This window comes from Mytilus californianus, unplaced genomic scaffold (genome assembly GCF_021869535.1).
Source record: "Mytilus californianus isolate M0D057914Y unplaced genomic scaffold, xbMytCali1.0.p SCAF_2, whole genome shotgun sequence".
NCBI classification, from domain to species: Eukaryota; Metazoa; Mollusca; class Bivalvia; order Mytilida; family Mytilidae; genus Mytilus; species Mytilus californianus.
The window spans coordinates 93438343-93582521 of record NW_026262668.1 but is presented as its reverse complement, the minus strand read 5'-3'; the positions used below and the strand labels follow the sequence as shown (position 1 = coordinate 93582521).

Here is a 144179-nt window from a genome sequence, read left to right as displayed (position 1 = left end):
TTTGTAATTAGAGACTTCGTGCATTCTGCATTATACCAAAGGCCAAATAAATTATTTTCCTTAGCCCTAACGGAACTGAGATGTCTTTTAAACGCTAGGATGAGACACGTATTTTTAAGTGCAAAATTGATAGGCATGGGAGATAAGTACAAATTACGCTAAGAAAAGCAACGCGAACCTATATTTTTTGGACCAAAAAATACTGTCCTAATAACTTTTCTTTAATTCTAGCAAGGTTTCGTTAAAAAAATCAGCTTTCTAAAGTCTGTATCTCGAAAAAGGCTATCATTGTCGCCTATGGGGAAATTAATTGTTTGTTATAATCTATACAGCGTCGACATTTCTTTATCATAGTGCTCAAAAAGTGTCAAAAACAGTAATTTTACTTGATATTTGATGTGAAACCGTATTTTTTGGTGACAAATGAATTATTGATTAACTAGTTTTTAAGCTATAGTCTGTTTCATATTTGTATAGCGTTTTACCTTAGAAACAAGGGTGTGTTCGACTTTTGACTTACTGTGGAGAGAATATGTCATTTTCTGAACTTCTGCTGATTTGTTTGTAAAAAGCACATACACGTCTAGAGTTTGGATATACAAATCGATTTTTAAACATGACAATCTCGATCCAAGTGCTGTTATCGAAATTACCAAATTCAGTGAAAATGTACAGAAACGATCCCCTTCGAACATTGAAATGTTCACTCGAATGGCAGACTATAAAAATTAGAATAGGCATGACATTTCGTTGTTAACGAATAGTTTTCGATGTTTCAACACAAATATTTACACATTTTTCATATTTTGTAATGCTATAGTCTGTTTCAAAAATGTACTTTTATACGAAAATGGTTTCATTTAAAACTGTTGTTCAAAATTCACTGTAGTAGTTACATATTGGATCGGTTTTGGTATCAATATAATCAGTACTTGATGACATATAAAGAATCATTGGAGAAAGTGGACATTATCTTCAGGCCCTTTTTAGCAGTACCGCATTTACTAAAAAAATCAGAATTTTTTTTTTCACATTTTTTGACTGGGGTTACCTCTGATAAAAAATTGTGAAAATTCAGAGAGTAATGCCAGAACGTTTTGAAGATGATTTTTGTGTGGCATATATATTTATGCATCTAACGAACTATGAATTGCATGATTCTAGAAAGTATTAAATAGCGTATAGGTTACAATACACCATTAGATTTTATGGGCGCAGCCATTTTATGAGCATAACATGGTATTCAGAATTAAGAGTATAGCTAATCCTGATTGGTTGATATGTGCGCCCGTTAGTTTTTGTAATTAGAGACTTCGTGCATTCTGCATTATACCAAAGGCCAAATAAATTATTTTCCTTAGCCCTAACGGAACTGAGATGTCTTTTAAACGCTAGGATGAGACACGTATTTTTAAGTGCAAAATTGATAGGCATGGGAGATAAGTACAAATTACGCTAAGAAAAGCAACGCGAACCTATATTTTTTGGACCAAAAAATACTGTCCTAATAACTTTTCTTTAATTCTAGCAAGGTTTCGTTAAAAAAAATCAGCTTTCTAAAGTCTGTATCTCGAAAAAGGCTATCATTGTCGCCTATGGGGAAATTAATTGTTTGTTATAATCTATACAGCGTCGACATTTCTTTATCATAGTGCTCAAAAAGTGTCAAAAACAGTAATTTTACTTGATATTTGATGTGAAACCGTATTTTTTGGTGACAAATGAATTATTGATTAACTAGTTTTTAAGCTATAGTCTGTTTCATATTTGTATAGCGTTTTACCTTAGAAACAAGGGTGTGTTCGACTTTTGACTTACTGTGGAGAGAATATGTCATTTTCTGAACTTCTGCTGATTTGTTTGTAAAAAGCACATACACGTCTAGAGTTTGGATATACAAATCGATTTTTAAACATGACAATCTCGATCCAAGTGCTGTTATCGAAATTACCAAATTCAGTGAAAATGTACAGAAACGATCCCCTTCGAACATTGAAATGTTCACTCGAATGGCAGACTATAAAAATTAGAATAGGCATGACATTTCGTTGTTAACGAATAGTTTTCGATGTTTCAACACAAATATTTACACATTTTTCATATTTTGTAATGCTATAGTCTGTTTCAAAAATGTACTTTTATACGAAAATGGTTTCATTTAAAACTGTTGTTCAAAATTCACTGTAGTAGTTACATATTGGATCGGTTTTGGTATCAATATAATCAGTACTTGATGACATATAAAGAATCATTGGAGAAAGTGGACATTATCTTCAGGCCCTTTTTAGCAGTACCGCATTTACTAAAAAAATCAGAATTTTTTTTTTCACATTTTTTGACTGGGGTTACCTCTGATAAAAAATTGTGAAAATTCAGAGAGTAATGCCAGAACGTTTTGAAGATGATTTTTGTGTGGCATATATATTTATGCATCTAACGAACTATGAATTGCATGATTCTAGAAAGTATTAAATAGCGTATAGGTTACAATACACCATTAGATTTTATGGGCGCAGCCATTTTATGAGCATAACATGGTATTCAGAATTAAGAGTATAGCTAATCCTGATTGGTTGATATGTGCGCCCGTTAGTTTTTGTAATTAGAGACTTCGTGCATTCTGCATTATACCAAAGGCCAAATAAATTATTTTCCTTAGCCCTAACGGAACTGAGATGTCTTTTAAACGCTAGGATGAGACACGTATTTTTAAGTGCAAAATTGATAGGCATGGGAGATAAGTACAAATTACGCTAAGAAAAGCAACGCGAACCTATATTTTTTGGACCAAAAAATACTGTCCTAATAACTTTTCTTTAATTCTAGCAAGGTTTCGTTAAAAAAAATCAGCTTTCTAAAGTCTGTATCTCGAAAAAGGCTATCATTGTCGCCTATGGGGAAATTAATTGTTTGTTATAATCTATACAGCGTCGACATTTCTTTATCATAGTGCTCAAAAAGTGTCAAAAACAGTAATTTTACTTGATATTTGATGTGAAACCGTATTTTTTGGTGACAAATGAATTATTGATTAACTAGTTTTTAAGCTATAGTCTGTTTCATATTTGTATAGCGTTTTACCTTAGAAACAAGGGTGTGTTCGACTTTTGACTTACTGTGGAGAGAATATGTCATTTTCTGAACTTCTGCTGATTTGTTTGTAAAAAGCACATACACGTCTAGAGTTTGGATATACAAATCGATTTTTAAACATGACAATCTCGATCCAAGTGCTGTTATCGAAATTACCAAATTCAGTGAAAATGTACAGAAACGATCCCCTTCGAACATTGAAATGTTCACTCGAATGGCAGACTATAAAAATTAGAATAGGCATGACATTTCGTTGTTAACGAATAGTTTTCGATGTTTCAACACAAATATTTACACATTTTTCATATTTTGTAATGCTATAGTCTGTTTCAAAAATGTACTTTTATACGAAAATGGTTTCATTTAAAACTGTTGTTCAAAATTCACTGTAGTAGTTACATATTGGATCGGTTTTGGTATCAATATAATCAGTACTTGATGACATATAAAGAATCATTGGAGAAAGTGGACATTATCTTCAGGCCCTTTTTAGCAGTACCGCATTTACTAAAAAAATCAGAATTTTTTTTTTCACATTTTTTGACTGGGGTTACCTCTGATAAAAAATTGTGAAAATTCAGAGAGTAATGCCAGAACGTTTTGAAGATGATTTTTGTGTGGCATATATATTTATGCATCTAACGAACTATGAATTGCATGATTCTAGAAAGTATTAAATAGCGTATAGGTTACAATACACCATTAGATTTTATGGGCGCAGCCATTTTATGAGCATAACATGGTATTCAGAATTAAGAGTATAGCTAATCCTGATTGGTTGATATGTGCGCCCGTTAGTTTTTGTAATTAGAGACTTCGTGCATTCTGCATTATACCAAAGGCCAAATAAATTATTTTCCTTAGCCCTAACGGAACTGAGATGTCTTTTAAACGCTAGGATGAGACACGTATTTTTAAGTGCAAAATTGATAGGCATGGGAGATAAGTACAAATTACGCTAAGAAAAGCAACGCGAACCTATATTTTTTGGACCAAAAAATACTGTCCTAATAACTTTTCTTTAATTCTAGCAAGGTTTCGTTAAAAAAATCAGCTTTCTAAAGTCTGTATCTCGAAAAAGGCTATCATTGTCGCCTATGGGGAAATTAATTGTTTGTTATAATCTATACAGCGTCGACATTTCTTTATCATAGTGCTCAAAAAGTGTCAAAAACAGTAATTTTACTTGATATTTGATGTGAAACCGTATTTTTTGGTGACAAATGAATTATTGATTAACTAGTTTTTAAGCTATAGTCTGTTTCATATTTGTATAGCGTTTTACCTTAGAAACAAGGGTGTGTTCGACTTTTGACTTACTGTGGAGAGAATATGTCATTTTCTGAACTTCTGCTGATTTGTTTGTAAAAAGCACATACACGTCTAGAGTTTGGATATACAAATCGATTTTTAAACATGACAATCTCGATCCAAGTGCTGTTATCGAAATTACCAAATTCAGTGAAAATGTACAGAAACGATCCCCTTCGAACATTGAAATGTTCACTCGAATGGCAGACTATAAAAATTAGAATAGGCATGACATTTCGTTGTTAACGAATAGTTTTCGATGTTTCAACACAAATATTTACACATTTTTCATATTTTGTAATGCTATAGTCTGTTTCAAAAATGTACTTTTATACGAAAATGGTTTCATTTAAAACTGTTGTTCAAAATTCACTGTAGTAGTTACATATTGGATCGGTTTTGGTATCAATATAATCAGTACTTGATGACATATAAAGAATCATTGGAGAAAGTGGACATTATCTTCAGGCCCTTTTTAGCAGTACCGCATTTACTAAAAAAATCAGAATTTTTTTTTTCACATTTTTTGACTGGGGTTACCTCTGATAAAAAATTGTGAAAATTCAGAGAGTAATGCCAGAACGTTTTGAAGATGATTTTTGTGTGGCATATATATTTATGCATCTAACGAACTATGAATTGCATGATTCTAGAAAGTATTAAATAGCGTATAGGTTACAATACACCATTAGATTTTATGGGCGCAGCCATTTTATGAGCATAACATGGTATTCAGAATTAAGAGTATAGCTAATCCTGATTGGTTGATATGTGCGCCCGTTAGTTTTTGTAATTAGAGACTTCGTGCATTCTGCATTATACCAAAGGCCAAATAAATTATTTTCCTTAGCCCTAACGGAACTGAGATGTCTTTTAAACGCTAGGATGAGACACGTATTTTTAAGTGCAAAATTGATAGGCATGGGAGATAAGTACAAATTACGCTAAGAAAAGCAACGCGAACCTATATTTTTTGGACCAAAAAATACTGTCCTAATAACTTTTCTTTAATTCTAGCAAGGTTTCGTTAAAAAAATCAGCTTTCTAAAGTCTGTATCTCGAAAAAGGCTATCATTGTCGCCTATGGGGAAATTAATTGTTTGTTATAATCTATACAGCGTCGACATTTCTTTATCATAGTGCTCAAAAAGTGTCAAAAACAGTAATTTTACTTGATATTTGATGTGAAACCGTATTTTTTGGTGACAAATGAATTATTGATTAACTAGTTTTTAAGCTATAGTCTGTTTCATATTTGTATAGCGTTTTACCTTAGAAACAAGGGTGTGTTCGACTTTTGACTTACTGTGGAGAGAATATGTCATTTTCTGAACTTCTGCTGATTTGTTTGTAAAAAGCACATACACGTCTAGAGTTTGGATATACAAATCGATTTTTAAACATGACAATCTCGATCCAAGTGCTGTTATCGAAATTACCAAATTCAGTGAAAATGTACAGAAACGATCCCCTTCGAACATTGAAATGTTCACTCGAATGGCAGACTATAAAAATTAGAATAGGCATGACATTTCGTTGTTAACGAATAGTTTTCGATGTTTCAACACAAATATTTACACATTTTTCATATTTTGTAATGCTATAGTCTGTTTCAAAAATGTACTTTTATACGAAAATGGTTTCATTTAAAACTGTTGTTCAAAATTCACTGTAGTAGTTACATATTGGATCGGTTTTGGTATCAATATAATCAGTACTTGATGACATATAAAGAATCATTGGAGAAAGTGGACATTATCTTCAGGCCCTTTTTAGCAGTACCGCATTTACTAAAAAAATCAGAATTTTTTTTTTCACATTTTTTGACTGGGGTTACCTCTGATAAAAAATTGTGAAAATTCAGAGAGTAATGCCAGAACGTTTTGAAGATGATTTTTGTGTGGCATATATATTTATGCATCTAACGAACTATGAATTGCATGATTCTAGAAAGTATTAAATAGCGTATAGGTTACAATACACCATTAGATTTTATGGGCGCAGCCATTTTATGAGCATAACATGGTATTCAGAATTAAGAGTATAGCTAATCCTGATTGGTTGATATGTGCGCCCGTTAGTTTTTGTAATTAGAGACTTCGTGCATTCTGCATTATACCAAAGGCCAAATAAATTATTTTCCTTAGCCCTAACGGAACTGAGATGTCTTTTAAACGCTAGGATGAGACACGTATTTTTAAGTGCAAAATTGATAGGCATGGGAGATAAGTACAAATTACGCTAAGAAAAGCAACGCGAACCTATATTTTTTGGACCAAAAAATACTGTCCTAATAACTTTTCTTTAATTCTAGCAAGGTTTCGTTAAAAAAATCAGCTTTCTAAAGTCTGTATCTCGAAAAAGGCTATCATTGTCGCCTATGGGGAAATTAATTGTTTGTTATAATCTATACAGCGTCGACATTTCTTTATCATAGTGCTCAAAAAGTGTCAAAAACAGTAATTTTACTTGATATTTGATGTGAAACCGTATTTTTTGGTGACAAATGAATTATTGATTAACTAGTTTTTAAGCTATAGTCTGTTTCATATTTGTATAGCGTTTTACCTTAGAAACAAGGGTGTGTTCGACTTTTGACTTACTGTGGAGAGAATATGTCATTTTCTGAACTTCTGCTGATTTGTTTGTAAAAAGCACATACACGTCTAGAGTTTGGATATACAAATCGATTTTTAAACATGACAATCTCGATCCAAGTGCTGTTATCGAAATTACCAAATTCAGTGAAAATGTACAGAAACGATCCCCTTCGAACATTGAAATGTTCACTCGAATGGCAGACTATAAAAATTAGAATAGGCATGACATTTCGTTGTTAACGAATAGTTTTCGATGTTTCAACACAAATATTTACACATTTTTCATATTTTGTAATGCTATAGTCTGTTTCAAAAATGTACTTTTATACGAAAATGGTTTCATTTAAAACTGTTGTTCAAAATTCACTGTAGTAGTTACATATTGGATCGGTTTTGGTATCAATATAATCAGTACTTGATGACATATAAAGAATCATTGGAGAAAGTGGACATTATCTTCAGGCCCTTTTTAGCAGTACCGCATTTACTAAAAAAATCAGAATTTTTTTTTTCACATTTTTTGACTGGGGTTACCTCTGATAAAAAATTGTGAAAATTCAGAGAGTAATGCCAGAACGTTTTGAAGATGATTTTTGTGTGGCATATATATTTATGCATCTAACGAACTATGAATTGCATGATTCTAGAAAGTATTAAATAGCGTATAGGTTACAATACACCATTAGATTTTATGGGCGCAGCCATTTTATGAGCATAACATGGTATTCAGAATTAAGAGTATAGCTAATCCTGATTGGTTGATATGTGCGCCCGTTAGTTTTTGTAATTAGAGACTTCGTGCATTCTGCATTATACCAAAGGCCAAATAAATTATTTTCCTTAGCCCTAACGGAACTGAGATGTCTTTTAAACGCTAGGATGAGACACGTATTTTTAAGTGCAAAATTGATAGGCATGGGAGATAAGTACAAATTACGCTAAGAAAAGCAACGCGAACCTATATTTTTTGGACCAAAAAATACTGTCCTAATAACTTTTCTTTAATTCTAGCAAGGTTTCGTTAAAAAAATCAGCTTTCTAAAGTCTGTATCTCGAAAAAGGCTATCATTGTCGCCTATGGGGAAATTAATTGTTTGTTATAATCTATACAGCGTCGACATTTCTTTATCATAGTGCTCAAAAAGTGTCAAAAACAGTAATTTTACTTGATATTTGATGTGAAACCGTATTTTTTGGTGACAAATGAATTATTGATTAACTAGTTTTTAAGCTATAGTCTGTTTCATATTTGTATAGCGTTTTACCTTAGAAACAAGGGTGTGTTCGACTTTTGACTTACTGTGGAGAGAATATGTCATTTTCTGAACTTCTGCTGATTTGTTTGTAAAAAGCACATACACGTCTAGAGTTTGGATATACAAATCGATTTTTAAACATGACAATCTCGATCCAAGTGCTGTTATCGAAATTACCAAATTCAGTGAAAATGTACAGAAACGATCCCCTTCGAACATTGAAATGTTCACTCGAATGGCAGACTATAAAAATTAGAATAGGCATGACATTTCGTTGTTAACGAATAGTTTTCGATGTTTCAACACAAATATTTACACATTTTTCATATTTTGTAATGCTATAGTCTGTTTCAAAAATGTACTTTTATACGAAAATGGTTTCATTTAAAACTGTTGTTCAAAATTCACTGTAGTAGTTACATATTGGATCGGTTTTGGTATCAATATAATCAGTACTTGATGACATATAAAGAATCATTGGAGAAAGTGGACATTATCTTCAGGCCCTTTTTAGCAGTACCGCATTTACTAAAAAAATCAGAATTTTTTTTTTCACATTTTTTGACTGGGGTTACCTCTGATAAAAAATTGTGAAAATTCAGAGAGTAATGCCAGAACGTTTTGAAGATGATTTTTGTGTGGCATATATATTTATGCATCTAACGAACTATGAATTGCATGATTCTAGAAAGTATTAAATAGCGTATAGGTTACAATACACCATTAGATTTTATGGGCGCAGCCATTTTATGAGCATAACATGGTATTCAGAATTAAGAGTATAGCTAATCCTGATTGGTTGATATGTGCGCCCGTTAGTTTTTGTAATTAGAGACTTCGTGCATTCTGCATTATACCAAAGGCCAAATAAATTATTTTCCTTAGCCCTAACGGAACTGAGATGTCTTTTAAACGCTAGGATGAGACACGTATTTTTAAGTGCAAAATTGATAGGCATGGGAGATAAGTACAAATTACGCTAAGAAAAGCAACGCGAACCTATATTTTTTGGACCAAAAAATACTGTCCTAATAACTTTTCTTTAATTCTAGCAAGGTTTCGTTAAAAAAATCAGCTTTCTAAAGTCTGTATCTCGAAAAAGGCTATCATTGTCGCCTATGGGGAAATTAATTGTTTGTTATAATCTATACAGCGTCGACATTTCTTTATCATAGTGCTCAAAAAGTGTCAAAAACAGTAATTTTACCTGATATTTGATGTGAAACCGTATTTTTTGGTGACAAATGAATTATTGATTAACTAGTTTTTAAGCTATAGTCTGTTTCATATTTGTATAGCGTTTTACCTTAGAAACAAGGGTGTGTTCGACTTTTGACTTACTGTGGAGAGAATATGTCATTTTCTGAACTTCTGCTGATTTGTTTGTAAAAAGCACATACACGTCTAGAGTTTGGATATACAAATCGATTTTTAAACATGACAATCTCGATCCAAGTGCTGTTATCGAAATTACCAAATTCAGTGAAAATGTACAGAAACGATCCCCTTCGAACATTGAAATGTTCACTCGAATGGCAGACTATAAAAATTAGAATAGGCATGACATTTCGTTGTTAACGAATAGTTTTCGATGTTTCAACACAAATATTTACACATTTTTCATATTTTGTAATGCTATAGTCTGTTTCAAAAATGTACTTTTATACGAAAATGGTTTCATTTAAAACTGTTGTTCAAAATTCACTGTAGTAGTTACATATTGGATCGGTTTTGGTATCAATATAATCAGTACTTGATGACATATAAAGAATCATTGGAGAAAGTGGACATTATCTTCAGGCCCTTTTTAGCAGTACCGCATTTACTAAAAAAATCAGAATTTTTTTTTTCACATTTTTTGACTGGGGTTACCTCTGATAAAAAATTGTGAAAATTCAGAGAGTAATGCCAGAACGTTTTGAAGATGATTTTTGTGTGGCATATATATTTATGCATCTAACGAACTATGAATTGCATGATTCTAGAAAGTATTAAATAGCGTATAGGTTACAATACACCATTAGATTTTATGGGCGCAGCCATTTTATGAGCATAACATGGTATTCAGAATTAAGAGTATAGCTAATCCTGATTGGTTGATATGTGCGCCCGTTAGTTTTTGTAATTAGAGACTTCGTGCATTCTGCATTATACCAAAGGCCAAATAAATTATTTTCCTTAGCCCTAACGGAACTGAGATGTCTTTTAAACGCTAGGATGAGACACGTATTTTTAAGTGCAAAATTGATAGGCATGGGAGATAAGTACAAATTACGCTAAGAAAAGCAACGCGAACCTATATTTTTTGGACCAAAAAATACTGTCCTAATAACTTTTCTTTAATTCTAGCAAGGTTTCGTTAAAAAAATCAGCTTTCTAAAGTCTGTATCTCGAAAAAGGCTATCATTGTCGCCTATGGGGAAATTAATTGTTTGTTATAATCTATACAGCGTCGACATTTCTTTATCATAGTGCTCAAAAAGTGTCAAAAACAGTAATTTTACTTGATATTTGATGTGAAACCGTATTTTTTGGTGACAAATGAATTATTGATTAACTAGTTTTTAAGCTATAGTCTGTTTCATATTTGTATAGCGTTTTACCTTAGAAACAAGGGTGTGTTCGACTTTTGACTTACTGTGGAGAGAATATGTCATTTTCTGAACTTCTGCTGATTTGTTTGTAAAAAGCACATACACGTCTAGAGTTTGGATATACAAATCGATTTTTAAACATGACAATCTCGATCCAAGTGCTGTTATCGAAATTACCAAATTCAGTGAAAATGTACAGAAACGATCCCCTTCGAACATTGAAATGTTCACTCGAATGGCAGACTATAAAAATTAGAATAGGCATGACATTTCGTTGTTAACGAATAGTTTTCGATGTTTCAACACAAATATTTACACATTTTTCATATTTTGTAATGCTATAGTCTGTTTCAAAAATGTACTTTTATACGAAAATGGTTTCATTTAAAACTGTTGTTCAAAATTCACTGTAGTAGTTACATATTGGATCGGTTTTGGTATCAATATAATCAGTACTTGATGACATATAAAGAATCATTGGAGAAAGTGGACATTATCTTCAGGCCCTTTTTAGCAGTACCGCATTTACTAAAAAAATCAGAATTTTTTTTTTCACATTTTTTGACTGGGGTTACCTCTGATAAAAAATTGTGAAAATTCAGAGAGTAATGCCAGAACGTTTTGAAGATGATTTTTGTGTGGCATATATATTTATGCATCTAACGAACTATGAATTGCATGATTCTAGAAAGTATTAAATAGCGTATAGGTTACAATACACCATTAGATTTTATGGGCGCAGCCATTTTATGAGCATAACATGGTATTCAGAATTAAGAGTATAGCTAATCCTGATTGGTTGATATGTGCGCCCGTTAGTTTTTGTAATTAGAGACTTCGTGCATTCTGCATTATACCAAAGGCCAAATAAATTATTTTCCTTAGCCCTAACGGAACTGAGATGTCTTTTAAACGCTAGGATGAGACACGTATTTTTAAGTGCAAAATTGATAGGCATGGGAGATAAGTACAAATTACGCTAAGAAAAGCAACGCGAACCTATATTTTTTGGACCAAAAAATACTGTCCTAATAACTTTTCTTTAATTCTAGCAAGGTTTCGTTAAAAAAATCAGCTTTCTAAAGTCTGTATCTCGAAAAAGGCTATCATTGTCGCCTATGGGGAAATTAATTGTTTGTTATAATCTATACAGCGTCGACATTTCTTTATCATAGTGCTCAAAAAGTGTCAAAAACAGTAATTTTACTTGATATTTGATGTGAAACCGTATTTTTTGGTGACAAATGAATTATTGATTAACTAGTTTTTAAGCTATAGTCTGTTTCATATTTGTATAGCGTTTTACCTTAGAAACAAGGGTGTGTTCGACTTTTGACTTACTGTGGAGAGAATATGTCATTTTCTGAACTTCTGCTGATTTGTTTGTAAAAAGCACATACACGTCTAGAGTTTGGATATACAAATCGATTTTTAAACATGACAATCTCGATCCAAGTGCTGTTATCGAAATTACCAAATTCAGTGAAAATGTACAGAAACGATCCCCTTCGAACATTGAAATGTTCACTCGAATGGCAGACTATAAAAATTAGAATAGGCATGACATTTCGTTGTTAACGAATAGTTTTCGATGTTTCAACACAAATATTTACACATTTTTCATATTTTGTAATGCTATAGTCTGTTTCAAAAATGTACTTTTATACGAAAATGGTTTCATTTAAAACTGTTGTTCAAAATTCACTGTAGTAGTTACATATTGGATCGGTTTTGGTATCAATATAATCAGTACTTGATGACATATAAAGAATCATTGGAGAAAGTGGACATTATCTTCAGGCCCTTTTTAGCAGTACCGCATTTACTAAAAAAATCAGAATTTTTTTTTTCACATTTTTTGACTGGGGTTACCTCTGATAAAAAATTGTGAAAATTCAGAGAGTAATGCCAGAACGTTTTGAAGATGATTTTTGTGTGGCATATATATTTATGCATCTAACGAACTATGAATTGCATGATTCTAGAAAGTATTAAATAGCGTATAGGTTACAATACACCATTAGATTTTATGGGCGCAGCCATTTTATGAGCATAACATGGTATTCAGAATTAAGAGTATAGCTAATCCTGATTGGTTGATATGTGCGCCCGTTAGTTTTTGTAATTAGAGACTTCGTGCATTCTGCATTATACCAAAGGCCAAATAAATTATTTTCCTTAGCCCTAACGGAACTGAGATGTCTTTTAAACGCTAGGATGAGACACGTATTTTTAAGTGCAAAATTGATAGGCATGGGAGATAAGTACAAATTACGCTAAGAAAAGCAACGCGAACCTATATTTTTTGGACCAAAAAATACTGTCCTAATAACTTTTCTTTAATTCTAGCAAGGTTTCGTTAAAAAAATCAGCTTTCTAAAGTCTGTATCTCGAAAAAGGCTATCATTGTCGCCTATGGGGAAATTAATTGTTTGTTATAATCTATAAGTACGTCTGAACCAGTGACAACTCTACGACAGATCATTATATATATATAAAAATTGCGGTTTTTATCCAACGCAATCATAGGTTTGAACGTTGTTTTCCATTTAGACTTATTTATATTTTTTCGTTTGGGCTTGTATTATATTTGCCTTCGGGTTTATATGATCCGTTCATCCTATTTCGACTCATCAAAATTCAAGAGTCTATCCTAAATTGAGCTAAATTATATGGCCTTTCAAATACCGTTTCGTTTCCTAACATAACTGAAGAGACATTAATTGTCGAAATCCGGATATGGTGTACAAATTTTTGCACCTCATGTTTGCGGTATACCATCTTTTCCGCAAGTTTATTGTTTTCTGTTTGGTATTAAATTAATAATAAAAATCCATTTGGTTACATCTTGTGATCCGTTTATTTGGCAATCGCAAATGGCAGTCAGCAGGGTTTAAGAACATTTGTTGTTCGACCTGTTATGCAAATGCGTTTTGTTAAAATATACTTTTTCACTTTTTTGGTCTTTTGGAAAACGTTGTTTGTGCTGTATTTAGACCACTCTACCAAGAAATTTGTTTTGCATGCACACGTATAAAAGTTTCGGTTTCATCCAACGCAATCATAGGTTTGAACGTTGTTTTCAATTTAGACTTTCTGATATATATATATATATATATTATATAAGTCTAAAGATATGCACAACGGTACTAATATAAGATGGTAATATACGAAGATGATGTTATAAATCGTGTTGACAAATATTTCGGCTTAACAAATAGCCTTCGTCAGTGTCAATATATATATATTTATGAAAAAGTTATCTGTAAAGTTATAAGCATATGTAAACTCAAAATATATAACTATAGTTAAATACTATATATACGCAATTTTAATTTATTCGATGTAGTTAGACTAGAAAAAAGACAAAGTTCAACAAATTCTTTACGAGAAGTTTGAAATGTTTGCATAGGTATTAATTAAACACAAATAGAAATAAATATTAATAAAAGGCGTAGACGTCAAGAAGACATAAACCTAACGAACAAATAATTTAAAGACATTTGATAACAACATACTGTCTTCAAGAATAGATCGGTGTCCATTCAATATGTCAAGCTCTTAATCTAAAAACGACGAGAAAAATTCAACAGAGACTATCAAACATCTGTCATTGACGCCAAATTCTCCCAAAAAAAAAAAACCATAACGAAATGGCATAATGCAACCACTGTCCTATCCCAACGTGTTGATTTGAGTAGATATTTTAGGTAAGGCTTATGGTCATATTTAATTTTACAAAAAAATAAAATACATGCAAAGAAGCCATTGTATTGTTCGTATGTTCAATCAAATCTTTAAAATGAAATAAAGTTGTTAATGCAATGATAAAAAAAAACCTTATGGAATCCAATATCAAAATATTAAAGGCAGATTTGGATCATGATACGTATGGAGACATAATAGTTTGGAGCGATGTTTTGTACAGGAGGTAATTCAACTTTTTTTTCAACTGCTAGTTGAGAGAGTACCATCCTAAGGTTACACCAATTATAGTACCTCTCGTTTCATCAAATAATGTCATATCTCTTCATCTAAAATTTAGTAAGTGTTCAAATTTAGGCTCTTGAGAGCTTGTAGATATTTTTTGGATTTTTAGTATTTTATATAAGAAAATGTGGTATAATTGCCAATGAGACAACTATACCCCAGAATCCAAATAACGTGGGTTTTAGCTACTGAAGGTCAACGTACGGTCTTTGACACGATCAAAACCAATACCGTATACTAAGTAGTTCGCTATGAAAAGCCCTGACGTGACCAAAAATGAATCAATTAAAACGAAAAACCAAACGGCCTGACTTTTGAAAAAAAAAAAAAAGCAACAAATATGAGGGACAGTTACCAACGACAACCACTGAATTACAAATCACTGACTTCCGACAAGCACATATAGAATGTTTTGGGGTAAAACATGTTTGTAAGAGATCAACTCTCCCCCATGCTAGGACAGTGGTGTAAAAGCACAACATTAGAATAAACTATAAAAATCAGTTAGAAATGGCTTGACTTATCAGATTGATACGAAGCACAAAAACAACTACCATAAAGACAACTTAAGAGTACTTGCAGTAACTGGAATCTAGTTCAGTTAAAGAATCACTAATTCGTGCTGACCAGGAAGTACTATTACATATTAAGAAAGTAGAAATTATTTCACACAAAATAGTTTCTACGCATAGCTGTATCTTTCAAATTAATCAAAAATATTTAGGTAATTTTGGTATGAAATGAAAGCTTAAAGGCCTATGATCACTGTCAAATCTAGTTCAATGTTTATTAAGAATAATTCAAAAAGTTGTATGAGATTGAAATAGAATGGCATATTTTGCCTGTTTCTCTGATCAAAAGTTATTTGTACTTTCTGACTTCCGGAAACCAGTACGGTCTTATATGCAATTATCTTCAGCACAAACCAGACTAAGATATTGTTTTGACATAAAATGACTCTCAGTTTATCTGAACTTAAGAAAAAATAGCTGCGAATGGCCGACATTTGTGAATTTAACACAGTAATCAATGGCGCAATGAATTAGTGCGGGGCCAGCTGAAGCCCGCCTCCGGGTGCGGGATTTTTTTGCTGTGTTGAAGACCCATCGGTGGCCTTGGGCTGTTTTCTGCTCTTTGGTCGGGTTGTTGTCTCTTTGAAACATTCCCCATTTCCATTCTCAATTTTATTTTGTACTTTCATAGCCAATGATAAGTCATGTTTTCCAAGACTTAGATATTATTAGTAAAGATCCGACGTATTTAGTGTAAAGATGTCATTAACAGTCTGAGAAATGCATTATCTTTTGCAATGCCAAAAATACAAATACGTAATATCGAGAGGATGTAGTCCTATAATTTTTTTTAATTGTGTAGCTATATCTATGTGTTTATAGATATAAGAAGATGTGGCATAAATGCCAATGAGACAACTCTCCATTCAAGTCAAAATTTTAAAAAGTAAACCATTATAGGTCAAAGTACGGTCTTCAACACAGAGCCTTGGCTCACACCGAACAGCAAGCTATAAAGGGCCCCAAAAATTACTAGTGTAAAACCATTCAAACGGGAAAATGTTTTGATTTATCAAAACCACATCAATATTATTACCGATAAAACAATTATATTCAAAGATCATACTACGTGTTCAATGTGTGTTAATTAAGAATGATTTTATTCAAATAATGAATGAGTTTACATAAACGATATTTAAATTAACGGGCTTTATAAAAAAATATTACCGTACAAATTAGGATGTGATATCTCGTTTATGAAAAGGATTCTATAGGTACATCCAAATTGCCAAGCCAAATCTTTGTACGCACAAAAGATGTATGCATATTTCCATATACATGTTTATTTATAAATGTTATTCAGCGATAGGCGTTAATGCTGAAGGCATTTTAAAACAAAATTGGAAAATTATAATATTGCAGGTTTTTGTAAAACTTGAATTGATGGACATCCGTAAGATATACATAAAAGACAAATTAATGTATATTTAAGTTTCCATATAATATCGCTATTGGTAATAAAAATGCCCAAATGTTTTTGGTTAATGCTCATGAACACACTTCATGAAACAGTTAAATATATTAATTTAACAGTGAACCAAGTCACATAAAATAAAAATAACACATGACAAATTCGTACGTCCAAAGCACTTATCTAGATTTTGCTTCATCGATGTGTAAATACGTAGAAATTTTAGAAGCTATATAAAACATTTGATTTGTCGCCCGTTTACCAGAAAATAAGTCAAATTCCAATGTGGTTCGGAAAAAAAACCTCACGATTTTTAGTGTCGTATCGCAAACGGTCATAAAGTGGTAGGACTGATTTCGCAAGAATTTTTTACACACAGGGTCAATTTCTAACAAGTACTTTCATTTTTACTTAGGTCCACAGCTTTTTTTTAATTCTTTAATCACATTTAAGAGATTGTTTTTCTCTCACATTATCAATTACTAGTATTAATTCTTGATATTGTTCAAAACTGCAATTTTGATAGAGTTTGGCAGATTTGGAGCTAAAAAAAACAACCAAACAAATTAAGGGCATTCTTTAAGAAGTCGTCACTTAACTTTATGATTTATGGTGAACTTGGTATTTATCCCATGTCTTTATATATACAGCTGCGTATGGTTAATTTTTGGTCAAAAATGGTAAATGGGGATGATAACAGGATTGCTAAAATATTATACAGATAATTGTTCTTGAAGAATTCTGAAAACCAATTTAGGTCAGATTGGTTGAAATACGTTAAAGATACATTAGATAGATTTGGATATAGCAATATATGGTTGTCACAAGGAAATTTTAATTCTAAATGGTTGGGTATTAGTTTAAAACAAATGTTATTTGATCAGTTTCAACAGAAATGGAGAGCAGATATTGACTGTTCATCAACAGGTTTGGCCTACAAAAATTCGAGTATGAAGAATATCACAAGTTACCCATCGAAACTGGTAGATGGAATAAAATTGAACGTAACTATAGATATTGTAATTTATGTCAATGTAATGAGATTGGTGATGAATTTCATTACAGTTTTGCAGTGTAGTTCTTTGGCAAATTTTCGAGCACAATATTTGGATACTTTTTTTCTTGCACAGAATTAATAAACTAAAGTTTGGAAAACTATTTCAGTTAAAATACAAAAATAAGTTAAAAAAGCTGTGCAAATCTATCAGGGTTATAACTTTTCAAGTGAGTCTTCCTGATTAATCACCAATCTTCGCCACTACTGTTTATTTTATTTTATTTTTTTCATCTCATCTTGTCATGTGTGTTTATGTTATGTTATAACTTTTGATGAACTTCTTTGTACTATTGTAACTATATGGTGTTTGAGAAATAAAGAATCTTGCAATCTTGCACTTACCAAAGTGATTATCTATAGGAACTTTGTCATTGTTTTGTTCCATTTAGATCCAGATGAGAAATAAAGAATCTTGCAATCTTGCACTTACCAAAGTGATTATCTATAGGAACTTTGTCATTGTTTTGTTCCATTTAGATCCAGATTAGGGGAAGACCATTTGTAATCATTAGGGGCGGGGTGGGGCCGGGACAGGATGATTTATTTCTGACGGAATGTTCATGTTCGAGTCTCGCATTTTGGTAGGCTTTGAATTGCCGCGCGAAAATTTATTTTCACTTTTCTATACATGTTTATCTACCTGCATTTTGTTTGGCAAACTATTAATTTTATCAAGTTTTGGGCCTGGTTTATTTTCAGTTATTACCAAATTCCTCCCGCCCCCTCCTCCGGTTGAATATCGAATGGTATTCCCCCTTACGAATCTCCATCGATTCAACTTAACCAAAAACCTCTAATATTGAAATTTTGCAATATTTAACAGTTTTCAGTCAGAAACAATGCTTTCATCATATGGATATTTTTAAAAATATTAGGAAGATCTTTGTTTTTAACTCGGAAATATGCAAACATCTACGGAGCCCCGCTAGGGACATGCAAAGAAAAAAAATATATTGTGCGCACAAGATAATATATTGTGCGCACAACTTAAATATATTGTGCGCACAAAATAATATATTGTGCGCACAAAATAATATAGTGTGCGCACAACTTAAACATATTGTGCGCACAACTAAAATATATTGTGCGCTCAAATTCATTGAGCTTACAAATGGTACGGCGCTTTAATGTCTCCTTTTCAAAGTTACAGAATGGAGAAATACATAAGGGTTTATTTTGAAATGGGTTTAGATTACATGGAAATACTAGCACTTTTAGCAAACAATCATCACTGCATTGTTTCTTATCGACACCTGAAACGAATACTGAAGAAGCTACGTTTATTTCGTCGAAAACACTACACGCCACTTAAGGTTGCTCGACCCTTTAACAGTGCGCAGTTTTTAACGCACGTTTCTTACGTCAAGCGCCTTAGAAACGATCGCTTTGAGGGGTCTTCTCAAAAAGTTTTGACGACATTGGAACGCAGGCGTGTCTGAGAGCACCCTTTCCCGATGTCAACAAGCGATGCAAAACTTTCCACAAAAAAGGAAATACGGTCAGAAGTACAGAATGGTTTGTTCATTTTTCACATAAAAGTTTAAAAGGACAGAAATATACATTTGGTAAGCATAACAATAAAAAAAAAGAAAATATAAATATTGACATGTTGTTGTTGTACGACTGCCAATGACGCAATGTTTTACCGTAAACAGAGGACAGCGATGTAAACAACTGCATGTCAAAAACAAGTAAAACCGATATATAGTATGCTATAAAGGCATCGGGGCTCATCTGCACGCTATCCGTATTGCGTATTATTACATTTTGCTGAGACTACTATGTGTTATATCAGTCTCAGCATTTTGTCACTGTCATAGATCATTTTTTTTACTTGTGTGAAATATTTTCTCACTGCAAAATTTTGGTAACAGTTAAGTATTTTTTTATTTTCCAAAAACAGTTTTGAACATAACAATGTTCAAGCAAAGACTAAATACTTGACAGTCACATCTAACATTTCAATTTACAAATTTATATAATTTATTAAATCATGGCCACGAAAAAGCACTTTAAAACAACCACTGTTCTCTAACTGGAAATCATTTTTTTTTTATTTGTTAGCATAAAGAGGATATCTAACAAATTCTCTCATAATTCCATGATTTCCGGAACTCTTGTCCCTATAACATAAGACTTCTTTTACTTGTTTTGCTATTTGTTATTTTGTTATTTTGTATTTTCTGTTTTATCTATTAATGTGACAACCGAGTTCTTGTTTTGCTATTTGTTATTTTGTTATTTTGTATTTTCTGTTTTATCTATTAATATGACAACCGAGTTCGCGTTAAAAAAAGAGGAAATATCATCGTAAAAACGTTAATAATTGAATAAGAATGTGTTATCATACTAGACTACCGGAACTCGAGCAACACATTTCACTAAATTGATTATTTGTTTTACACAGAAAAAAACCGACACTTCAATATTATAAATTGCTGTTTTCCACCTTTGATCATAGATGATAATTGGTAAATAGTAACCTTGACCTATTATTCCGAACTTATAAATCGGTCTATGCTATTATCCATCAATGTCGCATGCTTTGCGGAGACACCCGCAGTCTTCCGGGCAGTTCCAAACACTACCAGCTAAAGGCTTTATATATAAACAAAATTTATACTACTTACTTGGTTCAGGAAAAGTTGGGATTGGAATTTTAAAACTCCGCCCAGTACTCAGGGACGCTATATTAGTCGGTGATATAGGCAAACTTTAACTTTTGCATGTCTTCCTTGTTGACATGCGTTTTTGAAAAGGGAAGCTAATAAGGAAAGTTCTTGATTTCAAAAATTGAAAGTGGAGCATGTCATTGCGGCAAAAAATATGAATGGCAATTTTCTTAATGATGTGTGAACACTGGTTTGACCCACCTGCTGCAAAGTAACGTAATTATCGGTCTATGATGATAATAAGGAGATGACAATTTTTAAACTGGACTCGTAGGGTTAACATGGATATAGTTATGTATGACTTCCATAATCCGACAGGTAAACCCTTGCTAAGACAGGGTGTTCATACAGCTGGATGTATAAATACGCAGCCTCGTAGGGTAAAAAAGGGGAATTTTGCCCATACCCAACATACATTGTACATTCATTTGGGTTTTAGTCATTGTTGAAAGCCGTACGGTGACCTATTGTTGTTAATTTCTATGTAATTTGGTCTCTGGTGGAGAGTTGTCTCATTGGCAATTTTACCACATTTTCTTCTTTCTAAATATACACCTAATAATCATTCCATATACCAAATATAGTTGACCTATTGCTTACACAATGTAGTATCTTAAAAGAGGACTTACCATTGACCAATGAACCATGAAAATGAGGTCAATGACAAATGACAACTGCCAGAAAGACATGTACTTCTTACAATCATTCCATACATCAAATATAGTTTATCTACTACTTTTAGTATTAGAAAAACAAACTAAAACACAAAAACTTGACATTGACAAATGACCTATTGCTAACAGGATCTGATAAACAACCCTAATTGGTTAACTTTAACCTTGATCACTGATCCATGAGGTTGAGATAAAGTGAACCATGTCATGCATGTCTGAAGGACATGTCGACTTGCAAGGGACCCTTATACCTAATGCAAGTATCCTAATTAGCAGTCACTGAACCATGAAAATGAGACCAAGTACAGCAAACATACATGTATCATGAGACGGGTTGATGTTTTGTTTATGAATACTCCATATTTCCCAGCAATCTTTAATGGATGTTTTGGATTATAAAATTGCAATTCTAGTACATTTGTAATGTTGATGTCATTCAGTTGATTGATCAAACACAATTCAAATGAGATAAAATCATGAAAATTGTGCAGACCGAATTTTTCCATTTCTATATTTAGAAGTATTTACAATTTTAATCTTATATGTTTATAAGGCAACATATGTTTTTTAAAGTATCATTTTCAGAAATCTTTGTTGCAATCTCTATTAATTTGAGTGCATATCTAATTTCACAAAACAAAATTTATCTGATTTCAGTAATCTGGATCATTGTGATAGGTAATGAGGTTGTCAGTTAGTGAGACACAAGTTTTTCCAGACAATATATAATTCGTTTGATTGTTTTGTTTGGTTGCTGTCTCACTGAACAGAACTATACTCCATTTCTCCTTTTATCCAGAAAATATAACTTTTGAAATAGCAACTGAATAGCATATGGATGGACACCAAATGCCAAATGATGTAAAATAATTCAAGTGGCCATTTGGGTCACGGGGTGTTGAGGTAAAAGATGAGGGAAAGACATGTCATTAACCACAACTGCCACTTGATATTATGATTGCCAAAATCTACAAATCTCATTCTATATTAAAGACAACTGCATATATTGCAGTTTGCATGTCATGAATCATGTTTCAGCAAATTTCACTATAGGCAGCAAAAAATAAATCAAAACAGCTCTATTAAAAAAGAATTTTGATTCATATATTTTGATTCATTTTTTAAAACATTTTTTATTCTTATTCCTCAAATGTCTAATATATATATGAGATGAAATTTATAAAACATCAATTAAAATTGTAAATTCCAATATAATTATTTACATGTACAATCATTAACTGATCAGCTCCATATTTTCACTATTTTTATATCAATATTCTTGTTCAGTGTTTTTTTAAATGACTCAATCAGACCTCATAGGGTAGAGGGGTAAAACAAAAGTCCATAAATTTTTAAAAGCCTGGTGACCCCCATTTTATTTTACCTTAAAATGCTCCAAAAGTTCATAGCTTTGACATATCCGTTTTTAAAAAGAAATCTACCAGGGAAATTTTTACGAAAAATCGATTTAACCAATATTTTTAGCCTTAAACTGAAATTAGAAAATGCTAAATTTTGACATAAATCTGAAAATAAAAGTTTTTTTAAGTCTAAAACAACAACGGGAAAGGTTTACATTTCAAATTTTAATGTTTTTTCCCATAATTATCATACTGGATTGGTTCTAAAAGTCTTTGAATTTGATGTAGCCGTTATTGTTGAAAGGGTGGAAATGTTTGGAAATAGGGTCAAAATCGCACATTTCGATTCCATTTGAGGGAAAAACGACCCTAGTGGCCCCCTTTTTTCTTTGCATTTTTTGGATTCAGCATAAAAAGATCTATAAAATATGTGAAATAAAAAATTTCTACCGGGGGTCCTTATTGGGGTGAGCCACCTTAAAGATGTCGTTGCTTTCATCAAAGACAACATTCAGGGATCTGGAAGGCTTCATGGTTATCGCTAGATGTTCATGAAATGTAGACAAGCAGGTTTAACTATATAAAAAGATTATGTGCGAATTTTGATGCAAATTATAGACCCTGAAGGAGTTGAAATTCGACGAAAAGGTCGATGACATAGGAGAGAATATTGTTCGAAAGGGCTAAACTTCATATGGCATTTGGATTCCTACGATAAACTTAAACCTTTTGAAATAAGCATAGATGGGTGCACTGCATAGATGGCTTTTTCGACTGATAATATGGTTGGAGGCAGGGCAGACTAGTAGTGACCCTCGGGTTATTTCATGGTATTTTTTCAACGCTCTTCTTCAGAAGGGAGGACCTATGGTGATAAGAGAAGATCTTGGTACCGAAATAGTAAGGTCGCTGAAATGCAGTCTTTTTTACGACGCAACGATAATGATACGTATGCTCGAAATAACAGTGCGCGTGTTTAAGGTACAAGCCAACATAATCAAAGAATTGAATCATGGTGGGGAATTTATAGAAAAGAACACTCACAGTTTTGGATGACATTTTTTAAAGATATTAAAGAGGATGGCTCATTTTTAGTAGATCTTCTTCATAAAAACTTGATAAGATTCTTTTTCCTGAGACTGATTCGGGTATTTATTTTCAATCAAAACTATCCATCTTTCCCTATTTTAACAACTCATTTTATTTTCTAATATAATCATATAGACCAAGCGAAACAAAGGAAAACAATTTAAGTCCACAGTTAATGTAATTGTGGATAAACAAAAAGAAGAGTCATGATAGTGTACCCATTAATGGGCATAGACCCAATTTTGTAAAACTAAGAAAGCCCTCTAAACTTCTGTCCGCCCACCTGTCCAATTTTCAATGCTTAAACTTTTAAGTCCGTTAATCTTTTTATATATGCAATCTTTTAAGGCTAGCCATTTGTTTTAAACTTGAATATTTGTTTGTTAGGCTTTTATAATTCACTAGAATAAAAACCTTTTTGAATAACAAATTAAATGGTATAACAAGGCAGTACTCCGACATAAAATTCATATATAGTGATGACATTAAATGTTTTCATTTAAAAAAACTGTAAAAACTGTATATAGCATATACTTATGTTTATGTACGTCAAGCAGACAGCAGCAACTCAACTGTTTTATAAATTTATCCTAAAATTCTATTCACTAAGATAATCATTGTGTAATATAAACTATAATACGAACATATAAAATGTTTATCCAAGTTTTGCATTGTCAGCCTTAGCCTTAAAATATCTGTTTTATAGTTGAGAAAATGTTCTTACAATCTCATTTCTATGCATATAAAGTGTTTATACATGAAAAGTCATCGACTAAAACATGAAACTAATTATCTATTTTTAATTCTAGAAAGAACTTTTAGAGGTTGTAAGTATTTCCCATAAAATCAGAAAAAAATAAAAAACAAAATAGACGTATTGCAGTCTACCATGCGATGAATACATTTACGATCTTGCAAACTTATACATGGAAGAAATGGAACTTGGTTTACCAACAGATGCGTTTGAAGCTGACACTTTGTATCGGTGTTTGTTGGAACGGTTTGAAACAGACTTGGCATTAGAGTGAGGTCACTATCGAACTTATGTAGACTTTGATAATATGGTTTTACCATTTCTTAAGTAAAAATTTTAAAACTACTATTTGTGCTTATGCATTATACTTTATGTCTGCAAATCTCAAGATTTTGTTTATGTTGATTGACACAAGACTGACATGCTCTGCTCAATTCACGACTTTGATTTTGTTATGCCCCGCCGACGATATAAGATGGTCATTATATTTTAAAGTCTTTGCGTCCGTCCATCCGTCCGTCTCTTTTTAGGATAAATGTTTTGGTCATAGTAGTGTATGATGAAGTTGTAGAGTCATCAACTTAAATAAATTCTGTGGTTTCTCTGAAGATATCATTGTAAAAGTGTAAAGTAAGTCAAATCGACTTAAAACTAAGTACACGTACAAGTTCTTTACTAAAGGATTGCTATGTTTGATCATGTTTAATTACTGTTTTGACCCAAAATCTACTGTTCATTATTGAAACGGACGGTGTGATCAGTCTAAGAAGTTCACCATGAAGTTGGGAACAAATAAATGTAAAACTTAGTACATATATAAATCAGAAGATGTAATATGAGTGCCAATGAGACAACTCTCCATCCAAGTCACACTTTATTAAAAGTTAACAATTATAGGTTAAAGTACGGACTTCATCACGGAGCGTTGGCTCACACCAAACAGCAAACTATAAAGTGCCCCAAAATGACTATTGTAAAACAATTTAAACGGGAAAACCAACGGTCTAATCCATAAAAAAACGAGAAACACCTATGAACTACACCAACAAACGACAATCACTGAACAACAGGCTCCTGACTTAGAACAGTATGCTTATTATGATGTAAACTTTTTAAGAGTTTTGTAAAAATGTTTCAGGACAAGTTTAAGTTTCAGTTTGATTAATAGAAGAGAGATGTTGATAGGTCACAAGTATCTATTTTTGACCGATTTCATGATAAAATGTTTACAGAATGTTTGTCCGTATACATTATGAAACTGAAATGTTACATAGCAATTTAGGAAAAGTCAATGAAAATGTATACCTCAGTGGAATATTTTGAAAACAAACGGAACAATTATGATTCATTTTTTCCCAAATATGGTCCGTTTTGGTGCATCATTTATTAAAATACTTAAAGCGATTGATCGCAATCGGTGTGATTGTCAATGAGACAACTTCATATCCACCATAGCCCATACAAAGAAACAATCAACGAAAACAAATTTGACAGACGGGTATCGATGCAAGCCTTGAATTACGGACTCCTGACTTGAAACAGGCAAACATAAAATGTCATAGTTTAAACAGGTTTATGAACGAGCAATCATCCATAAAACTGTGACAAAGCTGTAACAGCAAAAAAAAAAAAGATAACTTGTAAAAATAGTTGAAAATGGATTTATTCATCAAATGAAGAAAAGGCACAAAACTTATAATTAAAAAAAAAACAAAGTATCGCTGTTCGAGTACTGGAAGCTAGTTTAAATTCAATGGCAAAAAAGTGGAAATCATGTTCCCTGGTCTAGGATATTATCAATCAATATACATCCAATTGACTTCTCATATATAAGTCTGAATAGACATACTGAATAAAAAAACAAGAGTGGTCATACTGAAACGTCTCGCCTGTTCTTGTGTTCATAATTGAATTTACGTTGAAAGTAAAAAAAATGAAGTTTATACCCCAAGCATTACGGTTTATTCCCGATTGTCCCACTTTTTTAAATTTTAGAGTTCTGATTGTCCCACCTGAAAAGTTCTGATTGTCCCACATTATTTTACGAAGTAAAATGTTCTTAATTAAACAAAGTAACTGTTGTTTATTTTTGCTAAATAAACAAGAATTAATTATTACATGTTCAAACTATTATTTAATTTCAATTTTGTAAATGTATAAAATATTATGATTTTCTTTTAAAATCATCAGATTAATGAAATTTTGATTAAATAATATAACATTTCCGAGTTATGAAATATTTCTATAATGTTACGTTTCATTATAAAACAAATATTCATACCGTAATTTAAATAACTTTTTTTCTAAGTTTTTGAATAAATTTAGAGAAAATGCATGCAATTTTAAAAAAAAGGTTTAAACTCGTTTACACTGTACCCTCTATACGCGCACTTGTTGATTGAAAAATGATTCCACTAGTCTTTGCACTTTAACCACGGAAGGCAGATGACATTTACACAAGATTCTTTTTTACTACTGAAAACTGCATGCACCCAACGTCAGATTCACCTCAATCCAACAACTTTCTTCATTGATTACGAAGATGCTGTCCAGAATTCTACAAGATCAACCTTTCCAGGAATCACTATTAAAGGTTTTTTTTCAAATATAACCAGTGTATTTGGCGTAGTGCAGTCAACATGACTCGTCACCAACTATAAAGGAGAATCAGGCATTATACGCAGGGCAGCAGTTCTTCCTTTTGTACCACATGCAGAAATAGAAGACATCTGGTTCCATGCACTTGAAGACCTGGAAAAATTTGGACTCAACATCAAATATTACTCAGTTTACAGACTACGTCACAATATACTTGGTTGAAAGCAACAGACAGCGATAGAACTGTTACCAAACAGAAGGAACAAGGACGACAAACCACCTCGAAGGATGACAAAGAAGCATGAAGAAGATGATCCAACCAAGAACAACACCCAAACATATACACGCTATTGAACTATTTTAAAGAAAAGCAGGCAGCAAACGAAGTGACCATCGTCTAGTACCAAGCCGGGAGAGTACGACCAACAAAGAGAAGAAAATATACTAAATCGACGCCTACAAGAACTCATAGATCGTCTTCAGAATGGTTAATTTAGTGTTTTTAAGCATGCTAACATTGCCTCTTATTTGTTACTCTTGGACTAAATTGTTTGCAATCAGATGTGTTGTGTTGTGCTGTTTATGTTATGTATTATGTGTGCTTTATTGTTGTACTTATGTATTATGTGTGTTTTATTGTTGTACTTATGTATTGTGTGTGCTTTATTGTTGTACCTTCTGCAGTATGTGTGCTTTGCTTTAAAGTATCTGCTATTCAGGTCATATGTGTGCTTTAATGAATTAAGCTGTTTATTTTGTGTGCTTTAGTTAACATTTATGTAGAATTGAGTAGTGCTTGATATGTGCTATTTTATGACTTAATATTATATTCTATGTTTGATGATACTTCGACTGTACCTATTATGTGCAAAATAAAATATGTTAATATTATTATTTGTTCATGTTTATTTCATATTTCATATGTTACATTGATTAGTTACCTGTAATTACCTGCTACACACTATAAAACAAATTAATTACTATCACAACAATTCCCGATTGTCCCACATTTAAACTTCCCAATTGTCCCACAAACATATTCCCGATTCCCACAAAATTTCATTACTTTTTTACCTGTAATTTCAAAAAGTGGGACAATCGGGAAGACACCAGCATTACATTAAATTAACATTATGTTAAATTAACATTTAATGTTCAATGTACATGATGTCAAGGTGAGATAAACCCTTTCAGACAGCCATGTAGGCCATACAGTCATTGCGAACAACAAATTAAGTTAAACAAAAGCTAAAAGTATCTCAGAAACAAACCTTTTACGACATACGTGTCTCATAATTATTTTATACATACAATACAGTTCACTATACCTTTGCTATTTTATCTGAAAAACAGACCAACTCTGAGATATTTAACATTGAGGTCAAGGTCAGATGATACCGACCAGACAAATATATATACCTTACAATCATTCCATAAAACAAATATACATGTAGCTCACTTATTCCTTATAGTATCTGTATAGTATAGTATAGTACAAGAATCAAATAACATGGACCAATGAACCATGAAAATAAGATCAAGGTCAGATGATTACTGCCAGACAGACAAGTACACCTTTCAAACATTCCATACACCAAATATATTTTAACTAAATGCTTATAGTATCCGAGAAATAGACCAAAACACAAAAAGTTAACTTTGCCAGACCACTGAACCATGAAAATGAGGTCAAAGTCAGATAACACCTATCAGTTGGACATGTACACCTTAAAATCATTCCATACAACCAAATATAGAAGACCTATTGCATATACATGTAGTATCTGAGATGTCGACTTAACCACGAAAACTTAACCTTGTTCAATGATCCATGAAATGAGGTCAGGGTAAAGTGAAAACTGTTCGACAGGCTATTATGAACACCTTGCTAGGTATGCACATACCATAGTTATCCTATTTCTTATAATAAGAGAGAAATTACCATAAGTCTAACTTTTTTCAAGTAGTCTCTTAATTGAACATGATCTAGGGGCGGATCCAGCCATTCTTAAAAAGGGGGGGGGGGGTACCAACTATATGTCCCCATTCAAATGCATTGATCGTCCAATCGTCAAATGCATTGATCCGCCACTTTCTGCAACCATGGTATTCCCATCTGCCATCCAGGAAATGGCCAGAGCAAATCAAATAGGTCACAGTCGATACAAACCGTAAATTGCAATTACCATATAATTAAGAATATTTGCATCCCCGTTGAATAAATTGACCAAACCATGATTGGCCTAGTTATTTAACAACCTTCATTAAAAAGGTGGCATTTCAGTAAGAAATTATGCCATAGTGACAACAAGGCTTTCAACAATGAGCAAAGTCTATATCGTACATTAGAAGTCATTCGTGTCCTTTTTGAATTTACTTAATCATAGACAGGGTGATTGCTCAATTCCCCTCCACATTGTTTTGATAGACTAAGATATTATGCCATTATAGATTCATATTATGCCATATTTTTTTTCTTTGAAGGGATTATAAAAACTAAACCATATCAATTGGAAAACTTGATCTAAGTGACCATATAAATATTGCACATTAAATTTGTTTATTTCACATACATTTCGTTTGATCAAATATTGAGATTTCTTTCATGTTAACCTCTACATGTATCTTGAGATTTTGATTTAATGTTAGCTTCTTAAATCCAATTCTATCTTGTGGATACATTTGTAATTGTCTCAGTGGCAATCGTATCAAATGATTTTTTGTTTTTTTCTTGACATCAATCAAGTTGCTCATGTAAGGAACTTTGGTAAAGTTTTGTTGCTTACTTTGAAAGACACAAAAGTTAACAAAGCTCAAGTTGAAAGTATGTATTTGACAAGACAAGACAGACGATCAGATAGACAGACAGACAAACAGATAGATCATATTTAAATTATGCACACAATATATATTTAAATTGTGCGCACAATATATTTAAACTGTGCGCACAATATATTATTGTGTGCGCACATTATATTATTGTGTGCGCACAATATATTATGTTGTGTGCACACTATATTCATATTGTGCGCACTATATATTCATATTGTGCGCACTGAATATATAAATTATGTGCACACTATATTTACATTGTGCCCACAATATATTTAAATTGGGCACACAATATATTATTTTCTTTGCATGTCCCTAGCGGGTCTCCGTATTTGTCCCAGTTACTCCAGTTGAAAAGGGGGATTTTTGAAAGTCTTCATATGGTTAAAATGCATGTATCAGATATTAGTATTCTCTACGAAATTAAACTACGGAAACTTTAATTAAACGTTTGCAATTTAAACACTTTACGTATCGACCTTCCAATATATATATATCGATGTTCAGTAGACCAACAAACAAATTTCAGCTAAATGTATCCTCTAAACATTTTTGTCCCTTCATTTAATACACGATAAAATCCGTAAAATTTCATTTCGATATCCAGTAAGTGTTTTATGACTTATCCCACAGTCCCTGACAACTATTAAAGAACTTATATCAAATATTCTGATAAAGCATATGCATATTTTTCGGATAAATTACGTGCTTTTAATAGTCAGTTCATTTCCGTTTACATTTATGACTAACAATCTTATCAAAAAGTAAAAATTCTTTTTTAATCAACGGATCTTTGGAACAATCTGATTGCAAACATGTCTGCTGTAACCTATATAAAGCATACCCAAAATAAGCAAGAAAAACTTACTGGAACTAAAATGAGGTTGTGGGTATTCCTTTTGGCACAAAACGCGCCCTTTTATTAAAAGACTGAATCAAATTGTATGTCCAAGATCTATAACCATCCGTCTAAATTCTATTTGATATATAAATTTGACAACTCTTTCCGTTACCTTGCTGATATGTTTGCCCAAAATAATCAAGAACTATATAGTTATTCTGCAGTAATTAACACTGGGGAACTGACTTTAAAAAGATAAAGACAGTAAATTTGTCTTTTTTCTTTATTTGGATACTTCTGTTGAACAAGGAAAACTTAACTATTATAATACTTAAAGTAATGATGAACGTGTCCTTTTTGACGATGTTATTCCTCTTGCTATTCTTACGTTGTATTAATTATCTAACTGTTATATTCTCTGAATTGTTTCACATTTTGTTATCCAAGCCTTTTCATAGCTTATTTTACGGTTTTAATTTTGCTCATTGTTGAAGGTCGTACTGTTACCTGTGGTTGTTTTCATCAATGTCATTTTTTTTATTGATGCGTGTGAAGTTATCTCATTGGCAATCATACCTCATGAGGAGTCTAAGGAAAACAACCAACCAGAAAATTTAACAGGTACCGGGTGTTGTACAAGTTTACTACATGAAACAAACAATACAAGTCTAAAGATTTGTGCAACGATACTGATAAAAGATAATGACAAATGAATAAAAAGAAATAATATAATATTGCCAAATATGGATGAAAAAGTAAACAAAGATGGAAGGAAGATAGTGAGATTATGAGAAAAAATGTTAATCCACCAAATCATTTAACAACTGTTATAACAACGCAATGAGAGAATAAAACAAGATGCTCTCAAGAGCCTGCATCGCTCACCTGATGAAACATATGCCATTTAATATTTATTTTTGTTATTGCAATCACTTATTTGTAGATTGACTGCAAGCGAAGTAGCATTTTTGTAGGTCTTGAGACTTGAAACGGTTGTTGATTTAGCAAAGTGTTTCCTTTATGATATAAATATCCTGATAAAAAAGGACATTTATTATAATAATTGTTGTTCATGCTTGATTTGATGTACTGTCAGTTCCTTGTGATAAATTTCTGCAGTATAGTTAGAGACTTTTTGATTGTATTAATATAAATCAAAGAACTGAAGTAATGAACATCGGATGACCGCAGGTTCTTGTGGATGGTCAAAAGCACATGTCACAGAAACAGATCACATCTCTATACCTGAAACTGAGGTTAATTTACAGAGATATTTTTTTCTGATACAAGTTCGTGCTTGGATGATGAATAAATGACGGGTAATTCAACCTCACCGTAATAACTATTATATTGTAGTGATACAAATCAGTATACCTTGGACTATTATACTAATATAATAATAGTCCCAGAGAATACACTAGTTTGTTGTTATATATTATATTAATATTACGGTTGCATGTATATATAATTTTCATCTATTTGTATATCATTCCATTCTACTATTATTATAGTGCAGTGTAAGTGGACACTCTTCTGTAAAAAAATCAAAGCCTTAAAGGCTGTAAAAGCAATTGCTGCCATGTTAATGTTTTGGGGACTTTTATTTTTCATCCACATATATAAGAATTAAACCTGACAGGACAGGAGTGTTGTCTAGTGAAAAGCAAGAAGGTTTTAACTTTATATCAATAAAAGACTTTAACAGGAAATCATTTTTAATATGTTTTATATTTCACAAGGAGACAACAAGTTTACCAGGTTAAGTTGGGGTTAATTATACATGTGCTGAAACATATTACTCAAAAAGAAATCATTATGGATTATCCCCTGGTAGTGTTTGTAACTGGGCAATAATTTCCTTTATTGATTTAATTTTAACAATTTTCATAATTAATTTAAATTAACCATTCAGTTAAAACATTTCAACTTTCCAGACGCAAATGTTGAAAAAACGGGACAGAAATAAAATATCTTTCAAGACATATATGTAAAAAATAATATATATTTCAGCTTACTAAAAATATTTTCATAATGTTACTTTGACATCATTTTTTAAAACTAAGTCCCGAACATAATTGCTAAGTTGATATGTGTCATCCTCATGCGATACGAGATAACTATAATTCTGATGCAATTCCGAAAAGGGGGTCATCACAGACAAACATGACATTAAATCGTCATTATACGAACAAGAACGAACAGCTCTATGTTGCTTTGATATTTATTAATTTTCAGGAAACATTGCGAAAAATGATCTTGTTAAATGTGTTACCTTCGTTAAATAAAGAATTTTACTATTATTATTATTATTATTATCTTCAATATTTCGAAAACATGTGAAATAAATTTCAGGTCCATTTCATTAGTAAGGGGAGTCAGTTAAGATTGTCTATTTTTAGATTACAGGTAATTATTTGACACTACGTATAACCTGTGTGACCTGTGTAGTGATTTTGATTTTACGATAAATTTATGAATGAACGATAATTTTATGAATGAAAAAGAGCACCTGACCTCTTTCGTAAACACCAATTAAACATATAAAACCGTATTTAATAAGAGATAATTCAGTCAAATTTTCAGTACTAACTCAACAACTGAAATGATTCTATATTTTGTTGAAACATCGTACGAACGGAGAACGGAATCGCAGGTATAAAAATGCACTTTTTTCACTTGTAATGACCGCGGATCTATAATTCTTATAGATCGGTTGAAAACCCAAAACTAATTTGCATAATGGAAATTTAGGCGATAGCAATACATCGAAATGACCTTACGGTCATCGCGATGTAAAAATCAGAGTAACGCCAGGTGTCATTATAATTTTCTATTATATTATGAAATTTAGATGGGTCTTTACGGAGTTTTGGACATTAACTGAAATTCATAACAAAACAGGATCAAGTCTGCTATAAAAGGGCACATTTGATGCCCAGAATAATACCTACGACATACCGGTTAACTTAATTGATTTTATAACTATCAAGTACATTGTTGCTGACAAGGAGAAAATTAACAGCTTTAATCATCACATCACAGCTCAAGGAAGTATATCTTTCACATATATTTTTTAGTTGAAAAGAAGGCTTAAAATATATTTGCAATAAGATTATTCGAATAATAATTTGATTAAACAAGAAAATTTCTGTCTGATAAAATTTTGTCAGAATGTAGTGTAGAGAGTTGAAAAGTCGTAAACGGTTAAAACATTGAAAAAAATTTAAAAATTGAAATATACCTTTTTAAATAATTTAGTAATGCATTCTTCAATAGTTGCTAGAGAACTCTTTAGACTAGTCAAATTGTCAGAACTAAAATCTGAAGATCGCCGGTTTATTGAAAGTCGATATGAAAGGAACACTAATGACTGTTATTTCCTATTTTCATAACTATAAAACATATAATAAATAAACACTTTAATTTAGTTTTATCAGAGACTAATAATGCAATTATGTCTCTGGTATTATCGTGTATATATTACTGTCCAAAAACTACGTTTTCCAGTGCATCTTCACCAGTAGAAATCTCTATTTGAAACCATTTGTAGACAAACATATTTATTATGCAGTTACTTCAATTTTCACTACAGTATACTTTTCATTTACATTATTCGCTGTTTTATATAAAAGTTTTAACAGCAAGACGGCATTAATTTTGAAACAATCTAAACGATTAAATCGCGACCTGCAGACAGAAATTACTCCCTGTATTGTCACGTAGTTTTGTTCCACAGGCAGGACATTTTTCAATGACAAAGCTGTAACAAGAAGCGGTAAAAATGCAAATTTTCAGCTGTTAAGAGGGAAATTTTATAGAAAATTACTTGATCGTAATAGGTTCATCAGATTGTTGTATATTCGTACATGTTGTACAAGTATCACCAACGATTATTTCAGTACATTCAATGTTATGAAGTTGTAAATTATTTAGTTTTAAATATCATTCCTTTGAATTTTGTTGTTAAATTTTCTTCATAACTTGTATAGGTTTGTATAGATTTACAGTACTGTTGGGAACGCGTTTAAATTTAAATCTCATTTTCCTTCTGCTGATTGGTTTCATGTGAAACTGCTTTAAAGTTCCTAGCACCAATGGAGATAACGCAGATGATTGTCTGCTATTTGTGATGGTCAACTCAAGAGGTATTTAACATTGATATAGGAGAGGGTCAAGGTAAAACTAAAACCTTGGTTTTCTGACCGATTGTATCCAATCAATTTGTGTTTTCCCCACAATAAAACAAAGTAATGAACAAATCTAATACAGCATGCCAGGGACATGACTAACAATAATCGACGAAATAATTCATGCAATAACTCCAAACAACAATTCATATATGGAAATAGCTCCTCTTGTACCCCTGTTATCATTAATTTGATTTATCAGTTCAAGGAATAATCAATTGGGAAGAAGCTTTTGGTGTGACAGTTGCAAGGGCTCAAGGAAAGGCAATCGTTTGGTTATTTGTCATGATTTATTTCATAGTCATGTACAGTGAATTTCCTTTTCTTTTAATTCACAAATCTCTTCATTAAAGTTATAGTATATATCAATGACATTAAATTTAAAAAAAAGATAAGAAAAAAAATAAAGAGGTACATATTTCGGGACATTATAACCTTTTTATAAAAAGATTCACAATAATTACTTTGTTGATGACTGTATAATTAACTTTCGTATCTAGTGCCTAATTTACCACATGGTTTCGTTTTAGCATGTGATTCCGTTATGTTCTATTTTGCGAACAAATTTGTTGGAAGCAAAATAGTATGGTGGCCAGATAGAAAACCTTATTCTGTTACTCTATTTATTTGATCCACTCCTGTTGCGTCATTTCATTAAAAAAAATTAATCATGTTATAATTATTAAATCTGAAAGTATCACAAAAAAAAACTATATTGGAAAATTATTACTAAAAAATATTCGCATTTTGTTTGTAAATTATGTATTGGACGTTACTTTCAATGCACATATATATTAATATAGGCTCTGTGTTTTAATTAATTCCATCAATAACGATCATGATTTCATAGCAAAAATATATCAGTTATTGAATTGGCGCAAATACAATGCTACTTCATTGTATAATTAAGGTGTTCATTGTAAATCAAATTTATTTTTGACACAAAAGAAAATATCATCAGAATATTTGGATAATTACTAATGAGTATGTGTGAGAATACTGAAGACTATCAATTACATGAGCCAATATATACAATCATCAATATTGTGTCAATAAATGAAACCAATTGCAATTTTTACGCCACGTATTCCCAAAACACTCTTGGGTCAAAAGTTTAGAAAGTCAAATACATTTTGTAAACATTAAAAAAAAAACCCAAAAAACATGACACCGAACAGAGCTTAAACAAAACATAACCCGAATAATTCAATCCCTCAACGTTATCTGTGTCCCTTACCAGAGAAGTGCAGCGTAATATAACGACTGAATTCTTCGGATTTAACATAAAAACAGCTAATACTCTATGAGCCCAATTTTATCCCATTTGTTTTTTTTTGTTGTCGTTAAATTGTCATTTTTTAACCAATATGTGTTTTAGTTATGATCAACATCTACTTCATATCTGATTTTTGATTGTGACACCGAATCAACTATGTGATTGGGATATCAGGTTTTACTACACTACAAAACAAAATCTGAAACCAACTTAAAAGTGTATGGAGAAAACTAACGTACTGAACGAACTATTAACTATGGACAATACAAACTAAATTATTTTTATCATAGTCAAATGATTGAGCGTTTGGGGTCTGTTGATACCAGACAACATCACGACTAAAGGGAAAACAGGTTATACCTCTCCCCTATAAAAAATTGGGAAACAAAGCAAAAACAACAAACAAACAAACAAACAACATTGTGTGTACTGATTGATATTTTAGTCTTAGATGCATGATTTTTTTTATTAGCTGTTATTGGCTTTGAAGTAGCTGTCACTAACTGTGGGTACTCTCATATCTGTACATAGAATCTTTTTTGGTGTGGTGATGTATAAGTACCCTGCAACGCCCGGTCTGTGTTTTTGTTAGATGTATTTCTGCTTTGTATCGATCTGATGAGTTAAGCACTTTTCAACTGATTTTTATAGTTTGTTCTTATGTTGTACTGTTACACCACTGTCCCAGGTAAGAAGGAGGGTTGGCGCCTTCAAACTAGTTTAACCCCGCCACATTCTGTATGTGAAGTCCCAAGTCAGGAGTCTGTAATTCAGTGGTTGTCGTTTGTTGCTGTATATTATATTTGTTTTTCGTTCATTATTTTGTATATAAATCAGGCCGCTAGTTTTCTCGTTTGAATCATTTTACACATGTCATTTCGGGGACTTTTATAGCTGACTATGCGGTATGGGTTTTTCTCTATGTCATTTGGTCTCAGGTGGAGAGTTGTCTCATTGGTAATTATACCACATCTTATTATTTTTATAACAACAGTCCAAAAAGATTTTTTTACAGAAAACTAAAGATTGAGCAATGAGAACCCTGCAAAATAATCTTATATTCCACTGTTACATGTAGGTATTGATGGCATAAAAAAGGAAAGGATGGAAATATGCCGCTCACTACATTCCGCTGTTACATGTAGGTCAATAAACGAGGAAAGGATGACGGAAATATGTTCATTGTATTGTAGTTGTTATTGTTGTTTTCACTCTTTTACATCTTTTTAACTAACATAAAGATATTTGAGGCTGTGCATCGAGTATACTATAGTTTCGACCTTCTTGTGATATTTTACATTTTATATTCGCATTTTTACTTATCTATTTGATATCAAACCTTAAGAGTAAACTAAAGATCATGGTGATATCTTACTTTGGATGTTCATGTAAAAATATATAATGTGTTGATATTGATTGTTGGTATGGTAATGTTTAAGATTAAATGTAAACGTACATTCCTGTCTCAAAATTTGCTTATTTCATTTAAATTCTAGACGGATTGGTTTCTGCTGTTTTACGATCCAAGACTGGGGAAAACCTCGTACTGTTACCAGAGACATATATATATATATTATATAATTAGAACTGTACTAATAATTTTTTGCAGAAATGTAACTCACGGAAATGAATTTAAATATAATCTGATATAATATGTTGTACCCTCAAGATAGTTATCTCGTTCCCTCAAGATACTATGTGTTCCCTCAAGATATTATGTCGTTCCCACAAAATAGTTATCTCGTTTTGTGGGAACTACATAATATCTTGAGGGAACGACATAATATCTTGAATGAACGACATAGCATCTTGAGGGAACGAGATTACTATCTTGAGGGAACACCATAACATCTTGAGGGAACGACATAGTATCTTGAGGGAACGAGATAACTATCTTGTGAAAACGACATAGCATCTTGAGGGAACGACATAGCATCTTGAGGGAACGAGATAACTATCTTGTGGTGACGACATATCATCTTGAGGGAACGAGATAACTATCTTGTGGGAAACGACATAGCATCTTGAGGGAACGAGATAACTTTCTTGTGGGAACGACATAGCATCTTGAGGGAACGACATAGTATCTTGAGGGAACAACATATTTTTTTTTTCTTTTATGGCCGTATTCTGCCACCGTAGTTTTCATTAAAAAGGGGTAGTGAAAAATTCATTATACCAGAAATGAGTATTTTAGATGTAAAAATGTATTTAAAAAAAACTTGACAAGTCTAACGCAATTGGTTTAGATGATGTTGGACCAAAAATTATGAGTATGTGCAGTGATGTCATTGCACCAGCTTTATCATATTTATTTAATCTAAGCAACAAATGTGGTAAAGGAGAACTTTTAACAAACTCTTCCGTGCAAGATGAGATAGATGCCGACTTTGATAACTTTATTTTAATTACATAGCACATTCGCGGCCGTGTACGATTGATGGGTTTCCGTAGTTATGTAATATAATAAAGGTATCAAAGTCGGCATGGAAGAGTTTGTTAAATAAGTCGGGCTACATCATTTAATGTTTATTGTCGTGCTTCTGTAATTACTGAGAAGTATAAAACCAATTATATGAAATGTTAGAATCAAATATGAGGGATTGAAGTGATTGTCGTCATAAGAGGAGGAAAAAAAACACATGTTAAGAGATAGAAATTGATTGGTTTATGCCATATGATCCTGTGGCAAATGTAGCATACATATCAGGCCTGGAAAACATCTTAATGTGACATAAAAAAAGGATATGTAAAAATCCTATAAGTGTTGTATTATTAATATGCAACACATACAAAGACATTTATATCCAAAAAATAGTAGTAATAAAAAAAGACAAAAGATTATCTGGGTAACAAACTTTGTACCTGCAATTTTATAGATAGGTAAGCAACCAGGCAAAAGTAGGCCACCTTGACCATTTTCAATGCTTCACTTACTTTTGTCATATCTCAGATATCGTCTTATACATGAATGCTATCGCATAGGGATAAAACTTTAAATGCAATCCTACATTTTCTCCACTCTTTAGATCAAAATAATAAAAAGGAAATATTTGTTATTTGTTTTTATGAAGATCTTCAATGGAGAGATGTGAAACAAATCGTAAAAATACAATTTTCATCAGATGAAGATATCAAATATTATGAATGTCTTAAAGACATGTACAACATAGTGCAGACAATTCATATTTCATTAGGTCATGGTGGTAGGGACAAATTGGCAAAGGAGACAAATAGAAAGTAAGCAAATGTTTCATTAAAAGCTTTAGAACTTTACAAGGGATTTTGCGAGGAATGCCAACTCAAAAAACGTAGAGCTGCTAGAACAGGCATTGTCATTAAGCCTATACTATTCAAAGGGTTTCATGTTGAATTATTTTAAAAACACATTTCTATTATGAAGTTTAAAATTGTAATTAGATATTTTACAAATTCCCTAGCAATAATTTCAGTGATTCTACAAATCCCTTACAATTTAAGGGATTTTACATATTTCTTTCCTTAAATATGAAATTTAATTTTGATATTTAATGTATAATCCGGACAAACAACTGTTTTGTTCTTTCGTTTTAATAAATAGTTGTTTCATTGGCGAGTAAAACTTATCTGCGTATTTTTCTATACAAATGTAAAGAAGAAATATATATATACGTGTTTTATTTCTTGCTTTTACAGTTTGTTCTCAAGTTTTAACCGCTGTCCCAGGTGATAGGAGGGTTGAGCGCTTACAAAAATGCTATACACAACTACATTCTTTATGTTCAAAATCAGGAATCAGTAATTTAGTGGTTGTTGATGGTTGCTTTCTACTATGTTTGTTTTTGATTATGTTTAAAACATAAATTAGGCCATTGGTTTTTCTCTTTGATTTGCATCACTATATACATGCCGTAACCTTTTACAGCTTACTATATGGTATGAGTTTTTCTAATTGTCGAGGGTGATCTATAGTTATCTATATCCTCGTCCTTTGGTAACTTGTGAATAGTATTCTAATTGGCAATTATACCACATTTTCTTTTTCTTTATAGAAAATAAAACGCATCAAATCATACTCACCTGTAGCTAGTTGAAACCAGCATATGTTATTTCTTACTCTTATTAAAACAATTACACTAATGAAAAGAGTTGGAAAACCGGATGTTTTCCTATATGCCTTACACAGTTAAAAATCAAGAACAGCTGCATTGAAAAATTGAATGACCATCTACAAAATTAATCACATACATTTCAAAATGCTGTAAACGATGTTCTTTAATTTTATGGATAAGAAAAAATCGAACACTGAATTATCATGATTATAGCTGTACCAGAGTTATACAATAAATTTTAAATGCCATTGCTATGATTGTTAAAGTTAGAATATAATCGTACAGACTTGGACAAAATTGATATCAGTTTTAACAATTGCTGTTTCATCAAGAAAGATTTACACTGAGGATGAGAACTGTCCAACTTAGAATTGTCATTTATATTTTTAGATAGACTTGGCTACTCGTTACTTCATTGGGATAAGTATGATTGATCACTTACGATTCCCAAGTGCTCTGCGCAAATTGGTATTATACTAATAGTATATAGATTACGCTGTTCAGAGTACTTGATGTGATCTGTATCTAAATAATAACAGTCAAATGACTTTTACTTGGGACATTGTTTAATAATTGTTTTATTGAAAAAAGACAAAGCTGTGAATGCAATGCTACGACAGTGTTCCTGCCAAATAAATAAATTACTGAGAAATGGAACATCAGTGGATACTTTCCATGACGCCTCCTTGTGGTTTTAATGTTAACTTTTAGACAGTGAACTATAGTTTTCTAGAGATATCATTGGAGTTAAAACATATAATTTTGTTCGGAATGGCAGCAGATAGAAATATCCTATCAAGTGAAAATCTATCATTTGATCAAATAATGCAGAAAGAAATTTTCATCAATTTTATCAAATGCAATGAAACAGTTTTGCAGAAACCATATCCTATCGACGGTACGTATTACAAGTGTACAAGTTTTGTATCTTTAATGGTTTTAATGTTAAGTAAGAAAGCACACAAGTTTTTGTGTTACTTTTATTTCAGTTGTTTATTCTTGTTTTACTTACTTTTCAGTGTCATGTTAAAAATATACTAAACTCGAAGTTAACAGCTTTACTGGGTACATTTGAACCATAACCACGTCATACCTAATACGAAAGCAGCTCTTTAGTTATTTCAATATTCAAGAACCAAAATCGCTTTTTCACATAATATAACTTTTTAGAAAAATATAAATGTTAAGGATATGTGGCATAATTATAACCAGGAAGATTTGGACAATTGGGAAGTAGAAATAAAGCAAATTCAGACAATATATTTTCAGTGCTATAGTGACAATTTGTTAATCCGTTTATCTCACCTTTTACCTTTCTTTGTGTTTAATTAATTCTATTGTTAAATATATGTTTGTCGTAATCGGCGTTTTGCATTTGCGCCGATTTTTTGTTTCATTTGCGCCGATTTTTTTCTTCATTTGCGCCGATTTTTTTACAGGTAAATTACAGGTGAATGTTATTTGTCATTTATCATTATAGACCTCTTCCGTTCGCCAGTTGTACAAATGTTATGAATTGTCAATCATAACATGTATATAACTGTTGTCCTCTGCTCACCACGGGGAGGTGGAAGTAGGATTTTAAGCAGGATAAGTCAATTTAAAAGCACTATGTTCACATACTTTAAAATCAAGAAGAAAAAACCTAAGATAAAAGCACTCTGTTTTTACTTTGTTCATACTAAAATGACGAATTAAAAATCTATTTACAACATTAAAATCCATAAAAACGGAATACATTAAAATCATAATTAGTTAAAAGCGTCTCACCGACATTCCCTCAAAGAAATCGCTGTCCTCAAATGTGAAAATTCGAAATTGTATACCGTAATGAAAGATAATGTGATGTTAAGGAACAGTTTGGACGAATTAAATTTGGAACGTTTGCAACATGTTCGGCTAATCCAAAAGATCGAACATGAGTTAGCCGAACATACCAGTAGAACTGAAAATTTTGAAAAAGAAATAGTGCGTTTGAAAGAGGAAAACCTTAATTTAACTAACACTAGATACCGTTTAACCATGGATTTGAAAAATGCAGGGATGCAAAACTGTCATTTTATCAAAACACTTAAAGACGAAATTCAGAAACTCAAAGTACAAAATATTGACGATATACGTGAACATCAAAATTTGCTTCATGAACTATCAATCGCCGAGAATCAAATTGAAAGTTTGCGTACAAACTATTCCCACAATTCCCATCAACGCCAACGACAATACCCAAGAAGATAACCGAAGTGAAATTGTCTCAATACCAGCAAACTCGGAGATCGAGTTTGGGTGGAGTAGTGGCGAATATAACCAGGACGATTTGGACAATTGGGAAGTAGAAATAAAGCAAATTCAGACAATATATTGTCAGTGCTATAGTGACAATTTGTTAATCCGTTTATCTCACTTTTTACCTTTCTTTGTGTTTAATTAATTCTATTGTTAAATATATGTTTGTCGTAATGGAAATCACTTTGACGATGACAAGTTAATCCGTTGGACACTAATCCTTTTCTATAGATACTGTTTTTTATATACGCTTTTGTATGTTATTTTGAAGTCAGTTTTGGTCTTAGGTCTGGTACTGTCCGACCTTGCTAATAAAGTTTAAAGTATTGGTATTCCGTCTTTGAATTACTATAGCCGGAAAACCCCCGGTTATATAATTGCCAATAAAATAGCTGTCCACCAAAGACAAACTACAAGTACATGTTTGTTCAGCGACATTATTTTCATTATAAAGAAAGATGATCAATAACGTTAGGTTTCAGTTATTCTTCAATTCTAATTAACATCTTGAAATATTGAAAAAGGCGGAAAAATAAATATTGATCCAATTGTTTATTTTCTAAAGACAAAACAGATTCAAATATTTCATATCTCTGTTGTAAAGCGTAAATATCCTTGCCAAATGAGTTATACTTTAGTTATATTCAATCGAACGTTATACTAATTATTACTATTAATACAAGAATTAATAAGGACCTGCTAAGTTAAAGAAACAATGCAAAACGATTGTTAAGTTGTTGAAATTAAAGACTCTAGAAATCGATTACTCGTCTGGTAAAAACGAAAGAAATGCATACAAAATATTATGATATAGTATGCAGTATTCATCTGAAATAGAAAGGTACAACTATTTTATTAAATATATATAAGGAGTCGGTTCTTCAGTCTGGCATTATCGTTTTTTATTTAAGGTAGATAGGGTGTCTTCCTCCAACTTGGATTTTGAAATATCAGAAAACAATCGGTCTAGATCTTTAATAATTGGTGCAAATTTTGAGAGGAGTAGGTAATTCATGTGTAAGAATTTTCATTTCAATATAGAAAATGACATATTTTATCATATTTATGGTTGTATTTTACAAAAAAACAGAATACTTTTGTTTGATTCTATTTTTTCCAACTTTGCCACATAAGGGGAGGCAACTCAAATGTAAGGGCAGATAATTCAGATAAAGTTACTTTTACACTAGAATGTGTTAGGAATTTACCTATTTTATTATGTAGCAAGAAAACGGGTCCCGTGACCCCATTTTTTCTTTTCCTTATCTGAAAGCATACTATTAGAGCTATCTTCTCATATTTTATCTCAAAATTCTATGGTGTAGTTTTCGTTTTATGGCAGAAAATTGGGTTTTCCATGCACAATCTATACAAAATCTGTCAATTTTGCATAACCTGTAGTGTGAAAATAAGCCCGTGACCCATTCTTTTTATCATTTTTCTTTAAAAAGCATGATATAAACTACATTTTGGCAAATTATTAAAAAATTCTATGGATTATAATTTAGACACCACATCTACCTTAATGTGTTTTATGTCTTATAAAGTTTAATGTAAAAACTATATATGACAAGCACTGATAGGCATTGCTAAACGTCTTTTTTGTCAATATTGCAATGTACAGTGTATACGCACTCTAATAAATTGTCTTTAAAACAAATCATTCAATATCAAAATTGATCATTTTGTTTTTAGAAACTCTATTTTTCTGCAACAGCATGCACACGTCGGTTTTGAATGTAAAATAGTTGTTCTCTGTGGTTCGTACCGATCTATTGAGTTAAGCTATTTGCAACTGCTTTTTTATAGTGTTTTCTCATGTTTTGCTGGTACACCATTGTCACAGGGTTGACCGCTCACAAACGTGTTTAACTCCGCCACATTCTTTATCTGTATATCTCATGGCTGGAGCCTGTTATTCAGTTGTTGTCGTTGGTTCCTGTCTGTCATATTTGTTTTTCGTAGATTGTATTGTTATAAATTTCGCCATTAGTTTTCCGCTTTGAATTGTTTCACATTTTTCGTGTCGGGGTAGTTTATGGCTGACTATGCGGTATGAGTTTTTCTCATTGTTGAAGGCCGTACGATGATCTATAGTTGCTACATTGACGTCATTTGAACTCTGGTGGATAGTTGTCTCATCGGAAATCATACCGCATCTCCCCTATTTTTTATAACAAATCAAAGCTTGCATACAATAAAATACTATACAATACTCTTCCCCAAAAAGATACGCAACATCCGTAACCTTATAGACTAAACGATTTTTTTCACCATGATTAGTATTTTCTATTCTTATCTGTAGATAATTTTTTATGTGTGAATAAGAAATGCGATTAACTGTGTGCTCTTATTGTCAAGATAAGAAACTATTTTCAGTGAAAGCACTTAAAATTGACACGATTTGCAACTGCAAATAACGTATTTTTTATTGCGTACTACGGTTACGAATATATTTTTAAACGCCTGATTAACGTCTCCGAGGACACGTTATAAGAGTTGAACGATGGACAGTCTGCGGGCTGAATGCTTCTAACTATCTGATTGGAAGATATTGCTGACTCTATCCAGGAACATATATACTGTTCCCAGCTCTATCATAGCTAACTTGTGTTGATTGGTTGGGACAATTCGAAACCTAGTTAATGTCTTTTGATCCCGTAAAGTGTCGGAATTGAACTCTCTATTTAAGCAATTAGATTTTGCCTGGTTACCAATCATGCAAATCGGTACACAGGTAACACTTATATATAAATAGCCGAAACTCCTGAAATATTGTAAACACAGCGTTCTATTCAGGCGCTCACAGTTAACATCTTGTACACGAAAGCATACTTACGGAAACATCGTGCTTTTTTCTTAACCTAGATTATAAATATTTATACTCAGTAAGATAATCCAAAAGCAATAATCAAAAATTACTAAAAGGGAGATATGTTCGATTAAATATTAATTTAAACGGGATTTTTTATCTCGGAAAGGGGGGTGCGACCTTTTGATGGTAAAAGCACACATATGTCTCAGTCTGGTAAAAGGAAAATACCCTAGCGATCAAATTACAATTAGTATGTCTACACATAGCTTTGATGCATGGTTACGCTATTTCATCATAGGGGATACATTGCTTGACAAATATATAAAGCATTTACGACAGTGATTTTAATTGCATTTGAAAAAAAGTATCGACATCTGATTAGTTTCAGATTCAATCTTCAACCTTGACTTAGCTTAACTATCACCTATATTACTCGACCTCATCAAATATCATGAAGCTTAAAATAGGCCTATTCTAGTGGCTCATCCCTACCTCTCAATACAAATGATAAGTATGATAAGTGCCCCCCCCCCCCCCCCCCCCCCCCCAACCCACCCCGATCTTTAGGGTAGGGTTTGGACTGGGTTGAACGTTTTCTAGCTCTCCCTATCAAAATAGCAGACGATGAAGAACAGAAGACTGAAAAAATCGAAAGGGAAATATATATATAAGAAGAATATAAAACTACTCTCAGACGATGAAAGCAATTATACATGTATGCTATCATATTTCAGCAATGCTTAATTTCTATGAATGATTTTAAAGGAGATATGAAGTATACGCAATTAGTTTAGACAACAACCCAATTAAACAACAAACAAAACAATTCACTTCTAAAATTCAACCTACGGTTTTTTACAATGGACATGTCATTACAATATTTTAAGTTTTTAATCCTCCCAAGTCTAGCTATGATATATAGAATGGTTGTGAATACATGTAAAAAAAAATCTTAACAGCAAACAATGAATATTACTTAAAACAATGAGGAGGGTCAAGAACAAACTTCTAGTAGTCTTTATAGGTATTTATTTTTATGTGTATTTAATGCATCTGTCTGTTTTGTCATGATCGTATATTTTTTGTAATCTATATTTAGTATATACATGTATATTAATTATACATGTACCTATATGTTGTAAAACATTTGGTTAATAAAGAATTGAATAGTTGTTTTGAGGTTTATTGACCATTTATACTATATATATATATATGCTATATGAGAGAAAGAGAAATAAAAGAAAATTATAAATTTCAAATACGAAAATACTATTGGCATTTTAAAAGAACAATCTCTCACAAACGATTATGTCAATCCAGTATGTTAAGCTTTGAAGGATTAGTACGATATGGGCCTTATTTGACACCCAACATTGAACGGTATACTGCTTCATAACGTGTTTGGTATATAAAATCATGGAAGTAATATTTAAATATTACTTCCATGGTCGGAAGTATGATGAATAATATAAAGAATCATGACGGTGGTCCATTTCCTGTCATATAGATCGGTCTTTTAAATTCACGGGGTCATCTTGCTTGAGAAGATATAAAGTAGAGAGAAACCCATAATCAAGAATAAACTTCCATTCCGTGAATAGTTGAGGCCTTATGTATCATTTTATTGCCTCATCGAACATACGTTTGTAATATTTTATTATGAAAATTCTTATTAAAATATACATCGGTCTTGAAACTTGAGTAAGTTTCATCCGGATTACAAAACAAAAGATACTGTGTTTTGATTTTTTTCTAAAAGCTCGGCAACTACGAAGTGCAAAACAAAATAGTTGATATCATTATATCATTATGAAGCTGAAACCTTATTCTAGCATTTTGCCATTTTTTTAAGTTTCTGGTAACATTTCTGAATTTTCTACGATTTTTCGAAATTTCAGTTTTGAATTTCATTATTCTGTCAAAACACGTCTTTCAATCTGGGAGTGTAATACGATTTCTTCTAAATATTGGAAAGTAGAAAGAATAAAGTGAGAAAATGAGATATCATTTCAAAGAAGGAATATTTTCCTACAGTTTGGTATAAATTACGAATGCTAAATGATATTGGTACATTGTAAATGATTTTATTTCGAAACATGGTGAAAATTTTAAGTAGTGCGTCAATAAATACACCAACACGCCGTATTCTGGTAAGGGTTAAATAACTACTTGAAATAGATGTGACATTGACATACAATTTAAAACCTTAGTCTTTTTTCTATCACATAGTGTTGATTTATGAAAATGGTGATTAAAACGAATTTGCTATGATTTTTCAAAATCCCATGTTTATAGTTCACATTGACGCCATTTTGTTCAGTCAAGTTCCACACCGAAGAAGTCGGAAATTACAGGCAAGAAATGTACACAAGACTTCCGATTGGGATTGATTGTGCCGTTTTATAAACGATTTTAATCATTTATTTTTTTTGTCAAATACTATTTTTATACTTAATCTTTGTTTGGTATTGCAGTTTGCCATTATTAAGCAATGCAGCAAATTACCACAAGCTTAAAAGCAAAACAGTTCCTTTCTTTTTTCTAGAAGAGCAGTAGTCTAGAGGTCGCAAAATATTCCTTCGGTGTTAAAATAAATAATATGCGAATGTCGGAAAGTTTTAACTGTTTCTAATTAAAAAAATTATTGCACCACGGCATAATTTAGCATTTATTAACAGGTGAGCTCGGCGTGATTTCTTTTTGACACCTTAAATGAGGGACAACCTATAGTTAGTATACACTGTTCCTGCTTAAATATATATACGGCCAAAATTAGCTTATCAATGATACATGTTAGATTATACCTGCAAATTGGATATCCCATACCGGTGTTTATTATAACACCTATTATCTAAGTTCTTTTATCTAGACAAAATACTACATCTGTTAACGTACTTCTTCCTTTATACTTTTCTATACCAATCATATTTCAAAATTGAAAAGTTATTTTTTGACTTTTTGCAATACCTTAAATCTTTTTAAAAACTCGTATAATGTCAGATTTAATCTATTAATTGATCTTAATTGTTGCATACCTTCGTGAAATATCAAGAGGAGGTACAAGAAAAAAAATGTTTGTATTTTTTGTTTATTTCATTTAAGGAATTGTATATCCTTGTTTCATTTCATGATTAAATAACCAAGTTCTACAACTACTGCCAGATAAGTAATGAGCCAGTTAGAGCGACGGGATGTAATTAACACATCACCCAAGTCAGAGATGCATCATAAAATTTTCTTTGAAGTCGGCCGCGTTTCCATTCCTTTTCCATTCCTTTTAAATATAATATGTATATATATATGTGTAGGACTCAAATCTATGGTGGGTTCCAGATCTATGGCAGATTCCTAATCTATGGTAAATATGACGTCATTCTATCCCCAATCTATGGCAGATATTTTTTAGAATCCTTATCTATCGCAACTTTTTAGTTTCCTAATCTATGGCAATTTTTTTAGTTTCCTAATCTATGGCGGGTTTCTAGTTTTCAAATCTATGACAAATTTTCTGCAAAGGTCGGATTAGTCAGTACATATCTGACCAATGATTTCGATGTCGAAATGTCCAAAGGTAGCGACAGAGCTGCTTTTAAGTAAAAACCAGTATAAGAAAAACGGATTAGGATTATTACTATGAAGCATATCCATAACCGTTTGTAAAATGATTACATACTTTAGAGTTGAAATCATGTGCCCCGGAAGAATAAGTATTTCCTACTCTGTGCATGGTACCTGTTTGACCCTTCATTTAACCAAGTCCCTTAACAATACAAAAAGCAGTTTGAATTTTTAACTAATGTCGATTTGACCGCTAAATAATGTAAATCTTTTTTGACTGATGACGATTTAAGTCCTGTAATGAACAACGACTGGCCTCAAACACGTGACTTTCTAAAAAGAAATCCTTATTTCTCTACCAGTACAGTTATTCGACATATTTATAGCGGAAAATAATATAAATATCTATTAGAAATATATGACATAATCATTATTTCCAAATCTCAAGAAAGATTATTTGCTACAATAGTACAGGTAGTCACTGTTATATTGCTGACAAAATACTTTCCGTTGTGTTACTTCTAACAGAAAATTACAGAGATCAAAGGGATACAAAAAATAACAAAACAGCAAAAAGCATACCAAAATGCACAGTAAAAGCTCGTACAATTAAGGGCGAGGGCAACACCAGCAACACGAGAATAAGAATACAAGGGTAGAAACAAACACACTTTATTTATTGATTACGATCCTTGCAAACTTGCTTTTCTATCTTTTTCTTTTCCTTCTGTATAACAACACCGTCGTTGTCAGCGACAGCTTCGACGTGATATGACGTTATTTTAAAATTGTGACGGATAATTATGTAATATCCAAATCTGCCATAGATTTGGAGAAAACAAAAAACTGCCATAGATTTGTGATTTGTTTGGCGTTTGTGACATCATATTTACCATAGATTAGGAATTTGCAGGAATTTGCCATAGATCTGGAACCCACCATAGATTTGAGTCCTACATATGTATTAAAACTTTTGATACCGAATGCAATTTTGTGTATTGGTTTTCTGTTGACAAGTTTTTGATCTTGATGAAAATATTGTATTTGGCATTGTTTACCCCCTGTTAATACAAATTACACATCAGAAGAAGATTTTAACGAGATTGATGTTGAATTTCAAAGATTTTCCCAAAATAGTAAATATATTGTACTACTTGGTGACTTTAATAGTCGCACTGCTAATTTGCCCGATTTTTATGAAGAAAGTTCTGTCGATGAGTTTATTGTTCAACATTTTACTGATCAATTTGATTACTGATGTACATATACTAGATAATTTGAATATATCTAGAGAAAGAAACTCTCCAGATGATGTAGTTAATGGCTTTGGTAGAAAATTATTAAGATTTATAAGTATAAGTCATGTTTATGTTGTTAAATTGGTTGCTATACACTGAACTATAAGGCAGTTATTTTTAGTTCTGATTTTCAAGACTTCTGATTGGCTGTTAATTTATTATGACATCAGTTTATTAACATTGTTACTGCCAGGTCTTGTGTCTTATCAAAGTTTATACATCATTCTATATTTTATTACAACTTTATTCATACTATTGACATTATTATCATCATTCGAGATATATACGTTTTTCGACGGATATAACTTTTCTCTGATTAATTGTGAAGTTGAATCTAAACTGTAACGCTCAGACATTGACCTTTCATTTATCACTGATCATGGCGGATCGCCGTGCACCTCGTTTCAGACAGAGGTCTAGTCAGTGGGACAGTGCCGACCCAGGTAACTGGACTGCTAACAAGTTGAAAGATGAATTAGAAAATTTAACATTTTTGTCCCTGTTTCATTGGGAAAGAATATGCTCAAGAAAATATACATGGACAATATCGCGCGTAGGAACGTTGCCCCAGCTGACCAACAGATGACAGGCAACACCTCACAGACGTCAGCATCATCAGAAAATGCACCAAATACAACTTCTTATGATGCAAGTGCTAATTTGAACACAGACATAATTGCCAGCTCCAATGAAGTTCCTCAAGTTCAAAGAGATTTACCGGGGAGCGGTAGTAATTCGGCTAGAAGTAGCGCCGTGACAGAACCGCGGATTAATTTTCACAGTGGAATGGCCGGAACTACGTCATCCAATATGGCGGCGCCCAGTGCCAGTAATGTCAACAACGAAGTTATGACAGGGATGTTGAATTCAATGCAGCCCATGCAAGGAACGATGCTTGGTTTACAACTGACAGTCATCAAATTGATAATATCAATGACAGACCAATAACCGTTGATGCTAACAACCTCAGCACTGCATACGCAGCCATGAGAAGCAACGATCCCGGTCCAAGCACCAGTTCAGGAGCTGAATGTAGCCAGACTTTTCCTTTGAATGGTGGGTATCGTTTCCCTATTTCGGAATTTGGGGTACCATCAGAATGCATCCCACATGTTGATCGAAGCAGATAAGAACATTGTTCAACAACAAGGGTCTATCACAGTCAACTTGTCCAATCATGAAGATACAAGACTACTCAAATCTATGACCATAAGTGAATTCATAACTGCCTTTGGCAAATACAAAAGAGTGATGTGTTCAAAATTCCCTAATAGGAGAATTGAGTTGGACAGATATGAAGCCAATATTATTGATATATACAATGTATCTGGGGCTAAATTTTACGACTATCATTGTCAGTTTTCAGCCAGGGCAGCAGCAGCATTGAGAGACTGCAACATTAAAGTTGATTGGTCAATCAAAGATACAACTATGCTCAGTATGGTTGCGGGGAATGCTAAGGTCAATTCATGTTCCAATTGCTCATCAACTATGCATTTATCTTCATTCTGTCCACAACTACAAAATATAGGAACAAACAAAGTGGCCAACACAGCTAATTATTCTAACAGTTCAAATATTGCTGTGAAGGATGTAGACCGTTGTGGCAGGAAAAGAGCTACACACAATGAAACTGACCTCTGCAATAAATTTAACGATAAGTGTAATAGGCAACCTTGTCAATATGCACATATTTGCTCAATTTGCTATTCTAATAACCATGCAGCATTCATGTGTTCAAGAAAGAAAAATCCCAAACAAAACAACACAGACAATATAAATAAATGACTAGATTTTAACGAGAGAGAAAAAGTGGATACTCATATAAATGTAGATACCTTAAAACAACAGTTAAATAATCATCCTGATAAACAATTTGTGAATTATTTATGTCATGGCCTGGGAGGCATCAATTTCTACCGGTACAAGAAAAGCTTATGAAACTGGTTTCAGAATACATACACATCTTTTTTGTTATTAACCGGTGTTGTCGCATTCATCTTGCCTGGCTGTGTTCCAGTCAATGAACAGTTATTATTACTTTTTGTTGCTTATTGTACAAGTAGACTACATATTAGTTATAGTACTATTAAACTGTATTTGTGTGGTATTAGGTTCAAATGTTTAGAACTTAACATAGATTATCCTGATGTAACTAAGTTAAGATGACTCAAAGCTATACCTAATGGAGTAAAGCGTACTTATAAAACCAAACCTAAACCAAGGTACCCTATAACTTTTGATATTTTAAAGAAAATCTGTCTCTGGCTGCGCCAGGACAGTAGTTACGAGAATTTATTATTAGAAACTATGTGTATAGTTGCATTTTTTGGTTTTTTAAGATGTGGTAAATTCACAGTTGATAGTTCTGGAAATTTTGATACAGCTTTTAATTTATGTATTTAAGATATTACTATTTTAAGCAACAGCATACATCTTAAGCTTAAAATTTCTAAAACAGATCCTTTTAGACAAGGTGTGACTATTAAACTTTTTGAAACTGGTACAATGATTTGCCCATATAGGATATGTTGTTTGTATATGAATAATCGCTTTCAAAGGAACCCGTCTCCTGAAACTCCATTGTTTGTTGATTTAACTGGGGCTGCTGTCACTAGAGCTAAATTTCTCTCTTTATTCAAACATGCTTTAGATAGTTAAGGTATTGACTCTACCTATTACAGTGGCCATTCTTTTCGCATGGGGCAGCGACAACTGCAGGTTCAGTTCAGGTTGAAGACCACTTGATAAAAGTTATGGGCAGATGGTCTTCAGACCTGAAAAGAGCTCAAAATTCTTTAGCAAAGAATTGATTAATTTGACAAAATTGTTAATAAACACTGGACACTTTTAATTTGCAAAACACTCATTTGCAAATCCGCCGCCGCCTCTCCTTCGACCTACAGTGTCGTGTAAATAACCAAAATGTGCGGAATTACATGGGATTCAATAATTTCATTGCTTTTCTGCTGTTATTATTATATATATTTTGTAATTTGATTTAGAAAAACATGGGATTTTCAATATCCCATGGGATAAGGCAAATCCCATGGGATTGACCATTATCCCATGGGATTTTGGTTAAATCCCATGGGATTTTTTTGGGTCCCATGGGATAATTGTAGTCCCATGGGATATTGGTTGTCCCATGGGACAAACAAAATCCCATGGGACTATAATTATCCCATGGGATTTTTAATATCCCATGGGACAAAATAAAATCCTATGATTCAAATTATAAATATACAGTAAATAAATGTGTATGTTACAATGAATTCTGTTTGGTAGTAAATTGTTTTAAGATGAATCTTTTTAGTTGAATATCTTTTTTTTCCTTGGAAATGTTAATGCAATTATATTGTTCTATAACTGTTCAAAACTAAACTTTTAAACAACAAAGCAGATAATGTAAGTATCAATATATGTTTATTTATGAATTCTAGAACACTTTTTTGAAACACAATTTTTTCCCATTTGAAATCAATGAAAACTCTATTAATAGGCTTAACATACTAGTAGCTTTTTACATAAATCTATTTTTTTTTCAGGATATCCCTCCACCCAAAAAATTAATAGTTTCTTATCATCCAGCATTGTGTGATCGTAATGTATAGTCCACTTTTTTTGCCATTCAGCACAGAACATTGTCATTATTGTGGTTTTAATATCTTTAGATATTTAATAGAACTGCAATTCATTGGCTGAGTGATGAAAATAATAGCTGATCTGACTTTTGTCTTTGAATTTATTTTGGTCTTGTTTCTGTGTTTTCTCCTTCTATTCTCAGTGATGAATTCCAATCCTTCTGAAAAAGAACCAATAAAATCCGAAGTTATGGATAATAAAAAATTGTATACATACATGTAGCAAGAACATATGATTTTCAATAAAAATAGCTATGCGGTATGGATTTTACTGATTGTTGAAGGTTGTCCAGTGTCATCAGTTGCTAACCTCCTACATCCTTTGGTCTCTGATGGAGAGTTGTCAAATTAGAAATATACCACATCTTCCTATTCTAATATTATATAACAATCACAATTTATGTATTCTTCTTTATAACATTTTGGTATTTTCCCCAGTTATATATATATATATAGATCAATGTTAAAACTTTAGGCAATTACAATAAAATTCCATTTTTCACAAGAATTTGCAATATATTATACAGAAAGCCAACAATAGAAACAGCACTTCTTTAAGCTTCTGAAGTTCTGAAAGAGTTCCACTTGTGTTTTATTTCAATTAGAAAATACATTGAACTCTTTGGACATGTTTGAAATTATAACATTGATACAAAAAATTATATTGGTTTTTTTTTCTTATTTTTGTGTTGTTTGGTTGCTGTCTCATTTTTATATATGGTTATACATATATCCTAAATCTTCTTTTTTATATACTTAATCATTAATACACAATGTAGTAAAAATGGGATATTTTTTATTTTGATAATCTCAAAACATTATTATTCTATCAAATAACTTATTTCCAAGTTCACAAAACACCAATGTGTCAGATATTAATTTTAAGACATGTATAAACATGATCAACAAGCAGTTGACAGGATGTCATGCAAAAATCTCACTAATATTAAACTTTCACAAAAACTCCATACTCAGCGAGTACTATTAAAGTTCTTAGTACAGGACAAATTCCTAGTACAGGACACAATGCCTGGCAAACACTAGCATGTGTCAATGTCTAGTCAATCATGTAATCAGGCTCAAAATCTTAGTTTGGCACTGAATTTAAAAATTCACCACATAATGAACATGTGCATGAAATTCAACTTCATGGTAAGCTATGTACCTTAACCTAAAACTTTAACCTAAGAATGTACTATAATTTCACATTATGACATTTCTATGTTCAGTGATCCATAAAATCAGGGTAAAAACAGTAAATGTGGTGTTTAATGTATACACAAGAGTGCACACACTGAAATGTTGCGCCTTCTTTACTAATCATTGATATCATGTTGATAGTCCTAAATATAAAGCTTTACTACAACTATCACATAAACTCAACATGATCCAAGAAAATGAATTCAAGGTCATATAAACCTGACAAGAAATATATGTACACCTTACAATCATTCAAATTACTAAATACAGTTGACCTACCGTTATTGCTTATAGTTTCTAAGAAGCAGACTTAACCAAGAAAACTAAACATTGACCAATGAACCATGGAAATGAGGTGAAGATAAGATGAACCATGCCAGGCAGACATGTACAGCTAACAATCCTTCCATACAACAAATATAGTTGACCTATTGCTTATAGATTAAGAAAAACAGACCAAAACACAAAAACTTAACACTGAGCAATGAACCGTGAAAATAAGGTCAAGGTCAAATTAAACCTGCGGGACTGACATGTACATCATAAAATGTTTCCATACACCAAATATAGTTGACCTATTGCATTTAGTGTTAGAAAAAAAGACCAAAACTCAAAAATTTAACTTTGACTACTGAACCATGAAAATGAGGTCATGGTCATCATCATACTTTTATTTCCTCCTATAGGAGATTGACAACATGCATATACAAATCATGTACAATTATAAAGTTTTGAAATTGTATAATAGAATGTCACTTAATATTTTGGATGGAAAAGTATTTACAGTCTACAGTATTTTAGAAAGGAAAATCCTTCGTTAAGGACTTCCAAACAATGCTCTGGTGCTAAAAAGTCCAAGAGAGCTTCCTGATTGCCAAGCAGAAAGCAAGACACGTTCTCGTCTGATTTCGAAAGCAGTGTGTATACGAAATTGTCACTAGTCATTTCTGATAATCTTTTATATAGCAAGTGTCTTTGTGAGAGAAGTTCTGTGCACATACTAATTTGATGGTTAAGTGTATCTTGAACAAAGTGTCCACACAAGTTGCAGTTTCCGCTAATCATAAAATGTTTCCATACACCAAATATAGTTGACCTATTGCATTTAGTGTTAGAAAAAAAGACCAAAACTCAAAAATTTAACTTTGACTACTGAACCATGAAAATGAGGTCATGGTCAGATGACACCTGCCAGCTAGACATGTACACCTTACAATCATTCCATACACCAAATATAGTAGACCTATTGCATACAGTATAAGAAAAACAGACCAAAACACAAAAACTTAACTATAACTACTGAACCATGAAAATGAGGTCAAGGTCAGATGACACCTGCCAGTTGGTCATGTACACCTTACAGTCCTTCCATACACCGAATATACTAGACCTATTGCTTATAGTATCTGAGATATGGACTTGACCACCAAAACTTAACCTTAAATATAAAAAAGAAGATGTGGTATGATTGCCAATGAGACAACAACTCTACACAAGAGACCAAATGACACAGAAATTAACAACTATAGGTCACAGTACGGCCTTCAACAATGAGCAAAGCCCATACCGCACAGTCAGCTATAAAAGGCCCCGAAATGACAATGTAAAACAATTCAAACGAAAAACTAACGGCCTAATTTATGTACAAAAAATGAACGAAAAACAAATATGTAACACATAAACAAACGACAACCACTGAATTACAGGCTCCTGACTTGGGACAGGCACATACATACAGAATGTGGCGGGGTTAAACATGTTAGCGGGATCCAAACCCTCCCCCTAACCTGGGACAGTGGTGTAACAGTACAACATAAGAACGAACAATAATAAAATGCTCCGCTGGGGCGCAGCTTGATACGACCGCAGAGGTCGAACCCTGAACAGTTGGGGCAAGTATGGACACAACATTCAAGCTTGATACAGCTCTGAATTTGGATTGTGATTAAATATTTGACACAGCATAGGTTTCTGACACAGAATGAATGTGTTCTAAGAACTTAAAAAAATTTAATTTACCTATTCAAACCATATCATAATTATTTGCTTTTATATATAAATCAGAAATAACCAATTTAAAATGGAAAATTTTAAAGAAAAAAAAAAGGAAAAAAAATCCCCCCCCCCAATTTTTTGAACCCCCTTACGATTCATCACCCCAAAACTCAATAACAGCCTTCCCTTTGTGGTATGGTACCTTGCAGTACAATTTCAGAGAGATTTATACACTTGAACACAAGTTATTGTCTGGAAACTAGAAAAATGCTTGTTTTTTTGGCCTCTTTTTGGCACCAAATTCCTAAACGTTTAGGGCAATTACCCCCAAACTCAAACCCAGCTTTCCCTTTGTGATATGGAACCTTGTAGTACAATTTCATAAAGATCCATACACTTACACACAAGTTATTGTCCTGAAACTAGAAAAATGGTTGTTTTTTGCCCCTTTTTGGCCCCTAATTCCTAAAATTTTGAGGCGGCAATTACACCCAAAATCAATCCCAGCCTTCCCTTAGTGGTATGGTACCTTGCAGTACAATTTCAGAGAGATCCATACACTTGAACACAAGTTATTGTCTGGAAACTAGAAAAATGCTTATTTTTGACCCCTTTTTCCTAAACGTTTTGGGCAATTACCCCCAAACTCAATTCCAGCTTTTTCTTTGTGATATGGAACCTTGTAGTACAAATTCATAAAGATCCATACACTTACACACAAGTTATTGTCATGAAACTAGAAAAATGCTTGTTTTTTGCCCCTTTTTTGGCCCCTAATTCCTAATATTTTGAGGCAATTACCCCCCAAAATCAATCCCAGCATTCCCTTAGTGATATGGAACCTTGTGGTACAATGTCAGAGATCCATACACTAACACACAAGTTATGTCTGGAAGTTACAAAAATGCTTATTTTTGGCCCCTTTTTGGCCCCTAATTCCTTAACTGTTGGTACCATAACCCCCAAAATCAATCCCAACCTTTCTTTTGTGGTATTGAACCTTATGGTAAAGTTTCATAGAGATCCATTCACTTCAACTAAAGTTAGAAATCATGCATCTAAGACTAAGTTCTTGTTCACTGATCCATGAAATGAGGTCTAGGTCAAGTGAAAACTCTCTGACGAGCATGAGGACCTTGCAAGGTACGCACATACCAAATATAGTTATCCTCTTACTCATAATATGAGAGAAATTAACATTACAAAAAATCTGAACTTTTTTTTCAAGTAGTCACTGAACCATGAAAATGAGGTCAAGGACAATGGACATGTTTCAGACAGAATTCGTATCATGAGGCATCTATATACAAAGTATGAAGCATCCAGGTCTTCCACCTTCTAAAATATAAAGCTTTTAGGAAGTTAGCTAACGCCCACTGCTAATGCCACCGCCGTAGCCGCCACCGGATCACTATCCCTATGTTGAGCTTTCTGCGACAAAAGTTGCGGGCTCGACAAAAATACATGAACATTTTAAAGTACTAAATTTTGAGTATATACATGTAAAACCACAAGTTACTAACTGAAGTTCATGGTGAACTGTAACCAAAAACTTAAAGTGAATAAAATTCAGAGAAAGACAGATGGATGCACAAACACTATCATAACAGAGCATAAAACTTACCAAACAAGATGTTTTACATTTATCCTTCAGAAGCAGGAAAACTGAAGTGTTTCTTTTCTTTCTCTGCCCTCCAGGATATAAACTTCATATTCATTCATGCAAAATATGAAAATCTGCAAAAGTAGGACCTTGTACCGCAGCTTATCCACATTTTGACTTTTGAACTGCATTGTTCTTTTCATCTTGCTGGCAACCTAAACATAAAAAAAAATGATAAACACATAATTCTGGATTAACTTTCTGTATTTATTTTTGTTGGTACAAACAATTTTTTCCAACTTTAAACTAAATCTGCCTCTGCTTTAAAAATCAACTGCATGAAAACCATGTATTTATCTTAATTGAAAACAATTTCTTGAGTTTTTCTCATTTGTATCACCCTGTTATTATATATAAATTTTATTTTTGTCCCTTTTTAAAAATAGGAATGGTTCAAATTCCTCAATAATCATGATAATTCTAGTCAGTCAATTAAAAATGTATGAATAAATTATTTAACCTGTATACTATTAATATCAATATATTTCATTTTTGATAAAAACTAGGCTCTGTGTTGAAGACCATACCTTGACCTATAATGGTTTACTTTTATAAATTGTGTGACTTGGATGGAGAGTTGTCTCATTGGCACTCATACCACATCTTCCTATATCTACAAACAGATTCTATGGGCGAGCAGACGTTATACCCTGGAGGTGGTTTTAAAAAAAGCATACGACTTAGATGTACCATAAGCATGGAAAAACAATTCAGCAGTCAGTTTCACAAAAAAACTTACAAATAATATTGATAGTAATTAAGTCATGTACAATACAGTATACTTACGATAAATTGTAAGTTTTTTTTTTTGTAAAACCGACTCAAGTATACTTATAACATGTATAATCAATCTTAGTCGTAAGTATTAAGTATTATTCATCTTTTGGATAATTTGTTGGTTTATTTTATGAATATACAGTGGCAGATCCAGAACTTTTCATAAAGGAGGGCCGTCTCCAGTCATGCTTCAGTGATCCCTATATAATCAACCAAATTTTTCCAAAGAACCCCCCCCCCCCCCCCAAATCAGCCTATGATATATGTTTTAATATCTCTCTGATATGCCATTTCAAATCAAATGTGTATAAATAAAACTTTACACTAGAAAAGTAATGGATAGTTACTCATTTGGGAAACTTACAAGTTCACAGCATGCCGGTGCCTGTGACTGTGTTCAAAGTGGTGGGTTTTCACCCTCGTTGTATTGCGGAATAACGATTTAGGCAAATTGAGAAAAACATCATGTCTGTGGTTGATAATAGTGTGTGTGCATTAATTTAATTTTCTATACCTTCTTATTTAATATTTTTCCAATTTTGAGTACTGACGGCAAGTGTTGTAACCAATGTCTTGAGACCAATGTGCTATTTACAAGTGCGATCGAGAAATGCAGGGGAAAGAAACTTATCAATTATGTTTATTCTTAAGACAAAACTGAGCCGCCGTAAAAATGAACCGTGTCGAGGAGGTTACTGACACGTAATAGGGCAGAGACATATTTACACATATGTGTATATATGTCTCTGTAATAGGGTCATCCCTCGAGAACATTAACTAGTACATTGATAGTTTACTATGCAGTCAGTATCCCGAAAAAAAAACCGTATGGATGCAAAACGCTTAGTGGTTTCGGCTGACTACTAATACGTGCACTTTGTCTAAAAAATATCCCGGCAGCGTCAAAGTTGAAGTCAGGATCTTGGGGGGGGGGGGGGGGGTCTTCTTTTTCTGTGTTCTTTATTTTTTTTGTTGCTATATTTCTACAAACTTACACTTTTTGCTCATTACTCTCTTTCCTCATATTTTAGCATTTCATTATTCTTTAATCTTTATTGTTTGCCCGTTATTCTCTATTCTGTTAACCCCCATCCATACTTAAGCTTTCGGTAGTTTATTTTATTCTATTTCTGTCTAAATACATTATTTATCACAAAACAAAAACTTACTAAATATTTTTTTATGAAGTCCTCACCAGTTGCGGATCCAAAAAATGTCATAAGGAGGCACTAACTGTCATGCATAAAGAGGGGGCCCGCTTCATTCATTCTCTAAATAATCAACCAATTTTTTTTCCAAAAAAGGGGCGGCCCCCCATGCCCTCACCTTAATCCACCTCTAAACCCTTCCCACTTCGTATCCTTGAATTCAGATTCAAGATCTCTCTGACAAAAGTAAGTAAGTAAGTCACATTTGCTTATATCAGGTTTTTGACTTGAACTGGCGGATAATTGTTTCATTACCAATCGTACCACATCTCCTTATTTATATATATACGAAAGCTTTATTCATATTTTTTGGTGTATTGATGAATGTGTAAAGATGCAGCAATTGTAATACATTTTAAAATACAGCACAAGAGATGCAGATTATGTAAAACCAATCTCACTATACAAATCCTTGATAAAACTTATAAGTCGAAGACATACTGACAAACGCCATGGCAAAAACTTAAAAACGACCAAATGACGTACAACAGTATATAAAACTTGACTATAGCATTTAAAACACATAAGAAGCACCCAGACAGTCAAACAGAAATTAAAAGAATAAATAATTTGTAAAGATTTTCAACTAGGCCTACAGCTATATTTTCTTATCGGCTAAACATAGGTTCTAGTATTATGTGATAAGTAATTTTTTCATGCAGACCCAGTTTTATTGATACCTTGAACTTAAAGTGGTTTTATGCATATCAGCCCAGATTATGTGTGTAATTTTATTGAACAATTCAACAATACACGTTCTAAACAGGTTAAATTCAATTAAAAAATTTACAAATTCAGATCTACTGGCATTCAACACCCAATTACTTACTTGCTGTATATTGCTAACTTTGATTGTATATTGTCAATCCCTCCACATCGTGAATACGCCATGCGAGGTGTTGGATAAGTTTGATATAGGGTGGCGGCTTCGAAGCGTAGAAAAAAATCCAGGTAAATGAAAGTGTAAAATTGTGTTGTTGAAAATTTTAAGTACTAAATTCCTAAATTTGTACTTAACTCCGTTCTACGGGTAACATGGTTGTTTGATATGAAAATAGGATAAAAAGCATCCGGAAAAATTAATTATCACGTTATAAGTATTCGTAAATGGATATGAAAAAACTTAACAAGGAATAAGTATTGGTAAACGGACAGAAAGTCGCAGGACAAAGGTTTAGATTAATTATTTTACAATTGTTTAAATATATGAGAGAAAGTTCTTGACGAATTGACTTTATTTATAGATAAATGTATTTAGTTGAGGAAATGATTAATTCGCCTTCAAATAGTTTTTTTTTATCAATAACTTATAAAAAGGAGACATTTTTGACAGCATGACTTCAGTTAATTACCAAACCACTTTTGCAGATTGTTTTCTTAACAATCATTGTTCATATTAATATATTCAAAAATAAATTTTGTTTACAAGTCCGTTCCCTTTTAAAAATGTTTCAGAAAAATACTGAAACGTTTTTAAAATTAAGTTTATTCAAAGAAAAAAATATCCCAAAACTGAATCGTGACTTTTTACTTGTTACTTTTTGTTGTACGTTCTAAGTGTCAATCCTAGCAAACAAAAATTTGGAAATAAAATCGATTACAATGTAATTCTATGGAAGGAAAAAGGGGGGTTAATGAACAAATTATTACTATACACTCACATACTTCTAAAAAGATTTGCATATGTAAGCTGTCTATAGATAATGTTAAATTATTTCAGGAGTTTCAATTAATTTAGGAGAAAAAAAAGATTATAAACAGTTTAGTTTTCAACGCCTACTACTACAAAAAAATAGTGATTCTTTTTGTAGATTTGGTACTTCAGTTTCGACTCAAAATTTCCTATTGTAATTGTTAGATGCCAAATATTTAGGAGAAGATTGTATTTGTACTTTATGTAATTGTGGTGATATTGGCGACGCGATTCATTATATTATAGCAAGGATTTGTAAAAATCCTTGATTATAGAATGTTCGGCAATAGACGAAAGTAGACAAACCCTATTTAAACGGGGTTTTGATCTCCAAGGACGCCACATTTTACATCGAATAAGATCTATATTTGTTAACGTTTTCAAATGAAATAACTTGAATTGAAAATTTCCCGACTATGTGAAGATTTCTTATATTTCTAAATGGCTTCAATTATTACATACAAAACGAAAAATTTATTTAACTTTTTTTGTAAAAACAATATTCATGTATTTTTATATTTTTTCCAAGGAAACGGTTTTTTTTTTGTTTGTTTGCAAAGTTTACTTGTATGTGTTTATAACCATCACCAATCAGTCCTAATTATTAAAGATCAAACGTTGTAATCAAAATGATGATTGGTATTGAATATGATCATCGCGCGGTCATGCATGACGTATCCCAAATAACTTCTTTAATGTTGGTTTGATTTTATCAAAACCAAAATTATAAGATCAAATATTAAATTATCTATCGAATGTATACCCTCAACGCTCACTAAAACATATATACATGTCCTGAGTGACTTTTTATGTCCTGTTTGCACTCAGGAGGTCCTGAGCGGTTTTTAGACGTACCGTTAATTTACAGGCATATATTTGAAGCTGTTCTTAATTATGTACATTATCTATAGGTATACATGTATCAGACAAAAAGACTTTCCAATGAACTTAGTTCTAGTTATCTTAGTTCCTAGTCACAGGCACTTGTCTCAGAAAAAAATGTCCTACTATACTTTTAATGTTATATTAAGCAGGGACTTTCTATACTAAGTTAGTATAGAAAGTCCCTGTATTAAGGTATATAGGAAACAAAATTCTGAGACAAGTGCCTGTGGTCCTAGTGTGAAATAAATCCACTGGGAATTGGCCTTTTTAAACACATCTATATATACGTTTTCTCAAGGGTTTGTACATGTAAAGTGAAATTATGTTTACTCAATGCGTAGTTACATAAGTTTATTTGCTACTTTTTTCTTCTTTATTTTATATAAATGATTTTTTTTTTTTTTAATTTTAACATTTTTTTCTTCGAAAGAATTGTAGTGTTGCAATAGGGAATGGACACAGATACTTAACTACATTTAACGAAAAAAAATTTGTGTAATGTCATCAATCTGTATTACACATAGACAGGATGTTCTCTAGAAAACTATGATATTTCTAATACGTTATACACACCCCAGGGGACACGCACTGTCGTAATGGAAAATTACTGCATGCTTTAATTACCTGTAATCAGCCATGCAACAAATCAGTTGACTGACCATGTCATTACAGTTTAAAAAGTTTTTCCTCAGATCAAAACGGAATATTCATTTTAACTTTAAAATTCTTATCTAACTGCATGACGGTGGCCACAGACATATATATATATATCCATTTACTAATTCTATTATTTCTTGAGAAAAAAAATCAGGAGGGAAGTCAGAGGGAAGTGAAACAAATATTTTAAGCTTTTATTAAAAATTGTTGGGAAAACAATAAAATACGACGCTGAGTTTTGAAAAAAAAGTTTATGATTGGTCTTAATTTTTTTTTTTAATAAAGATAGAAACAATTTTTTGTCCCGAGAAAAAAAAACAATGCCCCCTTTTTAGCCAAACCGACATACGCCGATGAATGAAGAATTCCAAGTAGGGTCACAAGGTCACATTATAAAACTTTTTTAGTCGCCAAGTCTCAAAAAGCAATTTTGACTGGCATTGTTTTTAGTAGAATTATGTTTTTGCAGGTCAGGTTGCAAAGTGGCAGGTCGCGATCGGATTTGACAATGTCAAGTTGACAACGGTCCTAAAAAATATCCGAAAAAACGTTGAATCAAACGATATGAACCTACGCAGTTTTATATTATAAGACTGACACACACCAGTGTGCTAACTGTGCGGTAAACGGACAGAAAGTCACAGGACAGAAAGTCACAAATTTGATAGGACAAAAAGTCACAGGACAAAAAGTCACAAATAATTTGTTGACAATTGTTTGAATGTATAAGAGAAATATCTTAAAAAAAATATTTTTATTACATATATTCAGTTTACAGTTTAGTAAATTGTTCATTAGCCTTGATAAATGAAAATTTATTAAATTTTAATCATGCAAAGGATATATTTATCGGCACCATGAAGCCATTTAAGTACCAAGCCACTTTGACATTTTGTTTTCTTTACAATTATTTCATCATTATTGATATTTATTGAATAAATTTTAATTACAAAGTTACTTTATACATAATAGTTCAAGAAAAATACAAAAATGTTTTTACAAAAATATTTGTTTTCTTACTCAAAGAAAAATATTCTCAAAACTGAATTGTGACTTTTTGTCCTGTGACTTTTTGTCCGTGACTTTTTGTCTGTGACTTTTTGTCCTGTGACTTTCTGTCCTACATTCAACTGTGCTGGGTGAGGTGCTGTAACTTGATATACATGTATCATTAAGTTACAGTACTGTTAGGATTTGCCTGCCTTTTTACAGGGTCTTTCTATACTAACTGTTAGTATAGACTGCCCCTGGCTTGAAAGTATGGTTCTCTGCTCATCAACGGGTGCGTGATTAGCAATTTAAATATATTGTAGCAGTAAAATACCTCCGTGGGGGGGGGGGGGGGGGGGGGGGGGAGGGGCACTTAATACTTAATTGATAGGGGTGTCGCTGGGGTTCTGTTACCCCACCCTATTCATATAATTTAGATCTTAAAAATGTATTATACCTTTTCATATACTGCGAGGGTAAAATTGTAACCTTTTCCCATATTGGTTGGTTTTCGTGGGGTGTGTTGGTGAAGTGGAATATTTAAGGCTAAGATTCTGTATGTAATGTTTACTTACGGCGAGACTTTCGGCTGTGAAAAAATGACAGGGCTTTTCATATACAAGTAATTGGAACTTTATCGACCTTATCATATATTTCTGATAGTTTTCCCCACCTATTCCCATATTTTCAAGCTGGAAAAAGTGACCTATTCCAGCGGCACGTCATATCACCTTGTATATAGGAAGTGCCCCCATCCCCCCCCCCCCCGAGTACAATACACAAATGTATAATACCTTAATTCAGGAGCACAGTCTGTCTTTACCGTAATTAACTTCGAGATTAATATGTAAGTTTACTTTGCTAATCGATGTTCCTGTAATTCAGATTTAAATTTATTTGTGAGACCCGCGTCACTATTTATATTCACTCAAAGAAAGGGGTTCTCCGTTACTGGGAAAATCCAAAGACGTATTGTGTTAGTTATACGTCCTTGGAAAAATCTTATCTGATTCAGGATCAATTTATCGGTTACACTCCCCTATCACCAGTGATTCTTTGTGAACTGACATTCTGAAAAAGGTATACTGTTGACTATCAATTTGCATGATTAGTTACAGATGTCGACTCGGACTACTGCAGAAGACAATAAATTCAGTTCACTGATTTAGATTTAATAGTGGTTCGGTTAATCCCCCTCTTCCCCAAACAAGTAAGAATTAGGTTACATCTTTTGGTAGTCCAAATAATTATGACGTCTAGCAAGGCTATTTTATTTTTTTTATGCCCCCGCCGTAGCGGTGGGGGCATTAAGTTTTACCCTTGTCCGCCTGTACGTACATACGTCCGTACATCCCAAAATTGGTTTCCGTTCTCAAACTTGAGTTTGCCTCAACCAAATGTTAAAGTAAAAACTTATACACAATGCTTATTACCACAAAACACAGATCAAGTTTGAATTTTGGTGGCGTCACTTTAACCGTTCTAGAGTTATGCCCCTTTATAAATGGAAAAATTGCAAAATTTTTAGTTTCTGTTCTCTAACTTAAGTTTGCCTCAACCAAATGTTATAAAACCTATACACAATGCTTATTACCACAAAACACAGATCAAGTTTGAATTTTGGTGGCGTCACTTTAACCCGTTCTAGAGTCATGCCCCTTTATAAATGGAAAAATTGCAAAATTTTAATTTCTTCTAAATATCAAGTAATTTTTAAAATTGGAATTATCTCCCTTTGTCCATTATTATAGTTGAATCAACTACAATCAATGCTTTATACAATGCAATGTTTAATTTTGACTTCCACTGATAAAACACAGATCAAGTTGAATTTGGGTAGTGTCACTTTAACCATTATTGAGTTATGCCCCTTTATAAATTGAACGATTGCAAATTTTTAGTTTCCATTCTGTAACTTAAGTTTGCCTCAACCAATCATTATGAAACCTATACCACATATTCATTACCACAAAACTAAGATCAAGTACAAAATTATTGTTTCCGTTTTCTAACTTTAGTTTGCCTCAACCAAATGTTATGAAATTTATACACAATGCTTATTACTACATAATACAGATTAAGTACGAAATTAGGTGGCGACAAATTACCATTCTTGAGTAATGTCCCTTTATAAACATAAAAATTGCTGAATTTTTCGTTTCCGTTCTCTAACTTTAGTTTGTCTCAACCAAATGTTATAAAACTTATACACAACCGTTCTAGAGTTATGCGCGTTTACAAATAGAAAAATTGCTGAATTTTTAGTTTCTGTTCTCTTCTTAAGTTAGCCTCAACCAAATATTATGAGACTTACACACAATGCTTATTACCACAAAACTCAGATCAAGTTCAAATTTGGGTAGCGTCACTTTTACCGTTCTTCAGTTATGTCCCTTTATAATTTTTCTATCTATCTATCTTCATCTTTCCGCACTCAGTCACAACTTTGACTATTACGTGCCCAGAAAAAAGTTAAAATAGCCTTGCAAGACGTCATAATTATTTGGACTAATCTTTTGGCAAATATGGTCGTACCACAGGGGTTTGTTACAATTTGCCGGGTTTTCTATCCTTACGAACCCTGAAAAACTTACCAGGCCAGGTGATAAAAAAATCTGTCTCCCCTTTTTATCCCACCAGAAAATCAAAAGGTTGTCTCCTTACACATACATGACAAAAACATATACAAATATGGTATCATTGCCAATGTGACGGCTCTTCAACAGAAACTTAAACCGTAGAAGTTAACAACTATATAGGTCACCATACAGATTTCAACAATGGACTAAAAAGCCAAACTGCGTAATAAGCTACAAAAGGCTAAAATAGATAGACAATATCTGACAAGGGTAGAAATGTTCAGAATGTTGAAAAAAAAATCTACTGTCCATTTGCATCAAAACTAGAAGCTGACTCATAGGAGTTGTTGCCTTAAATACAGATTTTAACCATTTTTTTTTTCTTCATATTTCTTGAATTTGCCTTTTTATCTCGAAAACTGTAATAATTAAAGAGAAACTTAAATCTTATTTAAAAGTTATTGCTTTTCAATGATGATTTTGATCCAGTTTTTGCAAAAACTTGGAAACTTTAAATCATTGGTAAACTCCTTATATTATACTGCCTGGTCTCATGGTAGCGTGTTCACCTCACGTGCAGAAGGTTGTTTATTTTGAACCCAATCGGGTAAAACCAAAGACTTTAAAGTTGGTATTTGCTGCTTCTCCCCTAAGCACGCAGTATTATTAAGGAGTAAGAGCAAATACTGGTTTGTTCAGAGTCAGAATAATGTGTCAAGGTAAGGTGACATGTCTCTCTGAGAACTAGTGTAAGAGATAAATTGTCTAGTCAGACAAATATAACTAGTATAAAAAGTCCATGGATACAGAATTTACTAGTATATTTAGTCCGATGTCAGTAATTTATGTCCCCAGACTAATTTTCCTAGTCCATGACATCACTATTCCTAGGTAATAACATGAATAAGGCCCCTATATTTGGTGAATGGAATGATTGTGAGATGCACAGTCTGTCTGGCATGTTTTATATGACCTTGACCTCATTTTCATGGTTCATTGGTCAATGAAAAGTTTGCATTGTTTTGTCAGTTTATAATATGCTTTAAGCAACAGGTAAATTATATTTGGCGAATGTAACGATTGTAAGGTGTGCATGTCTGTCTTGCAGATTCATATAACCATGATCGCATTTTATGGTTCTTTGGTCAATGCTAAGTTTTCTTAGTTTTTTATACGGTCATATATTGGTATGAAGTTGGCGTTGTCGCTGTCCGAAGACACATTGGTTTTCGCACTCTAACTTTAGTTTAAGTGAATGGATCTCTATGAAATTTTACCATAAGGATTGATTTTGGGGGTTATGGTACCAACAGTTAAGGAATTAGGGGCCAAAAAGGGGCAAAAAATAAGCATTTTTGTAACTTCCAGACATAACTTGTGTGTTAGTGTATGGATCTCTCTGACATTGTACCACAAGGTTCCATATCACACAGGGAATGCTGGGATTGATTTTGGGGGTAATTGCCTCAAAATATTAGGAATTAGGGGCCAAAAAAGGGGCAAAAAACAAGCATTTTTTTAGTTTCATGACAATAACTTGTGTGTAAGTGTATGGATCTTTCTGAAATTGTACTACAAGGTTCCATATCATAAAGGGAAAGCTGGAATTGAGTTTGGGGGTAATTGCCCAAAACGTTTAGGAATTTGGGGCCAAAAAGGGGTCAAAAATAAGCATTTTTCTAGTTTCCAGACAATAACTTGTGTTCAAGTGTAAGGATCTCTCTGAAATTGTACTGCAAGGTTCCATATCACACAGGGAATGCTGGGATTGATTTTGGGGGTAATTGCCTCAAAATATTAGGAATTAGGGGCCAAAAAAGGGGCAAAAAACAAGCATTTTTTTAGTTTCATGACAATAACTTGTGTGTAAGTGTATGGATCTTTCTGAAATTGTACTGCAAGGTTCCATATCATAAATGTAAAAGCTGGAATTGAGTTTGGGGGTAATTGCCCAAAACGTTTAGGAATTTGGGGCCAAAAAGAGGCCAAAAATAAGCATTTTTCTAGTTTCCAGACAATAACTTGTGTTCAAGTGTAAGGATCTCTCTGAAATTGTACTGCAAGGTACCATACCACAAAGGGAAGGCTGGGATTGATTTTGGGGGCAATTGCTTTAAAATTTTAGGAATTAGGGGCCAAAAAAGGGGTAAAAAACAAGAATTTTCTAATTTCATGACAATAACTTGTGTGTAAGTGTATGGATCTTTCTGAAATTGTACTACAAGGTTCCATATCACAAAGGGAAAGCTGGAATTGAGTTTGGGGGTAATTGCTCAAAATGTCTAGCAAAAAGGGGCCAAAAATAAGCATTTTTCTAGTTTCCAGACAATAACTTGTGTTCAAGTGTATGGATCTCTCTGAAGTTGTACTGCAAGGTACCATACCACAAAGGGAAGGCTGGGATTGATTTTGGGGGTAATTGCCTCAAAATTTTAGGAATAAGGCGCCAAAAAGGGGCAAAAAACAAGCATTTTCTAATTTCAAGACAATAACTTGTGTGTAAGTGTATGGATCTTTATGAAATTGTACTACAAGGTTCTATATCACAAAGGGCAAGCTGGGTTTGAGTTTGGGGGTAATTGCCCTAAACGTTTAGGAATTTGGGGCCAAAAAGGGGCCAAAAAAACAAGCATTTTTCTAGTTTCCAGACAATAACTTGTGCATAAGTGTATGGATCTCTCTGAAATTGTACTGCAAGGTACCATACCACAAAGGGAAGGCTGGGATTGAGTTTGGGGTGATGAATCATAAGGGGGTTCAAAAAATTGGGGGGGGATTTTTTTTTCCCTTTTTTTCCTTTTTTTTTCTTTAAAATTTTCCATTTTAAATTGGTTATTTCTGATTAATATATAAGCAAATAATAATGATATGGTTTGAATAGGTAAATTAAAATTTTTTAAGTTCTTAGACCACATTCATTCTGTGTCAGAAACCTATGCTGTGTCAAATATTTAATCACAATCCAAATTCAGTGCTGTATCAAGCTTGAATGTTGTGTCCATACTTGCCCCAACTGTTCAGGGTTCGACCTCTGTGGTCGTTTCAAGCTGTGCCCAGCGGAGCATTTTATTCATTTTATCAGATATTATAAGCATATGTCTACTTGTTGGTGTATGGAATGACTACAAGGTGTCATATAAAAATAAGAAGATGTCTGTTTGCCAAGTTTAATATTACTGTGACCTCATTTTCATAGAATATTGATAATATCAAGCAAAAATGATGAGCAAGACAAGATACAAATGATCCAAAATTGTCAGTTGCCTACTCATTATGTAATAGTAGTTATTGTCATTAAATGATAATGTTTACCCTTTTATGTGTAGGGCAAGAACATTAAAGATAAAGGGAAACTATAAACAAAAGAAATTATCAACAAAAATAGATTTACAGACGTCAACAAAGCCTAAATGGTAAGTCCACTTCTATAAAAGTTATTGCCCTTGAATAATGATTATTATGAAATAAGATGTGGTATGATAAATGAGAAAACTATCCACCAGAGTTCAATTAAGTGGATGTAAGCAATGCAATTACTTATTAGAGGCCAATGATGACCTGTAAATAATGACAGGCAAAATATGGCAGGGTTGATATAAAAATAAGAAGCGGTACGATTGCCAATGAGACTTTTCTCCAATAGAGATCAAATGACATTAAATTTAACAAAATCAGTTCACTGTACAGCCTTCGACAATGAGCAAACCCTATACTGCATAGTAATCCATAAAAGGCCATGAAATAACAAATGTAAAACAATTCAATATGGGCATGGCGTCATTTAAAAAGGGCATGGTGTCTATCCATGCTAAACATGCTTGGGGGAAACACCATAAAGGTGAAAACTAAGTGCCTGATTTTTGCACAAAACAATAAACAAAAAACAAATATGATATATAGCAACAATTGACAATTACTGAATAATAGACCCCTGACTTGGGACAGACACTTACAAAATGTGGCATGGTTTAACATGTTTGCTGGCGCCAAATCCTCTAATTAAGGACAGTGGTGTAAGTGTCAGTTCAATATAAAAACTATAAAATCAGTTGAAAAGGGTTTTTTTCTGCTCTTGGGTCAGGTTATTTAAGGAATGACTATAATATTTTTTCTGTCTATGAAGAAATAACATCAAAAATGTGGTGCACACTGAATAACCCGCGTAGCAGGTTATTTTAAAGTGTGCACCACATTTTTTCTGTTATTTCGAATAGACAGAAAAAATATTACAGTCATTTCTTATAATTTAATTCTAAATTCCATTTTAAACCGGAGGAAACCATGAAAAAAAAGTTGATGACGTCATGGTCACATGACAAAATTATGTCTATGAGCTGATAAACAAAACCATGTCAGCCAATCAGAAGACGCGTTACATCCAAAATTAAATTATTTTGATACATTCCCGTTTTCATTCTCAATTTTATTAACTCATTAGAATGCAACAAAGCAGAAAAACAGCTACCAAAAACACAGACCGGATGTGGCTGGAAATTTATTCTTTCCCTTTAACAAAAAAGACTCAACATACAGATCTATTAGTACTCACAGTTACTGACAGCTAATTCAAAGCAAATATCAACTAATAAAATAAACATTTAGTGAGCACCTAACCCACCCCTAACCTGGGATAGTGGTTTTAATAACAGCACAACATTTGAACAAACTGTAAACATTTGTTGCAATTGGCTTAACTCGAAAGACTGCAACAAGGCACAAAAAACAACTAATATGAAAACCATAGACACAAAGCACTGAAATAAGAGTTCTTACAATTTTAAATATTCAAATGAAATTTTTATCAAAATGTACATAAACATGATAAAATAGCCATTTTATTGCTGTATTTCTCTTCATTTATAATTTTTGAGTTTTGTGTATTTGTAGGTCAGACATCTTGGTTTTCATGATCATCATTCAACAGGTCAATACTGAACAGCAAACTTAAAGTTGATATTTTTCTACATAGTGTGACTTTTTTATTAATTTGAAATGGAATGTGTTTTTTTCCTACATAAGAAAGAGGAAATTTCAACATAATTACTATAAACAAAAAGGAGTCATATCATCATGATCTTAGATGCTCAAGAACTTAATCATGTAAATGCAACAACGTAATTATCAATTGAAAGAAGGGAGGAATGAAAAAATATATTAGTATTTTGTTGTCCAAATGAACTTGCTTTGTCCACTCATTTAAATCGCTCCATCCAATAAAGATGTACGGAGGAAGATTTTTGAAGAACAGATTGCATAAATGTTTTGTCTTAGAATTGTAGGAATATTCTAGTGGATGAAATAATTTATTTACTTGACTCTTATATAGTGGACTGAATAATTGTTCATAGCAAGCTGAAACAAGAAAACTAAAACTTAACAGGAAAAGTGTTTATTTTATAAATTTACAAATATAAATGTAATATTATGAACACCACAAAGGAATAAGATTCAAATCATTTGCATATTCATGTATTGCAATGGAACTATAACAAAGAAAACTTTACCTCATGAAAAGAGTAAACTATTAACTGTGCTTTGTCAATTTATTCAGTCAGAATATGAAATATTTTTATCAGTTCTATTTTTCATAATAAAACAAAGAAGACAAAGATTTCAAATCAATATTTTTTTCTTTTATTAAGACGTCATCATTTTATTTCAGTTAAAGGATTTTATTTTTTGACTTTAAATATTATTATATTTCCAAAATAATAATAATCTTTATTGTCATATAAACAAATTAAAAACATGTTTGTGACAAAATGAAAAAAACCAAAATACACTCATATATATATTATAAACTTTTTACTACCAAACAGAATTCATTGTAACATACACATTACTGTATATTTATAATTTGAATTCCATAGGATTTTATTTTGTCCCATGGGATATTAAAAATCCCATGGGATAATTATAGTCCCATGGGATTTTTTTTGTCCCATGGGACATCAAATATCCCATGGGACTACAATTATCCCATGGGACCCAAAAAAATCCCATGGGATTTAACCGAAATCCCATGGGATAATGGTCAATCCCATGGGATTTGCCTTATCCCATGGGATATTGAAAATCCCATGTTTTTCTAAATCAAATTACAAAATATTTATAATAATAACAGCAGAAAAGCAATGAAATTATTGAATCCCATGTAATTCCGCACGTTTTGGTTATTTACACGACACTGTAGGTCTAAGGAGAGGCGGCGGCGGATTTGCAAATGAGTGTTTTGCAAATTAAAAGTGTCCAGTGTTAATAATTATATTAGTATTATGAACATACTAGTTTTACAGTATACTATATTGCAGATCTATTTAGTATCACTTGTATGCCTTTTTGGTTTAGAATATAATTAGTGATTTATGTAGTGTAGTATGATATATGTGATAATAATGATAAGATTATATATTGTTTTGATTTATATTTTTTGGTTGTTATAACTTTTACTTAATTTTGGGGCACTCAGACCGCATACATTTCATGTATTCAATCTGACTAATGGCCGTATTAATTAATTAATCGGGTAATGGGAATACATAATTCATTAATTCCCAAAAATTCTGTAGTTTTCATTTGTTTCGATGTACAGTACATATACATTAAAGTTTGAATGGGCTATTAAACTTGTCTAGCAGTTTTTGCTATCTTCATCCACATCAATTTGAAGTAATGCTCTTCCGGCTCTTGTAGCACACTTGTCTTCCGGCTGTTGTAGTTCTGGGTACACCGAGTAGCATCTAACATTGATTCCGGCTCTTGTAGCTAACTACACCGAGTTGACCGCTACACCGAGTTGAGTATTACTTCCATGTGCATTACTGACATTGTTATTCCGGCTCTTGTAGCCTAAGCTGCACTAAGTAAACAACTACTTTTCTGCTCGGATAGCTTTCCATTAGCTGCTACACCGAGTTTAACTATGTCAGTAATTTAGAAAATGCTGAGTCTGCCCCAATCCCAAATCAAGTATAAGTTTTTAGTTATTTTGTATTAAGAAGTTATGTAATATAGTATAATCTTTTTGACTAGAGTAATTTTGAGTGATTTATTGTGTATGTAAATATATTGATATTGTGTTTTAATAATAGAAATTATTAACTACTTTAGTTTTGTCTAATTATTACATTAGGGAGCCATATAATTAGAGAATCAGAATAGTAAGTCGACATCACTTTTCTTATTACTATACTAGTTATAAGATCCATCGTCAAACTATCCATACATGTAAATGTAGAAATTGGTATATGAGTAGCTGCACACTTTGCAAATATGGGGTATATGTCAATGCATACCAAGCAGAGTCTTAACAGTATTCAGTAACCTGAAATGCCTTATAGTAGATTATATGGCATCATTACATCGCGATGACCTTGAGGTCATCCAGATGTATTGCTATCGCCTAGATTTCCATTATGTAAATTAGTTTTGGGTTTGTAACCGATCTATAAACATGATAAATACGCGCACATAAACGAGTGCAAAATAACATTCCTTATCGTTTGATATAAATACATCTCTTCAATGAATACTGATAAAAATATTTTTGTTTACAACATTAATTAATAAAATGAAAATGTTTTGTAGTTAGATATATATATATAAGTAAAAAATCATTGATAATATCAATGCACACGTACCGAAAAATTGTGTTAAAGCATGCGGAAGAATATCTCAAAGAACGTTTTGTGAAAATACCGTCAAGGACCGGTAACTCTGTAATTGATTTTGCGGGAAAATATGAATGCCTACTCGTATCCAATCTTAGAAAAATCAAATTTTTACAGAAAAGTGTCCACCATGCACTTGCATTGCACTGTTTTTAGAATAGTAGAATAGAATGATATACAAATGGATTCAAATCATATATATATGTAACTGTTATTTTAATATAATATAAACAACAACTCAGTGTATACTGATTTGTATCACTACAATATAATAGTTATTACGGTGAAGTTGAATTTCCTGTCATTTATTCATCATCCACGCACGAACTTGTCTCAGAAAAAAATATATCTCTGTACATTAACCTCAGTTTTAGGTAAAGAGATATGTTGTTTTTTTCTGAGATAAGTGCTTTTGACCATCCTCAAGAACTTGTGGTCATCCGATGTTCAGTACTTCAGTACTTTGATTTTTACATCGCGATGACCTTGAGGTCAATCCGATGTATTGCTATCGCCTAGATTTCCATTATGTAAATTAGTTTTGGGTTTGTAACCGATCTATAAACATGATAAATATGCGCACATAAACGAGTGCAAAATAACATTCCTTGTCATTTGATATAAATACATCTCTTCAATGAATACTGATAAAAATATTTTTGTTTACAACATAAATTAATAATGTGAAAATGTTTTGTAGTTAGATATATATATATATAAGTAAAAAATCATTGATAATATCAATGCACACGTACCGAAAAATTGTGTTAAAGCATGCGGAAGAATATCTCAAAGAACGTTTTGCGACAGGACCGGTAACTCTGTAATTGTTTTTGCGGGAAAATATGAATGCCTACTCGTATCCAATCTTAGAAAAATCGAATTTTTACTGAAAAGTGTCCACCATGCACTTGCATTGCACTATTATTAGAACAGTAGAATAGAATGATATACAAACGGATGCAAATCATATATATATGTAACTGTTATTTTAATATAATATATAACAACAAATCAGTGTATACTGATTTGTATCACTACAATATAATAGTTATTACGGTGAAGTTGAATTTCCTGTCATTTATTCATCATACTCGCACGCACTTGTCTAGAAAAAAATATATCTCTGTACATTAACCTCAGTTTCAGGTAAAGAGATTTTTTCTGAGACAAGTGCTTTTGACCATCCTCAAGAACTTGTGGTCATCCGATGTTCAGTACTTCAGTACTTTGATTTGACCTGTGCACACACTTGGTTCATCTTTATTGAGTTTTGTCTTAAGTTGTTTCTTGCTTAAGCATACTTATATGAACATGGTTTATTGTCAAACTCTACAGAGCTCACAGTGAGAAGTTACTTGCAGTACACTATGACCACTAAAACATCAGGCACATTACAACTATACATGTATGCTGATTGATCTCAGATTTATGATACAACACAATTACTATATAGATATTACCATTCAAGGTGGGATAAGAATACAGTTGAAGGATCGAACTTGGTTTTCTATTCTAATTAAGTATTTACAAAATAATTTAGAATTTTGTAAATCTAACAAAGTGTTTATGCTTAATGGAAGAGTAGGTCAAGATGTTAATGCAAAACCTACAAGTAGAAACAATAGTGTTATTGATTATATTATATGTACCTCACATTTTCTACAATTTGTAAGCAATTTTGAAATTGGTGAGTTTTCCAAACTTTTTTCTGATGTGCACTCACCTTTATCATTACATATAGATTGTTAATCCTTGATTAAAAATAATGTAATTGAAAACTAATTTTGTACAGCAAAATATGATTGGAAGATGGAATATTGAAAAAAATAAATGAATATAGAACAAATATTGATACAGATAAAGTTGATTATGTTATAAGCAAGCTGAATACTTATAATGATAAAGAGAATATCTCAAAAAATGACATGAATAATTTGGTACATGAAGTTTCTGATATCTTGATTGATTCTGCAAAACTTACTTTTGGTACAAATGTGTATACTAAAACTATGTTGCGTAATTCTAAGAAACAAAACAATAAACAATGGTATGATAAAGATTGTAACAAAGCAAAGAAAGAATTAAGAAAATCACAAAGACTATAAACATTATGGGTCAAATATTTTCAAAGAAAGATTACGAGAGAGTGAGATATATTATAAGAAAGTGATGGATGAAAATATCAAGAAATTAAATGCAGATATGAGTGACAACATGAACAAATTGAAAAATATAAATCCAAAAGAATTTTGGAAATTGTTTAATAAGGGACGTCAAAGAGAAAAAAAGCAATATATCTATTAGAACATTATTTGATTTTTTTAAAGATTTGAATAAGAACAAGTTTGAAGATGAATTCATAATTGAAAATGATGTGAGCTCATCTTGTGACGATGACACACTTAATTGTGTTATTATATGAGAAGAAATTTTAAAAGCTGTTAAAAAGGCGAAGAATAATAAATCGCCTGGGGCAGATCAAATCATTAATGAATCCATTGCTTCATCTCTAGACAATATGATTGATATATACATAAAATTGTTTAATCTTATTTTTGATACGGGTATATTGCCGGAAGCCTGGCTTATTGATAATGTGATACCAATATTTAAGAACTAGGGGTGTAAATTAGATCCAAAAAATTATAGACCGATAACTTTATTGTCGTGCTTGGGGAAAATATTTACATCTATTCTTAATGACAGGTTGTGTTTTTTCGTTGATGAATTGAATATATTAAATGCAAATCAAGCCGGCTTCCGACATGGTTACTCTACAACAGATCATATTTTTTCTTTATATGCACTTTTTGAACTTCTCAGTGTTAAAAAGAAAAAGCTTTTTTTGCGCTTTTGTAGATTTTGAAAAGGCGTTTGATTTTGTACACCGGAATTCTTTATTATATAAACTCCTTTTGAATAATGTAAAAGGAAAGTTTCTTAGAGTTGTTTAAATATGTATGATGATGTTAAATCACGTATTATACATAATAATAATTTATCTGACATGTTTGCTAGTGAAATTGGTGTTAGACAAGGGGAAAATCTTTCTCCTCTGTTATTCTGTCTATATTTGAACGATTTACAGCAGTATCTAGAAAATGTTAACATAAGTGGTGTACAATCTTTAACATTAGATATTGAAAATGAACTAAATATATACCTAAAACTGTTTGTATTATTATATGTCGATGATACTATTTTACTTGCTGAATCAAGTTCAGATTTACAGTTACTTTTAAATAATTTTTCACAGTATTGTAATAATTGGAAACTAAGAATCAATGCTAGCAAAACCAAAGTGATGGTTTTTACAAGAGGAAGAATATCAAATAATTTGAAATTTTGTGTTGAAAATGAAGAAATAGAGATAGTTAAACATTATAAATACCTTGGTGTTATTTTCTCTAGAAATGCATCTTTTTTCGAAACTAGGAAATATTTACGAGACCAAGCAACTAAAGCTATGTATAGTGTTATCAAGAAGAGCAGATGCGAGTGCATTTGAAATTCTGTAAACACATTTTAAAACTTAAAAACTCGACTCCAAATGTTATGATTTATGGAGAACTTGGGAGATACCCCATTTCTTTATATGCTAAAGTACGAATGATCAATTTTTGGTGTCGCCTTCTTGATAATACGAATGAAGATAAACTATCATGTATACTTTATAAATTATTATACATTAATTATAACAATTATGGTATTGGAAATAAATGGATGTTATTTATTAAAAAAATATTTGATGAATGTGGCATGTCAAATGTATGGCATTGCCAAGATTATTTTAACAAAAAATGGATAAAATTAAGTATTGAGCAAAAGCTTAAAGACCAATTCCGACAAGAATGGTGTGCAGATTTACATCAATCCGCAAAAAGTTTATGTTATAGAATTTTCAAGACTGAATTTAAATTTGAAAAGTATTTATCGATTTTGCCTTTTAATTTTTATATACTTTGTGTAAATTTAAATGCGGAAATCATCGTTTGTCAGTGGAGACTGGAAGGTGGCAAACTATTCCGAGATCGGAAAGGTCTTGTCATCTCTGCAGCTCTAGAGATATTTGCGATGAATTTCACTACATTATGTCATGCAATTTTTTTAACATAGAAAGAAAAAAATATTTACCACATTATTGTAAAAAAAAAATGCTAACATTATTAAATTTAAAAATGTATTCTCATCTGAAAATGTTGTAGAACTAGAAAAATTGTGTAGATTTATACGATACATATCATTGAAAGTCTGTCCTCCTGGTTAGAGGAACTGTAATACTATTATTATCTTGTTATTTATTTTCACACATGCGAAACAATATATGTATTATATATGAACTGTAATTTTCTCTGTAGCTATGTACTAGTTTATGAGAATAAAATCATTCATTCATTCATTCATTCACATATTATTTATTTTAACACCGAAGGAATATTTTGCGACCTTATTTGACACCCAACATTGAACGATATACTGCTTCATAACGTGTTTGTTAAAATCAAGGAATTGTATATCTAAAAAAAAAATTTGCTGATTTATATGCAAGGCTATTCTGAATGAATTAATCTACAAAGCGAGAACAATTTCCACTTTCATCAGCTAAGAGACGGCTAGCTTTTTTTTAGAAAAGCTATTACTTGTTAAATACTAGTATCCCATTCTTGAGTTAGCATCCACATACTATGTAAACGGTGTCTCTCTATGAAATGTGCCTTCGCGTTCTCGGTGTACTGTGACTACCATTTTGAATCACCAAATAACAACAATACATTCAGTTTGGCATGTTTATTTTGTTTTCTATAATGATTCTTCAATTTTTAATAACATGGTGTAATGCAGAATGAATTTGACATACATTAATTTCATATTTACATAAAAAAATAATAACAATTTAAAGTATTTGTGTGTATTGTCTGAACGTTCGGTGGCGTTCCTCCAAGATTTTTGACAACTTAGTTAGAAAATATAGTTACAAATGCCAAAGCTTTTAAAAATCATTTATCTTTGATATAAGACAAGCATGATCCTTAGTATTGCTGTATACTTTTACATGGAATGAATATACGTATAGTCGGTTTAGTTTGCAAGTCTACTAGCTGTGACTCCGCATTCATAATCTGTAAGACGGTACTGTATCTTCACGTTTTTGTGTACTGTGAATTTGTGTTGTAGTTATAAACATATTAACCTCAGCTATCAGTTTTCAAATCCTAGGGGATCATATTGGTGTGTAATTTTAAATTTACCATATCCTAACCCAGCAAAATTTGTATGAAACTATTAGTCGATGTATACGTTTTGTCTGTCCTAGCTTTGACATAACAGTCGAATATTCTTGAAAATTGCATTCTCTGACAAAATATCATAAACTCCGGAAAAGCACACATGGTAGTATTGGGATGGCTTGCATGTGTCAAGTATCTCCTCTTGTAAACTACTTATCGGATTTTTGTACCAGACTGCAGACTAATTCATCTTTTTTTTCAGACAGTCACGTAAAGTCTCGTTCATTTAAAACAAACTTATCACTTAGGCATATACAGAATCAGTTGAAACCGCGTATCTCTTATCTTATCTTATCCCTAACCATCGAGGATAAGGATTTTTTTTTTTACTTTTATTTATCGTTAATACAAGTCTACAAAACTTAACAGATCAACAACGTCGCAAATTGATCTAGATTTCTCAGGGGTTTTTTTGCCGTCTACACAAATCTTGTAACTTTTCAGTGTAAGTTAAACAATCATAGAAAATATTTCAAGCATGGTAGGAAGTAATCCTGATTTCATTTCATTACTTCGATACAGCTGGTTGGCTTGTCAATTTAACTCTGATAGCACGAAAAAGGTGAACTGTGTTGAACCTCCATTTAAAAATTTGAAAGTGGATTTTTCTACAGACATAAATCGAAGAAATATTTCTGGTAGTGTATGTCCAATTATCTTGTCTTTGTAAAGCGTCAGCTCAGACATTACGTTATCGCTTTAGAGGACATAAACTTAACACCAAAGGCCTTCATGTAGCGCTATTCTGAGACCGCAGCGATGACACTCTTGTGTCGCATAGTGCAACAAATTTGGCATTGGTTTGGATCTTAGAAACTGCATAGTTCAGTATAGAATCTTGATTTATGCTATAACGTTTTATGTTTTAGTAACGTTAAGAACAGATTTAGATTTTCTGGAGAGCATACTAGTTTAACCCCCCACATTCTATATGTGCCTGTCCCAAGTCAGGACATTGTAATTCAGTGGTTGTCGTTTTTTGCTGGATATCATATTTGTTTTTCGTACATTATTTTGTAGATAAATCAGGCTGTTAGTTTTCTCGTTTGAATTTGTTTTACATTTGTCATTCGGGGCCTTTTATAGCTGACTATGCGGTATGGGTTTTATTCATTGTTCAAAACGTTAAAAATGAGCCCGGGGGACATTGGATCGGACACAACTGTTTAAAGATATGCTTTTTACTTTTTAGCGCACTATGATCAACATACATGTACCAATACTTACTTAAACATTTGTACTTTTCAATCTTTTGCTAATTTGAATCATAAATCTTGTTGAATCCAAGTTTTTTGGTACTCAGTATACAAATGTAATGCATCAACGTACATTTTGTGTGAAGTGGACAATTTTTTGGACATCTACTAGTATATGTTTTTCTTACAAATTTCGTGACACGAGTCTCGTTGGAATTTTCATAGTGAGAAAAAGTACAGTAAATGTACATTTTTTTTTTTGTATAAATACATCAAACATGCGATCATTTTCTGAATAGCAATTTTATCTTTCAATCTGATATATAACGTTAAATTTCACAACATTAACTGCTACGGGACACACTTCATTAGTCATCTGATTCCCATATTTTTCGACTCCAACCGCTTTTGGATGGAAAGCGAATATTGCGTTATGAAGGTGTTATGACGTCCATGAACGGGGAAACAAAATAAGAAATTTTGCAGCAAAAATAATTCGCTACACTCGTTTTATGTCGAACAGCATCTTGCAAAATGTTGCGTGGGACAGGACACAAATTAAAAGTTTTCGAGCTTTGGACTATCATTTCTCATTAATGTATCATCGCACTGCATAATGTTTGTAATATTTAAAAAAAAAAGGATAAAATAAGCTTTTTTTTATATATCGCATGCTAGCATTACATTTTTATATTAATACTGAAACATGTTTTGGAATAGGTAGAGCACGTTTTTTCGAATTAACACCAGTATCTTGCGATGTAGAGTTCAAATGATTTTACGCCGCAGAGAACAAAATAAAGCATGTTCACATCACTGGTTACTTAAGTTATTTCCGGATTTGGCTTTACTTTTGGTCCTTTGTGGTTTTATCAGCTCTTCAATGGTTGTTTAAGGTTGTGGATTTTCTACTTTTTTGGCCTCGAGCATCACTGACAGAGAAATATTAATTGTCGAAATGCGCATCTGATGCTATAAAATAGATACCGTTAACGTTATTCTGGCATCAAGATGAGATAATTCTACCTCTTCTTATGTCAGATATCGATACGTTTGGGGACATTTTTAGCAGACACCAGACCGCATGAATGTGCTACTGCGAATCTTCTTGGCAATAACAAAATATGTAATTGTGTTATTCTGACTATTGAGAAACCAATAATAGAATTAACCGATTGAACAAGTATTGGATGCTGTGGATTCGCGTCAACAGCCCAAATCTGCTGCTTCCACAATAAGCGTTTCGGATGGATTCCAACAATTGATTTAAATGTTTCAGTGGCCAAAGGAAGCAAATGTTTTCAAAGCCAATGGTGGCCATAATAGATATTGACATTAAACTAGAATGTCTACCGCTTGGCAGTGAGACGAGTGGTTAGTCAAAACAATTGGTTGATAGATGAATGCATTGTTATGTTAGAACTTTGAACTTTTATTCAATAATTAATATAAGATACATGTGTGTTAGAAATACATGAGTTGAACCATTTTTTAAAGGAAAATTCAGAGCGTATTTGTCCAACTATATAACTAAACGTTTTAGTTTTTTTTTTGTTCGTTTGTGACAGACAGAATTCTACTTTGTTAACCCATAGATATAATAGCCATTATTATATCTATGGTTAACCTCTTTCATTATACCACCTTATTTGTTCAATCACGAAAATGAAAGCCATTGTAGGAATAGCGCGCTGTCAATTTAGCTCTTGAAAACTGATAAATTCATTCTCCTGACTCATAACGATGCTTTCTTACGTATTTTTCGAATAAATTCAAACTTCCTTAACAGACACAGCTCGTTCTCTGAACCAAAATCGTCACAAGTTATTAACTGAACTCCTTTATCTTTGTTACATATTGTTTGAATTTTGGTATATTTGTTGTCTTGCCTTCGCTATCTAGAGTCAGTTTTAAGCACCTTTATCATGTCGACAGTTTCGTCCGTGCGTGAAACCCCAGGTGTTTGGGGCATGGGCATTATTTTTCTTTTTCCTTGACGTTTAAATTCGATTTTCACTTTTTTTCACTTAACTGATCACTGTGTCCATACTCTTTTTTATTCGATCTGACAATTACAGTGGTTTCTACATAAGAATAGAGGGGCAGCACGTATAAACAACTGTATTTGTAAATAATATAAAAAGGAACATGAGCAAATCAAATAACTAAAAAAAAATTGAAATGTTTAAGAAATTTTAACTTACAAAACACATATTGAAACACCAAAATAAAGAAAAAAAGGAGGGTTCACTGCTCCAATTGCTAATGTGTTAAACAGTTGACTTCTTGCTTTACAGTTCATTCAATTATTTTCGGAGTCGAGATATTGTGTTTCGTCAAGACCGATTGGTAATGACCATGCAAAAATGCTTCTACTTTAACTTATGAGTAAAATTCATTTTATTTTATTAATCACGTTACAATGGTTACCAAATTATTATCTAAGTTAAAATTTCAATTTTAGTAACTTTTAATTTTTGACACCTTGAAGGGTTATGCCTTTCGCAATTACTGTTCAACGTTCATCGTATTAATTACCAGGACCAAACCATATGAGTATATACGCATATGGTCATGACCATACGCGTATGGTCCAAATACTCATATGGTCCGGAATATATACAAACACCTATCCAAAAGGTTTGTTGCCGACCCATTTTACGTCAATAGGCGAATTAAATACAGTCCCATTCTACGTTTTTCTGCAAAAATGCACCAAGGAAAGTTAAATGCATGCAATTAAGTAAAAAAGTAAAAAAAAAACTGATATGAATGAGACATACAGATTTGACATGGGCCATGCCTCTCGGAACAAGTCCTTTATAGAAACATTCATAACGGTACACTTAATAATGTAATGTTTATACTGAGAACACACTGTATATGTTATAGAAACATATATAATTGATGCATTAATTTCAGTAAATAGTGATATGTTATGTTGCCAGTAGATTATTCTCAGAGGGAAGATACATTACAACAGATTATACATTTATCGTTATATTTCTGTATTGGCGACATTTTGGGGAAATAAAATGATTAAAATTGTATGTAATAAACTGTTCTTAATTGATAATATTTCTAATGGATAATTGATAAAATTTGACATAAACAACTCAAAAAAAAGAGGAAAACATAAACAAACACATCCCTCATCAGTATGATGTAAAATGAATCTGATCAATCAATTCTGATTTTACTAAAACAATTTTGAACGTAATACAAATTAAAAACAGAAACACGCTTGTATAATTCTAAAATCTAAAATTTCAAAGTTCGCGCAAAAATTTAATATTTACAACAGAACGGCGTGTCTATGCATCCCAAAATGAAACTAACACACCATGCTGCGGTGGTTAGCACTGCCTGCGCGATTTGAACTAAACCTTTTCATTGGTCCCATTCAGTGGGGCCAACGTTTTTAATTTTTTATCCAAATTCTATAAGTTCACTTGTTGCAGACTTTATTACAACGTGTACAAATCTCAGAAAGTAGTGGTGCAGCAATTATTAGACACATTTTCAATAAGATTTAAAGAAAATCCTCCTAAAAATCTATTAATTGTCGTTCTGTCTAAATTGGTCAAACTGTTAACATGTTACAGTAGCCAAATTGAATTTGTTCTTTTTTTTAAATATATAAATTTTTGTTCTGTATCATCCCAGGTCAATATCGTCGATGAATCGGAACCAGAGAGAAGATGATAAAGAGAAATATTGAAAACTTACTGTTCTAATTTGGCCAAAAAATATTGTCATAGGACGATGCCATATTTGTTCCGATTGCTGTTCCATTAACCTGGAGATAGTGTTCACCATTGAATGTACAGTTATTGCATTTCAATACCAAAGTTAGAAGCTAGACTAAATATTCACAGGGGGTAGTTAGTACAGAGAGAAGTAACGTCAGCGCGATAAGGAACGTTTCAGGGTGGAAAAGGTTCAAAGATTCCATTTTCTTAAGATAGTGTGTTGTAAGTAGGATGGTACCAGTATATTTTCTACGTGTTGTCTTAAATAAAAGTCAATACATTCTGAATTTTCTTAGTAGGGTGGTCATCGGATAAAATTATTGGTCTACCTGGGTTATTGAATTGTTTTTGGAAGAAGAAAGAAACGTCCCTTTGTTTTTTTTCAGGTTTAAGGTATCAAATAAGTTTTCATCAATATGACCCTGTTCACACATGATTTTCAAGTCTGTGATGACTGTTTTGTTGAATTTAGGAGTTGGGTCAGAGTCTAATGTCTTATAAAAGTTTTCATCAGCAAGTTGACGTTCTGCCGCTTGAATATAATCGCTGCCATTATCTGCTGGTTTTATTTTTATGTGATGTCTGTTTTACAGTACGGCACAGCTTCATTTTCTTTAGACGATGAAAAGTTGAATGTTTGGGAAGTGGCATTGGACAGATGTGTTACGATTTAATTTTGTTAATAATACTTATACTGTCACTGGGTTAAGGAATCCATTAACATTCTTTTTCCTGATCTTAGAATATATTTATATACGCGCATTTTATACTAAAAATTACCGTTGTTTTCTTGTATCATGTAGGCTGTCTGTATGGATATATTCTTCATGAGGAAGCTCTTGATCTTTGAAATTCTTTTTTGTTGTGCCTTCAATATCGTGGCTTCTTATGACAAAGACCGTGTTTATTGTGTTTTCTTTTGTAAAACCTAACGAAGTTTGACTAATGTGGTTAATGACAAATAGCCCTATGCTATAGGATCAAAGTATGAAATGACGATGGATATCATTTTATTGTATTTTGCAACTCTTGGTTTTTCGACAACTACACTGTAAAAACGAGTGTTAAACATTTATCATTTACGCTAATGTTAATATTTATCAACATGTTTATATTTATCAACATGTTAATATTAACTTCTATTAACGCATTATACGTGTATCTGCCTGGAAACACTGAATTCACACTTTAACATGTTTATCCTTATGAAAGTGGTATATCTTTAACATATAACATGTATAACCTGACAATAACACTAGTGTTAAAGAAACAACATTCTGATAGACAACATCTCAAAAGATCCATGAGATGTGCTTGGACATACAAATACCCCTAACGGGAAGGATTGTGCCTGATATTCATATGATGAAGACATAATCTTTCAATCAGTTTAATTGAAGTCTGGAGCTGGCATGTCGGTTAACTGCTAGTAGTCTGTTGTTATTTATGTATTATTGTCATTTTGTTTTTTTTCTCTGGTTACATCTTCTGACATCAGACTCGGACTTCTCTTGAACTGAATTTTAATGTGCGTATTGTTATGCGTTTACTTTTCGACATTGGCTAGAGGTATAGGGGGAGGGTTGAGATCTCATAAACATGTTTAACCCCGCCGCATTTTTGCGCCTGTCCCAAGTCAGGAGCCTCTAGCCTTTGTCAGTCTTGTATTATTTTTAATTTTAGTTTCTTGTGTACGATTTGGAGTTTAGTATGGCGTTCATTATCACTGAACTAGTATATATATTTGTTTAGGGGCCAGCTGAAGGACGCCTCCGGGTGCGGGAATTTCTCGCTGCATTGAAGACCTGTTGGTGACCTTCTGCTGTTGTCTGTTCTATGGTCGGGTTGTTGTCTCTTTGACACATTCCCCATTTCCATTCTCAATTTTACATTGTTTTTTTCCTCGAGTTGATCACCTTAATCAGAACCGGATGACATTTTGCATCCACCTGTGAGAAAAGCAATCATAGCGGAGTTCCATCGATATGTTCAGTTTTCAGGAAATAAAGGAATTTTTGTCTCATGTATTGTCCTAAATATTCAGGAAATATTTGCTACTAAATATTAATCAAACAACTTTACTGAAGAATCAATTAAATTCGTCTCTTTTATATCTACCTCATATTTTCAATTTTAACATAATACTACTTTCAAAGCTGAAAGCGTACAGCAGATATTGCAACAGAGAAAATAGACATTAATATTATTGAATTCATAACAGTGTGGACGAGGCCATTACTTGTCGCGCTCAGTTCATCAATTGACTGGGTCCGATCAGGTAATTGTTTGACTGTTATGCCCACTCAATACTTTGTTTTACAATGGATATTTTAAAAACGTACTTGGGTTGCCAAAGGTTTCTCAACGCCTTTAAAACAAATAACTCGAAAAAAATACTACTGGAGTAAACCTTGTGATTTGATAAACATTGAATATTTTTGTATTCTTCACTGGTAATCAATAATCAAATTATTTATGAAATTGCATTTTCTTTAAATATTAAAATAAAATTTAACTAGCTTTAAAAGTAGTAATGAATGTGTTAGCAATTACCCTTTTCGGACTTCAAAGCGATTTTACAATTGGGGTTTTCTAAAATGTGTACGGAATCTTCGTATCGTTCAACTTATATCTTATATTTTTAATGTGTTTTATTGTCAATTTAGTGTCTCGTAAGTCTATATAGGTTGGGTATTGATTAGAAGATTGGCAAACAAAAAAATGTATCGACCCGAATCATAATTACATTAAATCAAATCGGGTACACATACATTGACATACTAACGTTCCCGCCAATATCATTGTTTGTTTGAATAATAGGGAATATGTTTGGCCTAAGAAAATTGTTCGATCCTTTGAATTAGTTACAATGCACGATAAACTACTACATACTTTACCGATAACATGTGTTTTTCGGTGACCTAAAACTCAAATTTTCACAGATTGACGGAAAGATAATTCATCTGACTTTTTCTTCATTTGTGTATAAAACATTAGTTTTATGTTCAGATTAGAACAATAAATCGAGGGCTGATCAATTGTAACATCTGATAATTTGCAGGTAATTATGCCAACATAAACCAGTAACAGTATATAAAACCTATGTGTTACCGTTGATCCGTTTAGTATGAGGCTTTTGTTCAATGAAAATTATTTCTAATACAATGATATTGTGAACACATTATTTAATTCTTGGATAGCTATTGAAACATGTATTCCAAAATGTATGTACAATTCTAAATTAGAGTGTTGTGATCCAAAAGCTGCATTTAGCAGTTCGGATACATTTCCTGATACGGATATGCAATACATAGCATACTAATGCTCCCGCCAGTACATGAATCAGTGTTTGTTTACAAATAAAGGATTTTTTTTAATTTGGCGATTGACCGGCCAATTCACTGATTGGTTTGCCATGCATGATGGGGACTACTATGTGTTCACAGTTGTTTATAACTGCATGACATACAACATAATTTTTTACATATTGCCGGAAAAAGAATTTATTTTACTTTTTATAAAAATAAGGAAATATGGTATGGTTACCAATGAGACAACTATCCACCAAAGATCAAATAAAGTGGATGTAAGCAATATTTGGCATCCGTACGGCCTTCAACAATGAGAAAAATCCATACCGTATAGTCGGCTATAGAAGTCCCCGACATGAAAAATATGAAACAATTCAATTAAGTAAACTTGTGTTTACATTTACGACATAAAATATTTAGTTTTATGCCCAAATTCACGAATAATTACTTCGTTGCTATATATTTGCTTTAAATACTCGAACCATATCCACTTATATTCTAAATAAACAAACAAAGAAACTTCAGACATGCGTTCACGCAAAAAAAAAAAAAAAAAAAAAAAAAACCCGAACTACAACCACACGGATGAATAAAAGGAATTTAAAACTTTTCTAAATTCTTCTATAGATGCAAAGATTTGGTTTGTAAGTTCGCCTGTACCTGTTTTATAGATTTTTTTAAAGACATTGTATTAATGATGAATGATATTTGCAAATCTTTTGAAGAACTTCGTGGTGGGTTTGTTTGTTATTTTGTATAAATTAATTTTAAGAATGCTATGAATACTTATATATATATATTTTTCTTTTTATGAAGTGAACCCCTTTAAAGACTTGGCTAATATTGTCCATTAATAAATAAATGAATACAATTCTTGGTGTACTTGGATATGGCGAATCTAACTGTGTATTTAGATTTTGGATATTGGACCATAATATGTAGAATCCAATTTCAAATTTTCAGTTCTTTGACTACATTAATTCTGTGACAGAAACCTGTGCTGTGTCAAATATAATCACATTCCAAATTCAGAGCTGTATCAAGCTTGAATGTAGTGTCCATACTTGCCCTAACTGTTCAGGTTTCATCCTCTGCGGTCGTATCTAGCTGCGCCTTGTTGGAGCATTTCATTCAATTTGTTTCTTATTTTGATTTACTATCTATTCATTCATTTTCAATTTCTGTTTTGCTACAAATTGACTCACAACAGCCTTACAAATACCAAACTGTACCGGTTTCCCCTTAACAAAGCATTATAAGAAAAGAAAAGTCTTTTAGTTATTCATATTTACCTTTAGAAATATACATAGATAGAGACAATTGAGTAGTTTAATATACCGCGCGAGTTTTGTATATGACTGCACGATTCAACTTATGTGCAATGAGAAAAATATCCAGTTAAAAAGAAGTTGGAGGCATTTTTTTCTCCGTTTAGGTATTTTGTATTAGGAAAATAGTTCGCTATTATTAACAACGTACGTATCACGGTCTGTCCACACTGTTATGGTTTTATCTCTAAAATGAAATTTCAATAAAACATTGAATTTATATTGTTTACATTTATCTCTGGAAATGTTGACACAATATTTTATCCGGTTGCTACATTTTGAATTTGTAAGTCTCTGAAAACCAACAGCTGTAGAATTGTAACGTTCGGAGTTTAACTAATAAACAGCCAGTCTGAGAAATACATAGAAAAAAATATATGTCTGTCTCACAGGATTTTCAATCACGAATGAGATACAAGTAATAGCTTTTCTAAAAAGCTAGCCGTCTCATAGCTGAAGAAATTTGAACATGTTTTTCCATGCGAGTAGCATTGTAATTAATGAATTACAAAAAAAAAAAAAAAAAAAAGACGGTAAATACTAATTTTGAGATTTTCCTATTTCTTTTTTGTATGGAATCACATGCATTTGTCTTTGTTTTTTTTTCTTCCATATACATGTATACCTTAACATTAAGTTTATATGTTGACATGTAGATGTCTTTCTGTTTTATTATCATAGTGTTTGTATGTGTATACATGATTTTAAATTCCTCTAGAAAACATCCATTTTCAAATTATCCAATGCCAACAGTATTTTCGTCTTTTAGATGCATATCTATTTTCTTTCTCTTTCTCGTATAGCATGTTTAGTATAGAAAGTCAATAAATGTCAAAAACAAGTATAAGACGTTTGTTTCTGACTCTGTTCATTGTTTTCAGTTATATATATTAATTCATTGTTTGCCATAACTTTTTTAACATTTATTCACAATTTTTCTAAATCTAGGTGATTGGCTTGGGAGGGTTAAAAGCTAAAAAATATTGTTATGACATAATATGTCCATTGTAGAAGACTTTTTAACTTGTAAGAGGCATGCACTATTTGAACATTAGAAGTAAGGAGTTTTGTGTGTCGATTAATTGGGTTGCCTGTCTTAATTTTTTATGTATACTTCACATCTCCTTTAAATCAGATCTTGAAAAAGCCTATGACACTACGTGGAAGTATGGTATTTTAAAAGATCTTTTTGATATGGGGTTGAAAGGCAATATGCCAAATTTTATTTCTAATTTTCTCTCTAACAGACAATTTAATGTTAGAGTTAATTCAACCATGTCTGATCTGTATGATCAAGAGATGGGTGTCCCTCAGGGCAGTATTTTATCTGTTATGGCATGGTATTGGTTGCAAAAATTTGATATTTTTCATTTAAATGCAATATTTTTCATTTAATTGGTATATTTTTTCATTTATATGCAATATTTTTTCATTTATATGCAATATTTTTTCATTTGTATGGTATATTTTTTCATTTAAATGGTATATTTTTTCATTTATATGCAATATTTTTTATTTTAATGGTATAATTTTTCATTTATATGGTATATTTTTTCATTTAAATGCAATATTTTTTATTCAAATGGTATAATTTTTCATTCAAATGGTATAATTTTTCATTCAAATGGTATAATTTTTCATTCAAATGGTATGATTTTCATTCAAATGCAATAGTTTTTATTCAATTGGTATAAAATGTCATTTGAATGCAATATTTTTTATTCAATTGGTATAGTAGTTTTTTATTTATATGCAATAATTGCATTATGGGAAATTCTTTGACGTCATAAGGTCAAATTTGCAACAACGTTTGTGATTGGTCGGAAATTGTTTGGATTTCTCCCCTTTCTTTCTAAACATGGGTGACCAAGAATTAAAAAACGCGTCAGAATATCGCCCCTCTAACTAAATCTAACGTTCGTGCGAGTCCTGCACTGGCTGTTAAAATCTTGTGGTCATAACTAGTATTTCTATTGCAAAATTTCGATGGTCAAAACGTTCGGTCCACTTTTCAAAAACCGTTTCATTGTATATGGATTTATATGCAAGTATATCGGGTTTTTAAATAGATTAGACACCGTTGGTTTTCCCGTTTGAATGGTTTTACACTACTAATTTTTGGGGGCCCTTTATAGTTTGCTGTTCGGTTTGAGCCAAGGCTCCGTGTTGAAGACCGTACGTTGACCTTTAATGGTTTACATTTACAAATTATGACTTTGATGGAGAGTTGTCTCATCGGCACTCATACCACATCTTCTTATATGTATATTCAACGTAAACCAGACGTTTCTCAGACTGTTTTCTTTTTTTAATAAATCCTTTGCCGCGCGTTGTGTACTGATTGATAACTCGGTCTGGGAGAACAAGATTTATTTCAGTACCAGTTGTAATTAGGTTTGAGCAAACTTCCAGTAATTGCAAATACTCTTATGTCGGTGCTTTGTGTCCATTGTCTTAATGTTAGTTTTTGTGTGTGTCTCCTATCGATCTTTTGAGTAATTTGCTGATTTGTGCAGGTTGTTATTTTATTGTACCGTTACACCACTGTCCCAGCTTCGGGATGGGTTGCTCATAAACATGTTGTTGTACTGTTACACCGCTGTCCCAGATTAGGGGGAGGATTGGGATCCCGCTAACATGTTTAACCCCGCCACATTCTGTATGTATGTGCTTGTCCCAAGTCAGGAGCCTGTAACTCAGTGGTTGCTGTTTGTTGCTTTGTTATACATATTTGTGTTTCGTTCATTTTTTTGTACATTAATTCGGCCGTTAGTTTTCTCGATTGCATTGTTTTACATTTTTGATTTCGGGGCCTATTATAGCTGACTATGCGGTGTAGGCTTTGCTTATTGTCGAAGGCCGTACGGTGACTTATAGCTGTTGATTTCTGTGTCATTTGATCTCTTGTGGACAGTTGTCTCATCTGCAATCATACCACATCTTCGTTTTTATATCCACCCTGCCATATTCTTTATTTGCCTGTCCCAGGGATGGAGCCTGTAGTTTAATGGTTGTCGTTGGTTCCTGTCTCGACTCATATTTGATATTTTGTAAATTGTTTTGTTATGTATAATTAGGCTGTTAGTTTTTTCGTTTGAATTGTCAGTCACACTTTTAATGTAGGGCCTTTTATAGACGACTTTACAGTATCAGGTTTTTGTCATTGTTGAAGGCCTTACGATTGTCTACTATAATCATTTGTCTACATGACGGCAAAAAGCTCTACAGAGCTCATGTTTGTAGTATTTCATGTAACCCGAATTAAAATAAATTTTTCTTATCTTATCTTATCTATAATTGCTTACATCCACTTCATATTTGAACTCCGGTGGATAGTTGCCTTATTAGCAATCATATTCCATCTCTTCATTTTTATATTATATACGTGACTTCTAAACTCGTGTTTTCCTGAACAAGCATGAAATAATTTTCACTGGGCGTTAAAATTAGCAACAAACAACCAATCAATTTAAACTTGTGTTAAATTAGAGGAAACCCATTTGATATTTATTTATTTGTTGGGTCGGGGGACAGAAGGATTTCATATATGAATATGGTTGCCTGGTAAGAGCTGAAAAATAGGCATGATTAGCGACAGATTGAAATGAATAATAATGCCCCCTCTCCCCTTCCCCATCCTTCATCTATAAATTTAAACTGATCACCACGGAATAGCCCAATAGTGTTGAAAGTAGCGTAAAACACCAATCAATCAAAATCCCTTCCCTAGAATATCAAATAATCGTCTCTTAACTGTTATTGTCCGTGTAGTTCTTATATTTATCCAGCTTATCGTCCTACAGGGATGTCCTACTAAGGCTGTCATACCATAAAACGTTTATAAAACAGCTCACATTCTAATATATCTGCATTCATAAATTTATTAATTTCATTTAGACTAAACGACGCCATGTTTGTTATGTGCCTCTGCCGTCAACCTATCAAAAAAGAAGAGGTGGAAGAGAGCCAGAAGATCTTCCCAATGCAAAAAAAAACAGAAATGGACTTCTTCTGGCTCACTTCCGAAGAACAAAAAAAAAAAAAACGCGTCCCATTGATATGTTTTAAAAACGCCTTGCCCCTACCTTTTTTCCAAAAAAATGGCATTATTAAATATATAAACATATATATAATCATCAAAATTAAAATGCTATTGTATTTTTATAAGACCTACTTTATTACATGACCTGGGACTAATGACATCTATCTATAAGTCCTAGCATACATTAATTATTATAATATGAATATGTTTCTTGTTTTAATAACCACATATGATGCTATGCATGAGTCACCATTTATCAGGACATGAATTGGGTTTACATAGAGAGGATAAGGGACGACATCAGAAAATCAATGAAGGATAAAAAACTTAATTCAAATAGTTGGGGGGGGGGGGGTCAAAATTGCTGCAAGTTTTGTTTAATTAACATCGATTTTATATATATCCTTATTGGTCAATCAATTTTTCCCAAATTAAGAAATTAAATTAAGAGGGGGGTAGGGGGTCAGTGAAAAAAACTATATGAATTATTTTTTTTTTTATCCTACATTTAACTTTTGATGTCGTCCCTAATGTGCAAAAAAATAGATAAGGGGCGGGACCAAACCTATAGAAAACATAATAAAGAAATGATGAAATATACAGAATACGTTGATTGACTTTTGGTTGCCTTATGTCCAGTGGCAAATATGTCACGCATGTTTAGAACAAATATAATAGAGATCAAAGGATAAAGAATAGAGTGAAATGGTAAAAACTAAAAGATATAGAATTATAGAAACGATCTTTGATCTGAAACCCCTACCCTCACACACACACCATAACCATTACTGCCAATACTCGCATATATACATCTCTATACAAATATCTAAATTTGAACCTACTCCCCCCCCCCCCCCTCTAGACACCGAGGTTTTGGATCCGCCCCTGTTAAATGTGTCTAATTATATACATTGTGTACGGGTCTAGATAATAGCTAAACGTACAATCATATAATTTGTTGGATACCTAATTATATTATATAATGTGTCACAAAATAAACTTTTATACCCCCCTTCCCTATGCAGTATTGAAAAGTAAATCATTTAAAAGTCCTGAAGATAAAATATGTTTTGAAATATGCCCTGCATACTTATTTATGCAAAGACATATAGTAATTATTGAACTACTGTGGGGCTTGAAAAAAAATCTATTTAAGGGATTCGGAGGCGAGAACAGTAAAAAAAAGCTCAGCAACGAATCCTAGATGTAAAATGATTTGCAGCATAAGACATGAGAGCACATATCATAGATAGTATTAAATATGAAGTTCACTCCTCATATAGTGAAGTCCTATGTCATAGGACTATTGTTGTAACATGGGTTAGTAACTGGTTCCAATTTATCCTGAATTGTCTTTATTAAAGAATTAGTTCCGGAGTATAACAGCTTATGTCTCTACTTGTGGGTTTCTAGTTCTGCTGTCGTAATTAGGTGATTTTTTTTCTACATGTAGTTAAAAAGAGGGGGCTTAGTCCAAATAATTGTAACGTCCTGGATGCTTTTTATTCTTTTTTCATGTGCCTTCCTGCAACGTCTCTGAGGATCAAGAAAAGTAAAAAATGATATAGCACTAAAGAACGTCATGATTACATGTATCTGGACTTAGAAGGGGGAGGGGGGCTAGCTATGTATTTTTTTTATTTCAATGTGTAGACTGTAGGAGAGTTTCTTCAGAAAAGGTTTTCATTGGAGGTGTTTTTGCCATGCACGCAGGCATCTGTTTCAGCGCTATCCATGAACAAGTTGTGTGTCAAATTAATTATTATTACTTGTCACTCGCATTTTTTGCTCGTCCTGGCCATTATTGGCATTAACAGCCAGTGCAGGACTCGCACGAACGTTAGATTTAGTTAGAGGGGCGATATTCTGACGCGTTTTTTAATTCTTGGTCACCCATGTTTAGAAAGAAAGGGGAGACATCCAAACAATTTCCGACCAATCACAAACGTTTTTGCAAATTTGACCTTATGACGTCAAAGAATTTCCCATAATGCAATTATTGCATATAAATAAAAAACTACTATACCAATTGAATAAAAAATATTGCATTCAAATGACATTTTATACCAATTGAATAAAAACTATTGCATTTGAATGAAAATTATACCATTTGAATGAAAAATTATACCATTTGAATGAAAAATTATACCATTTGAATGAAAAATTATACCATTTGAATAAAAAATATTGCATTTAAATGAAAAAATATACCATATAAATAAAAAATTATACCATTAAAATAAAAAATATTGCATATAAATGAAAAAATATACCATTTAAATGAAAAAATATACCATACAAATGAAAAAATATTGCATATAAATGAAAAAATATTGCATATAAATGAAAAAATATACCAATTAAATGAAAAATATTGCATTTAAATGAAAAATATCAAATTTTTGCAACCAATACCATGCCATAATCTGTGACATTATTTAGTCTTAAAATTAACAGCCTTGTTGAAGTTTTAAAAAGTAATATTGAAGGCTCATTGTACGTTGGTGATTTTTTAATATGTTATAGAGGCAAAAATATGAATAACATAGAACGCCAATTGCAACTGTGTCTCGGAAGAATCGAAAAATGGGCGTCAGAAAATGGTTTTAAATTTTCCTCATCTAAAACGGTTGGGATGCATTTCTGTAACAAAAGGAAATTGCATCTTGATCCAGAACTCACTTTATATGGAAACCCAATTAAAATGGTTGATGAAACCAAATTTCTAGGGTTAGTTTTTGATAAAAAATTAACCTTTCTCCCCCATATCAAAATGTTAAAATCAAGATGTTTAAAAGCATTAGATATTTTAAAAGTTGTCGGCAGCACCGACTGGGGTTCTGATCGCAACATTTTACTTAATTTATATAGATCTCTAGTTAGATCCAAACTAGATTATGGCTCTATAGTGTATGGCTCTGCTCGGAAGTCCTACATACAGATTCTTGATGCTGTGCATCACCAGGGTTTGCGTCTCTGCCTTGGCGCCTTTAAAACATCACCAGTTGAGAGTCTGTATGTAGAGGCTGATGAGCATTCACTTTTTGATAGACGTTTGAAGCTTGGACTTCAATATGCTGTCAAACTAAAAGCCTATTCAGATAATCCTGCCTACAGCTGTGTTTTTAATCCAATTTATGAAGATATTTTTGCAAAACATGAAAATAAAATTCCTCCGTTAGGTATACGTTTAAAACCACATTTAGCTACTTTTGATTTAAAATCTGTTGCTCAAATTGAAACTTGCAAATGTCCTCCATGGGAACTTCCCAAACCAAAAATGATCTTTTTATTCAGCAACACTATGCTGAAATTAAAGCCAATTATTCAGATTTTTCAACTGTCTATACTGATGGATCAAAAGATGGTGACAGAGTTGCATCTGCTGCTGTCTTCAGGGACAGAGCTGCAACTCTCCGTTTGCCATCTGCTACATCCATCTTTACTGCTGAAGCAGGAGCAATAATTTTGGCTTTGAAATTTATTGCTTCTTCAGATAAATCCAAATTTATTATATGTTCTGATTCACTTTCATGCTTACAAGCTACACATAATACTAAAATTAAAAACCCAACAATTCTCAAAATTTTATATGTAATGAGGAATTTAAAAATTCTTCTTAAAGAAATAATATTTCTATGGCTGCCGAGTCATGTTGGAATCCATGGAAACACAGCTGTAGGCCTTGAGGCAAAGAATGCCCTGGGTGACACTTTATCTAACTGTGATATACCATATACCGATTTTAAATCTAATATTAGAGAATATGTTTTTAATATTTTGAAAAATGAATGGAGTAAGAGAGATGGTAACAAATTACATGAAATTAAACCTAATTTAGGTAAACCTTTTAATAATTTAATGTGCAGAAAAGATCAGTGTGTTATTTCTAGATGCCGAATTGGTCATACTAGAGTGACACACGAGTATCTTTTAAAAAATGAAGATGAACCACAATGTGTACCTTGCAACTGCAAGTATACTATTAAACATGTTTTAATTAATTGTATTGACTTTGCTGATATTCGGAAGAAGCATTTCAATGTCAATAATATGTATGATTTATTTAATAATGTTCCATTTACAAATATTGTTTCATTCTTAAAAGAAATTGGAATATATTATAAAATATAAAAAATGTTGTTATATTTAAAACGATTTTAATTTTTATCACGTTATCTTAGTGTTGATTTTTATTTGTAAATAATCAATTTGCTTTAGTCTAGAATTTTAGTTTATTGAAAGACTGTTTGTCTGATTTTAAAAAATATACCTTAAATTGTTATAATATTCGAATTAGCTCTCGCCGCGATATAGCCTTTCTGTGCTAATGCGGCGTAAAGCAAACAACAATCAATCAATCAATCCTTTAAATCATATTTAGAAATTAGAATATATTAACATGTACAAATACTTGCTTTTATAGTCTGAGAGTATTTTTTTGTTATTATAATTACTCCCTTGTCTAATGTACTTCACATTCTGCTATCTTGCCTAAGTAAGATTAGCTAGGCATCGTATAGCCCAGCGCAAACCCTCCTCTAAATTATTCCTGTATTAATCAATATTAATCGAAATTAATTGATTTGGTTATATCCGTTTTTCAATTAAATTGTTACCTTCGGATTATCTTACTAAGTATCATTATGTATAACCGAGGAAAAACAGCATGTGCGTGTGTCCCTAGGTTTTCATTTACGTGTCAACTATAACAACTCTAAACATTCATAACAACGAGCGACTGGATAAAATGTTATTTACCCATGATTGATCACGATGCAACTTTTATAACTAAAATAAAGAGTTCAAACCAGACACTCTGCGGGATTGAATGACATTTACTAGGTCTCAAATTGCCCCAACCCAATCAACAGACTTTTGCTATGAAAGAGTCAGTAATATCTTCCAATCAGATAGTAAGAAAGTAATCAGCCCGAAGACTGTCCTTCGTTCAACTTATAAGACCGTCTCCGAGGAGACAGGAATGAGCACAAGTCTTCCCTCTTGACTGCATTTATTGGCAAGTCACGTGATTAAATGTAACTCTGAAAAAAATTAATCGGAGTGTTTATCCTCTTGCATGCCGTTCTGACATCCGTGTAAAAGAATTAATCGTAGATTATGTAGTTTGTAGTATCTGGATAATTGATATGATATTTCGATGAATAATAAATCATTTTTCTAAATCTAAAGGTCAAATAATGTCTTTTGATGCGCGCGCTCGGTTTGACGTCGTAAGCACTGATTTATTCGGATTATTCCTTACCGTTATCTCATTAAATATTGTCAAAAAGAACTGAGACGACAGTGTGTTAAATTTTTGATGAAACAATGCATACTTATGAACCTTTTTCAGTTCAACACCAAACGATTTGCTAAAATAAATACCATCCAATGTTATTAGTTAAATCATATAAAACTTTAAGAGCATTGAGGACTCAAAATTTGCCAATAAACTACGAAGTTGAAAAGCATTGAGGACTCAAAATTCCGAAAGGTTTTGCCAATTACAGCTAAGGTTATCTATTCCTGGGGTAGAAAATACTTAGTATTTCGAAAAATTCAAAGTTTTGTAAACAGTTAATTTATAATTATGACCATATCAGTGATAATGCATGTCAACACAGAAGTGCTGACTACTAAAGATTACTCGTTAACACGTATGTAAACAATTCTTAACACCAGTGTATTCAATTTAACACTTACACCATCACAACTTGTTTGACCGTTATGGATTATCTGTTTGACAGATGACGACGACGGACCTACTGAATTAGGTTTGTACTTACATGAGCAACACGACGGGTGCCACATATGGAGCAGGATTTGCTTACTCTTCCGGAGAACATGAGATCAGCCCAATTTTTTTTTGGAGTTCGTGTTGCTTAGTCTTTGATTTTCTATGTTGTTTTGTGTACTGTTGTTTGTCTGTCTGTCTTTTTCTTTTTTAGCCATGGCGTTGTCAGTTTATTTTTGAATTATGAATTGGAATGTCCCTTTGGTATCCTTCACCTCTCTTTTTCCAATTTTCGAAACCTCAATGCCGTCCTTTTTTCTTCGAATGTAACCTACCGAATTAGACTTTAAACGGGTTTGTACTACACGAGCAACACAACGGTTGCCACCTGTGAACAGGGACTTTCTATACTAACTTTAGTTACCTATTATATTTAGTATAGACTGTCCCTGCTGTGAAACAGGATATACTTACCCTTCCGGAGCACCTAAAGTTACTCCCAATTTTGATGAGGTTCGTGTTGCTAAGTATTTAGTTTTCTATGTTGATTTTGGTATACTGTTGTTAGTCTTTTGGTCGTTTTCGTTTGTCATGGCGTTGTCAGTTTGTTTTCAACTTATGAGTATGAATGTCCCTTTGGTATCTTTTGCCTCTCTTTTACACATGTTTAACTGCAACCCTATATTTTACAAAGTAGTACAGAGAGAAGCTAGCACAAAGCAGTCCAAATTATACATACACCCTTTGGTTTTCTTTTTTTTAATTATTTTTCTTAAATTCAAAAACACATATTTAGGCCTATTTGGTTTATACAACATATTTTGGCAACTAAATTCACATACACAATTTGGCTTAGCTTCTTGTGTACTACATGTACAACGTCGCTGTCGCTCTTTATCGTTAGTTTGACTTTTTCTCCTGTTCCGGCTTTTAGTGGTATATATTTTTTTCATTTTATTAAGTTCTATTTATTTTTATTCTGTGAATTATATTCCATCAATTTAATTATTCATTTATTTTTTATCCAATTATTGTTCATTTTATTTTTCATTCTTGCTTTACAATATTTATCTTATGTTTTTGTCTCTCAAAATCGTATTAATTAACATAAAATAAAATGAATTATTCAAATGCCAAAAAGGCGCAAGCAAGGGCCGACCATGCGAGACCCTAATGGGTAGTCAATGTCGTTTAACACCCCTCAGCTAGCTATATGACCAAAATGGATCTTAAAAAGAATAGCCTTATACACCTGTGGTAAATTTTGGATGAGGAAGTTCGAATCTTAGTTTCTTAGTACTTTTCTTAATTTATTAACGAGGAAAGCACTATTACAAAAAGGTTGATACCGACAATTATAACGAAGATTCTCAGTACATTGATTGATAACTTATATTTCATACTATTTGAAATATTTTTGAAAAATAATAATGAAGTAATAAATGTTTGATGTAAATCTTTATGTTAGAGGTTTTTGTGCTTCGTGCCCATCTGACGAGTAATGCCATTTCCAACTCATTTTTAGTACCAGCCATGAATAATTAAGAGGAATAATGCATCTATAACATATACTTTTCGTGTAAACTTTGACTGTTTTAATTGAGTAAAGTTGACCCTGTAAACCTTTCTCATACACTTTAGGAAAAACCGACTAAAATTTTACTTTGAAAAATTTTGTTTCTTCTAATGCTCTCTTTAAACAGGGATGTTGAAATAGTTCGTTTTCTACTAGGATTAAAACAATAGCATGTAACAGTGAACATTTACACGCTTTTTAAAAAATAGGCTCATCCTTTTAAGAAAATAATTACGACTTAGGAAATTGGTAGATAATGTATTGCTATATGCCTGAGTGATTGAATACTGTTGAATTGACATCGCTTCCATCAGTTAAATGTGCCACCAAAAAGCTCAAAATAAAAACTTCAAAGATGAAATACTTTTGCAAGCAATAAAAGCATTTGATTGTTGGCATTTTCCTGCAAGTAACAGTTGAAAATAAAACTTAACATGAACCTTTTTTCTTATGATACTATAAGAACAAATCGGGGAAAATCTGTAATTAATCTCATCTTCTCGGGGACAATCTGTACACTGATCGTGGACAATCAGTTCACTGCATCAGAAATTGAAATCATATTTTTTTTAGTTTTTTCCAAATCTCCATAAAAAAGTACTCCCAGATCTAAGTCTACTGAAGTTGCACATTTGAATAAGTATTCTATAATTAGAGTAATAACATTTAGATATTTAAATAATAAAAAAAAAAATCATTTCCCATGACTTCTTTACTTCAGAAAAGTTTAAATTTTAAGGATTGGTTACAAAATCAGTATTGCACATGGGAGGTCAATGATAAGAATGTATAAATGAAAAGGAAGGTTGCATAATTATTGACTCAGATTCTCTTTAATTAAAAATTAGTACACTAGGGGGAAAATCACTTTCTGTCGTACTCGGTTACAGGCAGTGTAAATGAGATGTGACAATAAACACAACACAGGACGCCTTCAAAGACATAACCTGAAGCAATAAGTCCTGGAAATTTAATTATGTCTTTCATCGGAATTTCCTTGCTTGTAAATTAACTGATGATGTATAAATTTGTCAAGTAGTAGTGATTTGTACGAAGCATATTATCACTACAGACCAAGAATTATATCTTAATACCAGCATTTCTCTTTATAAAACGTACAATTTTTGTTTTTAACTTGACAATGTCATCAATTCATTATAATGGTTTCCACTACCAATACGGAACATATACTTACGTACTAAAACATAAAAGTACAATTGCCGATTTTTTTTTAAATTAATAAACGTCAACAGTTTGAACGATAAAAGACTCGATTAAAGCTATCTATTACCAATTTATCCAGCTGATGTCAGAATCGGCCAGAACTGAAGTAGTTTGTATTGATAAATGTTTTTTTTTACCCATTAATGTGTTAATGTCCATTTACATGATTACATCATCAGTTGCAGTAAGTCTGAATCTCCGTTTCGGAAAGTCTGAGTCTAACTGGTTAGAGATGGGTGTTAATTATTATTGGCATTTTTTTCCAGCAATAAACCTGCTGGTGTAATACATAGAAAAACGAAGTATCATTTATCAGATATTAATATATGTACGTGCTTTTTATGTAGGATGCAAACAAAATTAAAGAAAAATTAAATTATATATTACAATTGTTGGTATTCAGAATTGACTCATGAATAATTAAGTAAATACAAAAAAATAAGACAAAAGAAAAGATAAGAACATTTGATAGAACTAACATTGAGACAACCGAAAAAGCGTTAACAATTGCTATACTTAACTTGTCATCAAGATCGCTAAAGCAAAGTATTATATATATATATTAAGAGAGCACTGATGAAAAGTATTGACGATAAGGTCAAAACAGTGTATAAGTATTCAGATTATCTATAGTCCCAGTGATGACTTTCAGAAAATGATTCCATCTTTTAGGCTAAGAGAATTTACATGTACTAATGGTTTAGGAAATTGGTAGTGTCTTAGGTTCTGACGAGAAATATATAACAATCTGTTATGGTGTGAAGCCTTTACACCGACTATCACTATGTCGAAGTCGAAGTGTTACATTTTAGAACGCGACGGGTGTCGGTTACCAGTATCTGCTGTCCCAATAGCACCTGAATGTTTACTAACGGGCGGAGTTGTTCAATGTTTCGTTTTCTGGTAATGTTTTGTGGGCTACTGTATATTGGTTTTTTTTTCTTTCAGTAATGGTGTTTTCAATCTTTCTCCGGCTTTTTGTTTTTGTTTGCCCTCGATATCATAGGAGTTTGTAAAAGTTCTTTTGTAAATGTCATTTATAGAAAAAGTAAGTACATGTGCTGTAGACAAAAACAATAATAAAGATATGAATGAATAAATGTGAAATATCAGGAAAAGAAAATATTAAACAAACGTAACTGAATAAAAAGGTAATATATTATTAGTTACATGGTGTGTTAGTGACCTAATACGATATATATGGGGTCAGTAAATTCCATATGGGGTGAGAGACTATCTTCACATGTGGTATTTTGACTAGCGACCTATCAAAGTGATTTTAAAGTCTTCAATACTTAGTATTAAGATCCTACTTCCATATGTCTATACAGAAAAGAAATGCCCACAATAACAACTTTTTAGCTTTCTATATGTTTTTTTAATGAATTTATTTCAATCGTTCATTATATGTATCAATTTCTTCGTCTGATGAAACCTTTCAGATTTCTTTTTTGTTTTGAAAGGGAAGTGACTCCTTAATGCCAACAATAACAATTTGTTAGCTTTAATTATGTTTTATGAATTTATTTCAATCTTTCATCATCAATTTCTTCGTCTGTTGAAACCTTTCAGATTTTTCCTCAACACCGTGTTGTTTTTATAAAGGGTCGTGCCATCTTTTTTGTTTTGAAAGGGAAGTAACTCTTTACTAACCCCATATGGTAACTAACCATGTATGGTAACTAACCCTATATTTTTTTAGGACACCCTATATCAAATATACATAGTCACCACGTGTAGTCCTTTAACCAATCATATCCCTATAAATCTATAGGAGGTAAGATAGAAAAAATTTACAATGTGTATGCCAAATTACAATGTATATTCTAAGCCAATAGATACAGAAGTCTGCGTTTGCTGAATAAGTTACTTTTATTTTCAGAACAATTATACTGCAATGGTACATTTGATGGATACACTTGTTGGAACTATACCAAAGCAGGGACAAAGACCTATGGATACTGTCCGTTGTTTATGGTGGAGAAATTTGGCCAACAACCAGGTAATTTGAAACAACAGTAATACGTAACAGGGAATAGTTTAGTGGAAGATCGTACCAAGTCTAAATAATAAACCAGGAGGACGCAATACGTGTAAAATAGCAGATCTTGATATATGATGAACAAATTCCAATTTACTGTAAGTGGCATGATAAGTCGTGATTGGCCTTATACTAGCAATTTTAAATTTTAATTGACGGAATACGATACTTTATATAACTAAAATAATACCCATATGTTGTAATTTTCCTGCATGTGTAAGTCTATATTAGTCTTATTCTTTTAACAAAGAGACGAATGTTTTTTTCTGATTAAATCATAATAAATGTATCATATAGTGTCTAGCTAAGTTGGAACAAACGTCGACCCAAAAGAGTTTCTATTCTGTTTGATCAAATTCCAGCAATACAAAATAATGGAGAAAATGTCCTCCCCACATGGTTTAAATACTGTATCTGGTTTAATAGAAATAATTTTCTACAAGTCGAGTTTTATTGCTCGGAAATAATTTATATGTTTACAATTTCTTTCTCCGAGTGATGTTTTAAGCATTACAAAATGTTTTTTTTTACTTCAGCATGTCTTTAGCAAACACAATTTTAATTCAATACTGAATGCAAAACATTTAAAAGAAGGACCAAGTAAATATTTGATAAATCTTTTTGAAAGATTACATCACACAGCAAACAATTATACTATTTTAGTTATCGTTGTAAAGTGTTATTAAACCAGATATAGCTGTACTTAATTTGATTTTAAGATGAATACACAAAAATCAAGTATGAAATTTGACATTTATTTGAAGATTGTTTCTTGAGTGATATAAAATGAAAACAAACCCAATAATTGGATATTGATTAGATACATTTGTTACTTTCTGGGAATTCACGAAAACCGTTCTCTATTTGGCATCAAACCAACATATTTTTCTCCGACTGAATAAGTTTTGCAACGTATTTATTACGTCATTTTGTTGAAAATATTTTACGAAAACATAAATGATGAATATTAAAAACACTATGATACTAGCAATTTTATTTTTACGGGAAAACAACAAAAATTCCGAATGGAAAAAGTCATTTTATATTGAGCACAGAATTCTACAACCATTTTAGATATTTTGTTGTCAGATGCTATTATTTACGCCAATTCCTGTACACTATTACAATACAGGCAGAAAGGAATGTGCAGTAACTGTAATTGTTTTATCTTATGACTTTTCTTCATAGAATTAAATGCGCAAAGATTTGATAAATAAACAAAAATATACATGTTAAAGTAACGGTCCAGGATTCACAAGTTCAAATTCTTCGATTTTTTTTTTAAATCGCGCAAAAACTAGTACAAAATAATCTGTCCTTTCACCCTTTTCACATGTGACCACCTCTCTCTCTCTCTATTCGTTAGTTCCTGGATCGGCTACTGATTAAGCTTAGCGAATCAAATTGTGCTACTGTGAATTATCTTTTGTATATCTCCTCCATAAAAAAAAATTCAATCGGGCCACTGAAACAATTATTTCTATAATCATTGTACAAAAATCATGAATCATCATGGCAAGATTAAGAAAAAGAATGAGGTTATGCTTTAAAGTTAGAAAAATTTTGTAACTACGGAAAATATCATAAATGAAAATAAGAAAATAATAAGACGCCTTCCGTATGCATTTTTTTAAGGAAAAGGGAAAATAATAATGGCAAGCAATGGTCTTTCAACAACCTTCGCATACAACATACACATTCCAGGATTACGTATAGAGTATAGAATAACGGTCACTCGGACTTCTACAGTCTAGTAGGGATACCAATTAGAGATCATATATTGCCTGTTTGACTGTTTTGTACATGCATTTACGTCCGATCGACATTAATTAATTCTTCTATCCTGTAGTCACAAAGTGCCTATTACCTTTCTCTTTTTTTCATTTGTCCCTTTCGACCCACCGAGTCGCCAAAACCTTCTAACATGATTTATGTTGAATATGTTATCTTTCTTAATGTGGCTGAACTATTTGACATTGGACATAAGAAAAACGACTACAAGTTACTTCCAGCAGTCTATCGTAAGATCGAAATCAGTATCATTAACTCCCCAGGCATAAGATCTTAGGAACATTCGAGTCGTTATTATCATTAAGATGTCTTAGTTAAATCACAAATGAATGTAAGAGTCAGGACATATCTAATTGTATCCCAAGGGCATTTGTCATTGGTAATATTTTGTTTCCTTTCTCATATCAATTGTTTCAAATGAGTTCCCAAATGCACAATCAAACACTGTTTTGCAATTAAAATGCAAATAAAATCCCAAATGGAAGAAGAAAATAAATAAAACTGTTACATCTTATATACGGAATGATGGATTGATAGTTTTGATATAGCATGATCTGTCAAATGATTGCATTATCTAATATCACACCGGGAACATAATAATTAAACCATGTTCATTTATGTCAGATATATTAATTTCCTTCCAGTACCACTAACATTTGGTCATGTATGTCAGATATCTTTATTTACATCTAGTACCACTAATATTTAGTCATGTATGTCAGATATGTTTATTTACAACAAGTACCACTAATATTTGGTCGTTTTGTCGGATATCTTTATTCATCTCTAGTACCACTAATTTTTGGTCATGTTGTCGGATATCTTTATTTACCTTGAGTACCACTAATATTTGGTCATGTATGTCAAATATCTTTATTTATCTCTAGTACCACTAATATTTGGTCATGTATGTCAAATATTTTTATTTATCTCTAGTACCACTAATATTTGGTCATGTTGTCGGATATCTTTAGTTACTAATACTGGTCATGTATGTCGGATATCTTTTTTATTTACCTCTAGTACCACTAATATTTGGTCATGTATGTCAGATATCTTTATTTACCTCTAGTACCACTAATATTTGGTCATGTATGTCAGATATCTTTATTTACCTCTAGTACCACTAATATTTGATCATGTATGTTAGATATCTTTATTTACATCTAGTACCACTAATATTTGGTCATGTATGTCAGATATCTTTATTTACCTCTAGTACCACTAATATTTGGTCATGTATGTCAGATATCTTTATATACCTCCAGTAACACTAATAGACATGTATGTTCTAAAATGAATACAAGTTTAATCTTTCCAAAAACGTATTTAAAACTAACAAATTACTCATTAGACGAAGGAGGTTAATTCGGATCTCAATGGTTAGACTAACACGCGATACCCGTTAAGTTTTACTGATTTTTTTACTCCCTGAATGATGGGTTTAATTATAATATCTGTCAGATACAAGTAAATTGTAACCGATTTTCGATATCATCATCACCTTAAAACACATCGAGAGTAACCCAAAAATTGATGTTTAAATTTAGCATGTTCCGATGGTTACACTTACAATGTTGTGTGTTGGTTGCACCGAAGTACTGTTTTAGACCCATACTTTCTAAATTGTATAATTTGATAGTTTAACAAATTACTTTATTTTTACAAATAGCTACCTAATAATTTCACATCGGTCAGCATCGAGTAAACGCATAAGTGAACAGAGCGATCATCATTACGATATATTATATGTAATACGTGATGATATTAATACCATACACATCATACATGTACATAGGAATTGTTGGGGACAAAACTAATCGTCTTATAAACAGTTTAAAACATATGCAATGCGTAATAATAAATGTATCAATTTTGACTTCCAGGTATTATCCAACAATATGTGATCCTACCGCAACATATTCATCGATCTGGTCTCGAATACACATACTGTCAGACCATCTTATACAATTTCCCCTCCCCTACCTGACATGATCCTCATTTCATAACTCACTCAAGCCAATAGAATCTTAGCCACACATACCAATCAGAACTAACTGTTGTTTAGTAATGATTTCAAGATGGCGTTTATATGGATTGAAACTAATAGCATCGCATCGTAATGCGAAGCAGAAAATACAAAATTTCTGGTTTTTCAAAGGGTTGAGTGCAAAAAGTTAATTGCAATAATAATTCAAGCTGATTTAAGAAATACCGACTAACATTAACCAACTAGTACATTCTCAACATTTTTCATTATGATTTATATTGAATCTAGATTCAGAACAAATTGAACGTTCCTCATACTAAGTCTTAATAAAACTTCAAATTATGTTATTTGGACCATTTGAGCCTATCTTTTTTTTTTATTATTAAGACCTTAAAACTTTAAAAAAAAAAGAAAGGTGATCTATTTACAGAAATATATAAGAGTAAATGTTGGAAATACATTTTTACATCAACGAACCAGCAACTTAACAACAGAATAAAACTGGAAAAAAATCGGTTTTATGACGATTCCCCCCAATTATGTCGATTAAGAACTATAATACGTTACTATGCTAATGTTTGTGCTGTTTATACTATAGTTAAAATAGTTGTTACACTTCAAAGGGTTGGTATTAAAGAGTTTTCAGTAGTCAATAAACACTATTGTTTCCTAACTGTAAAGTTGAAATATTCGAAAGTAAAATATTCGAAAGTAGCTTGCTGTTCGGTGTGAGCCAAGGCTCTGTGTTGTAGGCCGTACTTTGACCTATAATGGTTTACTTTTATAAATTGTGACTTGGATGGAGAGTTGTCTCATTGGCACTCATATTACATCTTCTTATATCTATTGGATAACCGTCATGGAATATCTATATCACAGATGACCACGAATCTGGTCCACATGTCGAAGCTATAATTCGGTTCTCGTCTGTGTCCCGATTGTGACACACTGGTTTAATAGACAAATCAAAAATGATAATATTCATTATTGTCTCAACATTTTCAATATCAAGGACCAGTAATAAGATAAAAGAAAGCCAACGTATTAACCGGTATTTCAGTTTGTTCCTATGTTGTGTTGTTACATGACTGTTCCAGGGAACGGTTGATCATTCACAAATGTGGGGCCTCGGTGGCCAAGTCCATCTACAGTTATTACTAGCCTGTCAACACTGAGGTTATGAGTTTGAACCCGCACGTGGCAGGTGCATTCGACAATTGACATGAATTGCCAGTTTTCTTGTCGAATGTCGGTGGTTACATCCGGAAATCAGGCTTCCTCCACCACCAATGGATGACACACACATTGTATGTTTAAAAAGTTGATAACAAGTCTATAGAAAATGTTTTATTAGAAAAAAAATCCCCCCGCCCCCCCGCAAAAAAAGTAAAAAAAAATTAAAGAGAACAGAAACCAGTAAACCAGCAAACAAACAAAATATTTAAATAAATGATTAATGAATAATAATAATAATATTAACAAAACTTATAAAAATCTCTTCTTTTGCAATATGTCAATCTTATTTGCGCAGTTTATTCAACAAACACTTCGCCTACATGTTGCATGTTTGTTTATTGAAGGACAACCGTTTAAGGAATGTAATACAGATGGTACATGGTATAAACATCCTAATACTCAAAGGTCATGGACAAACTACGCTCCATGCTCTGATACTATGAAAGTACAGGTATGCATTATAGATATGTACAAGACACACCAGTTTTTCAAATAAAGTAAAAACTGTAAGCAAGCCACAATGACTGTTTATTCTGATAATTATGAAGTACATGTACTTTAGTTTACTGTAGTTGTTTTTATGCTGATGACTACGGGTATATTGATGATACGCAGCAGACAATCCACATCTGACTATTTATAGCATAATTTTACATATACCATAGATAAGTTCTATCTGCTATGACAATATTATATAACATGCACTGACTATAGATCTCTGATCTCTGATATTGACAAATGTTTTACTAAATAGACATTCCATTGTTAACGGATTTGCTGCTCTCTGTGTTCTGATACTGACAAATGTTTTAACAAATAGATATTCCATTGTTAACGGATTTGCTGCTCTCTGTGTTCTGATACTGACAAATGTTTTAACAAATAGATATTCCATTGTTAACGGATTTGCTTCTCTCTGTGTTCTGATACTGACAAATGTTTTAACAAATAAATATTCCATTGTTAACGGATTTGCTGCTCTCTGTGTTCTGATACTAACGAATGTTTCACTAAATAGAAAGTTCATTGTTGATGGATTTTTTCATCGTTGATAATATTCAAATACCTTTCTTGTGTCACTCGATTTAATTTCGTTCTTTTTTTCAGAGAGCCAATAATGTGTTATATGCTTACTTCAGTGGATATGGTGTGTCCATTGTGGTTTTGATTGTAGCCTTGTTAATATTAGCTTATTTCAGGTAAGTAACAGATACCACGGAAGAAATTAGTTTTCCTGCTAAGGTCATGGATTTTCATCTATATAATAAAGCGTTACCATTTACATGTATATGTACATTTGAACTTACAAAATGTATCAATAATCTTCAACAATCAAGTTCGGAAATCAAAAAGTAGTCAGTACTTTATACGTTTTTTTCGTTATGCCTGCAAATATTAACATGATATTTGATACGTTGGAGGTCTACGGCTATTGAATTAAAAAAATATCATGAACATTGTACTCGTCCAAACTTAGTTTTGTAATGCTTGCACATCTGCAACTGATATTTTGGGAATAGAAGATTTACAGGTAGAGTTTGAGTTCCATTCGAGTCTGGGTGCATTCGGGCGATTCGTATTGTACCGTCATAGTATAGTACTGAATTTAAAAATATTACGTTTCTTCAAGCCTGCACATATACCAGTTATACACAGATAATCAATGTCAATATCTTTCCTGTTTTCTTGAACATTGTTTTTTGTGCTTTGATTGTTTTCCCTCGTGTCCGTGGGGATACCCATTACTTGCTGTATAGTTTTGCATGTTAAGGCTAAAACCACTTTGTATCAACTATCTTATTATCTGTGTATAAAATATGTTTTTTCTTCAGCGATCCTGTCACTGAAATAAAAGAAAAAGGTATGATAAGGCCATTTTTTAACCCCTTGAATTCGAAAATCAAAAAGTGCTGTAATAAATTCATGTTTCATCCTTTGGATATTTTGTAAGACGTCGGTATTTATATCTTTAATTTAAATTCACAAATTGGCATTAGGGCTTAAAACTTCTTATATTTAGTGCAAAACATAAAAATAAACAAAACTAGCCTAATTTTGAGATCTTGCCATTACTTTTTATAGATTTAAGCAACAGCTGTAACTGCAAATTATTTTGATACAAAATGTATTTTACAAATAGGTTGAGTGTAAAATATCTCTTTTGCTAAGAATATATATATTTTGACCAAAAACTTTACATGAAATGGCTATTATAGGTTAAGTGCGTAAATTTAAACACAAATGACCTTTCTGCACTAATATGTCTACATTGTATTTACCTGTTCATTTATCAATAAAATTAGCAGATTGGAATTAAATTACAATTTGATTGTTAATCAAAATAACGGCTCTTATCATAATTCCTCCTTTAATGAGATAAAATAATTTATTTTTCTCTCATGTGTCAGATTATATATATAATGCATCAAATTTTCAGAAGCTCAGAAGGGGCTATATAAATGGGAATATAAATCATTATTTGCAATTAGGAATACAAAAATTGATCAATGTCGTTCATTTTCATCATTGAGAACTATAAAAAATACAGTATGTTTTTTTGGTAAATTACACATATTAAAGTCGACTCATATAATCTATCCTACAATATTTATACAAATATCACCAGATTATTCAGAAATTTAACCAGTTTAAATCTTTGCAATTCAAGATTATTATAACTCGCAGATGAGCTTTGGCGTATTTTATCAATAATATGTATTTCAAGCAAAAAAATTAAGCCTTACCCTGTCCGCTATGGTACATTCTCGCGATTTACAACTCAGTGCTAAGTTTATTGTTCGACAAGCTTTAAAGATCAGTCCAAAGCAATTTTTTCAATCTTAAATATCCTTAACCAATTCCAGTGACTGACTTTCTGTTTACTATACAAGTAGTACTGATTGAACAAATTTAATAGTCAATACAAGGAATACTAGTTTAAATATAGGATAACTTGCAATCGGAAACTCCTATTATAATAACAGTAATCTGTAATGTAATTCGTTCTTAATAATGCAAGACATTCTGACAGTTTATCAAAATAAGCCACGTTTGGTAATCCAATAATTTTTCCTATAGAGTAATTTATTCATCTTTACACTCAATCAGTTTTTTTTATTTTTTCTGTATTTTCAGACAGTTGAAATGCACACGAATAACTATACACAAACATCTATTTGTATCGTATATTCTAACAGCTGTATTTTGGATAACATACTACGCTAGTACTTCATTTGATCCTCATGTCGTCGCAGATAACCCGGTGAGTGTGCTTTATATTTCTTCATGTGTTGTGTGTGAATGTTGTCGAGAAAGAAAATTAAGTGAATTATAATTGGAATAGTGTTCAATGTTTTTACTCTGATGGTCTGTAAACTGTTGTTTGACATTTTTTTTCTGTTGTTTTTTGGTTATGGTGTTATCTGTCTTCTTCGATTATTAGATTATTGTATCTTCTTACTTTTTTTTTTAGAATAACATACCTTTCTTTAATTCTCTATTGATAAATTCAGAAATTATTAGAGACAAAGGCTAAAACTCTCTTATAGGCAAAGTTGAATTTTGCTTTTCTTTTTATGCTCCTTCTGCTCATATACTAGTAGCTCCTCGAGTATAATTAGTATTTTTGATTTAACAGTCTATCATCATTTTTAAGAGCACGTATAACATATGAATAAAACGGTGCATCATATTTGCGCGCATTACCATTAAATTTGTGCGTAAAAATTCCTTTTAAGGGTAAACACATGTAGATTTAGGTTAACACAGGCAAATTATACTTATTCATTTATTTGTTTACTTATAAGTGCCATGCACACTTACGAGAAGGTGGAAGTGGCAGGACAAGTCAGTTTTGATATGCACAACGGCACCAAGTCCTGGGAATGCAAATCTGAAGAGTAAAAGTACCGATTTTACATGTCGGTACATGTTGAATATTTGAAGTCCACTGCTTCAAGAAAAACGAATTCGATCAACTTCTGCTTTCTTATATTTTTGGAATTGCTCTATCAGATACTCTGTTTTTATTTTTCACTTCTGCGTACAACTGCTAGTGTAAACTTTAACTGTGAAGAAACACAAACATACATCATTTCTGAATAAAATTTTTCATTGTAGTGAGCATGGAATGATTCCGGATCATTTGTAGAAATTCAATATGAAAAATATATAATCTAAAATTATAAATATGTTCAAAATTAATAACTATCGACATATTTATTTTGGTTTATCTTTATATTTACCTGTGCTACCTGTAAAATGAATGCGCAAAAATGTAATCAAAAGCAGCGCGCAAACGTCACAAAAAACTAAATCCCCTAATTCGCGCAAATGTTAAGCGCTCGAATAAAACGAGATGTAGTGTATACGTCAGACAGACAGAAACTGATTTGATAGATAACGTTTCCAAAAACTATATGAAGATGCTTTCTTGTAAGGAATATGTACCCTTTATAAAAACTATTGAGAAATAAGGAAACATAAAAAGAAATTTTTCACTGCGATAAATAAAATACATTGATAGACATTTAATAGAAATGTACTGTAATTTATAATACACTCTGCTGAGAAAATCCGACTTATACTGATATCTTGTTACATATTCTGTACTTACAGTCTAGTCTTTTCATCGGTCACATGTCAATTTTGAAATGAAAATTTGTTTTGTTATAAATTAGACTGTTAGTTTTCTCATTTAAATTGTTTCATATTTTTCATGTTGGGGGCATTTTATAGCCGACTATACGGTATGGGGTTTTCTCATTGTTGAAGGCCGTACGGTTGGCTATAATTTCTTACATCCACTTCATTTGAACTTTGCTGTATAGTTGTCTAATTGGCAATCATACCACATCTCCTTATTTTTATATTAAGAAATTTTAAAAATATTTTTCTGTTATTTGCCTTATATTTTACAAGGTATGGTGCCGAATACTGCATGTACTTTCACAATATGTAACAGTTTGTAACTATGCTTGGATGTTTTGCGAAGGATTTTATCTTCATACTGTACTTGTACTGACTTTTACAAACGAGAAGACATTGCTAAAAATATGTTACGTAGTTGGATGGGGTAAGTACTTTTGAATTAGACGCAACAGTTGTTTCTTATGTTCAAATCTCATAAAAACATCCAAAGCGTACATATCAAGGCACAAAACAAAACTTTAGGGAATCGCATAAATTCCAAAGAGACTTGGTGCGTCGAAAAGTTAAGCGGCGCATGTTATGCATTCAACACCCGCCATGCGACCAACACTCAGTTAAAATATCTTAATATACAATAGGACAAAATCGGTAATTCAACTGAGATTTATAACAAATTACAATTAATTCTTAACATTTATATCTTTTCAATTTGGCACTTTTATAATTAAAGTGACTGCATAATTTCCTATTCCATTGTCATTTGAAAGGTCTGACAGCAACAGTAGTAAAAACTGTTATTGAATATATCGAAAGTGTTTTGAGGTTAGCATCGTAGTCTGACATACAGTAAACAAAAACAAACAGTTTGTTACGAATGTTGTACACCTTGACTTACTAAACCTCAAAGTTCATCGTTGCAGAAATTCTTGCAAAATAAGATGAAAAACCGCAATTCACGAGCTATGTCTTTGGTTTATTGCTTATCACCAATCATTTTTATGGAACTTTTGTTCCATGTATATCTATACAATATACCTTTCTTGCTTGATTTTTTTGGTGTATAGATCTTCAGGTTTACAAAAAGGACCTCATTTTTTCCAGTTTGTGTTCATGAGGCAACTACTCATTGTTACACACCTGATTCATCATATTTCAATTCAGTCATAGTGTTTATTCAAAATGTTTGCAGACATCCCATTTACATTGCCCAGTACAACCATTTTTGTCATTGATAAGTTTTACTTTCAAAGCTTTGCAAAGATACGTGACTTCTACAGTCAATGATGCTGTAAAAGAGTAAAGGGGGTTGGTAGAGGTGCTACAGATAAGGAAGAGCTATGAAGTTCAATGTTGAATTTCCAGCATCCATCAAAATAAAGAACCGTAACGAACTCGCTGGTTTATGGCTATATCTGATTGTTTTAGGGGTTTTCTGTCTCATGTTCATCAACTCAATCTTTTTATCCAAATGTTACATAATTGCACAAACGCAGTAATTCAGTTCGATAGGCCTAATGTTAAAACATTGTCGGAAATTACTGCCTTATGGTCCCATCGTTTGGTAAAGAATCTGTTAGAGTACCTATAATCTTATTCGGTCTTTTTGTTCAATAGTAAAACATTTGACTATACTTCGTCCTTTACACAATTATTGTTTATCCTAAACTTGAAAGACTATTTGAAGACATAATGAAAGAACTAATCCAACTTTGTTTCATTAAAAAGGATGTTAAAAGCATGATACCTTGTAAAAACGCTCTTATTTGGAAAAATAAGTTCTCTGAAATTGACATCATCTGTCAAGTAGTAAATGTCTACAACTATAGATTCGTGTTCTTTTATACTGAAAAATCTTTACTACTCGTTAAAATTTCTTTGTAGAATGATCCAGGCGTTGTATTCACATCATGCGCTCTGATGCTTGAGACATTTGCTGAAATATATAAAATATTTGTTATAGTTATAATTCGACATATAGGAAAATCATTATTAACTTGACTTGTACATTTTAAGTAGAAGTATGTTTTTTAATTAGTCACTGTAGGTCAAAATGACTTATTTGTATAAAAAACAAAGCATTAAACCAACTTCTTTTACTAGAACTGTAAGATCATGCGTATTTTTTTTAGAAAAAACACCACTTTGATATTGAAAACCACCAGTAAATTGTTAAAAACGCGTTTTCGTCATTTCAGAAAGCTATTTCCGTGTCTACAAAATGATCTGACATGATGCTTACGTAATGATGACGTATCTTCTTACTGCTAGTGAACTATGTAAACATGTTTGTTAACTATAAACATTAAACTTCACTATAATTACAATACTCTAATATCGCAATGAATCAAATGGCCTCACAAGTTATTGCATTTCTATCATGAAAAAGTGAAAGCGTAAAATAACAGCTCAATTTTTATGCGAAAGGAAGTCAATAAATGTATAAAGTTTTAATACAAGGACACTAAAATTGAAATGCCAAAGCGGTAAGAAGACATTTGAAATTAAATGACTATCCAGTAACATTTCATAGATCTGCATTACAGGAAAACAGTTTTGTCAACTTCAAGTAATAAAATGCCATATAATTTTATTTCTATATTCCGACGTAGTGACATTTTTCACGGAAATGGTAATTATTCACGAAATGCAAATGTTATTCCTGTATGAATATAGAATAAGAATATTTATTGGTCTAATTAAGGGCCCTGAACGTGTGTTATGGTGCATATCAAAATGTCAACTATTTAGACGCAAAAGAACAATAGTTACAACAGTTTCCTGTTTTGGCACAACTTTTCTGAATTTTTAGATTGCAATGTTCTTGAAGTTCGTGTTTTATTTGGATATCTGAATGTTGACCTCTAGATATCTGTATGTGGACCTCTAGATATCTGTATGTGGACCTCTAGATATATGTATGTTGACCTCTAGATATCTGTATGTTGACCTCTAGATGTTATTAGTTGCTGTCTCATTAACTTATACCATATCTCTCTTTTTTTTATCCCTATTCATGCATAGAACACAGATATCGCATAAGTATATCACTACTCATTTATTTCTATAAAGAAACGACTTGTTGCTGAAATAAATGATTGTTTATCACATTTTTGTATTTCACAGGCATCCCAGTCGTACCTTCTGCTGTTTATACAGTGTTACGTTCAACAAACGAAGATGTTAATAATAGGTTTGTTTATATATGATGCTAATCAAGGAAATCAAAACTAATTTTCAGGACCGATTGCTCTGTCACTTTTAGTAAGTAACTATGACTTCAAAAAATTGCAATGTTGTATTAAAAATCGACAAAAAAGAAGTAATAAATATAATTAAGTTTGTTCAATCTATTATTATTATTTTATATTATGTTTGAAAATTATGATTGTAATTATTCTGCTCATTCCGGGAACCGTAATTGGCAAATAAAAAATGAGTATGTTTTCTTGTCTGTCGTATACATGTATGATGTTTTCTAAATTTTTTCTATAAATTCTGATTATGCCTGGCAGTTCAAACCCACATCAACTACTTTCAAAAATGATGAAAAAGTTTTTTTAAGTGGAATTTGTAAATAAAGATTTAGTAGCTATCAATATTAGTAATTTTTCCCACTAGAAATCTGTAAAAGAACACAAAAATACCTGATTACTTCAAAGATGATACTACTCTTGTCTCATATACCTACTCCATATCCATTGCATCTAAAGTTGATTACCACAAGAGGGTGCTAGAGACCTTTCGGCCGAAAGAATTAAAATCCAAACCTACCGATTGCTCTTGTTCATTAACCCCATACAAGTATAGTCCCGCTGGTCAATGTTATAATACGGATATTGTTTGATTACAATTTTGCTGTTATACAATTTATTAAATTATTTTAAATAAAGGAATATATCTCCCTCATGTATAGCTCTGACTTATTCCTATTCCGGATTTGGCTATACTTTAGGTCCTTTTTGGTTTGATCCACTCTTCAACATTTGCATTAGATTTTGTATATTCTATTATTTTGGCCTAGAGCATCACTGAAGAGACATTTTAAAATTATCGAAATGCGCATCTGGTGCACTAAAATTGGTACCGTTTATGTTATATTATTACAACTGGAACACTGGGTATCGTAAATAATGAACAACTCAGAGAGTTAACGAAAGGCCTGATGTATCGAATTTTTCAGCCAATCAACTGAAAACAAAAGTATCCAGGTTGCTAATTGGTTTAGTTGAGGAAAGTAGGTTTCTAACCCATAAAAAATAGCCCAAAGTCGTGAATGCTTTATCCTCTCTACAGGAAAAAATATGTTGTTCCAGCTGACAATGGCTGAAACAAAATGAGCGCATCCTTATTTGGAATGTCTAACAAACTTAAAATTCGAAGCATATCTTGGAATCCAACATCTATCCCTGCATTATTGACGCAAGAATAGATTTAAGAAAACCATAAATCCGTCCTTCTCTCCATTGGTATTACTGAAAATCTCCCTTTTTCTGGATACCTTAATTTGACAAAATCGTTATAAAGAACGATATATAGCAGTATCCTCTAGATGTTCGACATCACAATTTTCTGAAGTTCATACTTTTATTCTTTCTACAGTAAGGGATGACACATTAAGAAATATTGTGATCAGGTAAAATCAGTGGTGTCAATCAGATGTGGATTCTTAGTCTTTAATTTTCTATGTGTTGTGGACTTGTTTGTGTTTCGTCATCTTTCGGTTTTTGCCATGGCATTGTCATATTCTCTCGACTTATGAGATTAAAAGTTCCCTAAGTATATATCACCTCTTTCACAGTCTCAGTGTACAAGTTTGCAGTATAATCAGAACTTTTCCCACATACACAATTAAAAGATCGACAAACTATTTTAATTAAACAGAGACTTTATCACAGAAATGGGAATCGTAGATACAAAATCATTGTTTTAAGTCCTGAAAATTCCAACAACAAATACACCGAAGATAATATCATAAAAATGCTGAATATTTTGAACGATAACAAATTTGTTTAGTTTGGTGGATTCATATTTCTTCAGACGGTATTCCAATTGGTATCAATTATTCTTTTGGCCAATACATTTACCGATTGTGTGCATGTGTGCTCAGATTTTTATAGTTTGTTCTTAAATATGTTTCAGTGTTCTAATCGTGTATAAAATAAATAAATAAAAAAAAAAAAAAAAATAAAAATAAATAAATAAATAAATAAATAAATAAATAAATAAATAAATAAATAATCTTTATTTCAAGAGTATAATCTCATTGTTTATAACATATTGTTGATAACACATTGTTGCACCACTGTCCAAGGTTAGGGGGAATGTTTGGCGCCAGCAAACATGTTTAACCCAGCCACATTATTTATGTGCCTGTCTCAAGTCAGGAGCCTGTAGTTCAGTTGTTTTCCTTGGTTCATGTATGTGATTTATGTTTTTCGTAAACTGTATTGTTATAAATAAGACCGTTAGTTTTCTCAATTGAATTGTTTCATATTTTATGTCGGGGCCTTTTTTAGCCGACTATACGTTTTGGGTTTTTCACCTTGTTGAAGGCCTTACGGTTGCCTATGATTGCTTTCATGCACTAGATTTGAGCTTTGATGGATACTTGTCTCATTGACAATTTACCACATCTCTTTATTTTTATATGGTGAGTGATGCATGCGTTGCAGGAGACGCTAACCCTGTCGATACACCCGGTCTCGCTCCTTTTAGAATTCATGCGATTCCCTCAGGTTTTGTTTACTTATCTTTATTTATCTATTCTTACACTACCAAGAATTATATCACATGGTTATTGTACATTTCTACTCTCTTGTAAATCATTACTGAACGGCTACATGATACAATTGTAATGTTCTACTTTTGGTAAATTCAGTACTGTTTTTTTTCAGTACTGTAACAGTACTGATTTCTTTAGTATTGTAATAGTACTGATTTCTACTGTACTGTAACAGTAATGATTTTTGCTTTACTGTAACAGTACTGATTTTTGCTGAACTGTAACAGTACTGATTTCTTCAGTTCTGTAGCAGTACGGAGTTTTTCAGTACAGTAATTGTACTGAATTTTTTAGTTCTGTAACAGTAGTTTTTTCAGGAATGTTTCAGTACTGATTTTTTCAGTTCTGTTTCTAGACTGATTTATTTCAGTAGTGATTCAACACTAACTTTTGATTGCTGTTCCTTATTGATATTTCATCTTGTTGAAGTCACTTTTTCTGTGAAGTCTTTTTTTGTTAGTTTGATATTCCATAATGATAAATAAAATTAAGGAGATGTTGTATGATTGCCAATAAGACAACTATCCACTAGATGGACCATTAAAATGTGGAAATTAAGTACTATTTTGTTATTTCAGTTACTTATATACCCATGCTTATGAATTGAGTGTGGTTTAAAGAATTTGAGTAAATACTCCTTGATGTTGCAAAATAAAATAGCATCTGTAGGATTTTTGAAATTACACATTACATTAGAGTTTCAGCGAGATTAAGCCCAAAAAATAGCCCAATGCCACCGAGGGGTTAACGCACTGAGAAAATCCCACACTCAGTCGCGGGCTTCGTCTGGTCCTGAACAATAATGTATACTATTATAGCGAAATGGACGCCACACTAAACTCCAAAACATACAAATGAACAAAAAAAAAAAACACACAAGACTTGCAAAGGCTAGAGGTTCATGACTTAGGACAGGTGCAAAATTAAGTTAAGCATGTTTTGTGAGATCTCAACCCTCCCCCTTTTACTCTTACTCTAGCCAATGTTGAATAAACAAACACAGCAAATCGCACAGTAACACTCAGTTTAAAAGAAGTAAGAGTCATGTGTTATAATAGGTAACAGAAGAAAACTAAGCAAAATGGCAATGATAAACACAAATTAACAGAGGACTACAAGCAGTTACTGACATGCAAGCTCCAGACTGCAATTAAACTGATTGAAAGATTATTTCTTCGTCATGTGAAAATCAACCACAATCCCTCCCGTTGGGGTCTTAGTATCATGCCATCATAAATTCTACAAGAAAAGATCATAACAAGTATCATGCCAACAACTGGTTTCAGAATTAAAGAACCTTAGTGAGCGCGCTCACATACCCCACGTCCCCACATTGTCATTGGAGAAATAAAATAAGTGTAAGAAAAAAAAATTGTATAAGAAAAAAAATTGAATCATAATTTCCTGTCAATATGCAAGTCTACATAGTATGTCCTTATTATCTACAAAGTTTCATGAAATTCTGTTGTGTGGTTCAAGTTCAGTAATCGTTTTCTTATAATTTGATAATTTGGTATTGAACTGAAGGAAAATCATTGATAGAACTTCTGTTGTCAAAAACTCAGTCAATACTAGAATTGACCAGGCCAGCATTAATACTGGTAAAAACTGGGAAATAGTGGTCAATTGAGAAAAATCAGAACTGAATTTACCAAAAGTAGAACATTACAATTTATCATGTAGCCGTTCAGTACTAATGTACAAGAGGGTAGAAATGTACAATAAACATGTGATATAATTCTTGGTAGTGTACTTGGATTTATGAGATTTTAACAAAGGTAAACTATTGTTGCCTTATATTTAACAATAGCAAATCTACGTATGTATCATAATGTGCGTATATGCCAAACAACAATAAAATCATTTGTCCGTCAATACTGCCTAAATGGAAAAAAAAAAGACAATACGACAAACAGTTGTTTTACTTTTTACCAGAAATAAAGTATACTGAGCAACACATACCTCACTTAAACCTGAGTGGTCATGGACGGCTATGCAGTTCCTATAAGATTGTTGTTTCCTTTTTTCTTAAATATTTTGCTGGTTGATATTTAAATAAATGTCTTGTCATGAGGTTTATAAACAACGTGAAGTAGTTTTGTTCGCTATACAGATTCAATATATTTGATTTCTATATTACATAACGTTTATACATGTGTTTCGTTTATTTAATATTCATAGCTGTTGGCATGATGATACAATCTTGATATGGACATTTTCAGGACCGATTGCTCTGTCACTTTTAGTAAGTAACTATGACTTGTATAAAATCACATAAAATTGCAATGTTGTATTAAAAATCGACAAAAAGAAGTAACAAATATATATAACCCCAATGTAATTTAAAATTTCGTACGTCCATATTATGGTATAGTGCGAGTACAAAAATACAAAGATGGAACTTATGTGCACGAGTTTTCCTTTGGATGAATCCAGTTTTTCTGATGTGAGAACTTTGCACATGTATCTTATGGCGAGAATATTGTATCTTATTGTGAGAACATTTTCACGAATACCGTGAAGACTTTTATATATGATTATATCTGGAAACTGACCCACTAGTATTGAGTTAGGAAAAAACCAAAAACCCGAAAACAATTGCACTTTCTTTTTTTTTTTCTCTTTATATACTGAGATTATCCCACAAAAACGATTTTCTCTTTTATTTGAAAATGATGTCATTTTGTGGTCTTTCTGTCCACGTGTTTTTGTATTCCCATATATCATATACCTCTAGCTTGAAAACAAAATTGATGATGCATATTTATATAATTATTTTGGAATGAAGTGAATGATATAATTTATACTATGTTTGGTGAAGTGTAAAGTGAATTGTATGTTTGTAAGGTCTAATCTATTTATGTTCTGTATTCAAGATAATAACATGGTTTCCAAGGCTCCGTGTTGAAGGCCTTACTTTGACCTATAATTGTTAACTTTTTATACATTGTGACTTGGATGGAGAGTTGTCTCATTTGCACTCATACCCCATCTTCTTATTTATATTTACTTTATTTGTATTATGTTCATATTTTTTTCTTGTAGATAAATGTTATTTTCCTAATGAATATAATACGCATTCTTTGTTCAAAAGTAAATGCTAATAGACCGCAATCATTGCAATCTTTAAGGTTTGTAGTTTACATTATAGATTTATGAAACCAATAAAAAAATGTATTACATGTCACTGTAATTTGTTTAATGTAACGTCGTGTTCATATACAGAACTCTGACTGAATTGACATTAAATAACCCCAAACCCCTGATATTTTATCATGATAGGCTTATATAAATGTTGAAAAAAAATCATTAAATATCTGTACTGATTCCGGTAACCAGTATATTGTCATGATTTAGGTAGAAGAATAAAAAAAAAGGAAAAAGAAAAAGAAAGAATTGTTGTTTTTATGGTGTATGATATCCCAGTGCACGACACACTGTTTCCTGATTAACATTGATCAGGTACACTCGTGAAAATTTGGAAAGCTTAAAATACAAAATTATGATAGCGTAAAAACTAAACCGGTCAAATGTAATATGAATATTAACCCTGCTTTGTACTAGGCCGACACGCTGAGCCAGATTTTTAACGAGCTAGTTCACAAAATAACAGTTCGCAGGAAGACATATCAACTTACCCGGACGCATTATTCTGACTCCGAGCCGACCAGTCTTTGCTCTTACTCCTTAATGCCGCGTGTTTGGCGAAGAAGCAGCAAATACCAATTTTAAAGTCTTTGGTTTGACCCGACCTGGGTTCGAACCCACCAACCTCCCTCACTCGAGGCGAACACGATACCAACAGACCACTGAGGCGGTTCAAAAAATCATGAAACCCTAATACAAACATGTAACACAGAAATTAAAAATTGTAAAAATACTGATTTCTGACAGACTAATGTCTCGTCAAAAATATGAAGGATGTATCTGTTAGATTTATAATACTTTTTAGTATTCGAAAACAAGTGGCAAAAAAGTAGCCTTATTAAACCGTGTCGATTGTTAAACTTGACATTTGTATTTTTCAGGCAATCTCTAAAAGCAACCTGTATTTTGATACCTTTGTTAGGCATTCAGTACATTGCTTTACCATTCCGTCCAAACGACGGAAACGAACATGGCAAATATGTGTATGATATGGCGTCAGCGTGTCTTTCTTCATTTCAGGTACAATTAAGTATTTTAACCATTTTGAAAATTTTCAAAAGTAACAAAATGTTTTTCTTTTTTTTATATTTTTACATAAGATGAAAAGTGAAAACGCGGAAAAGCCAGATCAATTAATTTGAAGTATGTATGTGCAGTGTATATTTTATAAGTCTATTTGCCAATTCCGCAATTGACCCTGTAATTAGAGATTCATATTTTGGGTTGCTTCCCTTAAGATGGACATACATTTTCATTGACAATAAAGAGCTCTTTAGCGGAAATATTAAATTTATTTGTGCTTTATGTGTGTAATCTTTAAGTTTGTCAACTCTTTTCATTCCATTTAATCTTTTATATTGAAAGTTATTTTTAACACCTAAAAAGATGTTCGATTATTTTTCAGGGTTTTCTTGTATCTCTTCTTTTCTGTTTCTTGAATGGAGAAGTGAGTATTCTAAACTTGTATGAATATTGCCAAGTGCGCTGAAAAAAGGCATCTAACTGTAGATGTAATCAGATATCTAACCTTTAAAATGATATTTGATGTAAATTCAATACCAATATTAAACTAGCTGACCAGCAAATGTGTTGTTCATGTTTAAGTAGTCTTAAACATATAAATACTATATTTTTTCACAAATAACTACAAAATACACAAAAATTTAAACAAATTACCAATTAAAGCACAAAGAGAACATAGATGTTATTAAGAAATCCATGACTATAGTTCAATTACGTGTACACAATACTATAAAATTGTACGTTTATAAATAATGAAATTATTAAGAAACTAAGGTTTCAACTCCCTCAGGCAAAGTTGACCTTATATGCACTTGGCTAATTTTTTAGTTCCTTTTTGGTTATATAGCTCTTTAACTGTTTCGGTTTTTATACATCCTTGGCTTTCAAATATTCGGCTTTGAGCGTTCCTGATAAAATCCAGAAAAGCTCTTCGGACGTGTTGTTTTCATTTTATTAAAGAATTTGCCAATGTGTAAATGAAATTTATTTGATTTGACATTGCTAAACTTCACAGAAATGAATATAAAATTAAAATAATTATAAAGTTTTGGGATGTTACAGGTTTTGAGTTTGCTTAAATCACAGATTAAAATGCTGCAGCGATGTGTGAGTTATACAGAGACTTTACCGAGTTACATGTATGCATCGGTTTACCGATCTGAAGGCGGAAAACACATCACTGACACAGAGCTCAAGGTTAACTATATTTTGTTGCTATGATATAATCAGAATAATATGATAACCAATTTCAAGTTGATTATATCTCAAATTTAATGAACGATAGACACCATAGTCTTCCTACTGTAAATATGCATTATCACTATTGAATTTATTTCATGATGGAATATACATCATTTGTATTTGTAAGTTCAAGAACAATTGGTACTTTTGAAATCTCTAATATGAGCTTTAACCCAACTAAAATGATTAATTAGACTGACAAAAATCGTTGAATGATGAGAGCGAAAGTCCTAACCGGTCAACAATTTTCGACACTGTTTAATTAAATTTTAGTTTGGTCAAAGCATAATATAATCCAATATAATCAATTAACATTATTATCCAGACAGCGTCGCACTGTGTAAATAATAATTTTTATTGCTAACCATATTGAGGATATAATCAATAAAGTGCTAATAATACAAATGACCTATATTTCATTTCTCGAATCCTGACGCCGACTATACACATGAACGCTCCTTCCGCTGACCGTGTATTTGAGCATTCAGTTATAATTTATAATTTGTACGCTCCGCCAACTGATCGCATAAACTGATCATTTTTTCATATTCCATGTAGCGTGCATAGTTTGAAATGTTCTTATGCCTTCTCAAGATGGAACATAAGACAATTTGCCGATATAACTGATGAGGAAATTGCGTAAAAACGATTGAAAATTATGATTAATAAAGAAGCTGCTACTATTTTCCAGGAGTACATAAAAAGAAATATTATCGATCCGGGATTCGAACATTTGACACATTCAATAAACTCACCAAAGATGCCAGGATAAGTAAAAAAGGCCAGAGAAGGTACGAATTTAAAGAGAATTGATGGCCAAAAATTCCGAAAGGTTTTGCCAAATAAAGCTAAGGTTATCTATTCCGAGAGTAGGAAATCCTTAGTATGTGTTAAATGAAACGTTGAACCATTAGTATTTGGATATGCGAAAAACTGATAGAAACGATTATAAAACAAAATTCACTGCAATGCTTAAGACATTCATTGAATGCCCCAGTTCACAATAAAACAAAGTTGAATCATTAAAGATGAAAGTATTAATGCTTTCTAGATGAAAATACAAAGTAATAATAGCAGAACTATAAAGCTTGGAGTTTATGAGATTTAGAGCAGTCTGTATTGTACCAGCGGGTTGATAATGGTGACAAGATACGTATGGGACAGACGTTTACAGAAAGCATCACTGAGCTTTTTAATGCTAGGTTTAACTGTTGGTGAAACGTCATCGAACACTCGTGCTTTATCTAGCTCCAGTTCTACAGTGTCTACAAACTTTGGCAAATACCCTTACTTTTAGATTTCCTCCTTTACCGAATATTTCTACAGAGGGAACACCACTGCTATGAGTATGAGCACGTAGTTGTGTTAGTTATTACGTTAGTACTCTATAAACATCTGTAAAGGAATATAAAGGTCCGCTTTTGCCATTATGCAAACTGTTGCCGTGAAATGCCTTTACACCAAAGCAATTAATTTCAGTTCCTCAATGAAACAGTACACAAACATTTCGTGAATCATAACAAGGCGTCAATCTAAACGAACTTTTCAATGATTTTACTAAAACTTCCGTAAACATAAATCATACTTCACTCTACTGACAACAACTTTTCAACAACCGTTCCGTTACTATTGGCTATAAAGACACTGACTCGACTGTTTCGGTTCGTACACATACTTGGTTATCAATATTCGACTTTGAGCCTGAAACGCATGAAATTTATAAAGTATTGTTTTCATTTTTAAGATGAAAAACAGAACTGATTTATTCAAAGAATACGTTTTCATTTGGAGTTATGTTAAATTAAAAGACAGTGTTCTGGAGTATTTAACTTTTATTTCATTCAATTTTATTCTAGTTTTATTTATTATTCAAATTTTAAGAGTTTTCTGGATGAAAACTCTTTGTACTTTGTACATCTTTTATAATTTATTTTTATGATATATAATTGAGAAGTAAAATAATGCATTCAATTCAATTCCTCTCCATTATTCACGCCATGAATTGCTGTCATTATTATTGGCCTGCATATAGATGTCAACACTGTTGAATTTTCGATTAAAGGTCAACTTTTCGTCTGTTGTCTGATATTTGCTTGCGCTCTGATCTAGGCCAATACACGCTAATGTCATCAGTGTTTTTCTTGATTTGTTCTTATTATAGCCCACATGTGCATACAACGTAAACAGGTTATAACGTGATTGCATTTAGGCTACATGTGTTTGTTATATAAGAAGATTACTGTTTTTGAGCATGTGTAAGGCGAACATGGTTATTTAGCAGATCGCCTTACAGCCAGTAGAATCCAAGGTTACAGCTGCATTACCGTACAAATCGTCTTAACAAAAGACAAGTTTATACCGCACATGGTATGATAAAAATTCCTCTTACTCCAAACAAGTGGTGAATGAATATAAAAGGTTACAAAAACTTGAATTGACATCAATTTAAATCTATGAGGAACCAAAAAATGTGATAAAGACAAAAGACAAAAAGTGATTTGGTACAGACGTGAAACTTTATTTCGTACTGTTGAACCATGTATTCCTTGATAATCATATATCCAGGTCAACATGAAAGTGTTTGCAAATCTTTTGATGGTTGGCTTTGTTGTTTCTTGGTCCAATCTTTGAAAGACGTGGACTTCGAAACGATCATATTAAGAGTTAAAAGGTAGGACGACACCACGGGGCAATACAAAAAACACTTAGTCAATGAAAGACACACAATAAAATGACCAGAAAAAACAACAGTCCCAAATACTATAGTTTACACACAGAAAACTAAAGACGAAGAAATACGATCCCAACTTAAGGATTCATGAAATATGGTGTCAAAATACACAAAAAATAAAAAAAAAAAAAAAAAAAAAAACGTTATCAATCTAATGCGTCTGAAGCGCTTTTCTGGATTTAACTTCATCAGGAACGCTTAAGCCGAATATTTGAAAGTCAAGGAAGTACAAAATATAACTTTGAATAACCGACCTTCCTTTAAGAAGACAAATTTTCACTTCTATCTTTCTATAAAATATTGTCTATTAATAGATGAAAAAAAATCATAGGTGGGGAAAAATATCATGAAACATAATCAAAATTTTGCTTTACACAAGCACCATTAACGAAAAAAAACACTTTTAAAATTGCCTCTTTTACAGCAATTTATATATATATTGTTAATACATGTATTTAAAACACTGTACTACACTTGATTAATGTGTGCAACAATTTAATCTACTCAGATGCAAACTGAAAATTAAAACGATTGAATGATTGGTTGTTGGTTGCTTAACGTACAGTGGCAAATATTTGATGCATGTTAAGGACGATGACAAAAACCCCGATTAAATGGATAATGCTTCAAAAACCCACAAGTCGAAGAAAGACTGACAGCACCCCCGATTTTCAAACGATTAAATGGATAATGCTTATATAATCGGGGGTGCTGTCAGTTTTTCTTCGAATTGTGGGTTTTTACTTATCACTGGTATTTTCTCTCTTTCTTACACTGATGATATATACAAGATGTTAGTTTTCTCGTCGTTTGAATTTTTTTATATATGTCATGTCGGGGCATTTATAGATTTTATTTGCTCATTGTTGAAGGCCTAACGGTGATCTATAGTTGAACTTCATTTGGTCTCTGATGGAAAGTTATCTCATTGGAAATCATCCAATTATACATCATATTCTTAATTTTATATTAATACAATAAGTTATTGTTCGACCTTCAAAGTTGTGTTTAATTTACTTATATTATTTACGTGTTATCTAATTCTATATTTCAGGAACATATAATAGAAGATAAACAGGTCGAAGTTGACTTTTCTTTGGCATAATTGTAGCCATTACTTTACACTGTTGTGCTGGATCGTCGTGTTTAAATTATTTATCTATTAATAAAATATTGTTACATATGACCATGCGTAAGTACATATGCATAAATATTTGTTTATATATAAACAGCAATTCATATTAAAAAAGTAATTGTTTTTTGTAACACTTTGATTAAAAAGAAAGCAAAAAGCATGGTATGCATCGAAATGTGTTTGAAAAACTCATCAAAGATAAAAACTGAATTCAGAAACAAATACTAGGATAGACTGAAAAATTAAAGAATACAAAAATTCAAACAAAAATCAACCAATTATTAGCAAAATAATAATAGTAAAGAAAGGATAAGTTTCTTAAGTGTATGTGTACTGTTTCCTTAAAAATGTATTAAGGGTTTTGCTTATAAAACACATTTCTATATTAGTAGCTTCTTGTAAATGTATAAAAATTGCTTTATGGAAATCTGTAAATATTGAAAGACCCTAACTGTAAATATTTTTAATAAAGGAAACTCGGGTTAAGAGGAAATCGCATTTTCTCAGAGACCATATGTCTGAAAGCTTTAACACTCATTTAGATTGCTAACCATGATAAACGTCTTTTTGACTTTTGAAAATAGTGAGCATTATGGGACAGTTGCTATTTTTGTACAAATGTACAATTAAAAGGTTTTACGGAATCCATCACGAATTGGTTCACCTTTATGGAATATATGTGTCACAGATGACCACGAATATGCTCCAATTGTCGTAACTACAATCCCGTCTTCTTTTTCCTCGATTGTGAAATTACAGAACGAACATGACGTTTGCCACTAGTGGAGCAGAGTCTTTTTATCCTTTCGGAGCACCTGAGAACATCCCTAGTTTTTTGTGGCGTTCTTTTTGCTAAGTATTTTAATTTTAGTTATCTATGGATTGTTTTATGGACTTGTTTTTGTCGTCGTCTTGATTTTGGGCTATGACGTTTCTCTTCTTCGACTTTTACGTTATAAATATCCCAATGGCATTTTCCTCCTCTTTTTTCGTGTAGCATTTAAATGAACCGTGTGAACGCTACTCCACCAAAAATTATTTTCCAAAAGGTTCAAACTTACTACGATTGTTAGCGTCTTTTTTATGGTCTATTGTTGCACACTAGTAAAACAACTTGTTCGCCCAACTCTGAGAAAGATGTCCGTTAAAATACAAAGTATGAGTACATGAAATTACAGACAAAAAATGCTAATAGAAGTTGCGATACAAAGTAAGTTCTCAGAGTAAATGCTGTTATAAAATTGAGAATGGAAATGGGGAATGTGTCAAAGAGACAACAACCCGACCATAGGGCAGATAACAGCCGAAGGGCACCAATGGGTCTTCAATGCATACATCACCGCTATTCACAAATGTAAAAAAGTATAACCCACTCAAGGTAATAACCGACAAATTACAAGATTGTTACATGTTTTATATAATCTAGACGTATTGTGTTATCTGGGGCATTCGTTTACTCAGCTTGCCAATTTTGTTCAGTGAGAGATCGGATGAAGACCAAAGTCAAAACATATGCCAGGTGATTATTGTAATTGGTGTTGATATGACTTGATATCCTTCTACTAAGGGTTCCTGAAATCGTTCTTTAAAATAAGAACACAAAGTTCTATTCAGTTGAAAAACGCCACTGATCTGTTATTTTGTTATTATAATATAATTTAAAAAATTAAATCAAAATACAAATTAAAATTAAAATAATAACAATTCACAAAAAGTTGCAAATGAATCAATTCAAATGACATTGAACAAATGGAGCATTCAATTGAATTTATAAAATTAAATGCAAAGATTGTTTTTACTTTCAGATTACAGTTTTTCATTAACACGCTTTTTCACAAGTTCACTTATGAATGTCTCTGAAATGTTTCTAGTATCACAGTAAATGTTAATAAATTATATTGTATATTTTCAAAACATCAACAAAGTAATAATTTACCTGAAAAATAAATCTAATTAGAATTTATTTTCCTCTTACATTAATAATAGATATTAAATTAGTTTTTTTGAACTTTAAACACAATAAAATTGATCAATATTTTCTATGACTATATATCACTATGCACAAACTACATAACATACTTTCATTTATTGGTAAATGAAATCAACAATATAACTGTTCATTGAGTTGTATAAAAGCATAAAACGGAAAAATAATGTTGGCACTTTTCTCAAAGTAAAGCGAAAGACAAGGTATGCAAAAAAAAATGAAGTTAGAAATAAACGTTTAACCATAAATACTTTCTCAATTTAAATGTTTAAGTCGTTTTAACTTTATTGGATAAAAATTAGTAACGGTTTCTTACCTTTATTAGGCTTTAAAATAAAAACACAAAGTTCTAATCAGTTGGAATACACAATTAGTACCCTAACTGAACAAACTTGTTTATATAGTACCCGGAGAAATTATCGGTTAATGAAATAAAGTAATTAACGTCTATACTAAAATGTTGAATCTTTGAAAAAAAGGAGTAAGAAAATACCGAACTATATGATAAATTCGAAAAGGGAGAAGTCCATTAAACCTGACAAATCCAGTATCTAAAACTTTGTAAAACAAACATCACAGACATACAATACAACTGACAAAAATTACAAACAAATATCCAAATAAATCTTTTTTGTTGTTGATAGTATATTAAAAGATAATGACTTACTAGTATACACTTCCCCGATAAAGTACAAATTAAGTAAAATATAAATACAAGGGTAAACAAAAGGAAAATATCAACACTGTAAAAACCTCCTACGTCCGAATCGCACCTCTGGACCCACCTGCACCAGGAACACCCAAAGCCAAAAAAAAAGATAGCTGGTTGACCAAAAGGAGCAATAAAACAATACAAAGACAAATAAAGGATAAACTGTTATAAAAAAGATACTCAACTTTAGTACCTTAAATCTATAACTCAAAACCATCTTGTATTATTTGTGAAGTAGACACTATTCTATCTATCCATTAGGTCTTGATACTTTTCCATGAATTTCTGAGAAAAAGGACGAGACGTTCTTTGACAAAACACCGCTGAATTATTCTTATTTAAACTCTCAATACAATTAAGATCTAACGTATCATGTGTGATTGGGTTTGCCTAACATGGTCACCCCTCAAGTGTATTTACAAGTATAATATTCTGAATAGAATGTTTGCTTATATCATACACTACTCTGGCTAAATTTCTACATGTTCTATCAATTTTATACATGTCCATTTAATTCTTGAAAAATGCAAAAAAACTTATACTATGATTATTCTTTATATTTTACATAACTTTAAATGAAAAATCTCTTGTGATACATATAAAAAGGATCAAAACCAGTATGAGTAATTATTGACAAGAATATTTCATTGATAGAGGGTTGCTGCTAACAAGGAAGCTATTAAACCAAGAGTTCCAAGTGCTGAAGTTGAAATCATCCCTTCGTAAGTTTTACGGACGCCATCACGAGTTGGTTGACCGATATGGAATATCCGTTTCACAGATGATAGGGGATATGTTCCAAATGTCGTAACTATATACAATCCCGTCCCCTTTTCCCGAATGTGACCTAACGAATTAGACTTATTACCGGGTTTGTACTAACATTAGCAACACGACGGGTGCCACATGTGGATCAGGATCTGCTTATCCTTCCGGAGCACCTGAGATCAACCTCAGTTTTTGGTGGGGTTCGTGTTGCTCAGTCTTTAGTTTTGTATGTTGTGTTTTGTGTACTATTGTTTGTTTGTTTTTAGCCTTGGCGTTGTCAGTTTATTTTCGACTTGTGAATATAAAAGAAGATGTGGTATGAATGCCAATAGACATTTGCGGAAACTACGTCTATACCTAGGATTACAGTTAGACTTACGATTACAGTTGAAGAAAAACAAGGGGTCATCTCAAAATAAAAAAAAAAAGCAACAATAGAGATACCTAGTAAAACCAAATGATTGTTTTTGTTATGTTAATAAAACGTTTCGACGACACACAAATGCAGCTCAAATGGTCACAACAGATTTGAATCGCTGTATTGGATATGTCACCAAATAATCCCCATAACTTTGTTGGTTTTTTTTTTAATTCTTCGATGGCGTGTTCAAGCTTTACCTTATAGTGTGTGTGTAATAAGTCCATTTAATTTTTTAGACTGCCTCTACATATCCTGGGGTTTCGAACAATCTGTTGTCTTGTATAAAGTTTATAATCTTTTTGTTATAGTTCCAAAATTGTGTCTTACTTTAGTTTAGTAAAGCAAAATCAGCAAAAAATCGTTCAGAGGGTACCCTACAAACGGTACACTTGAAAATCGGGGAATATGCGACAAGCAAGTATAACACAATATAATTATTAAGCAATGCTTTTGAAATATCAATGTCCTTCGTTTTCACGATTACATTTTGTATCCGAAACTGTTTCCTAACCTGCTTAAATAGTTTTTCTTCTCGGCTGATATACCTTTGCACCTTTTATCCCTTTTAATCAACGAAATAATTTTGCGGATAAACTTTGTGTGACCGTCATAAGTGCACTCTAGAGTACAATTGTACCGGTCTCGGATCAATACTTACTGCTCATGCTTCGATCAGACCAGACCCACCCATGTTTATGGGAGAGAAATGCTTATAGACACCGTGAAAAAAACGTCTATACTCAAATGAATCCCAAGATCTCTATCAAAATTGCAAAAAAACAAACAACTCAGAAGTCATTATTACCTGCGTCTCTGAAGGCGAAAGCAGATTTAGTAACCGCTCGGCTCTGTCAGTTCATCCGTTCGAAAGACCTTGCTTAAAGTTTTCCTGGTCTCTATAGAAAGGAATGATATTATATTTGGTCTACAGCTTAATAATTAGTGAGTTGAGACCCTCAAGTATAATGCCATGAGAATAAATGGTTCTTTTAAAAGCACCAAACCTCTGTATATCCTCCCATTATCTTAAAAAAAATAGGCAGTGGCTATTCGTCCGGCTAGCCGGACAAATAGTCAAAAATGTCTAAATGTCTATTCATTCGGCAAGCCGGACAAATAGCATTTTTACGGTTTTTCGCTATTTGTCCGGCCAAAATATAATGCTGAAGATATAACATCGTGTTTTTTAGGAGATGGATAAAGCATGAGTAGTTTTAAAATATATTGTCCAACATCGTTTTATGAAAAAGAACTCATTCAAATAAAAAAATAAACTATACATTTGATTCAGATTTTTTATTCTATATATATATATATATATATATAAAGGAATTTGGGGATGGGGGTGGGGGGGGGGGGGGGGCAAAAATGAAAAGGTAAATAGTCGGGCCAATGATTATTGGCTTCATTAGACATCTATGATTCCAAAAGATCCTGAATTTATTGTTTCTGTGTAGTTTGATTAAAGTAAGGTCCTGAAATGATTATGCACGATTCTTCATTTAAATTGTTCGGCGATTTTTAATTCATAGGAAATTAGAGAAAAGGGTAGGCACGTGTAACATGTCCCCAAAAGTAGGATTGGGTTTTCGATAGAATTTAAAAAAAAATGAATATTAGATACAACAGAAAAAAGGGGGGATACCCCAACCCTGGTGTCATATTCCCAGTCCAGGCATATCAGTGCATTTTCATAGATCTCCGTTGTAGTATAACTTAAAAATAATGCATCCAAGCAAGTTTGATATAGTATTTTTCTGAATGCGTTTTGCCTCCATAAGGTAAATGGGGGTAAATCATCAATTTCACTTTGATTTCAGGCTTATTCCTCACAGTTAACATGTATACGCTATTGTTCTGGAATCACTCCTATAGAAATTTGTTTAAAGCAATCACATTTTCTTTTGTTTTCTTTATGGCATCGTTAAATGTAAATCACGATCTCCGATTCTCAAAACGTCCATTGCATACGCGCGTTTGTTATCCGACACCTCATCCGGGACACTTTCCGCGTCACATGACACTTTTATTGATATTGAAGATTTGCGCATCCGCAGACGGATGGCCGGACGAATAGAGATTTTTAACTATTAAATATGGAAACTATATGTCTTAGCATAAACATAAATATTGTCAACATGCTCCTTAGTTGATCGTCCTTTCTTTACGCTAAGTCTTGTTGAAGTTAATTTCTAATTGTCCAAACCTAGCCAACGACAATACGGTTTTTTTTTGTTTCATGTAAAACTTATCAAGTGATGTTTGTCCATTCTATCATACTCCGTACATGAACACGATGTACAATAATTAAAATCCCTGTTGTTCAACTATAGAAAAACATCATCGGAGTTCTAGAACGACGGTTCATATTTACGCTTTGAGACAACCCAAGATTTAAATGCTACCTGAAAGTGTAATTGTAATCCTAATCGTAGGTGTATGACAGTTTCCGCAAATGTTTAATGAGACATAACTCCACAATAGACCAAATGGCACAGAAATTAACAACTATATGTCATCGTACGGCCTGTGAGTTTGAATGTCTCTCTGGTATCTTTCGCTTCTCTTTTAAAACGTTTAATATGATAAATGGACGTGAGTACTTTTTTTGCTTAAATATTAGAAACGATGTGCGATTTTATATTTTTATGTTATCTTATTCTCGAAATTAAAAATCAACTGTCCTTCAACTAGAACACCCGGTAACCAAAAACTTTGGAATATCGCAATTATTAGTAAATGTATACAACATATACACAGTTGAAATGTAACAACGTATATAAAAACTGAATTCATCTCTTCTGGAGTAAAGTTAACTTCTTAGGCAACCCTCATTGTCACCGCTAATTTCTATGTGTACGTTAGTCATTTTATTTATTATATATGAAGCAAAATGTCATTGTTGTATCCTTTATCTCAAATTCATTTGGATATTTGTGATAAACTGTTAAAAAAACTTATTTTTTTGTTTGTTAAAAGATATCATTAATCAATATAGCAGGTAGTGGTTTGAAATTCAAATCCTAGCTTCTATTCATTTGTCATTAGAAATCCCGTATGAAATCTACTTCATATAATAACAAGTCGAAAAGAAGAGCACACAGCATTGTCAATAGAAATTGAATTATCTTAAAATATGAACAATTCAGAGTACTAGTAGTTGCAAAATAAGTACTTTTTTGCAATTAGTTTAGTGAGGAGTAAACATTTGTTAAGCTTAATGCTTCGGAATATGTAAAACTTACAACACGTCAGAGCAATATATTCACAATGAGCAGAAAGACCAGTGATTCATTTCAGGAAAATCAAAACTGGTTGTCGTTCAGCGTTCATATATTATGTGTGTACTCAAATGGGTTGATGTGTGTTTGTCGTTCAACGTTTATATATAATGTGTGTATATATTATGCGTGTACTCAAAATGGGTTGATGTGTACAATCTAATATAAATCTTAACTGTTGTCAAAAATGAATAAATTGTCAATAGGGGTAAATGAAGCGTAGGATCTACAATGGCAGATGAAAGGATCTGGGGTTATATTAAAAATATATTATCTTGTCGAGAAGCTATTATATTTCTGACAGCACAGGTATGAGATATCATTGAATAATGCAAACTGTAATTTTATAAAATATTTAAGAAAAAGTGCAAGTTTTACATCAGTTCACTTATGTACAACGTCTGTGTTCATGCAAACGGTAAGTTTTCAATATGATAAGTTACAGTAGCTTCGTCATGCGAAATTCTTTATTCTTTTGTATCATTTTAACCATAATCTAATGTATTAGAATATACAATAAATCAGAATAACTTACAGTTTTAATTGTAGAAATATTAGACGTTTGCTGAACTCTTCTACTTTAATAAATTATATTTTATTAAACAGGCGAAACTTGGTATGAAAAAAAAGAGACTAACAAGCATTACCTTTTCACATTCACATTCATAATGTGATTTCGTAGTCTGAAATACATATCTAAAAATAAATTGGCTTTAAATTAACTTGCTGTTTATGTTTTATAACTTGTGTCAGCATATAGCTCTTTGACTAAGGCCGCGTTCAGACCACATTAAAAATGTTCTCATCTGTACACCGGTTTTAAGAGTTTAATGGACCGACTTACCTCTCTGTTTCACATATGGATTGAGTAAACATTATACTACCTTATAGCACGCAGGCACTTGGCTCCAAAAAATTCCCTATATACCTTAATATAAAACAATGTTATCAGCTCGCATTATTAAGAAATGACTCTCGGTTGCAAACTTTCGTTATATTCCGATTCCGCATTTGAAATGGGAATTTTCGATTTCAATTTTCTTTGGAGCTCGGTATTTTTGTTATTTTACTTTTGCCTATCCAACTGAAACTTGTTATGTCGTAAATCCACATTCAATCATTTACTAAATGATGTATGACACGCTTATTTTTGTTGTCTGAATCATTCGTAGCAGGCCTTCCAAGTAGAAAAAACCGTAAATAATTTCGTCTAGCGTTTTGAAGACACTAACACTTCATCGAGTTTAAAAAAATGAGAACACTGCCTTAGACAATAAGATCGACGTGAAAGTGACAATTTTTATCCTTTTGCTCATTCTCCCAGAAACTCGGCTTGCAGACATAAAAGTTGGAAACAAAACAGACTGGTAAGAATAAGATATGTTCATTTTCTGTAAATTTAACGCATGCAAATGTTAAATTATTCGACACTTTAAGAATTTTCTAGCCTAGGAATAGATTTTCTTCGCCGAGTTGGGACAACTTTTCGAAATCTTAGGTATTTTTTTATGATATGGGTGTACGGAAAGAAGTTTTTAAAGATATTTTAATCAAATATTTGATAGATTTTATGTTCGTTCTACACAATAGTTGAGCCTCTGGCATTTTACAGAAGATTTCCATTTGTTAAAATTTAAGCAAGCTTATCAGTTAAAAAAAGAAATATTTTGCTTTTCAGTTAACTTTCAGCATGCAAAATTTCTATGCAAAATTTTACCAAAATCTGTGACATTACGCATTTGGGGTCACCCCGATATTCCGACACCCCATTCGCCCAAAACCCATATGTACGACACCCAATATTCGGACAAATAAATATCGCATTGTAATATAAAATCTACGTTATAGACATGGTTTTGACGTCGTATTTGAACTTCTCTTTCTGAGTATAAAAACTCATCATAAATACCAGGATTAAAATTTTGTACACCTGTTGTGTTCACGTGTTTTGTCTGAAAAGACTCACCAGTGACACTCCAATCTACACAGTTCACAGGCCAAATAAAGTACAAAGTTGAAGAGCATTGAGGACCAAAAATTTCCAAAATGTTTTGTCAAATCCAGCAAAGGTTATATATTGCTGGGGTAGAAAATCACTAGTGATTCGAAGTTTTGTAAACAGTTGATTTATAATTATGACCATATCAATTATAATTCATGTGAACAGTATATTAAAGAAACGAATTATACTATACATAATTATAAGAAGATGTAGTATGATTGCCATGAGACAACCCTCAACCAGAAACCAAAATGACATAGACGTTAACAGTGTACTTAAGGTCAAGAGACGGTCCCCAATATTCCGACACCCCATTAGTTCGACAAGTTAAAAGTTAATATATTGTTATATTAGGAAGCCTGATAAATCTTCGATTTCATCACCAAGTCAACACATATAGACACATATACCAATTCCAGTGCGCCTAAACATGAGTATCGGTCTCTTTTTTAAAATCAGAAAAATAGTTGTTGAGTGTTGTCAAATTACGTATATACGAAACTGTTTATCCTTCCCAACGCAAAGAAGAAGAAAAGTGAATACTCATTAGGCTTTACTGCTTACATGATTATATGATAAAAAAGAGCCTGTAAAAGAAATCAATATTAACGTTGTTGCATGTAGCATCTTTTTTTATTTGATTGACCTTTTGAAAGGAGAGCGAAATTATAACAATACTGCCATTATCTGGAAATGAATACCAATTAAGTTTATAGATATTATGGACCATTTATTAAAAGTGCCATCTTAGGATAGAACTTCAATTCCTTGAAACCGTAAGATAATGTGGGGAGACATGTTATAAAAAATCATCTCGAATTCCGGTGAATGTATCCCACTCCCCCGCAACCCCTCCACCCACTCCTTTTAAATTAGACCAAACAGAATTAACAACAGTCTTTTATTTTTCTATCTTGAAAATGAAAAGTCACAATTTTTTTCTTTTACCTGTGACTATTATTTGTCTTTGGTTACCACACATGTATAGACTGCCATAATAGTAGTTAGGATGATTAATGTCCTACAAAAGAACTAAATATTCTAAGTCGTCGGTTCCTTTGCGGATTTTTTTTTCCGTATTTCATTTTAAGCTCTGACCGTTTATTTTTTGAGAGGGCATGGTTTTTCTCTCGTGACGAACAGTTTTTTCGACTTAAGTTAAAATACAAGCTATTTTTCAATAACATGTATACAATGATTAGAAACTTATTTCGAAACGCAATGTATTATTTATTTTGCCCCTAATTTTCAATTGAAACAAAGTATTTTGTTCACATTTCTTCTAAATAAAGGCAATAGTAGTATACCGGTGTTCAATAGTCATAAATCGATTGAGAGAAAACAAATCCGGGTTACAAACTAAAACCGAGGGAAACACATCAACTATAAGAGGAAAACAAAGAGACAACAGGAACACTGAAGTGCAACAAAAACAAACGCCAACATACATAGAAGAACTCTTTGATAACAACTGCCATATTCCTGACTTGGTACAGGACATTTTAAGAAAAAATGGAGGGTTGAACCTGGTTTTATGGCTAGACAAACCTCCCGCTTATATGACAATGTTAAAAAATATCGCTAAAATGACAATACTACATGACAGAAATACAGCACAAACACACACAAAAACACTCATCTCAGAGAAACGCACAAACAAATAATATGATAGTCAACACAACATGCAAACCGCTGAACAACAACGAACATCTTCCTTCAACCACAGGACATCACAAACAGTGACGCACTTACGTAACGAACATGCAATTTCGAACTTTATACAATTATTTTTACAATACCAGTCCAAACAATTTTCATGACAATGATGGTATTGAAAGGCTATTTTACTATTATTTGGACGACAAACGATAAGACATAACACATTATCCAACCGAAACCATAACAGGAACATCAAAAATAAATACATGAATGTTGGATGTACAAATACCGAGACACGTCGTATAGCAATGCAAATTCACACTCGGTATACAGTCATATTCGGGAAAAGGTCACGTTCGGTACTTATCAGACGACAAAGATGTTAAACCACAATCTAAGACGTGGTAAAAATGTCATTAGTTAGTTTAGACACAGACACATCGTATAGATTAACCAATTCGTGATGGTGTCCATAAAATTTACGGAGTGTCATTTTTAATCTTTCCTCCTCATAACTCTGTTGGAGCAGTTTCTGCGTAAGGAGCACACTCCTGTATATGAAGTCAGTATAGTGTGAACATGCACGAGCATTACGTATCAATTGAGATATGTAAACACCATACGACGGAGCAGAGGGTATGTTACTGCTGAGAAATGGGAAATTGATTATTGGGAAGTTGAAATCATCCCGTTTGTCATAGATTTAGTGTGAAGTTGTCCATCTGTGTCAATATTGAGGAAAAGATCAAGGTATGAAGCAGTCCTTCTTGTATAAGTAGTACCCTTAATTTCAAGTTCACTGGGATATATGAGATGCAAGTACTGACTTAAATATGGGTTATTCAGTGATAGGACATCATCAATATATCTGAAAGTAAAATTAAAGAATTTTGCAAGATGCTTTTTCTTTTTGTCTTTTAGAAGGTTTTGAATGAATTCTTCTTCATACGAGTACAAAAACAAGTCAACCAGAAGGGGTGCATAATTAATACCCATTGGAATACCGACTGTCTGTTGAAATATCAATCCTCCAAACTCAACAAATAATTTGTCGATTAAAAAGTCCAGCATTTTGATAATATCATCTTCACTGTATTTTCTGATAGAATCAATGTGGTTCTTCACAAAATAAGAATTATTGTAACCCAAACCCAAACTTCTAAACAAGGAATTAGCTAAATTATATATTCAAGAAATTTAAAATCAAACAATACATTAAAAAAAAACTTACAAAAGATGAATGGACTGTGTTTTATTGAATTTTTGATAATTCGCCCTTATAACAATTAAAACAACCGTTGTTAGAAGTATAACGATGTATGAATATATTTAGAATAATTAGGGTAAAGAAACAGTTTTTTGTCTTCCAAAACACAACGTGTAATATGGCCGTTACGCGATAATGACATCTGAATGAAATTAACGGCATATATATTTTAGAATATATTTTTCTATGCAGTTTATTTCGTATATTTGTAAGCTGATAACGCATTCATATGTACATCATATCACCCTGGTTACTGCCTATATAGTTATTAATATCATTTTTACATTACAGTATATTGAGACACCGTAGAGAAAGCAAGTTGTTGTTTTGCAATAGCTGTTAATTTTCATATTATTAAGAAAAGATTTTTTTGAAAGCAAATGTCAGTAAATATGAAGTCACACTACCATAATCCAAAAAGTTGTTTAGAATCTCTAAATTTTCTGGTACAAAGTGCACACTTTTGGAGTATAACACAAAATTTGGTCTTTGTTTGCTACTTGTTGGCATAAAAAGTTAAAGCACTATATATCAGAAAATCGTTTCATAAGTGGTAATCTCAGCAAAACGATAGAAATGGTTTAAATTAAAAGAATTCTTTCCATGCTTTTTTTCTCCTTTTTCTCCGCTTCGTTGGTATCCAATTTCCGGTGGCGATGATACACAGTGACCATAAGACAAGAATTCACTTTGTTATATTTAAATATTTAAATAAATTGAATTTTCGCTTTTGCAAATGTAACATGTTTTACAATGTAAGCGGTTGAAAACGGATCGATGGAAATCTTCAACAGTTTGATAAAAGATAACAATTCAATTACTATAAGCTTTTCTATTAATGCCATGATGATTTGTACGACTTAAAATAAATCTTCCCATTTACTTATCCAGGTTTTCAAAAAAGGAGAAAGGGAACTGTATTGGAAATTTCTTAATCGTTTGATACGAGGAAAAGGAGAAACTGTACAATAGAAATAGAAATAGATGTAACTTTAGTTATAAAGAAATGGACAATTGCGTTCACATCCAGCATCCGCCCTTGCTTCTGAGATAATGTATGATGTGCTGTTACACCAATGGCCCAGGTGAGGGGGATGGTGGCTCGCAAACACTTTTAGCCCCACCACATTATATGTGTTGGTTGCTATCTATCAAATTTGTTTTTCGAATATTGTTTTGTTCATAAATCATGCCGATTGTTTTCTGGTGTTTTGGTTTGAATTGTTGAATTTGTCCTGTTGGGACCTTTTTGGATTCACATCCGGTATGCGTTAGACTCCTTTTTGAAGGACGTACGTTGACCTGTCGTTGCGTAAATATACTTCATTTTGGCTCTTGGTGGATTATTGTTTAATTAGCAATCATACCACCTATTCTTACCCATTTCTCGGACGTCAGTCTATTGTTCTTACAGTAGATTATATTTCAAGAATCCACTGACCACTTCGTTAACTTACGATAACTTATTTTATAACTTTAAACTTTTAACTTACGATTTTCTATCCTCTCAAAAACGAGTGGCATATAAAGGATTCGAACTAGGGCGTATTTTCTTCATAATCAGTAGAGTCTTAAGTCTATGCTTGATACCACTATACCACGAGTGCTGACATAAAACAATATTTAAATAACACTCTTAAAGCGCACAACTGTCAATACGTATAGATAATAACATGCCCTTTTCCATATTGGCCTTGGTATGATCCCGAGACTCCCATATCTGCCTCGAGGCTTTAGCCGAGAGCCGATATGGGTCGAGGGATGATACCAGGGCCAATATGGAAAAGACATGTTATAATCTATTAATAACATGTTAAAGTTCTGCAGAAAAAAGAAAAAAGTTCAATTATAACAATTTAATGAAATATAACAGGTAAAATCTAAAAAATTTTATCACAAAAGTTTTATCACATTTTCAAATTTAGTTTTCATCATTTACTCCATAGAAATTTATTGTCACATTTTCAATTATTTTGGAATATGGCAATACACAATTACGTAATTCTCCGGCACTTTTTAACCTCTCCTTTAGAATTTTAATGTCACTTTCAGTTTTTTTCCTTGTGTTAGCGTTTTTCATTTGCTCTACAAAGTATGTCATTGTTCGCCATTGTCGTTAAGGACTCAATGACGTCACGTCATTTGGAATCAGGGCACAATAACCAATAACATCTTTTTTGCCCCGGGCAATTTTGAGGTTATTACATATGCAAACCCCTAACGTATTCGTAACACATATGTGATAAATGTCTTTACATATATTTTTGTGATTTTACTTTTTGTCAATAAACTGTATTTCTGTCTCAGATAATTCGCTTTTGTTATCTTATAAAATATAAATACTATGTCTGGATTTGTTCATGTTCTTTTCAAATTCATTTAAATTGTTTTATTTTTGGGCGTTATTTTTTAAGGAAGATTATGTTCTACATTTGAACGTTCTTGAGTATAGTTATATAGCAGTATGGAAATATCTTAAAAAAGAGTTTATTCACGATGTCAGGTTTGAACATTGGTCGATTTTCAACATCGTTATAATGAACCGATGGGTCTTCATACGATTGTGGCTATTACAAACTAGTTCTAAACACTAGGGAATCAAGGAATTGTATATATCAGTACAATTCCTTGATAAAATAAACATCCATATGCCCATTACACTAAGCTTGTCACTTTTAACGTA

General features: G+C 32.2%; 1 protein-coding gene and 2 long non-coding RNA genes across 4 annotated transcripts; 2 read left to right on the top strand and 1 right to left on the bottom strand.

Moving 5' to 3' along the window:
- Positions 1-53620: 53620 nt before the first annotated feature.
- LOC127730429 (uncharacterized) lies at positions 53621-61872 on the bottom strand. 2 transcript variants are annotated; one of them, XR_007995103.1, is made up of 3 exons: positions 61530-61872; positions 58677-58870; positions 53621-54018 (listed from the first exon to the last, which is right to left on the bottom strand). It is a non-coding gene; the product is annotated as an uncharacterized LOC127730429 (long non-coding RNA). The 2 variants fall into 2 exon arrangements; XR_007995102.1 differs by lacking the exon at positions 61530-61872 and adding an exon at positions 60007-60431.
- A 6848-nt stretch (positions 61873-68720) lies between these two features.
- On the top strand, positions 68721-73435 carry LOC127730428 (uncharacterized). Its single transcript, XR_007995101.1, has 3 exons — positions 68721-69244; positions 69880-70917; positions 72392-73435. It is a non-coding gene; the product is annotated as an uncharacterized LOC127730428 (long non-coding RNA).
- Positions 73436-104302: 30867 nt separating this feature from the next.
- On the top strand, positions 104303-129488 carry LOC127727725 (calcitonin gene-related peptide type 1 receptor-like). The gene is made up of 13 exons (XM_052234840.1): positions 104303-104309; positions 104514-104633; positions 110034-110140; positions 110797-110888; positions 112825-112951; positions 114610-114763; positions 117463-117529; positions 122303-122366; positions 123167-123252; positions 124150-124288; positions 124674-124715; positions 125354-125488; positions 129319-129488. The coding sequence occupies exons 1-13, from the start codon at positions 104303-104305 to the stop codon at positions 129367-129369; spliced, it is 1191 nt and encodes a 396-aa protein (XP_052090800.1). The 3' UTR covers positions 129370-129488.
- Positions 129489-144179: the final 14691 nt, after the last annotated feature.

Excerpts from the sequence above, each read along its gene's own strand:
- LOC127727725 (XM_052234840.1), top strand. Across the intron at positions 117,530-122,302 it reads AACGAAGATGTTAATAATAG|CTGTTGGCATGATGATACAA; the intron begins GTTTGTTTATAT and ends TAATATTCATAG. Across the intron at positions 122,367-123,166 it reads CGATTGCTCTGTCACTTTTA|ATAAATGTTATTTTCCTAAT; the intron begins GTAAGTAACTAT and ends TTTTTCTTGTAG.